Source organism: Balaenoptera musculus, chromosome 18, assembly GCF_009873245.2.
Source record: "Balaenoptera musculus isolate JJ_BM4_2016_0621 chromosome 18, mBalMus1.pri.v3, whole genome shotgun sequence".
Classification (NCBI taxonomy): domain Eukaryota; kingdom Metazoa; phylum Chordata; class Mammalia; order Artiodactyla; family Balaenopteridae; genus Balaenoptera; species Balaenoptera musculus.
In genome coordinates, this window is record NC_045802.1 from 50,249,007 (window position 1) to 50,370,902 (window position 121,896).

Here is a 121,896-nt window from a genome sequence, read left to right on the forward strand (position 1 = left end):
CTCTTTAAGACCCCATCCAAATACAGTTGCATGCTGAGGTACTGGGGGTTGGGACTTTAGCATATGAATTTGGGGCAGGGGACACAATTTAGCCCATAACAATGTATCAAATAATAATACAGTATATAAAAGAGTATATTACATAAAGGTAAGATATAATAAATGTATATTATACATAATATGAGAAAAATAGCCTGAATGTTCAGTTGGCTCTTGGCATCAGGGTGAATTTACCAATTTGCACAATTCGCACATTGGATGTTCTTTCTTTTTTTGAATTTTTGAATTTTATTTTATTTTTTTATACAGCAGGTTCTCATTAGTCATCAATTTTGTACACATCAGTGTATACATGTCAATCCCAATCGCCCAATTCATCACACCACCACCCCACCCCCCAGCCGCTTTCCCCCCTTGGTGTCCATTCGTTTGTTCTCTACATCTGTGTCTCTATTTCTGCACTGCAAACCAGTTCATATGCACCATTTTTCTAGGTTCCAAATATATGTGCTCTATCCTGGAGAATGTTCTGTGTGCCCTTGAGAAGAAACTGTAATCTGTTGTTTTCGGATGGAATGTCCTGTAAATATCAATTAAATCTATCTGGTTTATTGGGTCATTTAAAGTTTGAGTTTTATAAATTTTCTGTCTGGATGATCTGTCCGTTGGTGTAAGTGTGCTGTTAGAGTCCCCACTATTACTGTGTTACTGTCTATTTCCTCTTTTACAGCTGTTAGCATTTGCCTTATGTACTGAGGTGCTCCTATGTTGGGTGCATATATATTTATAATTGTTATATCTTCTTCTTGGATTGATCCCGTGATCATTATGTAGTGTCCTTCCTTGTCTCTTGTAACATTCTTTATTTTAAAGTCTATTTTATCTGATATGAGTATTGTTACTCCAGCTTTCTTTTGATTTCCATTTGCATGGAATATCTTTTTCCATCCCCTCACTTTCAGTCTGTATGTGTCTCTAGGTCTGAAGTGGGTCTCTTGTAGACAGCATATATATGGGTCTTGTTTTTGCATCCATTCAGCAAGCCTGTGTCTTTTGGTTGGAGCATTTAATCCATTCACGTTTAAGGTAATTATCAATATGTATGTTCCTATGACCATTTTCTTAATTGTTTTGGGTTTGTTTTTGTAGGTCCTTTTCTTCTCTTGTGTTTCCCACTTAGAGAAGTTCCTTTAGCATCTGTTGTAGAGCTGGTTTGGTGGTGCTGAATTCTCTTAGCTTTTGCTTGTCTGTAAAGCTTTTGATTTCTCCATCAAATCTGAATGAGATCCTTGCCGGGTAGAGTAATCTTGGTTGTAGGTTCTTCCCTTTCATCACTTTAAGTATATCATGCCACTCCCTTCTGGCTTGCAGAGTTTCTGCTGAGAAATCAGCTGTTAACCTTATGGGAGTTCCCTTGTATGTTATTTGTCGTTTTTCCCTTGCTGCTTTCAATATTTTTTCTTTGTCTTTAATTTTTGCCAATTTGATTACTCTGTGTCTCGGCATGTTTCTCCTTGGGTTTATCCTGTATGGGACTCGCTGTGCTTCCTGGACTGAGGTGGCTATTTCCTTTCCCATGTTAGGGCAGTTTTCAACTATAATCTCTTCAAATATTTTCTCGAGTCCTTTCTCTCTCTCTTCTCCTTCTGGGACCCCTATAATGCGAATGTTGTTGCATTTAATGTTGTCCCAGAGGTCTCTTAGGCAGTCTTCATTTCTTTTCATTCTTTTTTCTTTATCCTGTTCTGCGGCAGTGAATTCCACCATTCTATCTTCCAGGTCACTTATCCATTCTTCTGCCTCAGTTATTGTGCTATTGATTCCTTCTAGTGTAGTTTTCATTTCAGTTATTGTATTGTTCATCTCTATTTGTTTGTTCTTTAATTCTTCTTGGTCTTTGTTAAACATTTCTTGCATCTTCTCGATCTTTGCCTCCATTCTTTTTCCGAGGTCCTGGATCATCTTCACTATCATTATTCTGAATCTTTTTCTGGAAGGTTGCCTATCTCCACTTCATTTAGTTGTTTTTCTGGGGTTTTATCTTGTTCCTTCATCTGGTACATAGCCCTCTGCCTTTTCATCTTGTCTATCTTTCTGTGAATGTGGTTTTTGTTCCACAGGCTGCAGGATTGTAGTTCTTCTTGCTTCTCTGGATGTTCTTAGTATCATGGCAGGCGTGGATCATAACTGACAAAGGTATGCAAAGGAAGAAGCTCTTGCCCCCTCTGAGCTCCTCTGGTTGAGGAACAGGAAATCCATGGGCTCATCCTCCCCTTTTCCTGAAAAGACACCAGGACATGGCTTCTCGCCTCCTGACCTGGGAAGGGGAGGCTGCTAGAGACAGTCAATGTCTCTTAACTGCTTGTTGGGGTAATTTGCAAGCTCAGCCCAGGTCCTAGTGCCCATTTCCACTGTTCCTCCAAAAGCTCGGTCACCTGAACTACAGCAACACCCAATGACATGGAAGAATCTTAGCAATTTAATATTAAATTTTAAAAGTTTTAAAACACTGCTTACAACATGTTACCCTTTTTATAAAGTGAGAACAATTAAAACAAAACTGTATATACTTTGTAGGAACACTACAATGACACATATAATTAACAGTGATACATACAACAAATTATATAAAAAGAAAAGCAAGAAAATGATGAATATAGGATCCAGGATGGTGGGTTACCTCCGGCAGTAAACATCCATACAATGAGGTGGGGATGGAGGCATGGAACAGGTTAGATTTAGTAACAGCCAGGGTCCCAGCTTTTGTTTTGGATGGTAGATCAAAGGAGATCATTACATTATTTAAATAACAGAATAAATAGTCAATTAAATAAACAAAAGTGGGGGGAAACTAGGTCATTAAGAGTTGACCTCAGTCTTAAATTAGCTAAGATTCAGGGTTACTTATTACTTTCCTCTCCTCTCCCATTCCTCCAGTAAATGAAGAATGAACTGTATGTTTCAAAGGATGATATAGTTTTCCTACCTAAAAATTTTAGTTTGTCACCACCCAAGCTGAAAAATAGCAGATCAAGAATCATTTAGGTGTATCCTCAGCATTTGCTACCTAGGGAATTTTCCAAACATAGTTCCCAGCCCTAACCCCAGAGATTCTGATTCTACAGCGGCAATAAGATCTGAGAATCTATATTTTATGTTGAACTCCAAAGCAGTTCCTAGGAAGCTTGACTTCAGTGTCTTGGTGATTGACTGTGTCCTATACGTTGCTACCACATTCACCCTCTGAAACTTCTCTGTTTCCATATTACTCTTTCTTCAGGAATCTTTACTGGTTCATTTTTGCTGGCCAAATCTAAATCCCCTGCCCACCTTTCAAGGCCCTCTACAATCCGGTGCCACCCTAATTATGCAGATTTATCTTGCACATTCTCCACAGGAATATGTCAATACAATCAGGCTGGCTCTCGCTGCCACCAAATGTGGAGCTCATTAGAGCCCCCAGCCTAGTTTCTGTGCAGTCCTTGTCTGGAAAAGCTTCTTCCCTCTCCTCTTTCTCTCCAGATCCAGCCCCAGATCCAGGCCAGCCCCAGGCCAGAATCAAAGCTGTCCTCATATAAGCCATTTCTGACTTTACCAGCACATAGTAGCCCACAATGGATTCCTGTGAAGTGAGAGATACATTTCCTCATTTCTCTTTACTCATAGTAGACCTCTGTGTGGCTACTTTTTTTTCTTCCTCTTCATCCACTTATGATTTGGATTACACAGAAACCAGTGGACACTATCAGTACCATCACTTTGGCGATTCCTTCTAGGAAATGTCCATCTCCTTTTGTTCCCCGGCTAATGCCTGAGCCACCCTGTTGATAGAATGACAGCCCACCACTGATCCTAGTCAATGGAATAGGAACGACTCTCTAACCCAAACCAGGCCAAGGAGGTCCTTCCCCAGGATTTTTAGACTCAGTGCCCAAAGATTTGAGGCAGAAAAAAATAAGTTTGGATGCTGATGTCTTGATATCTGCCATGTGTTTTGCTATGGGTAAAAGAGAGGCAGAGAGGGCTAATGTTCCAATAGAGAAAAGAAGGAGCAGTTGAACAGAAACAAGCAGAATCAAGGACTGGAGAGAAAGTTCTGGTAGTGGTTGAGTGCATGTTTCTGGCTAGTTCCTGAGTCTTGACTGAATTCCTTTTCTTGGGTTAGTGAGACCCCTCAGTACTTAACAAATTCTTCCCTTTCAGTTTTGCTACTTTAAATGGAGTTTCTTTTACTTTCATGCAAAGAATCAATCTTCTTTATGATCCATTCTCCATGAAGCTGACCCTGCTCATCACTCTCCACCTTCCTGAGTCCTCTCTCGGCCTGCCAGTCAAGAAAGCATGCTATGGGGCTTCCCTGGTGGCGCAGTGGTTGAGAATCCGCCTGCCAATGCAGGGGACACAGGTTTGAGCCCTGGTCTGGGAAGATCCCACATGCCACGGAGCAACTAGGCCCGTGAGCCACAGCTACTGAGCCTGTGTGTCTGGAGCCTGTGCTCCACAACAAGAGAGGCCGCGACAGTGAGAGGCCCGCGCACCGCGATGAAGAGTGGCCCCCACTCGCCGCAACTAGAGAAAGCCCTCACACAGAAACGAAGACCCAACACAGCCATAAATAAATTAATTAATTAATTAAATTAAAAAAAAAAAAAAGAAAGCATGCTATGACAGGGATGACTACTATTGACTAGTTCAGTTCTCATTTACTGAGTGCCCTGTGACCATGTGATGCTGGGTGCTAGAGATACCAGACCCTAACGCCCAGGAGAGGAAAGCAACATTAGACCACACTCTAAAGAAGAAGTTGACATTCAGCCATTGGCTCAGCTCACCTCAACTTTGACCTTCCCCAGAATCTCCTTTCGTTTCTAGAATGTAAGCTCCCAACATTCCTGGAACCACCCTTCTGGGTCTCAGGATTAACATTTACTGATTAAAAGAGAGAAGTGCAATTATATATAATTAAATACATTCTCTCAGGTTTGGCAAAAAAAGGAAAGAAGACTAAACCCTCTTCTTACTTCAGTGCAGGGAATGCATATTATCAAACTTCACTAAGTAGATTATCTCCTTGATACCTGACTTTCAGAGAACAAATCATTGACACACATATCAGCTCACTCAATATGTTGACTATTTTTACCCCAAATCTTCACATTTATATAGCATATATCCATATTCTTAAACTATGGATTTCATGAAGCAATGAGAATTCTGAGCACATTTAATATATCTAATATAAATTAGTTAATTATTTGCTCTGTGACCAAAGCAAGGATTTTGCCTTGCTCCCAACCTGGGTTTCACAGATAACACTGTTAGCTGGTGTCCCAAACCACACTGTTGCCATGAAGAAATGTTCCCACTCACTTTGCACCAAATCTACAGAGCACACATATTTATGCCTGCCAAGTATTCAGGCTTTTGAAAGGCTCACCCTGTGTCAGAGCTCTGAATTCTGTAGTACCAATGGAATTTCGACACACAAAATAAAGTTAGTTGTGGTAAATGATTAGCAAGGGAAAACTGTGGGTCCCATGGAAAAATTAGAACAATAAAAAGTGTAAAAAAAAACAGTCTTTTGGACATTCCCAGAGTCTCTCCCTGTGGATCAATTAACTGACACACTCAGATGCTGGCTGTCCTTCTTGTTTTCAGAAACACAGTCCCAATTACTGGGCTCCAAACCGCTACATTTTATAGCTGAGATGATTTACAGCCGATGTTTTCATTGCACAGTATGTGTTCCTCTTTGCTAAACAAAACGTTCACAGAGAAGAATTGCAATTGAGGAGGGAGAAAGGGAAACAGGCACGTGAAAGATCAGACTCAAAAAGCCAAATGCAAATTAAGGAAAAAAACAGCAGTCTTTGGACTTCGACCCATATTCTTTTGCATTTGTTGCCAAATGTGTATTTAAAGAAATACCCCCAGTTTAGAATTTACTTTTTGCCTTTGTTGGAAGTGCTGTTCTGCCATAGGGTTTGCTGAACAGTAAACCTAATTCAGTCACCAAAGGACAAAAAACTCTCAGTCAATCTATTTTGCTATCTTGCTTTATTTATGACCAAGTCAGAGAGACTATCGGAGATCCTTTTCCTTGCTTAATGCTCAGCCATTAAAAATATTTCTAGTGAAGGATGGGAAGTAGGCTTCAAATTTAATACAGATGTGGACGAAGCCTCAAACCTACCCCAAGCCATCCGCTGAGGAGGAGAGTTTACTTGCTGTAACAGATTTGGACTATTCGGTTTAAATAAATGAGGCATCCACCTCTTCGATGTGATTGTACAAAACCACTCTTCCGGGTTTCCCTGGTGGTGCAGTGGTTGAGAATCCGCCTGCCAATGCAGGGGGCACGGGTTCGAGCCCTGGTCTGGGAGGATCCCACATGACGCGGAGCAACTGGGCCCGTGAGCTGCAACTACGGAGCCTGCGCGTCTGGAGCCTGGGCTCCGCAACAAGAGAGGCCGCGATAGTGAGAGGCCCACGCACCGCAATGAAGAGTGGTCCCCGCTCGCCGCAACTAGAGAAAGCCCTCGCACAGAAACGAAGACCCAACACAGCCAAAAATAAATAAATAAATAAATAAATGTATAAAACAACAACAACAACAAAAAACCCACTCTTCCCTGACCTGTGGCTTATAAATGAATTTTCTTTTCCAAGTTCTGTCTTGGGAAATTAAGAAATTACACACGATAAAAAGGGAATCTAACTCAGAAAATGGTACAGATTTATCTGCTGTAAAACCTTTGTACTCAGTGGTTTTCAGTGAGGGGAGAGAGGGATATTACCTTCCAGGAATCGTCTGGCAACGTCTGGAGACACTGTTGGTGTCACAACTAAGGTGAAGGGGGCTATTGGCATATGGTGGGTAGAGGCCAGAGGTTTGGTTAAAGGTCCTCTATTGTGGAGGACAGCCCCCCACAGTAGAGAATTACCCAGTCCAAATGTCAAGAGTGAGGGGACTGAGAAACTCCGCTTTGTACCTTCACATGGATTAATGATCAGATCCTTTCATAAATTTAGCTAACAGCAGGTTTCTGTACAGTTTTATCTCATCGAACAAAGTGCCTTGGGTGAGGAGGAATTAAGACAAAGGCAGGAGAGACCTCAGAGGGAAAGAAGAAAACTAAAAAGGGCAGTTACTAAAGTTGAACACAAACCTTTCCCTACATTTCACTTGGGCTTAAAAACCAATTACCTACTAGAACCTAATTAATAATCAGCCTTGTTACACCCTCTTCTCTGTTCTAAAAGATGACTTGGTTCCACTCCTGCTCCCACAGGTGTTCAAATTTTCCATTAACTTCTTTGCACAAGGAAAGAAATTTCCCTTCTTTTTTTCCTCACCTCTTGGGGCTTCTTTCTGGACTTTTAGGTCCTAGAATTTAGCTTTTGATATTCAAGACAGAAAAGAGGCCTCGTTTGCAACAACCTTTGTGTATTATATTTCAAAGTCAATTTCGCATTGTTTGCCCCAAAGTCTATATGTTTTGTCTATGACACAACACTGGGAGAGAGGTATCTGCCAACTTAACAGAGAATTCTCATGATATAAAGGGTACTAACCCTCTCAGTTCTTTAAAAGTATTGATACACATCACAATCTGTCAGATCAGCATTTCCCATCACTTTTCCTTAGAAGAGTAGTTCCTTGTATGTTGCCTGGAAAAGAGTCATACAGCCACATAAGACAATAACATTATACTACAAACGAGTAACTGAGTGTGGACTATCATCCTGCACTCTGCGGAATGTTTTATATACATTACATTTTTCCTTTCCACAACAGCCTGAGTTGGGACTCGTTTCTCCCACTGTAAAGGGAAGTAACTTGCCCAAGTTTCATGGCTAATAGTGAGCCTGGGATTTCAGTACAAGTCTATCTGTGTTCAAGTCTGTGCTCTTAAATATTGTGATCTACTACTGAGTTAAACAGTTAAGTAGAAATTCTTTACTGCAGAATTTCTTAGACCCTTTAATATACTACTTCTATTTATAAGCTCTAAATTCATTTCCCAAACTGATTTGTCCCATGCATCCTTTTCACCATGAAGCATCCTGCATGATCAGATCTCCACAGGACCTCAATAGAACCAAACCATGTTCTGCAACTGGCAGGACCTGGTCAGAGAAAGATCTGAAGAGAAGCTCACACCAGTTAGCTGTTCACTGAGTAACCTGAACTGGTGACCACAGAATCACCACTGAAAAGCCTTGAGAAGCACAAGTGTCATGGGGCTGATGAGAGAAGATGCATTTTCTGAGAGCAGAGGCTAAAGGGAGTCAGGCTCTTTGTAGAGTCGCTTTTAGAATTTAAATCAAGCACAATTTTCTCCCTACAAGCTTCATGTTGGGGTCTTTACCAACGAACAGCTGGAGAGTATTAAAAGCTGTGTGAATATTTTCTTACATTTGAGAACAAGAGATGTTAAAATAAACCGGCAAGGCAGGTTTGGTGACTTATGAAGTGTCCCGCATTATGAGCAGTCTAGCTGACTGCGAGATTGGTTCATAAAGGCCAAAAATGAAGTGTTACCATTGAATGCATTTCCACATTTCCATGATAACATTGTTAGCTTTCTACGCTTTTCAAAACTTTCCTCTCTGTTCCTCACTTTTATAGTCAATACTTAAGCGGGATCATGATTCTGGGAGGATTCAGACTGGAAAACAAAGGAAAGTCAGGTAAAGAGATATAATGTATCCCATAAGTCATATACACTTAGGGAAACCAAGAGGAGAGACAGCAAAATAAAACCAGATGCGAATTTGATATGATTATATCATCCCTTCCAATAAGAAGAACACTTCCAAATTCACATCTTTTTTTTCTCTTGGAATCAGTTGCATCACTGAATTCTTTCAAATAAGTACAGCATTGAGCAGCTCTTGCCCAAAAAGAATTACATGAAGCCCACACAGGGCTTTGAACATTCATTTGCATTTGAATGATGCAAATTGTAATTTGGTATAATAAAGTCTATGTGACTGAGCAGGAGAAATTATATGAACAACCAGAATTCCATTCAAGTCCTCTCCTAGTTCTAATCCCAACATGCTAACTTCAATCTACATGTTCCATCAGAAATGTGTTTCTGTAAAATAAATAATAGCCTTCCTAACCCTGCCACATCTGCCTGGCTTAACAGGATCAAATTATTGGTTATTATGGGCTATTTTCATTTAATGTATTCTCAAGGATTCCCCATGAACAATATATGTTTCTGAGTCTTCTTTGGTACAGCAGTTACAGCATTATGGTGCCACAATAAGAGTGAACCTAAGACATGTTCAGGTCCTGATGTGGAATTAGCACAGTGACAAATCTGTATTATGAAAGATCATATTTTTGCAGGAAAAACAATATTAATCATTTGACTATCAGACTACAAACCTCTATAAAGGTACCTCCTTATTTTCAAATACAAATAGATAACAAGGCAAGAAAAGCTGTCTGATCTTTCCTCAAAATGGTTAATTTATATAATTTCTAAGCCTGAATATTACACCATAGGATAAGGGGGACTAAGGTATCACAATTTGGGGGAATGCCAACATGAAGGGGAAATGCCATTTCTCTTCACTGTGTGAGTGTGTGTTTGTCACTATAGCACTGTACTGTCCCCTTGAAGCTGAGCTTAAATTTTGCAAAGCACTTTCATAAAAAAGTATGACTTTTTTAGTCTTTGTATCGACTCCTAGACTTCAGAGAATCTTGGAAGTCATCTAGTGTCCCCACCAGCCCCCTCCAATCAGGACTTACTTCTTCATTGATGGGCAGTAAGGCTCTCTTTAATGGGGAGGCAGCTAAGGATGCTTTGGGGGTAGTTACATCCCCTGTTGTGTGTTTCCATGCTTTGAAAGTGCTTCCATAAACAAAAGCAGAATTTACTTCCATAAAGTTCTTCAGTACCCTCAGGAGGAGCAACACAGACTAAATCTAGTCCCTTTTTAAAAGACTAAAAGGCACACCAGTCCACCCTTGGAAGGATCTGCTCTCCCCAGATCCAAACATGGCTGTTCATTCAAGCACTCCTCATGTGATGGTGAGGAGACTCAAGCATCCTTGCCTCCTTTCTCTGACACTCCTTCACAACCTCGTCTTCTCTACCCACCCTTTCTTGTTTCGGTTTTCTCATTTTCCTTCCCCTTGTCTTCTCAAACCACACACTCCCAACTGTCATATGGATGAAGACAACCAATTCTGAATCTCCAATACAGATTTCTCTTTTGAGCTCTACTCCTACCTGAACCACATGCAGGTACCAAAGGCATCTCAATCGCAAAATGTCACAGCAGCATCTTTCCTCTGCATTCCCGATCTCGATCAATGTTATCTACCATCACCCAAGGAAGACATTTTGAGTCATAATAAATCCTCTTTCCCCCCTCAATAAATTTCCCTTCCAGTAACTCTACTTCCTAGAAAATCCTTGAATTCTGTTCCCCCTTCTCCATACCTCTCCTACTACCCTTCAATCTGGTCTCCTTGGTTCCAGTCTCACCTTATTTCCCTCACTATGGCCAGAGTGATCTTCCCAAAACACAGCATGTTTGTGTCACATCCATTCTAATCACAATAAAAGAAACTGTATCTAACAAAACCCCCTTTCACATCATGCAAAAACTACCCTTATTGGTCATGTTCTATCGACAAAAATATGCAAATAAATCGTATTCTTTTTTTTAGAAGAAGTTTGAGTTAAACAAAAGAAACAGTTGTCAGAAAGGAAGAACTGCTGCTATACAAAACATTTCCACCCAGCTCATCAGTTCTCAGCTGTTAGTTGACAATAAACATATGGGAGGAAACTACGGTATCAGACAAAGATTTAAGAGCCCCATAAAAATACCTCTATATTTAAAGAAGACATTTTCCAGACCCTCGTACCTGTGTAGAATAAAAGGACATGTTCTGAGATTCTTTCAGTTTTTAAGAAAGAAGTTAATCTTCCATCTCCCCCATGATTAGTAACTCCACTGGACTTTTATGCCTTTCTACACACACACACATTATAAGGGGTTCCGATAGAGTTCTCTAAGAAGGATAAATGCACTGAGGAGAAGAGTTTGAAAGGATTGTGATTCAGTGGCAGAAACAGAAACCTTTATTACATTTTTTTCATGAGGCAGGTTAGCTTCTATTTCATGCAAATTGTCTCTGTCACAAACACCATCACAATAGAGATGAAAATGGATTCCATTAAGTCTTCAGTCACTTCTATGGAACAAAGCAGGGTGATTTAATTATATATTCTTAGGATCCTAAAACTGACTCTCCCTTTCTTGGCTCTTACAATTTTCAGTAAATACACACTAAGACTCACAACTTTGGAGTTTCTTGATGAGTTCCCAAACAAAATATTTCAGATGTGTTCATTTGTCTAAATTTATTTAGAACAAAATACTTAAAGGATCATGATGGAATGGACCCTTCCAGATGAGGAGGATGTCTTGAATTTTCAAATTTACTTACTTCTTTTTTGAAAAAATCCACAGTACAGTCTCATTGGCAGTGGAGTATAATTAAAGAAAAAGTTCTTTTTTATTATTGTTATCTTTTAAATTGAAATATAGTTGATTTACAATATTGTGTGAGTTTCATTTATCATTGTTATTGGACCTTGAAGAGTAATGAACTCTGAAAAAATAAAACACTAAATCATTAACAATAAATAATTCCAGTTAGGTCCCAGGCCTGAAGTCTGAATTTTTTCATCTCAAAAGAACTGACATACACTCTAGAAACAAAACTGGTTTTCTTGCATGTTTATAAGTGTTTATGTAAGTGTGAAGCAATGAGTTTTCTTCTTCACTTCCTTCAAAAACAGGAATATTTTGGGTTAGATTTGCTGGTGCAGATCTTCAAAGCCACAGTCAGGTGTTGCCAGCAGCTTCTGAATAAGTTCATTTTCACTTGGTGTAGGTTTAAAAAAAATTGGTCCATTAATGAATATTATTTGAATTGAACTTTCATAGTTCTGTGGAAAATCAAGCAGCACACATGCTTTGGTGGCCATATCACAAGCTCTTCACCCTCCCCAAGGACTTGTGAGGGTGGACATGTTCATGGTCAAGTCACTGCCCTGTTTGTCTACCCAAACCAGATAATCTGGGTCACCATTATGCAGAAAAATGAGATTTGATACTGTTTCAAAGAAGGAAAAATAACTGCAATAGTTTTTGCTCTAAATTTTGCTATAAAATGATTTTTTAATCCTCTCCAGAAACTTAGAGACTATTTCAGATGCAACAGAAAACTTGAAAAAAAGAATGGAATGGGAAAGAACGGGAAAGACATCCTTAAACATGACGCTTGAACAACATCAATCCCCTACCTAAATGCAACAAAAAATGAGGACAATAGCTCTCTACGGTGGAAAAAAAATAAATAAAACCTGTGAGTGTAAAACAAGAGCACTCTAAGAAGATGTGTTAACAGAGGATTAACCTCTGAAATGCTAATAAGATAAGGAGGAAATGATAAGAAAATTAGACTGCATTTCTCCATGCTGAGCCAAAGAGATAACAGTGTATCATTAGCCAAAACTTTTATATGTGTTGCCATATATGAAAATCTATATACATTTTGCCCTGTTTTTAAAAATGGATGTAAAATAGGAACATTTTAAAACACCTCAAAACAGCACTAGCTTCAGATATTTTATTTAACTTTAACCTCTTATCAGGACCCATAACTCATTAATTAAGGATTCATCTCTATATTTTAGATCTTGGTTTAAGGCCCCTCGTACCACATATGTCAATCCAGGGCTATCTAAAGCATTAATTTAAAATGTCAAAAGTGTAATTTTTCTTTACAGCAGAAGTAGAATTATAAAAATTAGATCTTTCAATTACAGATGACATTTACCACTCTAATCAAGGTTAGCCTTACATGTGGTTGGGGTCAGAGGTTGAATGAGAATGATTCTCTACTCCAAAATAACTCTAGCACAGGTCTGCCATTGAGATTTTGCTTCCACCTTGGTAAATACTCCCATTATCCTGGTTCTGAGTCATAACAACCATAATCATAGTTATTGCATTTTATTGTGGATTCTCTATGAACCAAATACTGTGTTCAGCTCTTAATAATTGACATAAATGAGTCCTTAAGTATGGACACTAAAGTCAAGCCCCATGTATTTGAACCCTAGTTCTTGAGAAAATTACCTTACCTTGACGAACTTCTGGTTTTTCAAGTGTCAACTGGGCTTAATAGTATCTAAAATCATAAGGTGGCTGTGAAAATGATGAGAAAGATGATGACCAAGAAAAATTAAACAATTTTCCTAAGGTCACACACAGCTAAGAAGGGGAAGAAACAGATTCCAACCTAGTTCTTATAATTCCAAATTCCCATAACTTTCCACTATATCACACAGCCTCTAAGGGTGCCCAGGATGACATGCAGATAGAAAGTACCGGAGAAGAACAAGACACAAACACACACAGTGTTTCTATTCTTGGGAGGAGACACGGACCTTTTGGGGTCCTGGGATAACCTAAAGAAGACAGATTCTGTTTGACTCTCAAAATCTTAGGAAAGCATATCAGCGACGTGTTGAGCTCGACATCATGGGAGCTGACAAGGAGTTTCCAACCGACTGTGCCCAGCATACCATAGAATATAAGAAAGAGAAAAACTCTTTCTCCCAGTAAAACATTTTACAGTCCACTCCCAGCTTCAGCATCCTTTGAACACCTCAAATACTTACATTTTATGATAGAAGATGAGGGTACATTTCAAGAAAGTTGGGATGAGTGATGCTACCCCTTGGTTGTAAGCTCCACCAGGGCAGGAAGACCATCAGTTTCACTGACCACACTACTCATACTACCTGACACAGGCTGAGTTAACTCTCAATAAGTGTTTCTTGAATTGAATTCAATCCAATTGCTACTATGATCTTCATCCATAATGCACAGATATTTGACCCTCCCGTTTTCTCTTGAACTCTTAATTAACTTCTAGTAAATATTCCATTTGTCATGCATTTGGATCCCACCCGCATTAAGCACCTGCAAGGCAAAGACCCAAAGCCACACAGATCAGACATATCAGCCCAAGGAAAATGGAAACATTCCACATCAAAAGGAATGTGCATTATTTTAAATGTTTCTGTTTAACATGTAAGATAATTCATGTTGGTAGAGAGATGTAATATTACATGATACTGACCTGGATTTGATGTAGACTTTCCTCCTTCTTCATGGAATCCAGAAAGTCTCTTTTCTTGGTAAGATGTTACAGTCATCTGAAGAATATGTGGTCCAAAATAGCAAGGGGGGAGGTACAATCCTGTAAGACCAAGTCTCAAAGCCACATGCCACCACTCTGAATCTTTGGTGCCATCCTGCAGGCTATCTACCACAGCTTTCCTCCATTAAGTCAAGTTTAGGAAGCTGAAATAGCATTGTTCATAAGACTATATAAATGCAACTACCTTTCTGTGAAGCTATTTGGAAATACATGTCAAAAACCTTTAAAATATGTCTATCCTTTGACTGCATAATTCCTCTTCTCAGAATCTATTCCAATGAAATAATCACAGATGCAAAGAAACATCTGTGTTATAAGAGAAAAAAAGTTTATCTTTTATAAATAAATAAATTTTTATAAATAAAAGATCCAGAATAACAAAATGGTCGATTAAATTCAGGTGCATTCATTGATACTAAGACTCACTTTTTTCCAGATTTTAACATCTCTGAAATTGGAATGTGTCTTATGGTAGCTGGCCCCTTATTATCACCATCAGCTACAAAGTAGCTACAAAGTAGCTGTCATCAGCAGGCATGCATTAACTTGGTCACAGATGTTCATCTTGTCATTACCTCAAATGATTGATGTACATTGTTGGTACTGCACATGTTGATTTCACTGCCATTTAAAATGTCTTCAAAAGTAACACTGTGATTCAGTATTGAGATGAAAAGTTATTGTGTACACAAATAGGCATGTAAACAGAGCTGCAGTGGGTAAATTTTATATTGGTGAAGCACATATTCATCTAGGAGAAATGATCACTATTCCATATTTTGTTCCAAAGTAAAAAATCGTGTGTTTTATAGAACCTAAGTAGATGAAACTGTGCTACATTTTGTTTTCTGCGGAATATGCAAAAGAAGCATCTCCTACACGCTAAGTAGTGCAACTCAAGGCAAAAGCATTGCCAAATGCTTAGGATAGATGAAAGAAATGTCAAAGCATCAAAAGGCTGGTGTAAGCAACAAATGTGTTTCAGGAGATCATTAAGGCTTTGTGTCATAGCTTAATTGGAAACATTTTTTTTCCTTTCCTAGTAGTATGTAAAATAATGTGTCCTACAGTTAATGGCATCTTAAAATCATTTAAAATAAAGACTTCCTGGAGACATAGAAAAAACTTTGAGCTTAAATAAAAATATAAAAGAAGAATATAAAATTGCAAACTCACAACTATGTGAAATAATTTTTAAATAGTGTGGAAAAGTGAAAGAAAATATATTAAAATGTTAAAAATTCTGTAAAGTGAGACTATAATTAATCCTTATTTTCTTCTTCCTTTTTATGTTGCCCAGATTGTTTTTTTTAACTTTCCATGTTTTTTTTTCTAATAATAGAATGTAAAATTGGAAATGTTTTTCTTTTTTTTTAAATTGAAGTATAGTTGATTTACAATGTTGTATTAATTACTCATGTACAGCAAAGTGATTCAGTTATACATATATATACATTCTTTTTTAAAAAAAAGAATGTTTTTTTAATTAGTTCAAAATAATGTTTAGAATATTAAAAACAAAGGTGGAAATGTACCCTCCAGGGACTCACCACTTCCTTTATAACCATGATTGTTATCTATCTAAGCCTTTTTTGAATCTGTTTATATTTTATATCCTTATTGTTCTGTGAGATTCATAAGCTTCCAGTTCCACCTCCTGCCAGGTGTTCCTAGATTGGGCCCATGCATGTCAACCCAATCTATATTCTTCACACTTTCATAATGTTCAATCAAACTTTCTTGGCCTTTGCTATTCCAACCACAAACGCTAATTTATTAAATTTTTTCTAAATATTGAAGCTCTTTCAGAAAAAGTAAGGATCTTTCCAACTCATCTTTCTTAATACTTATAATTATTTTGAGTTCACTACCCTAGGCTATTCTGAGATCAGGTCTATAGCAGAGCACGTTTATTCCTAAGTTATTTATCCAATTGTGGCAACTTTCAACTTCTTTTCTGTATGACAGAAACTAAGAGGAACAAAAGAGGAAACACATCTTTTTTCTGGGTATATTATCGATCAAAGGGCTGTCTAGCTGGTATAGTTTGCAGCCATGGACTTTTTGATAGTAACCTTACTATCATAAACTAGAATCTCTGAGTTCACTGAGAAGATGAACAAGGAGACCATAAGGTGAAGATGGAACAGAAATAAGGAAACACAGAGGCTGAATTAAACCTCAGAACCAGGGGACTCTGGACAAGCTGAATTCACGCTGGGGAATGTATCCCCAGGCCCATCTTTTTCTCTGCCCTGGATCTTTCTAAGTTTTACCGCATTAACAAAATCCATCTCTGTCTTCTCTGGTCTCTCTCATTCTTCTACAGTTGAAAAACAAATTGTGCCCAAATGCCACAGGCAGCCTTGGGTTGCAAACAGGAAACAGGATGAACCCCAACTTCACATGCTTGGGCTCCTCCTCAGTCAATGCTGATAGAAGACATCCCCCAGAGGAGCATCTCTATTTGTCTCTGCAGTTAGCAAGGTCGCATCCTTTGTGCCTCAGGCACATGCACACTTCTGTCACTCGTGAAATCTGTGAGTGGCCCTCCTGAAGATGTGGCGAGACTATCAGAGCAATCAGTTCCACAAAGAAAGATCACCGTGCCCCAAACTAAGCTCTCCACTGGCACCATCAATCAGCCAAGTCCTTCAGTCTCCCACAAGTAAACTTATTTGATGGTATAATTATAAAATCATCTAAGCATTTAACCTGCAGCCCATAAGCTTGTTCAGCTCCCTATTTGTGCCCCATCCCACCCCCAACTAGTTAAAATAATAAATAAATAAAATCTGGTTTGATGCTGCTCGCTAACAACTGATAATCAATACCTGACTTGGTCTGAGAATGAAGTTCAAGACTTAATTAACTTTGCCAGAGCTAGACTTTTCCCAGCGACTTGGACACAGAGGCATGGTGGGAAAGGATGAGATGCAGAGATGACACGGTGATACAGAGCTTACTGCAAATCAGAGACACAACACATCAGCTCAGCATGGGGAGAGGAACATCCGGAGTGCCAAGTTGAAGGAGATGGGAGAAGGGCGTGCTGGAAGTGTCTTGTCACCGTCACATTAAGACTTAGACTTTGTGGGACTTCCCTGGTGGCACAGTGGTTAAGAATCCGCCTGCCAATGCAGGGGACACGGGTTCGATCCCTGGTCCAGGAAAATCCCACATGCCGCAGAGCAACTAAGCCACAACATCCAGCATCTAAGCAACTAAGCCGCATGCCACAACTACTGAGCCCACGTGCCACAACTACTGAAGCCCGCACGCCTACAGCCCATGCTCCACAACAAAAGAAGCCACCGCAATGAGAAGCCCACGCGCTGCAATGAACAGTAGCCCCTGCTCCACGCAACTGGGGAAAATCCATGCACAGCAACAAAGACCCAATGCAACCAAAAATTTTAAAAAATTTTTTTAAAAGACTTAGACTTTGTAAAGTCAAATCTGCCAAAACTTGTAAAATAAGGATACATCTCATTGCTCTGACATGTGTGAGATGTTCATTAGCATTTCATGCAGGCAGGCAGAAAATTGCTGGGGAAAGGAAGAAATCACATTCTGAGCTCATCCCCCACCAAGAGCTACAGATGTGGAATTTCTGCACAGGAGGAAACCATAGCATGCTGGCAACTCTTCATCAACCCAACCCACAATGGTCAACTCTTCATCAACCCAACCCACAATGAAAACACAAAGCAAGCAAAAGACGCTGCATTTTTACTGCTCTCCGTACGTTGAGAGTATGTATCAGTCTTAGGAACATTTCCCGGAATCATTACATAAACTCTCTTTTCACCTGAAGTACTGTGCTCCCTACCTGAATTCTGTTTAATTCATTAGAACAGAGGTATGATTAACTTCTTTCATGATCAAATATACTAGAAATCTGGGGAAATGGGGAAAGAGGGAAGGAAAGGCATTACCGCATCCAGAGCACCAGAGGGAGGCTGGGTTTCATCTCTGTCCCAGCCCCATTCTTCCAGGACTTTTCAGAAGAGGAGCCCTCTCCAGTCACGTAGGGCTCCACAGCCCCAAGTGATAAGCCAACCTCGATGCTGGATTAGACTTTCATCTTTCAGGTTATGTTGGTACTTGCCACTCTGCAAGTTCCCAGTTATCCATGGCAACAGGGAAAACATGAAGCAAATGAAGGCAAGGCCTTCAAATACTTTACCTCATCCTTCAACACCCTTTTAGCAAAACTGATTAACATGGAACAAAGTGGACTGTTTGACATTTTATCCCTTCCGCCTTTAATTGCCCTGTTTCTGGTGGAAGAGTAATGAACAGCGACATGGTCTAAAGGCTGAATGTCTAAGGAGGACAAAGTGGGCCGGACTATCGGCACCTGATTCTGAAGAGTCGGTTTTGCACCTGAGTCACTTCCAAGATGAGGGCTTTATCTTGTGGGAGCCTAGACTGACCAGTCTTTGGCCTAAGTAGTGCTTTGCGTTACAAATGTATGCTGAGGGGGAGGACAAAATAAGAAGCTATTACATTGTCTTAAATGTGTGTCTTTGAATTGACTTTGTGTCACCTGCCGCTAAACACCCTCATGTTGCTGCCTGCAAAGGACTGACAGCTTTCAGCTGCTGCTGTCACCGTTCCTTCCATGCTGACAGATCGTAGCACCAAACCTTAGCACCCCTTTCTTTTAATATACCAGGATTTATTCCACATCATCTATTTCTGATGGTTCATCACTTAAAACAACAAAAACCAAAAAGAACAACCTGAGAATATTATTTAGCTGTTTAAAAACCATACTGTTGCAGAAAATTCAATGACATGGGAAAGTGCTCATCATATAATATTAAAAGAAAACACCCAGATACAAAATTATATATGCAACATGATCTGATTTGATTATGCATATACATGTGTGTGTGATTCCAAAATATTAATCTTGATCGTTTCTTGGCAAAGTGGTTAAGAGTAATTTTGATTTTCTTCTTTATGCTTTCAAAAATTTACTAAATTGAGCATGTATTATTTTTATAAGCAGAAAAAAAATAATCTTTTCAAACTGCTACATGGAGGTAAGATAGTCCTCAGTTTAAACCTGCATGTTATTGTTTATTTATACCACATTCTACTCCACTAACTGCACTTCCTATCGTCTGGATATCCCAAGGCCCACATGGTTCAACTTTGTTTCCGGCATCCGGGATGCAAATGAAGCAAGCAGGCTGACTTCTGGGTGACTCCTCAGTGCATCATGTGTCAGGAAGCAGAAGGAGCCAGAAGAACTGGCTCCTGGTCCCCATCCTGTCCCCAAGAGTAATCAGGGCCTTGGAAATCCCTGAGCATCCTGGGCCAAACTCTCCCCATATATGAACTGAAAGATTGGGCCCATCTCACTCGAAATTTCTACTTTCCATGAGCTGCTAGATCCAATTGCAGCAGAATGCTCTAATCGCCATGAGTGTGAGGTTACTCCAAAGTTCTGTTCACAAAGCAAATGATTCTCACGCAACCAGAAGTGGTGAAAGCCAAGAGTCATAAATAAGCAGGAGATCCAACGTGCTGTTTTATCTCAGAACAAATCTCTCAGGCAAAATATTCATTGCAGATGTAAACACAGCCCAAATTTGGGGCAGGGGCTCAAAAAAGAGATAGGCAAGGTAGTCTTTGAGAAACATTAAATTATATAATATTCCAAACATAAATAAAGAGTTAATATTTAAGTTTAACATTTAAGTTTAATAGTCTGAATTCATCTGAATCATCAGGCGACTCAAGTATAAACACCTGGAATAATTACAATAACCTGATCTGAACAATTAGTCATAGAAAATATAACCCTTAACTTGGATGGGATTATTGACATTTTAAAGCTAAACTCTGAAAATTATACAAGCAATACATAAATTCACTGTAAAATAAAATTCAATCCATACAGATATACATAGAGTAAAAACTGGAAGTTCTCCTTCAAGTCTCACCCTCTGCCCACCCACTCCTCTACCTACAGGTAACCTGTTTTAGACCTTTTAAAAGTACATATCTTTACATGGTTCCTATCTGTCTCTCCCAAAACACCACAAGAATATCTATAAATATCATAAGTCTTTGTTCTGTCAAATTTAACCAAAAACTTGACAAATTTCTTACTAAAATGGAATAGTTGCTTTTCAAGGAAAAGTCCATTATTTATAGCTTCTAGAATTGATGCTGACCATTATTCTCTATCTCTGCTAAATTTTGTTATCTTTAAAATAATAAGCAAATAAACATGGATATTAGAGGAAGAAATGTTACTAGGACAGCAAGAACAGCACAGAAGCCTCTGCGTGTGCCGTTCTTGGCCTCCCAGACACAGGCATATGCCGCCCTTATTAGCTCAGACCCTTAACTGAGCTCAACAGATGCCCCAGGTTAGTTCCCATTTGACAACACATCCTGCCTGTGGGCACTGCTAGGAAACAGCATCACAACTCTTGCTTCTCTGCAAAACCCCGACAGAGCTTCGGGTTCGAGAGGAAGGATCAGGTATTTTGCAGGTACTAGAAGTCCAGAGATGGCACTTAGGGACCAGCCCTTAAGGTTTCATTATTTAAATGCTGACACAGACAATTTATTACTGGAAAAACCAACTCTGTGCAGAGATCACTTAAGTATAGAGCTCACCTAAGAGGGGAAAAAAATAATTTAAGGAATTAAATACAATTAGCCAGACAGCTCAGGCCCCAAAACTTATTACATTAGGCTCAGGGAGGGGAAATGATGCTTTTGTTAAAGTAGAGGAAATACACTCTATCTACTAATAAAATCTATCATTTATTGGTGCTTTCTATTCTAAGCATCTTATGTAAGTTGAACAATTTAATTTCACCATAAACCCAGACAAAGGTGCTATTATCATATCCATTTTAAAGATGAGGAAACTAAAGAACAAAGAGCTGGTCAGCTTCATCTTGACAGGATCTTGGCTTTCCCTCCTAGTAGCAAAATGGCTGCAGTAGTGTCAGCCTTTACATCTCCTCACCACACCATTCAGAGGAAAAGAAGCTCTCTTCTGGAATCTGCATTCTCACTGGCCTGATTGTGTTACACGCTCTTCCCTTATGGACAGGGAGACTGAAATATTCAGATTAAACTAAGCCAATCAGCACCATCCGATTACATACCTGGAGGTATAAGTAGGATCAATGTCATCTAAACTTCCTGGGGGATAAAGGATGCTGGAGAGGTGAACACCAAATGTCTACTACAGTACTCGTCAGCCAGAAAAGCACAGAGAGTTTCTCCAACAGTATAATTATAATCATAGCCCAGCTTGAAACTCTTAATTCCTATTGGCACTATTTGTTCTGGAACAATATGTCCTCCATGTAGTTACCTTTTTTTTTTAAGTCAAATTTTTATTCTATCTCCTCTTCCCCAGAATCAATATTTCCTAGGGACAATAGGTTTGCAATACATTTTGGGCACTCTGAGGCATATATGTGATAATTACTTTTAATTAGAAAATTTGATAGTGCAGAACTAGGACTATCATATACTTTGTGATTAGAGAAGAATCAAGATTTCAGATGAGAAGATTCTTTCTACCTAGTCATCTTATGTATGCGTTATTTTACCCCTGAGTTATAGAGTTAGTGCTGTAGATTTAGCCCTTTGCTTACACACAAGCAAAGCACACAAGTGAAATCAAGAACTGTATGAGCCCTTCTGAAGTACTCAGAATTGTTCCTCTGCTTTTATTCTAAACAGATAATTAGCTAACCAATTTAAAAGATGTTCTCAAATGAAGATGCCACAGTGTTCCTTGGGAACACATCTTAAAGTTTAATGACCTTCACTATCAGTGTGACGCTTATATTGAAACTAACATTGAATTCAAGTTAATCCAATAAATATTTGTTAAATTTAGGGTACCTACTATGTAACCATCTTGATCATGCCCGTGTCTCGATAGAAAACATCCTCTACAGTAGCCTTCATAAACTAGAAGACCACAATTGTACATAAGTTGATCAACACATAGGTATCTGAGCATCTGTGCTAGGAAAATAGGCATGCAAACAAGTGTAAATGTTATCCTCAACCTTACCTCTCCAGGATACATGGTTGAATTCCATCTTCCTAGTTATTCATCGTTTCCATGGCTTTTCTCTGGACCTTCTGCTAGTTTTCCACAGCTACGATAAATTGATGTCTCACGATTGAACTCCACAAATAGAAACAACAAAATGGATTCTGGAAAAAAATAAGTGGTTTATTTTGGGAAGCAGATTCCCAACCACAATGCTTTTACATTAAGTTGTGCTTGAATGGAAAAGAAAAATAAATATAAAACTGAAAGAGTAAACATAAAAGATATCACCTAATAATCCAGGGAGGAACACCTCATATGATTGTTACTAGGGACGACTAATCCAGTACATCCCTTGGCTAACACCAGCTGTCCATAACTGAAGCAGACCAGCAACCATTCCCAGGCCTACAACATACATGCACGCTGCCAAGAAGGACTAATTCTATCAAAGCCTGAGCAGCTCCAAAGTTCATTCAGTTCTGCTCTTAAAGAAGTTTCAGAATCATTTTAGACCTCTCCAGTGTGATTTAAAGCTCCGGAACAGGCCTATTAAGGGGTGATTGAGGTCATCTTGTTTAATGCAAGAATCCCTCTACACCCATGGTTATCCATCGACCCAGAAATGGGAAGGTAAGCATGGCTGCTCCGATAATTGTCAAGTTCCAAATATCGGGAAGCCATTCCTTACACTAAGTCAAAGCCAAGTCCTTATACCCCTCCACTCTGCCATTCCCACCAAAATATGTCTAATCCTTCTTCCAATGACAAGCCTTTAAATAGAGGAAGTCAGCTATCATATTCCCTTCTTAGTCATATCTCCTCTGTCTTCTTCATAGAACATCCTACAGCTCCCATATATTTCGTGTCATCTTTCTCCTTGTCACTTCAGTTAAGCAAGTTAAGTGATACAAAATCTAGACGTTTTGAAAAATGTACCTGCTTCCTTTTCTACCACACTGCTTTTGTTAAAGGTGTTTATATTCATTTTGCAGTCACTCCGAATTAAACAAATAAGTGAACCAGTACACATCCCAATAAGGATTTACCCTGAGGATGTCCATTTTGTCATGAGTCAACATTCATACTACTTTGTGTCTCTTTAAATGATACTCTGCTGATTTCCTCCACCTTTGAGTCTCTCTGTATTTGGCCTTCCCCATTCAGTCATTCTTGCCCAGGAGATTAAGGTCAGGTAGCAAATGCCTCTTTTCTCCATCATCTAATTGATCATGCTGGTGTGACACTTCAACCTCTCCTTCATCTGGAGAAGTGGCCTCATGTTAGATGGTAATGTTGTGGAGGAAAAAACAGAAAGAGAAAAAGCCTATTAACCTTCAGAAAATGATGGTACAATTTGTGCTTCTCAACACCTGATTATTTTCTAAGCAGTAAAACTTTCAATTCATTAAGCCCTAGGTGGGTAAGTGATGCTTTTACAAACAGAGAACATGAGGTACCATTTTTCAGTGATTCTGTGGCAATCACACAAACTGGGAGAGATTGAAGTAATGACCAACTATGAAAACCACAGATCTGAGTTCCAAACACTAGGTGCTCTGTCTGCACATTTCTACATTGTTATTTAGATAGGTAATTCTAACATGTAACTCCAAAAGGCGGAATTCAGACCTGGTCTGAAAGACCTGGGTTATAATTGTAGGTCAGACCGAAGTATTCAGTATAGACCCAGCTTCTACTGTGTATAGTACCTTTACCTATCTTAACTCAGTTATCCTTCAAAACACCCTGTCAAGACCCAGGAAGAAGGGCTCCATTTTACAGATGAGATCACTGAGGCTTGGAGACTTATGACTTGATGAAGCTCACATAAGTGCCAGATGGAGTTAAAATAGGAAATAAATCAATCATTGAATCAGGATACCATGCTAAGTATTCATCGTAGTAGTCTTCAGTGTTTATTATAGCCTCTCTTCTCTGAGATCTAATATAAGAAAATTAACTTCTGCTTTTACTTGCCCTAGATTTTGACAAGTGACACAAGCAAAAGTCAAAAGAGAAGAAGGATCCTAAGAAGGTTGCAAACATGTGTCCTGAAGGATACATCCCCAGGCACTGCCCGGCAGCCAACCCTAATCTTGGCTTCAGTGATGAGAAGCCATCACATGCTCTGATAATGCACGAACACTGCAAGGTTATCTTAGCACCTGCTAGTGGCCACGCCTCCTTCTGTTCTTTGCTACAGAAACCTGACTCTAGATACATATTTCCAGCAAGTATATAGGACCTTACAAAATACTGGGTCTCAAGACAGGAGTACCCAATGTTCCACCCTCTCTGGATTAAGGTATGAAAACATTTTTTTTAATGTACCAGTGTGGGGAGGACATATTTTTTTCTTTCTCATTTTCTGAGATCACTGGGAATTTTCTCACTGAAACTTTTTTAGAAAAAAAAATCCTTGGGGGGGCTGTGCCATTTTCCAGATATTTCTGAACCTTCACACTACTTACTCTGGGATTAATCACATGAATATCGTGAATCATTTTTAGGTAATTAAGCACAGAACAATTTTCTAATCTCTACTTTGCCATTTTCTTTATAACTGTGGGCTAGTGACATATGTTCCTTCATCTGTAAAATGGTGATAATATTAGCCTACTCCAGGGAGACTTTGTAAGAATAATAGAAGAAAAGCCTTTAAGTTCATCTACAGCAACCACCCCCATGGATGAAGATTTCTAAGGGATTTGGGAGGAGTGGGAGGGAGCACAGAGGGAGTGGGATGATACAAGGAACTGAAAGAAAGAAGTCCAGCCCACCCCTCCCCCAAGTATAGCACCCCACCTTATCTTTCTCTAGTACAAGCTCTCTCTTATGATCTACTTCTTCTTCTGGTCCAACAGTTTCTCCATCAGACCTCCTGCAGGTCCCAGGTAACTACTAATCCCATGTTAAGAACACTTGCTTAAGATTTTGCTGGAGCTTCTCACATTTCTATATATGCATTGCTGATTTTAAGACTACCCAAAATATGTGAAAGCCATGGCTAAAGATTCTTTCCTTAAGGAAATTATAGTGATGTGGGATCTGTTTACTTTTCACCTTGGAAACGCAATACATTACCTTCCATTTCCTGTTTTAGGCTTAATATGGTTGACAAGCTCATATAGCCCCATATCAGTAAAGCAAAAGCTGGTCTCCAGTGTAGACCACCCTGTCATTCTTAAATACACAGTCAGCCTTGGAGGGAATAAAGTAATACCCACCATTGGAGAACTAAGGAAAACAAAAGAGACTAACCTCAACTGAACACCAGCAGGGCAGAATTGTGAAAAAATAAAGCCACAACTTTACTGGATTTAAAAGGAAATTACATAGGGAAAAGCACGTTTCTTTTGGTACACCCAAATAAACAACATTTAACTCTATTAGTAACTTCTACTAGTAGTTAATGGCTACTCTCTTCTACTGAAAACACTTAGTTTGCAGACAGTGTTCATCAGTGCTTATGGGTCAAGACACCGACAAAAACTCGATTGAAAATATAACAACTTAGGCTCAATTTTTTGATCACAGATGTCAGTGTTTTCAAAATGCTAGAATATCATTTAATAGCAACCACTTTTTTAAAAAAGAGAACTCAACTGTATTTGTCTATAAATTTAATGTGATAACCCTACTTTTTTAATTACATAAAATTTTAGTATCTATATTGAATTTGATGAAGATGTTTACCCATATAGCTAAACAACAACTAACTCTTTCTTATAGGAACAAAATCAAGACAAAAGATATACTCGTCAAGTATAAAATCTGATAATTTTTAGTTTAGCTTCACAAGTCTTAAAAATGACCTAGACTAGATGATTACATATTCGTTCTCCTCTTCCTTTCCAACCACCTGCTTTGTATCATAAGCCATACTCCTCCACGCTTTTGATCCCTTTCCTGCATATGTTAAAAGGCCAGTGGTCCAGTAATTTCAACCTCTCTCTATGTGTTTCCATCTACCTTTTCAACAGTTATCAAATTAACTATCTGTTCATCTCCAAGTCACTACTGAAGCACCCCATAAATCAACAGATGTGCTTTTGATTCAATACATTACCCTCATTCCTTCTCTGCTAGACCCTAAAGAAGTAATTCAGATTAGGGAAAATCATTTCCAGAAGAGAATCCTCAAAGGAGTGTTTCATAGCCTTCAAAAATCTACATCAAATCTGTAAAACTTTGATTGTGAAGTATTAATTAAGCACTACCATTGCAAGGTACCATTAAAAAGTGGCAAATATCTGTGTACATACACAAATGCATGTATATAAAATAAATCAAATGTAAATACATAGGTATAAACTATTTCAGTAGATAGTTGTGTGCATGTGTGTTTAATATTTTTGGCAGCTCAGGATCCACTTATCCTTTCTATAAAATACAAATTTTCTTTTAGAGAACTACATCTTTCCAGTAGTATTATTTTAGTGGAACAGTAAATCCAGTGCCTGCCTCCCACTAGGAATGTCAAATAAAACAGCACTGCTTACACTTTCTCAGAAGAGTCAGAAGCCCAGGGAATCAGCTGCTGTCTTCCAGGATTTACATCTTATGTGAGAGATGCTGGGATGGAGGAAACTCTTGAAATCATTCTTTCCAGCTATGGTCCCCTGACACGGCTGTTCCTTGTCTGGAAACATTCTCAGCCCTTCAGAGCAATCTTAAGTAATGACTATTGCCAAACCCTGTTCTCAGCTTTCCAGTTGATTTGCTGAGCTCCTGGTCAATTTCCAGGAGATTCCCTTCTTAAATTGCCCAAAGTCAGTTTCTGTTGCCTACAGCCCAAGGACTCTGACCATTACAGTTACTGATGAAATAAACACTGAGTAGGAACACACATCAAATATATTATTTACATTTGGGGCAATTAGTATATATGGATAGATGCATCCAGTTGATCGACGAGTAAAGAGGATCCAAATGACAAGAGCTGAGAAAACGTCTTTTTCAGGCATCACACACACACACATATACCTAGCGATATGTTCTGAAATTTCATTAGTACCTCCAATGGAATATCAATTAAAATTGTCAACAGGGGTTTTCAGTGAGAATTCCAATAGTGAAGAGATGAGTCACCTCCCTGTGTTGAAAAATTTTGTACTTTATGCAGCAAGTTTAAAGAACATTTCATCCAACTATTCAATATATGTGTAGATTATTATACTCAAATGGCTGAGGGCATTTCATTGTTCACCCTTGCTATCTCTTTTAATAGCTACTTACTATCCTAATTCCCCTACATCACCCAGCAAAGAGGGGATTTCTTCACTTTGTTGATGCAGAGCATTAACTTAATGTTGCAGAAGGTCTTCTCTTTTATAAACTTATAATACCTTTTCTCTCCCTGTGCTGTAAGTCTGATTTAATTATCTCCCAGAAATCAGTAAAGGTACTATTATTGTCTTTGCTTGCCCTTAATCCTTATTTGATTAAAGTACCACATGCTTAATTGGACTGGGTTTACCTCAACCTCCTCAATTCTAAATATCAAAGGCAACAGTGGGACTGCTGGGGTGACTTTAACAGGCACCCTGGATTCAACAGACGGCTCTGGGATAATCAGTAAATCGATATAATCCACAAAATGCCAGTTCCTCTCCTTCCTGCTGCCCTGTACTGCCAAGCCCCCCGCATCTCCTCTGAGCACAGGTCCCCTTCTCTTTCAGAGTTCTAGCCAGCAAGGGAAGAGAGATATTTATAGGAATCAGGAGGGTGTGTGAAACCTATTATTCCCCATTCTAACAGGCTGGGATCTTTTTCAATCTTGTAGGCCTTTGAAAGACTTCAAGTGCTATTTGATTGAAGCCCTGCAGTATTGACAAGAAAGGGCTCACTAAAAATTTCAGCATTTGAAGAAGAAAGAGAAAAACATAGGCCCCTGTCAACACACATTTTTAAAGAAACTACATGTATCATTGTGATGCTTTTACCAGTGAGTGACCTTTAAGATGTCAGGAGAAATAGAGAAGGAAGGAGGGAAGGGAGAGAGAGAAAGAGAGGGTTGGTTGTCTTAGCTCTAAGAGGGAGCAGTATTACACCAAAACCATTTTCCCACCAGCAGACATTTCCAGGGTTTCCATGAATACCAGGCACACCTGTAGCATAGGAGAAGACATTTCAATATCACCCTAAGTGTTAGTTTCCTATAGGGCTGTCATAACAAAGCATAACAAACTAAGTAGCTTAAAGCAACAGAGTATTTTTCTTTCACAGCTCTGGAGTCTAGAAGTCTGAAATCAAGGTGTTGGCAGGGCTGGTTCCTTCTGGAGGCTCCAAGGGAGAATCCGTTCCATGCCCCTCTCCTGTCTTCTGGTGCTTGCTGCCACTCCTTGGCATTCCTTGGCTTGTAGCCACATGGCACTCTCCCTGTGTGTCTCTGTGTCCCTGTGTACAAACCTGCTTCCTCTTATAAGGACACCAGTCATTGAATTAAGGCCCCACCATAATCCAGGATGACCTCATCTTTACTTGATTACACTGGCAAAGGCTCTATTCCCAAATAAGGTCACATTCACAGGTACTGCGGGTTAAGACTTCAACATATCTTTTTGGGAGACACAATCAACCCACAACACCCTCTATAGTACAAAGTAGCCTTGTGCTACTGCTTAGCTATTCCGTGTTCCTCTTTGTATATTCAACCCTTTCTTGAACTGGTTCTCAGTCACTGTGGGCCTTACATGGATGTACTGTCATATTTTAATTTAAATTTTATAGAGTAGAAGACAATTTGCTGTGAATAAGAGGTGAGAAACATAATCTATCTGGATCCAAATAAAGACTGCTCACTAGAACACACAAGAATTTTGCCTTGTAAGTATATGAGAGAAGGGCAAGCAGTAAGTCCACCAAAATGAACACCACTGGAGCAAACTAGTGAGCAGTGTGAGAAAGGGGAAGGCTTTCCTGGACACCATGAAGCATCACTACACTGCAATAGCAATTGCACTGTAATCGTTGCTTGCCTGTTGTGCTGTTGGGAGACCCTCAGTCTCTTGCAGTGTGCTGTCAATCTGTTAATGCCTAGAACACAAAAATGTTAAGAACCTCTGGATTCATTGTTGAGTGTAGATCAAATGCTCCAACTCTAGCACCACTTCCACTGAATAATCATAATTTACCAGGTGCTTAACTCAGTACATTGTCTAAAGATGAGAATTTCAGACCTATAAAGGAAATGATTTGGAGTAGCAGAGAACTTTTTCACATTTATTCAGTGATTTGTTCCATGTATATAGGAAAATAAACCCGACTCAGGGCTCGGATAAAATCACTGAATGTCACTAGAAAAAAAAAAAAAAACTGATCTCAAGAATATGAATCTCAAGACACTTATAGCTTTTGGAGAGCACCTAGAAGGCTCTGTCCAGGCTCTAACCCCCAGCAGGTCACTGAGGAGCAAGAAATCTTGTCACTGGGGATTTGTTCTGAAGATGTGTGAAGAGCTGCTCGGCACAATGCAATACCCACCCCCACGTAACAGCTAAGAATTTATAGAGATTCTTTCATCAGATACTTTTCCAGTCAAGAGAGAGAGGAAGGCACCTTTCTGGGACACATAATGAAAGGAGAAGCAAAAGGGACCCAAATAATGTCACCCCTTCCTGGCTGTGCCCAGGGGCTGGCGCTGTAACTCTTCTCCCCATGGAGCTTCTGTACAGCATGTCCCTAGATGACATTTTCCATAACTTGGATGATGGAGGGGGAATCCATGAGGTATGAGACCTGCACAATTATTTTCTCAGAGAAGATTCATGTTCAGTGAAGAGAAATGAGGGAAAGAGATCTGGGGAAAAGGAAAAATAATGTGTTCTGTTTTTGCTCCAATGATCAACTTCTTCATCCCTCTGTCACCCTAACCTGCTGACTGCCGAGTCCTGTGTGTCTGATCCTGAAAGGCCAAGTGAACGTTAGATCGTAAAATGAGAGCCTAGGTCCCAGTGGCCTTCCATCACTCTGTACAGTCCACAGCAATCTACTCAAGAAGACACTCCCCATGCCCCACTGATATGCTGGGTCAGATGCAGAAACATCACCAATTAAATGCCAATAAGAGTGCGTAAATTTGTAGATGAGAGGAGGACTCTAGAAATGTGAGTGGTGCTGAATCTCTCCCGTCCTCACCTTTCCTTCTCTCTCCTTCAGAAACCTCTTCCCTACTTTTCTCCACAAAATCCTCCAGCCAGAACTTCTGGGCCACTATGCTGAGGCTACAACCAAAATAGCATGTTCTCTTTCATAGGACACACTGGTGCTGCCGAGTTAGTTATGCTTTTTGGTACTGAGGTGCAGCAAGACCATCCTGTGGCAGAGACTGGTAGGCATTTCCCTCTTCTGGGCACACAGCTGGACCTCCCTTCCCAGCTCCCTCGTAGTTAGTTATAGCCACAAAATTGAATTCTAATTAGTGGATTGTGAGGGCTGAGTGGCACTCACAGGTCTGGCCCATGAAACTCCCATGCACAGTAATCCGTGTTCTTTCTCCATCCACTAGTCTGATGCAACAAATACAACCACTTTGGAAGCCACATGGGGAGGACAGCAGAGCCACAAGATAGAAGGAGCTTGGGTCTCTGAATCACCACTAGGAGCCTCCAATCAATCCCTTTAGGGTGTTACATAAGTGAGAAGTAAACTTCTATTGTATTTGAGCCATTCTACATTCTTTACTCAGATTTGTTTGTAACAGCAATGAATCTACCTTAATTAATATGCACCTTCTTTCTGAGTTGCCCACCATGGGGCCTGTGTGCTTTCCTATACTGTCTATCACTAGAGCTTCTGAAACAATACAGCTGGTATAAGAGAACTTGTTCCTTACTGATGATAAAACTTTACTAAACAACAGGCTTCTATATTATTGTACAGAAGAAACAGGGTAAGCTTTAGAGTCAGACTGAGCTTGATCCCTTTTCCATAACATTCTGCCCAGGTGATCAATATCAGCTCACTTTATCTCTCTGACCCCAAACCCTTCTCTGTAATTGGGATCGCTAGCCCCAATTAAATATTAGAATAGAGTTGCAAAGCATAATGTTTAAGGGGTAGAATCAAAGCATTTAGCACAGTGCCTGGTACACAGTAGATCCTCAATGACTAGAAGGTATTATTATTTATATCTATTAGCATTTACTTGATTGTACCCTTTCAGTATAGGAACAATATCTTATTCATCCTTCTATCTTCAACATCAAGCATGAGTTCCTAGAAGATGTGGATTATGTCTAATTTATCTTTGTAACTCCACACCTAGAACAGTGCTGATTACTTCAGTGAAAGGAAGCTCTCCTTAGTATTAATATTATCACCAACTGTGACCTCCAAAGCAAGCATCATGTCTATAAATCTTTCTCTAGAATCCAGGAGGGGGACCTGCGCATAATAGGCACTCAACAATAGTAATTAATAAACTAATGTCTCGCTGGTAGGTAGATGATGTGATTCTGGTTATAGGCATTGGTAGGAGGCAGTGACCGTTATATAGCAGATGGGTCTGTGAGAGAATCTAGGTTCCAAATCAGTAGTAGCCTGAATTTTCAAAACCTCCTGTACTACATATGTGGCATCACTGCCCACCACAAACAGGACACTCATTCAAAACTAAGCATTCTCCAGTTCCCACTTGCATAAATAAGGCAGACAATGTAGCCTTCCCAGTGGCCTCACAAATTTGTCATGAAGGTCAAACACCATAATAGATGTGAAATGATATACATATATAGAAGGATACTATTATTGTTGTTACTATCAAAAAAGCCATCTTCCGTTATCTTTGTTATCAGCACTCTCATGGTTTGGATTCTTTCCCCTCATCTGGTAGGATATCCTGTGTCATATTCTCTCCCTGCATGAGGCACGACCATAAAGTAAAATATTAGGACAAATATTCTTATATTACATATTACATAAAGACAAATACTTTCGTTATTAAATTGACTGTTTCTTGGAAACACACCCAGAAATGACTCATCCCTTAGAAAATAGGGTAATAAAGCATTTCATTTCATCCAGGACAAGACTGTACCACACACAAGTAACACAAGCAGGTGATAAGCCCCACTGCACTTTCTCAGATTGTTTCAACAATGAGTAGACCCATAAGCAGCCTCTGAAATGAAAAACAGGAATTGGGAGGAGAAGGTAGAGCAAGAGCTGAAATGAGGAAAATAGGATGAAGTTAAGCTTTGACGTAGCTGGACGAAATGTAGTTCAATTACACTGTATGCATATAAATAATTGCCCTGATTACATCAAACGAAGCTTGAAAGAAGGTTAGATGTGTCACCAGGAGAGCTGCCAGGCTTAGGGCCAAATGACCCCACAAAGTTACATTCCCTTGGTGCTTTCTCCAAGTCCTCCCCTTTGGAGGCTCTGATATTTCACGCTGTTAGCACACACAAGTGAATTCATCTCTTGAGGATTTAAGCTCATGGGAGATTGAGGGATAAACAAAAAGGCCAGCACGTGCATTTACACTGAGCCATGTAGCATTCAGGATCTTCATGCATGTCTCCTCAAGCCAGCCCAGCCTCTGCAATTATGAATACAACACGGAACACAGACTGAAAGCAGAAGTTCACTTTGTGAGCCTAGCCTTGGAGCTAGCCTGAGGATTCAGATTATATGACTTCAGGTCCATTCATCAGCACAACAGGAACACACCTGTCTCCAGGAGTCCATGCATCAAGTCGGGGAAGATGGGTACCTTTTGCCTTCCCAGGAGACAGCCTGAAATGTCAATGCCAAAGTTGACCTCTCTTGATTCCCTGCATCCCACACTCACCTGTCCTTTACTCCCCCACCTAAACCTGGATGTCATACTCTTTCTCATTCTTCATAATATTGATAAGGTCAAACAAGGTTCTTGAGCCTCATGTTGATTGTATGTGAAATGTCTTATTTCTAAGGTTAATATTGCCAATAGATGATCTCAAGGACAATGGTGATATTTTTATTCAAGTTGTCACCTCTGCTTAGAAGAACTAGTGTTAGTTTTCCTTAGAGAAGAATATACTTGGCATGTTTTTGATGCAACTGCTACTCATTTGATGGTCGCATCTGCAAATCCTCAGGTATTCAACTTTCTTCTAAGAGACAAATATTCTTTTTATTAAAATTACTTCATAAGCACAAATTCCTTGCCAAAGGAAGTCTGAAATGGCAGATTTTGTAACTAAAATAACAACCAGTACCTGAGGCACAAGGAAGTTGTTGAAATAACAATAGACTGGGATTCAGAATACCTGGATTCTTGACCTTGTGCAGCCACTAAAGCTCTGGGAAGCCTGTTTTTCACACTTTCATTCTCAGTTCCTTATCTAAAAAGTGAGAGAGCTAGATGAGATCATTTCCAGGGTTCCTTTCTGCTCTAAATTTTTATGATTCTAAGGTACTTGAGCTGACATGCCAGACTACTGGAAAACATTGCTAAGATGGAAGAAAGAAAAGAGCTACCAGTGACTACATCTTTACCAAGTTTCAGGTGTTTTGCACACACCATCTCATCCAGTCCCTAAAACCACCCTATGAGTAGGTCCTATCATTATCTGTGTTTCGCAGATAAAGAAACTGAGGTCCAGAGCTGTTATGTGATTTGCCCAGTGTTATGGATTGAATGTGTCCCCCAAAACTCATTTGTTAAAGCTCTAACCCTCAATGTGATGGTCTTTGGAGGTGGAGCTTTTGGGAGATGATTAGGTTTAGATGAGGTCATGAGGGTGGGATCACTGCCCATCCTCATGATAGGATTAGTGCCCTTATAAGAAGAGACCAAAGAGAGACTCCCCCTCCCCCTGACCTGCTCCCTCTCCCTCTCTTTCTCTCTCTGCCATGTGAGGACATAACACTACAAGAAGGCAGCTGTCTGCAAGACAGGCATTGAGCCCTTACCAGGAACCAAATCAGCCAGCACCTTGATCTTGGACTTCCAGCCTCCAGAACGATAAGAAATAAATGTCTATTGTTAAGCCACACAGTCTGTGGTATTTTGTTATAGCAAGCTGAGCTAAGACACCCAATGCCCTATAGTTAGTACAACGTCTGAACCCTGTGCTAAAAACAGAGGTTGAACTAAACTATAGAAATGTCTGAAGAAATTGTCCCCAGGGCAGTCAGCTGAATGCCAAGAGTTCCCGTTTTTGGGTGCTGCTACTCTGAAGACAGGATTAAAATTAATTAGTGTCAGTGCCAACCCTACCCCCGACTGCATAGCAAATGACCTAGATGGTCTGATCTGAAGGACAGGCATCTAGAGGCAGCCTTGTATAGAAGTATCTCATTGGCCCAGGAGCTAGTAAGCGGGGCACCTGCTAAGCCACTGTTCGAAAGTCCATTCTTCAGGAATAAGCACTGCTCTCTCCCCAGGGCTCTCTTTCAAAGTGCAAACTCCACTGGATTGGGACGCAGAAGCTCATTGCTCCAAGCTGGCCTCTTAGGTGCAGTCGGCAAGGCAAGCAAGCCGCAGATGATGAGAGAGAGGGTGGGGATTGGGAGGACAGAACTGACTAGAGGGAGGAAAGAGAACGAGGGGGAGGGCAGATGAAGACAACCACCTACTTCTCCCTTCGCTGGGACCAATCCTAGAGTAGAGAATTCTGCTCCAGACTTGAGCGCGGATGCTAACACCATTATTTATAGCTCACAGCCTCCGAAACCAGGCGGCACTACTCATATGGGAAGGGTACCAGAAGAAGAAGGGAGATATGATGGTGGGGACATTACTACCGCAGATGGTGGCCATGCAAGCTGTGGTGGCAGTTTGCTCAGAGTGGATTCTGTTCTGCTTTAATGGCATCTGTTTCCAAGTTAGGGTTGAGCTTCCAGGTCTGCTGACTCTGTTCCGCTTGAATCCAAGTCGGTGGCGGGCACCACATCCGGACCTCTCAGCCCTCGGGCAGGCTGCCTTGAGCCCAGGCAGAAGATGGAATTTTCCCTTCCTGCCTCATTAAAGGAACCATCTAAGTTCACTTCTCTAACAGAAGCAATTTGGGCTGAATTGAGTCTTGAGCAGTAATGAGCAAAGGCATCAAGTTCCGTGATCCTTCCTCTGTCTCAGTAACAAATGCACTGGAGTAAAAAGGAAATCTCTACACACGTCCTCACTCCCGTGGGGAATATGCGACTCCATCTGCAGTTTCACATGGTAAGGGCTGTGGATGGCAGCCGTTTCTAAGAAACCATTTAGAGAAGTTTTTTACAGGCCATACTTTGCATGTTTATCTCCATTAAGTATTTCTCTGGGCACCAGGCATGTGTCACAAAATCTCCTCACTGTCTTTAGTTGTATCTATATTCAAGGGAGCAAGCCATTCTGGAGGTTTCATCTGGAATATCCAGATAATGAAGTTGCCACATTAATGAGATGTTTCTTATAACATGTCTCTTAATCCATTCTTGCATCACCCACGTGTTGACCCAGCTTTCATTTCAGCCTCTTCAGCCCCACCTCAGGCACCAGATTTGTGGTTCAAGTGCGGACTGTGAGGAGGAAAGTGTGAGAATGAGATCACAGGTTTAACCAAACCTCACTGCCTCAAAACACAATGAGCCGCTTTTGGCAGCCTGGCCAGTCCAACAGGAAGGCCAGTGGCTGAGGAACAGCGCCAAGCTTTAGCTAAGCACTCAAGCGTTGAAAGGTTTCATGCAAAAATCCTGAAGCAGAGCAGTGGAATTTTCAGGGAGTAGAGCTCCCTGACTCCTGCCCCGGAAATCGTGCTTATGGGATGGTTTCTGACTCCCAGCAACCCGGTTTAATTTCCATCAGGCAAATAGAAATGAGCGCAAAGTTTCCGCTGCCCCATCCTCCCCACCAGGGGTTTGCAACGGGCTCCGACTCCTCTCAGCACCATCTCTGCTCCACACAGAAGGTGAGTGGCAAACAGCCAGGCTCTGGGCTGGGTCAGGGGAGCAGAGACTCAAGCAGAGCCCTAGTTCTGTGCAACAGGAATGTGGGCCACCGTGGCGGCGGAGGGGGGATTTGCGGGAGGTTCTAAATGCCCTTAGGGTTCAATTTCAACAGAAAGGAATCTCTGTCCACCTTCATCACTTACTGATGCAAAAACTAGCTTGGTGGGGCAGTGGGAACCCACAGTTACACAAAGGCAGAGCCAGGACTAGAATTCAAGGCTCCCGATGACTCTCCATCTACTCCTCGTGACAGTCTCCTGGTGCAAGGGATGAGAAGAGAAAGAAGGTAAAGAGGGTCCTGGAGCAGAAAAACTTGAGAACGTCCATCCAAGGGTTTTCTGAATCAGAAATCGTGCAGTTTTCATCTGTTCTGCCCACAGTCTTCACGAGGTATCTGATTGGCTCCTCCAAGGACCTATCCTTATCGAGCGGTGCCAGCTCTGGATGCAGGGGAACAGCAACAGAACTCAGCTCAGTCCCCAGGCACAGAGAAAGAGCCCTCTGCCTCCCAGGGCCTCCTTCTTGCAGGCTGGGCAGCCTGCAGCTACAGCGGAAGCCTAGAAAAGGGAAGCAGTGGTTCAGCCTTAGCAGACGAAATGCAGAGATGGAGCATAGAGGGCTTTCAGCTAACCCACAACTGCAGAGGCCCCTGCCCTACTGCCTCCACGGGCGCTGTTCAAAAGCCAGTGTGAAAGCAGGTGAATCCCCCCCGCCTGTGGCAGAAACCGTCCCGTTAACTCATTGTAATACGGGGCTTTGAGAGTCTAAAAATAAAAGCACAGTTTCTTCTTCTTTAGATCGTGGATCGACATGCAGCACAAAAGCTAGATTTTAAGCTGGGGGTTATGCCATCTTTAGGAAACGTGTATTCATACTGAAATCCAAGCCTCCAGGATTTTTCATGCGGGTCCTCCAGATGATATTACTTGTTTTGTCCCTTCTTATGTACCGAGAAAACAGTAATCACTCTTTGTGGTCCATGCCAGGGACCTCAAATACATCAGACAGGGTACATGTTCTTATTCCCGTTTTACAGATGAATAAAATGAGGCTGAGAATCTCTGGTTGCATGATTTGCCCTGGATCATACAGCTAACAGGTAACAGGGCTGTGACTCAAAACCAGGCCTGGACCTGGAAGCTGGGCTCTTTCCACCCATCTCAGGTGCAGCTGGCCAAATCTCACAATCACTTCAATCCTACTCTCCGTAAAGCTGAGCACATAGAACCCCCAGTACACCGACCCACCCCACAGTCTCCTGGACCACTGAGACTAAGCAAAGGTGAGCTCTACTCTCACAATTCCACTGAATGCTAACCGGAGAAAAGCGAACTACCTCTTTTTCTTTGAGATACCTAAAAGCTCTTCTGATACGCCAATCAGGGGTCCACTTTGTAAGTGTGCTCCCCATGCTGGCTGCCAGCAGGCTGGTTTCATCTTTCTCTAATACCTATACATTTGTGGCCATACTGATGGGTTTACCTGAGGTTACAATCCTAGACAGAAGGAATCTAGACTGTTTAATTTTTGATTCAGTATCAAATAGAAAATCACTTAGAATTAGGTCTTTAATAAATGTTTGCTCTCTAACTGGAGATAGTGGTGATGATAACGATGATGACGACGGGATAAAGGCCTGTGAGGCTCTGGTCTGTAAAAAGCATCCAGAGCGCTTTACCAGAATTATCTCTTGAGATTTCCCAACAAGTTGCAGTAGGGGACTCAGTGGACACGGGAAGCACAGTCTCTGTGAACTGGTTTTCTCTGGTGGTACCAGATGCTGGTTAGGGTCTCCTCTCTCCCAGGGCACTGAATGAGGGGACAGAAGAGGCTCGGAGGCTGTGGAAGGCAACTGCTTCAGGAAGAGTGCCTGTCAGCACGCGGAAGCGTCACCTGCTTCCGTAACAGGGAGCCAACCGTGTCTGAGTCATCAAGCTCACAGCCAAACGGACAGGCTGGAGAAAGAAATCAACAGAACCTTCACGTTGGTGCATGGATTACTGGTTTGCCTGATAACATGCTGAGCATGACTCAACGGGGGGGGATGCTGGAGGAGAGAGCCAGTCCCCCTGGTGAGCCAGCTGCGTGTTGGGGTCTTCTCCCAGAAGGCTCTGCATCCCATGATCGAGCCCACGAAGCAGAGTCAGTGTGATAGCACGGAGCCTCACTCACAAACGGTTAACGCCATAGCTGTGGTCTGAGTATAAAATGAGGGCAGAAATAATAGGGATAAGAACAGTGGGGACACTCTTGAGCCAGGATGGGACATCCTCCCAAAGAAGACACTCAGACCCTGGCTGTGAATAGCTTTTAAAATGCTCCAAAACTGTTCCCCCAGGTATTCTACATCAGTCAAAAATTACCTTTAGCTTCTAAAGCAATTAAGTGACTGTAAATAAAGAATACAAATAGCTTATGTTATGCCTTGAGTCAATATATCATACACCCCAGACTAAGAGCCATTGCCCTGATTCCATCTTGCATTTAGGACATTTGTTTTTTATGGCATCCGTGGTTTGCTGAGTGCTTTCAGGGAGAATAAATAAGGCTTTGAAGGAATAGCACATGAAATTTATAAACTGGAAGTCTTTTTTACTTTTAAAATAATTTTAGACATATAAACAATTATATGCCAATGGTTTGTAACCTTTTAAGAAGATGTACATTTTTTTGGAAATGAAATCTTTAATATGAATACTTTCTGGCTTACTTTAGAAATAGGACACAGAAATTAACCCACAGATTCATATTTCAACCATCTCTAGTCATTTTTGTTATTTTATTCTACAGTTCATGGAGATGAGAACTGGAAGAGAATTAAAATGTGTTGTTTAACCCATAGATCCTTATTCCGTTTTAACTGCAGATAAAGATGACATACTATGGCAAAGGCATTTTATTACAGTTCAGAAGGGCAAAGATTGTGTGAGTTATGAGCTGTATGGGATGGGGGGCACTGAAAGATGCATGACAATTAAATTCAGAAATACCCATCATTTCTTGCATACGGTATTGGAACAGATAAATAACACTCATGTCATTCTTTGCATTTGCTTAAATAAATGGCCTTGGCTTACTAGAAATGTTGAATGTTGTCTTTTATATTAGAGTAAGCATTAGTAATGATACCACTGTCTCTGCACTTGAGGTCAGTTGGAAAGGTGAGCGTGCCAGTTTCTAAGATGATGAACTCTGATCCTTCCTTCTCTCGGACACCCACACACCCACATGCAAACAGTGAGCAGACCTGCCACGTGGTCTCAGAGCCGCAGGGGAGAGCACACAGTCTGCAGCCAGCCCAAGCCCAGATCCTGACTCTACCGCTTACTAGCACTATGGCCTTGACCAGTTGCTCAATCACTCACTCCCTGCCTCATTCTCCTCCTGTGGAAAGAGGGGCTAGTAACACCTCCTGTCATGTGGGTTCCTTGAGTTATATGGAAAGCGCTTGGCACAGTGCCTGGCACATAATAAATGCTACAGAGCAGCAGCTTTTCCAATGATAAGAATCTTCTTTTTCAGATCGGTGCCTTCCTCACAACCTCCACTTCTACTCCTCTCCAGCTCCTACACCCACCCCTCCCCAGGTCACCTGCAATGATTAGGATCCTAGCTGAGCTTCCTGCTTCTAGTATATTCCACGCCACCCACCTCCAGTTCAAATGGAACATCCCCTCCTTTGTGGCTCACTCTACCCAGTAGACACTTCTATTACAGAACCTACTGCACTTTTGACTTTATTTATCTATCTATACTCATGTGTAGTGGAGCTGAAAAACACATTTAAAAATTCCTTTCAGTCTTATTGAGATATAATTTTTATACGTGACGGTATGAGTTTCAAATGTACAGAATAAAGGTTTGACTTATACTGTGAAATGATTACCACAATAGGTTTAGTGAACATCTGTCATCTCATATAGAAACGAAACTAAAAAGACCTTTTCCTTGTGATGAGAAATCTTAAGATTTACTCTCCTAAGAACTTTCATATATAACATACAGCAGCGTTAATTATATTAATCATGTTGTATGTTACATCCCTAGTACTTATTTATCTTATAACTGGAAGTACTTTGACTATCTTCCTCCAAGTTCCCCTCCCCTTATCCCCCATCTCTGGTAAACACACATCTGATCATTTTTTCTATGAATTTGGGTTTTTTTGTTTCTTATTTTAGATTCAACATATAAATGAACTCACATGGTATTTGCCTTTATCTGACTTATTTCAGTTAGCATAATGCCTTCAAGGTCCATCCTTGTATGTTGTCACAAATGGTAGGATTTCCTCATTTTTTATGGCTGAATAATATTCCATTTTATATATATATATGTTTATATTTTTGTGTATATATACACTTATTCCATTAATATTCCTATATATATAGATATACATTCCGTTAATATTCCATTATATATATGTGTATGTATGTGTGTGTGTGTATATATATATATATATAAATATATAAAACAACTTCTGTATCTATTCATCAATCAACAGACATTTAGGTTGTTTCCATGTCTTAGCTATTGTAAATAAAGCTGCTATGAACACAGGGGTGCAGATATCTTTTCGAGTTAGTGTTTTCATCTCTTTTGGATATGTTCCCAGAAGTGGGATTGCTGGATTGTATGGTAGTTCTATTTTTAATTTTTTGAGGATCTTCCACACTGTTTTCCATAATGGCTGTACCAATTTACAATTCCACCAACCGTGCACAAGGTTCCTTTTTCTCCACACCCTTGTCAGCATTTGTTATCTCTTGTCTTTTGGGGGATCATTCTAACAGTTGTGAGGTGATATCTCACTGGGATCTGATTTGCATTTCCCTGATGACTAGTGATGTTGAGCATGTTTTCAGGTACCTGTTAGTTAGTCATATATCTTCTTTGGAAAAATATCTGTACAGAAGCTTTTTAGTTTGATGTAGTGCTTTAGGTGTCATATCCAAAAAAAAAAAATCATTGCCAAGAGCCATGTCGAGGAGCTTTTTTCCTACATTATCTTCTAGAATTTTCATGAAAAACACATATTTTGAGAGCTGATATCAGAAGCACACTTAGATAGGAAATTGTCTTCATTTAAGAAAAATACCTTGACAGGTAAATTCTGGCAGGAAAGATGAGTCCCAAAGACTCTGACTGTAACGAGAAAAAGAAAGAGAGATCTAGTTTCTCTGCATGAGAAGTTGCAGAAAAAGGTGGCCAGTGAGAGATTCCTGGTGACAGGAACTGAAGGACATTTAAAACAGGAATGGGTCATCTTTAAGTTCAAATTGTTTGTATTTATGAGATGTGAGAAAGACCTAACACTTGGGTAAAGCCTGATACACACACAAAGGGTTTGTGTTAAGTGGTTTGGGACCAAATCAAGGAAACGAAGCCGAGTTCCAGGCAGGAGTTAAGACAAAGTAGAGGGAAGAGGGGAACCATGGAAATGAGATAGAAGTGAATGTAGGAGTTCAGAGGCTTACAGCTTGGAGCCAAAATGAAAATATATACCTTCAGGAATTTGCAGAAATCTTGGTCATGAGGTTGGGCTTCCCAGCATATGTGCAGTGAAAGGCTCAAGGCCAAATTATTTAAATTCCAAAACCCAAGTGTCTTGGCTTAGGTCTGCCAAGAAGCAGACATGATTGGACATTTAAGAGATTTACTGGGGAAACACCTGTGAAAGAGTAAGGGGAGGGAGCTGGAGAAGGTAAGAAGAGACTTCAGAGAGAGATGCAGTTCTGATGCTCATGAAAGAAGAGGGGCAAGGAAGGAAAATTGGGTGGAAAGAGCCTCAGATCACAGAGCAGTTCTACAAAAGATCCAGCCAGGCTGGTGGAAAGTCCTCAAGTCAAATACACTGTTGGAAGAGTCCTGAAATAATGCCCACACCATGCTGGTAGCAGCCCACCAAAAGTGTGTACTCGGTGCAAACGTGATAGTAGATCCAGGCGGGGCAGCAACTGGGGCTGGCAATTAGCCATGCTCCCAGAGCAGGGCATTGGAGCTGCACATTTTCATCACCAGCACCCAGAGGTACCACAGCTGATAGGAATCATGCCTGATTCATCATTGGATACTCAACTGCTCAACAAATGTTTGCTGAATCACTAAAATGATCCAACCTGCCCATCAAACAATCATCCTAAATAATCTTCAAAACCAAATGTTGTGCACATGAGGATTCATTATGCTATTCTTTCTATTTTGTGTATTTAAAATTTCCCTTAATAAAAAAAAGTTTATTACAGGGAATTCCCTGGTGGTCCAGTGGTTAGGACTTGGTACTTTCACTGCTGGGGCCCGGGTTCAATCCCTGGTAGGGAAACTGAGATCCCACAAGCTGTGCAGCACAGCCAAAGAAAAAAAAAAGAAAGTTCATTACAAATATTATTTAGAAACATTATTGTGTTTCCTCAAAAAATTAAATATAGAATTAATTAAATCTAGCAATTCCATTTCTGGGTATATACCCAAAAGAATTGAAAGCAGGGACTCAACCAGCCCTCTTCATTCCCAAGTTCATAGCAACACTATTCACACTAGCCAAAAAGTGGAAACAACCAAAATGCCCAACAGCAGAAGAAGGGATAAACAAAATGTGGTATATGCATACACTGGAATATTATTTGGTGTTAAAAAGTAAAGAAATTCTGGGGCTTCCCTGGTGGCGCAGTGGTTAAGAATCCGCCTGCCAATGCAGGGGACACGGGTTCGAGCCCTGATCTGGGAAGATCCCACATGCCGCGGAGCGGCTGGGCCCGTGAGCCACAATTACTGAGCCTGCGCGTCTGGAGCCTGTGCTCCACAACAAGAGAGGCTGCGATAGTGATAGGCCCGCGCACCGCGATGAAGAGTGGCCCCCGCTTGCCAGAACTGGAGAAAGCCCTCACACAGAAACGAAGACCCAACACAGCCATAAATAAATAAATAAATAAAATTTTAAAAAGAGATAAGCAAAACATTCTCTCTATAAATTTAAAAAAAAAAAAAAAAGTAAAGAAATTCTGACACATGCTACAACATGGATGAACCTTGAGAGCATTATGCTAAGTGAAACAAGCCAGTCACCAAAATACAAACACTCTACAGTTCCACTTATATGAGGTAACCAGAGTAGTCAAACTCACAGAGACAGAAAGTAGAACGATTGGTATTCACCAGGGACTGGGAGGAGGCGGAAATGGAGAGAGAAGGTTTAATGGGTACAGAGTTTCACTTTGGGGAGAAGAAAAAGTTCTAGCAATGGATGGTGGTGATGACTGCACAATAATGTGAATATACTTCATGCCACTAAAGCACACAGCTAAAAATGGTTAAAATGGTAAAGTGTATCTTATGCATATTTTACCACCATGTGCCGCATGGCATGTGGGATCTTAGTTCCCCAACCAGGGATCGAACCTGTGTCCCCAGCAGTGAAGCTCAAAGTCCTAACTACTGGACCGCCAGGGAATTCCCAAAAATATATTATTCAGAGGATATAGCTGACAGGGAGAAAAAGGTAACCAGGGCTACTCCACGTGACCATGTGGTCTCATGCCCCGAGTCCCCCTCTCTGCCTCCAGACCCCTAAGGAAGTCAGTACAGCTCCCGACTTCTCCTAGCCCAGCCATTTGGCTGGTGGTGGGCTGGGTCCAGGGCTCTGCCTAATTGTTTTCCTCCCGAAGTCTGCTCAGGGCAACTTCTCAGACTCCACGCAGGAGTTTCCTCTCCAAGCAGCCATTCCCAGCCAGCTGATCCCACCAAAGGCCACGAAGCCCAGGAGTCTGTAGCTTCTTAAACCCCAGACGCTGGCCCTGTGCTTTGGCCCCTTTCACTGAGCTTTTGCTCTTTAAAAATAAAAGTTAACTTGTTATGGTAAAAGTAGCTTGATGGCATCTCTTTCTCTCAAAGACTTTTGCCAGGACGATGGAGTGAGAAAGAAAAACCCAGGTGAGAGGCAAACTGAGCCTTTGTCAGGAGGGTGCTACAATGGGCTGGCCCCAGGGCGTACATGTTCTCTGTGTGAACAACAAACAGGATAAACGGAGGAGGGGGCAGGAGGCAAGGCTGGGTGTGCCTTTGGTACCTGCCTCCCCCCTCTTCTTTTGCTCATGCTTCTGACCCCTGATCATGACACCTTTCTCGCTTTCTACTCTGCTTCAGGCACTAAATGACTGCAGATACCCTGTCCTTCTCTCCATTTCCATCTTCCTTCCTGCACATCTGTCCACTCACTCTATTAATTTTATCACTCTAGAAGTCCCAAGTCATCAGGAAGCCTGAGTTCAGAGTTTGGGCTCCACATCCTATGTGTTCAAGGCAGTGCATCAAATGTGTCAAATAAGATAATATGAAATCATAGGACACGTGTGATCAATTATGCTTATAAAGGTGGCAAAGACAGCTAACCCAAGGCACCAAGAAGCCTATAAATCACCTAGATTGATTTATAGATCAAGGCACCTGGGTCTATAAACTGTTCAGAAGGTCATGGGAAGAGGACAGAGAGGGCATAGGATGTTCAGATAAAGGATGCAGAAGTGTGGCTCTTCCCTACGGTGATGATACTCAGAGGGTCTGGCCCCCCTCTGCCCCGCCCCCCGAGCCGCTTGCCGTGTTAAGTTTCCTTTTAGGGACTCCAAAACCAGTTCTAAATAGTTTAAGCAGAAAAAAAATATGATTAAAAAGAGATTAATTCACTTACAGAAAATTTAGAAAAGCCCCTCAGTAGGCTTGGGAGCTAAGCAGCTAAGAAAATGCCCCAAATCACATTGAATCAGCCCGGTGGTTACAGAGAGCTAGGCGACCACGACCAACACTGCCAGCGTGGGCACACCAGGCTCCCCTCGCCCCTCTGCGGCAACCGTCTCCAGAAACTGGATGCTCTTCCCACAACACTAGCCAAAAGGCACCTCACACCATCCCTGGCTTCACCGGCTTCCAGTTCAAAGTCTGACTGGTGGGACCCACGTCACAGGCCGGTGCCCTAACTGGAGGAATGCTGGGTAAGGGCCAGGGGGACTGGTAGGTCTCTTCACTGGGGAGTTCTCCACTCATGGGCACAATATTCATAGGTCCTATTTATGACTGTTGAGCACTCAAAACCAATGGAACACGCGCCTGGGGGCACTGTGGCCACCAAAATGCCCTCCTACTTCTATTACTCCACAGCAGTGTCTCACATAAAGCTTTGCTACCTAGAAAATGAGATTCTATCCTTGCTAAGAGATTAAGAAAGGCCAATTATGTAGACTCAAAAACCCTCACTAGGGCTTCCCTGGTGGCGCAGTGGTTGAGAATCTGCCTGCCGATGCAGGGGACACGGGTTCGAGCCCTGGTCTGGGAGGATCCCACATGCCGCGGAGCAGCTGGGCCCGTGAGCCACAATTACTGAGCCTGCGCGTCTGGAGCCTGTGCTCCGCAACATGAGAGGCCGCGATGGTGAGAGGCCCGCGCACCGCGATGAAGAGTGACCCCCGCTTGCCACAACTAGAGAAAGCCCTCTCACAGAAACGAAGACACAACACAGCCAAAAATAAATAAATAAATAAATAAAAATTAAAAAAAAAAAAAACCCTCACTAGTACCCAAAGTACCCACAACCTTCAGGAAAAAGAGCAAAGTCCCTACAGCGCCATTCAAAGCCGTCCACAACAGGCTCTCGGTCTGCCTTTCCAGCATCTCCACTTACCTTCCAAAATTCTCTACCCTCCCACAGCCATACTGGTGAGCTCCTGCCGCCCATCCTGGGACCCAGCACGTGCTTTCACCTTGTTTCGTATCCCTACAGGGCCAGCCACCATCCGCTCAGCCTACCCAAACCGCATATCCCTCAACACACAGCTCTGGTTCCACATCCATCACCCTGCATAATTCTCTAATAGGAAGGACTTCTCCTCAAACTCCAGTGGTATGTAGAAAACAAATCTGTGGTTACCAAGGAGGAAGGGGAGGGATAAATTGGGAGATTGGGACTGACATATACACACTGCTATATATAAACTAGATAAATAATAAGAACCTACTGTATAGCACAGGGAACTCTACTCAGTACTCTGTAATGACCTATATGGGAAAAGAATCTAAAAAAGAGTGGATATATGTATAATTGATTCACTTTGATGTACAGCAGAAACTAACACAACATTGTAAATCAACTGTACTCCAATAAAAATTAATTTAAAAAAACTCCAGGGGTAACTATTACCTCATACTCCGTTGTCAGTAGATCATGTACCATGTGACATTACGTCTATCATTGTCTCAAACTCTTCTTTGTGTCTTTTCTTATTTATTTATTTATACATAAATACATCTTATTTCCCCAATCAGCCACTAAAGCCCTTAATGGCAGAAGCTCTTGTTAGATTTCTTGGAAGGCCCATAGCATTTCACATGAGGCTTTGTTCATTGCAGGCAGTCCATAAAGATATGTGACTTTAAATTTACTTTACTCCACAGAGTTTTTACTTATCAAAGTGACAATGTATACCCTTGCTTCTTAGCATGGCCCTGCTCTGCATGCTGACACTTGTGCATTTTCTTAAGTAGAACACAGGGAGGAAGAAGTCAGCAGTGGATTCTTCCCCAGCAAGCATGCTGGCAGAAACAGAGATAACACCTCAGCAGCTCTCATTAATCTGGACGCATTGGCCCAATATTTATCGGAATAGTGCTGATTAGGTGTTAGGTACATTCTGAGAGCTCACAAATCCTTATGGCAACTCCATCAAGTAAATGACATTATTTCCATTTTACAGATGGGGAGCCTGTGTAAAACTCAACCGGGGTCACACAGCAGGTAAGGAACAGACCCAGGACTGAACCCAGACAAGCCAGCTACAGAGGCAGTGCTTTTAACCACTGGCTAGTGACCAAGATACTCTCTTTCATATTGCAAACTTAATCATGGTGTCTACAGAAAGAGTATATTCTAAGTATTTTGAAGAAAAATTTCGTAAAACATTTTGTTTTAACATGGAGAATGGTTCAACAGAAGAAACCTTACCAATATTTCTCCGTTTCTAATTTTATTTGAGGGGCCTTCAGAGAGCACATGCTGAACTTCCTCTCACCCTCCCTAAAGAGTCAAGTCAGATAAAACAGGTGAGAGGAACATCTGCCTCTTTGTGGCACAGAGATTCATGTAGAAACATCTCATACGTTCAAAAGCGTCTATGAAGAAACCAAACTTGCCCTCACCTCTTCAAATTAATGGTATGCTAATCATTCTATCTGAGGTATGCCTGAGAATAAACTCCAAAAGCCTCAGTTTTCAAGAAAATACTAAGAGTGTGGTATAGATGGGTATCTACATCCTAGAAATCAAATACTAATTCAAATATTTATAACAAGAGTTAATGGGAAGGTTAACATTTTCTAGTGGCCCAAGTCAAAAACCCTTTTTTGCCTTCTTCTTTTTCATTCTATTATGCTCTGTTCATCCAAGGAGAGTATTATTGGTAATCTCTTGCTAGGTGCTTGACTCTCCTCTCTCATCAGAAATATAGTTGACTTTATTTTTCCTACCTCAGTGTTTCCTACACAGGATGGTAAGCTTCTAAACATCAGTGTCAGATTAAAAAGTAAGATCTCAATAGATATGTTATGCTTTCAGCTTTCACTGGGGGAAACTATAAAATTACAGAAAATCCATTTACTATGGGAATGTTGTGCCTTCCCTCTTCTGGTATTTTCTAGAAGCAGGTACCACATGAGAAAATGTCTCTAAACTTTTGTTCTACAAAATGTTTTGCCTCAAAATCATTTGTCTTACAAACAATGAAAAGTGATCATGTTTTTCCTTTTACCTTGGCCACCAGGAAACTCAGGACCAATTTCAGGCCAATCATATTTATCTATTTTAGATACAACTAGAATTGAAGCCATTTATGACTCAGTAGGCCAGTTAACAACTTATTGCTTCTCAGCTCTAAATGCCTCCTTTTTGTCTGCTCTGTGAAAATGGGCATGGGCCCTTTAAATGTTTTTCCTTTGTCAGCTGGCCCTGTTAACCTTTATCAGCAGTGGGCTCTGGAGAGATAATTCAGGATGAAAGGATTTTGCTTCCTGGTCTGGTGCTTGCTCTCCAGGATCCTGCAGGGTGCACAGCTTCTCTAGGGTCCTCTGACAGCACACGTGGCTTCCCCAGCGCCCAGCACCTGCAGCAGAAGCAGCTTCCCCAGGCCCCAGGGACTCCTGCAAGGCACAGTGGTCAATATCGCCCAGAAGCCAGCAGCTTCCCCAGCATGCCTTTGGGATGACTTATAGCAGAGTCAGAGTTTCTCCGGTCAGGCGCCTCCCTGTGTGTTCGCCTCCCAGTGAACAGCTTACTTCAACACCCTGGAGGGCAGATTGCCAGCAAGTTCCTGGGGGCAAATTTCTAGATAATTCTACAGCACAGCATCACAGTGACTGCTCTGCTATCCAGTCAGCCACAGCCGTGCCAACTGGGACTGGGTCTCAGCCCTGGGGGAAGTCCTCCTCCCACTCTATCTCAGCCCTTGGAATAGTGTCTGCTCCACATCTCTGCTATTCCGATATTCTACAGAGTTCTCTTGACTTCTTCCCAGGCAACCCTTTGTTGCTTCAATTCCCTGTTACAGTCAATAATTCTTTACATTAAACTTGCCATGTTCAAATGACTGTGTTTCTCTCTCCTGATCAGTTCCAAACTGAGAGGCTTAGCACATGTGCATTTTACGTTTTCTTCCTACCCTGACATCTACCTAAAAACGTTTTACACCGTGGTTCTACTATTTTTAAATTTAGATTTTACTACTTTATTGTGTGTATGCTTTCTTTAGTCTACTTTAAAGTGTTTGTGGAATTTAAAGGTTATTAATTCATTGAAATGTGTATGCAAATGAGGGTCATGCCTATTTAATTTGCTGTGTACCTTTTCCAGAAAAGAACCAGACTCAATACAGTAGACCGATTATTTTTGATGAAGATAATGAGGTTGATGATCTTAGGTCTTTCTATCCCAGGTCAGGCTTTCCTACAACTGAAATAAGAACTCTAGAAGTTTTGATGTTAGTACAAAGAATAACAAAGCTAGTAGAGAGACCCATGATAATAATAGTTCATCACTGTGTTCCTCAAATCAAAATTTTCCAACTAGTGTAACAGAGCAGAGGATGACAATTTCAGATGAATATAGGAGAGACTAGTGAGCTTTGTGATGACTGAGAAGTAAAGTCTCAGACCAAATTCCCAGTGTGGCCGCAAATTGAAAACTTCCCAGGTTAACCATCAATTCCATTACCACTGCCCACGGAACTGAGAGCTGCAGTGTGGTGAGAGGACCTGGCTTCTGTTTGAAACCCTGGGGTCTACTGAGTACTAATTATATACCCTTGAGCAATTATCTAACCTCAGTATCATAACAATGCCTGCCCCCCAAGGTTGCCATGAAGATAAAGATGAGCACTGACTATGATATCTTTTTCACAGTGCCTGGCACATAGGAAGTCTTAGCAAATGTAATTACCTTCTCCCCTGATGTTAGTTTCCTAGGGCAGCCACAAAAAAATACCACAAATGTAGTAATTTAGAACAACAGAAGCTTATTGTCTCACAGTTCTGTAGGCAAGAAGTCCAAAATCAAGGTGAAGCTTGACCATGCTTCCTCTGAAACCCGTAGAGGAAGGATCCTTCCCTGCCCTTTCCAGTTGCAGGTAGTCCCGGACTGGGCTTGTGGCAGCATAATTTCAACCTCTGCCGCCATCTTCATGTGACATTTTCCCTGTGTCACTTCACGTGGTCCTTCCTCTGTGCATGTCTGTCTCTGTTTCCAAATTTCCCCTTTTTATAAGGATATTTGTCATGTTGGATTAGGGCCCATACTAATGACCTCATTTTAACCTGATTAACTCTCTGAAGACTCTGTTTCTAAATAAGGTCACATTCTGAGGTACTGGGGGCTGGGACTTCTACATACCTTTTGGGGGGGGGCAGAATGCCCCCCTCTTCAGTTTTTCGCCTAGAGGTTGCAGCCTAGTTCCCTTCCTCCATAGTGAATTATCAATTAGCTCTTTAGAGCACAACTTGTGCTTTATCACAGATTCTGGAATATGGGCTTACAAAATACACCCATCGAGGTAAAGCACAGGTAAGTCCGTAACTTAGAAAGCTCCTATCTCTTCTCCGCCTCCCTCATTCAGGGCACTGGCCATTGATGGCTGCCCTCAGCCTTGCTCCCTCCAGCCTCTCCTGGCCTCTACCCACTCCAGGCCCTGCCTCTCATTACCAGCCCTGAACTCACCAGATACTATTCCCTTTTCCTCTTTCTTAATCTGATTCCTTAACCAAAGACCCATAACTATCTATCAGCTGTATTAAAATCTCTATACTCTGCCAAGCAGGTGCAATCTATAAAAAGTGGCCCAGAAGGTAAGAAGGACATTTTAGTTCACCTAAAGGGAAGACCTTCACAGTCCTATGTCGAAGCCCAAGTCCTTAACTGAAATGTAAGAACTTTAGGGATTAATCCTTTGTCAGCTGCTTCATTTGCAAATATTTTTTCCCATTCTGAGGGTTGTCTTTTCGTCTTGTTTATGGTTTCCTTTGCTGTGCAAAAGCTTTTAAGTTTCATTAGGTCCCATTTGTTTATTTTTGTTTTTATTTCCATTTCTCTAGGAGGTGGGTCAAAAAGGATCTTGCTGTGATTTATGTCATAGAGTGTTCTGCCTATGTTTTCCTCTAAGAGTTTGATAGTGTCTGGCCTTACATTTAGGTCTTTAATCCATTTTGAGTTTATTTTTGTGTATGGTGTTAGGGAGTGTTCTAATTTCATTCTTTTATATGTAGCTGTCCAGTTTTCCCAGCACCACTTATTGAAAAGTCTTTTCTCCACTGTATATTCTTGCCTCGTTTATCAAAGATAAGGTGACCATATGTGCGTGGGTTTATCTCTGGGCTTTCTATCCTGTTCCATTGATCTATATTTCTGTTTTTGTGCCAGTACCATACTGTCTTTATTACTGTAGCTTTGTACTATAGTCTGAAGTCCGGGAGCCTGATTCCTCCAGCTCCGTTTTTCTTTCTCAAGATTGCTTTGGCTATTCAGGGTCTTTTGTGTTTCCATACAAATTGTGAAATTTTTTGTTCTAGTTCTGTGAAAAATGCCAGTGGTAGTTTGATGGGGATTGCATTGAATCTGTAGATTGCTTTGGGTAGTATACTCATTTTCACAATGTTGATTCTTCCAATCCAACAACATGGTATATCTCTCCATCTATTTGTATCATCTTTAATTTCTTTCATTAGTGTCTTATAATTTTCTGCATACAGGTCTTTTGTCTCCTTAGGTAGGTTTATTCCTAGGTATTTTATTCTTTTTGTTGCAATGGTAAATGGGAGTGTTTTCTTAATTTCACTTTCAGATTTTTCATCATTAGTGTATAGGAATGCAAGAGATTTCTGTGCATTAATTTTGTTCTGCTACTTTACCAAATTCATTGATTAGCTCTAGTAGTTTTCTGGTAGCATTTTTAGGATTCTCTATGTATAGTATCATGTCATCTGCAAACAGTGACAGCTTTACTTCTTCTTTTCCGATTTGGATTCCTTTTATTTCTTTTTCTTCTCTGATTGCTGTGGCTAAAACTTCCAAAACTATGTTGAATAATGGGAATGTAAATTGATACAGCCACTATGGAGAACAGTATGGAGGTTCCTTAAAAAACTAAAAATAGAACTACCATACGACCCAGCAATCCCACTACTGGGCATATTCCCTGAGAAAACCATAATTCAAAGAGTCATGTACCAAACTGTTCATTGCAGCTCTATTTACAATAGCCAGGACATGGAAGCAACCTAAGTGTCCATCGACAGATGAATGGATAAAGAAGATGTGGCACATATATACCATGGAATATTACTCAGCCATAAAAAGAAACAAAATTGAGTTATTTGTATTGAGGTGGATGGACCTAGAATCTGTCATACTGAGTGAAGTAAGTCAGAAAGAGAAAAACAAATACTGGGGCTTCCCTGGTGGCGCAGTGGTTGGGAGTCCGCCTGCCAATGCAGGGGACACGGGTTCGAGCCCTGGTCCGGGAGGATCCCACGTGCCGCGGAGCAGCTGGGCCCATGAGCCACAATTGCTGAGCCTGCGCGTCTGGAGCCTGTGCTCCACGGCAAGAGAGGCTGCGATGGTGAGAGGCCCGTGCACTGCGATGAAGAGTGGCCCCCACTTGCCGCAACTGGAGAGAGCCCTAGCATGGAAGCGAAGACCCAACACAGCCATAAATAAATAAATAAATAAAATTTTTAAAAAAGAATAAGGCTTTAAAAAAAAAAATACTGTATGCTAACACATATATATGGAATCTAAAAAAAAAAAAAATGGTCATGAAGAACCTAGGGGCAAGACAGGAATAAAGACACAGACCTACTACAGAATGGACTTGAGGATATGGGGAGGGGGAAGGGTAAGCTGGGACAAAGTGAGAGAGTGGCATGGACATATATACACTACCAGACGTAAAATAGATAGCTAGTGGGAAGCAGCCGCATAGCACAGGGAGATCAGCTCGGTGCTTTGTGACCACCTAGAGGGGTGGGATTGGGAGGGTGGGAGGGAGGGAGACACAAGAGGGAAGAGATATGGGGGCATATGTATATGTATAACTGATTCACTTTGTTATAAAGCAGAAACTAACACACCATTTCAAGCAATTATACTCTAATAAAGATGTTTAAAAAAAAAAAACTTCAGGGAAGGGTAATGCATTTTGCCACTAACTCCTTTGCATGAATTGCAGGGGTAGGGTTCATATTAGGACACTGTGCTCCCCTGTGGAACAAGAAGACCATAAGGGAAAAAGCATAGACTGTGCACATGTGTGTGAACAGAGACACATAAATGTACACTTGAACTGGCCCAAGCCAAGGAAAACCAGCTAACGGAGCGGGGTCCCTAAGTTTTGTCATAGGCCTAAAGTCTTAGCAAATATGGACGTGTAAGCACTGCCACTCTCTGTGTCCCACTATAGGCACCCCTGCTTCTCCCGCTCTGTAAGTCCCAGTAGAAAGGGAAAAGCTGGATGGTCTAGAGGAGGCAGCTCCACTTAGGCAGCCACGTGCAGGTGTGCTTCAAGGGGGAAATAACGACTTCCCCATGAAAAATCGTCTCCCCAACACTCCCCTCAGGTCTAAAACTCCCGTCATTAGGGTCGTTCTTAAGTTAAAGACATCTTATCTTCCCAAGACATTTGATAAAAGCAGAACACTTCCCGGGAGGGATACACTGTGCCCTTGGTGCCCATTAAGATTTTCACGAGCACTGGGTGTTGTATTCCCTGGTGGTCACCTTAGTCAGCTGTCCCAAGGGAATAAGTCCAACCATAGACATACGTTCGTTTTGTTCTCTGCTATGTCTACAAAGCCGTGCAAATCCCTGGATGTAAAATGCAATCTGAATCTGCCTCTATAAAGTGGAGACAGAATAGCACCTAGCACATCATGTCGTTGTGAAGAGTTAATGATTAATACCTCTAAAATGCTTAGAACAGTTCCTGACATATAGTAAGCTCCTGGTTATTATTATTGTTGTTGTTGTTGTTGTTATTACGACTGATTAAACACACAAGTAATGGGAGAGGAAAAAGATCTAGAAACTCTGAACAGGAAGGCCCCATGGGGTGATATGAATGGGGGGAGGGGTAAAAGAAGTAGGTGGTGGAGGAAGTGCAGGGTGGGCTGAAAGGGAGAGAGAGCAGACCAGCTTGTCTTACCATCCGAGAGTGTACAGAACAGCTTAAGGACACTGCCCACGCCCCAGGCCCACGGCACTGACCAGGGCCCGCTGAGGGCCTGGCACTGAACTGTGGTCCTCCTTTTCCTGCAGGGTTGAGCCAGAGGCCTTTGCCTCTCGGCCCTGCTGTGGCCGGAGAGGGGTGATAGAATGCAGGAGAGCGCTGTGGGGAGGAGCCTCCATACCTTAGAAAGTGACTGTGTCCTGAAATCTCTGAAACTGAACCAGATTAACAGGGAGCACACGGCACTGGAAAGTAGGTGTCCCAGATTCCCAACCAGGACCCACAGCATAGCATCCAGCCTAAAGGTGAGGCAAGGTGCTGCAACACAGTTTCCCGAAGTGTGTTACTGGTGGCTCGTGAAAAGAAAAAGTATCCAAATAGGTTTCTGGGTTAAATACAGTTAAATGTACTTCTTTAGAATAAGATTTCTCAGAGCCTGTAATATGCCTCAAGGTATTGTGAATCTCCAGAGGTAGATACTGCGCATAGTGTTTCCCAAATGTATTTGACCAGAGAAGCCTGTTTTTAACACAGTATCCAGAGGCCCGTGTCCTGCTAGAAAACCCAGGGGGGTGTGGATAAAGCTGGATACAGTGTCTCCAAGGCCACGACATGTAGAGTTTCTGAGCCCTCGCTTCCTCATCTGAAAAAAATGAAGGGTTCTTAATTCAGTGGTTCTTATCTGAGAAGCTGGTACAAGCCATGGATCCTCTCTCTGAAACTAGGCACATTTATATATGTGTCAGACTCTTTTCTTCATACAAGTTCAGGGAATCATAGATTTCTCAACTATAAGATGTTCTAAGATCCCATCCATCTCTCAGGCGGTGAAGGTACCTGAATTAGAAGGACATCATGGTAGACAGCCATCACTTTTGTCTGCCCAGCATCCCTTCCCTTTCCTTTTGGTAACAGCACTAGTTCCCCTTTGTGAAACCACCTTTTTCCCATTCTCAGCCCATGCATTTCAAGAAAAGTGGAACAACTCCCTTCAACTCCAGAAGTGGGCACGCCACCCAAGCTTAACCAGTCACAATACCGCATTCCCCTTGCCCCAGCAAAGAAATCAGGGATAGCACAATGTTGACGAGAGAGTTCTCTAGGACTTGTGCTAGAGCTATCAGATCAGAAAAAAAAAAAAGAGGAAGGGATGGAGGGAGGGAGGGAAGGAAAGAAGGAGGGAAAGAAGGGAGGAAGGGAGGAAGGGAGGGAGGGAGGGATTAAAGACTTTACATTGTGGCTTCTAAACTAGCAGAATGAAAGTTGGCAGTGTAGGTAGCAACCTTTATCTTTGAGAGGGAAAGCAATTCCTAACGATATTAGCTGAATCATCCCTAAAATCTACTTCCTCCCCCCAAATACCCCATTTTTGTGAGCCAATAAATCGTCTCTTCTGTTTAAACTGACTTGGAACTGAAAGAGTGCTACATAATTCAGACCTGAACCTTGGGACTCCCAGGCCTGCTGTGAGGCTCAATTAAGAGGCTCACTATGTTAATGCTGAGTCTATACAGAGAATAAGCCTGTAAGGATGCTTAATGGAGGACTGTGTGTTGGTAGGTACCTGTAGGACCTGACCACTGACCCATGTGAGCTGTGCACCAAGAAGACCACAGAGACCTCAGCTAGTTTCTTCCACCTGCTACCTGCTGCCTGAAATGCCATCCTGGAGCATCTGGGATGCTGGCAGGGGGAGCAGTAGGTATGGGGGTATTGCTTAGCCTTTTGAGAATCTAAGGAATCTAATCAATCCTCTTCTTCGAAAAATAAGGGAACATATTTGCGGGCAGTTTCAGGGGTTTACAAACTCTCGGAAGCCCCACAGAGACTCCTTCCTCAAGGGGTCTCAGGGCTGCATGACCTCACTTAGGTAGAGAGGAGTTGCTAGAATTGATCCATGAGAGATCCCAATCTCCCAAAGGCCTGAAGATGGCAAGGAAGAAAAAAGGGAGATCACCACCAGCACAAGAAGGGAAAGGAAGGTGGCCAATAATCTGCAAAGACTCTGGCATTTAAACACACAGCATGAATTAGTCTCACTACCCCCAGCTGCCCTTTGAGAAGGTTTCCTGTTCGTGGGACAGGGAGGCATCATAGCTAGAGTCCCCCTTAGTCAGATTTGGAATTAACCTGTGGCCTAAGGTTTGGATTCCTGTTAAAAGTGATTCCCGGACAGAGAACATTTTAAACTCTTATCAGTCATTCATACCTTTTCCCAGGTAACATTTTAATAAGAAGAATCGGGAATGCCTGAATAAAAAGCAGGAGGGAGAGTAGAGGCGACAGATGTCCCCTGCGGGTGGCTTTGTCTGGGTTGGCTGGTGGAAGCACCAGTCTCTAAAAAAAGCGATCAATCCTAACTTCGAAACATTTTGCTGAATAACTGTTTTAAATGGCTACGTTCTCCCCAACTGTGGGAGATTTTCCTAAAAAAACCAAAATCTAGCCAAGATCTCACAACGAAGGAACTACTGAGTTTATAGCTGGCCTTAAATTTAATTGCAAAGTTAGAAGCTGATGGTTTGACAAAGCCTCACCTATTTTTCTTCCCATCCTTAAAATGTTTTTTTTTAATCAAAACTGGCCTCCCCTACTGAAGTCTGAGTGTTCCACTCCCAGCCCACTCCCCAGCCCCCTACTCCCACACCCCACTCCCAGCAAGCCCGTGCTTGGGATCCTGCCCAGCCCTCGTGAGGCCTCCTACACATCCAAGGTCCAAGGCAAGGAAAGGAGGGGACAGCTGCTGCTCAGCTCCTGGCCACCATCCTTCCACCAAACCATCATCTGGGATCTTTTCCTCCTGCCCTACAAGATGTCAGAGCTAGGGTCTCATATGAGGAGCGCTCAGATGAATCTCCTGCGAAAAACACACTTTACAATCCAGAGCCTTTTGCCAAGGATAAGAATGGTCTCCCCTGTGCCTATTTCAGTCTCAAACTGAGAACAGATAATAATTTACGTGTGCCTAACTCCTCCACAGCCTGAAAGCGCTTTTCTTTACCGTTCTGCCTGTTTGTTTGTTCTACTCGGGAACCCAGAGGGGAGCCAAGAGGTCAAATCTGCTCCATAGCAACTGTCTCCCTCTAATTTCAATAGGGCCCGAGTCAGCATCACTGTGGCACATGCAGACGCAGCCTGAAACTCGGGCTGGGTCCTCGAGTTCACTTCACGGTATGGCTGCTGGTAGATGTGAATACTGTTAAAAGTTTGCCACCATAAATCCTTGAAAAATAAGAACAACTTATTTCTTATATGAAATAAGATTTTTACGTCCAAAAAGCAAAGAATTAAGCCAACCCATCGAGTTTCACCTTGTTTTGAAAGACTTGTTTCAGTACCAAAATCACTGAGCTTGGCATATTCCAACAGGAAGCTCATTAAAACCTAAGGAACAGCTTGGGCAAAAGCCTTACACCTTCAGCTCAAATCTGATACAAACACATGTCAAGAATCTGGTCACCAGGATCTGTGCTTTATGAATGACCATGTACTGGCACAGCCTCGGGCATTGAGCGGGAGATTTCACCGCAGCACTGCTAAGGAGGCTTAGAAAGTATGTGAGGTTTGTACCGGTGGTCCCCTTCTCTCTGTTTTGCACTCTCTTACACTCCGTAGACTTCCTTGGAAGCGTCTCTTTGTTCTGCATCTTCACGTTGCCCGTCCACATCAAAGGGCTTTGTGCTTTGAACCACCTACCCAGGATGGCAGTTTGAAGACTTTGTGTGGCAGCTCGCCCGGTGAAAGCATTTCCATGCCCAGGAGATAGCAGGCACCAACCGGCAGGATGCTTTTGCTTTCGTCCCTAGCAACTGCTCCCACACCCATGCCTCTGCTTACCTTGCTCGCTTCCCTAGCTACCAGGGCTCCCCATCCCTAGCACACCTCTGACACCACCCTGTCTGTTCACAGCATTCCCCGTGAACTCCTAGAACCCTACAGAGGGGGATCTCAGGGATTCCGCCTCTTGGAGCACACACTGGCTCTCAGCACTGACTCTCATTTTAACCCTGCCAGGCCCGCAGTCTGTTAGTCAAACCCCCCAGTGCCAGCGTCTTAATTCAGTGTTAGACAATCTGGTCAGATAACCCAGTAGATCTCAATCCTGGATGTACATTTGAATCCCTTGGAAGCCTTTAAAAATGACTAACCCCCAGGCACCAGCCCCAGAGATTCTGATTTCATTGGTCTGGCGTAGAGCAGTATTTTTTGTAGCTCTGCAGGTGTTTCAAAGGTGAGTCAGGGTTCTGAATCAAGGATCTAACCCAAAACAAGCAGAGTACTGAGCCCATTTGCAAATGCAAAACACAATTTCTTGCTCAACTATGACTGTTGAGACAAACACTGAAAAAGTTATTCCAATTTAATTTAAACAAGTAATTCCTCTAGATTTTTACATTTGTCTAACACTCAGTAAAATGCATATTTTATAATGATATTTTATAAAAACCAACCCAATTTTTTTCTCTTTCAGGACAGCTCCATGAAACTGTGTTACCTGCTGGGTGTAAACTTTGTCTATGTGACTCCCTGGTTGAATATTATGCACCTTTGGACATAACGCTTTCACGGCTCCAAAGTGCTATGTAAAAGCCTGAAATAGTCGGGTTATATAATATACAATGAGAATATCATTTACCATTTTTCCAATTAAATCTTCACAACTTTTCACTTAGTCCTCCAATCTGTTGCTGTGAGGTCCATGGAGTAGCAGAATGGTAGAAATGCAGAATCTACAGCCCCCACCCCAGACCAGCTGAATCAAAATCTACATTTTAACTAGAGCCTCAGGAGAACCCACAGCTACATTCACGTTTGAGACACACCCTCCAGTAAGCCACTTTTATCAGCCTTGTTGTTAGAGCAGCTTCTTTCAGGGCTCTCCCTTTGTGGTCTTAGTCCCCCATGAATGCTCTGCTTCCACCAAACCACACTGCCCCAGTTTCCATGCCTCTCAGGCCTCCTCCCCACCATCTGCAAAGCCCTCTCCCCTTCTTTTTGCCTAAAGGCAGCACTCGTATTTCTCAAAGTCCCAGTTGAGTCTCTCAACTCCAAAACCTTCGCAGATCTCCATAGCCCAAGGGTTCTTACCTGCCTCTAATTTTACAGAACCTGTCTAGCTACACTTTCATCCAGCATCGTGGCTGTGCTTGTTTTGTCATTTAACCCTTATTCTGCCCTTAATTTTCCAAGTACTTCTGCTTTGTGTCTCCTGCTAGTCTATCACTTACATGTTTTTGCACCTGTCATGGGACTTTGCACATAATAGATTCAACAAATATTTGGCGTTTGGCTTTGACTTGGATCTCTGATGGCAAACTATATAATACGAAAAACCTATAAATCTGAGTCTAGAAACTAGTAAAAAATGTACAACCTCTAAGTTTTGCTGGTATTAAACCTTCCAATATGCTGAACCCAGAAGTTGCACAATAATGTACTGTACAGATCTGAACTATTTTTAAATAACTGGAGAAAATAAATATCAAAAATGAAAATAAGACAACATAATATTAGGTATCAACTGACACTGTAAGTAGAAACATCTTACATTTTTGTCGCTAAGGACAACTAAACAAATAAAATCCCTTAGCTACCAGCAGCTGCCATTGACCAAAATACATTGACAGCCAACCCCAGCCTATGATGTGCAAAGAAAAGCATACAGGGCTTCTGACCAAAATTGTGTCTACCAGGATACAGGCAGTCTCAAAACTCATTCCATTCCACTCCTGGATAGAATGACCCCACACACTGTGGCAGGAATATTCAGGGGTGTTTTTCTCTATCCTTTCATAAAGTCCATAAGTATTATTGAGAATTTAACAATGTGTCTTATAGCAGGTCATAGAAATACAAAGATGGCTAAGACATGTCCTTACTGCCAATGTGCTCACAGCCCTAGTGGGAAGAGGCATAAACAGATCATTCTAACACAGTGTGGAACATACAGTACTAGAGTACACGTACACAGGGCATTATGGGAACACAAGGAAGGGCTGCCTAACTCAACCTGAAGCAATCAAGATTGGGGACTTTCTGGAGGTGGTGATACTTGAGTGGAGACTTAGAGATGACAAAGGAATTAGCCAACTGAAAGATGAAGATTGATATTCCAGGTAAGGAGAAGTATGTAAGGAGAGGGAAGAGGACACGGATAACATGGTATGTGGAAGGAGCCTAGAAAGTTCTGCATAGTAAGAGGCTGGAAGTGATGAGGTTTCCTCTACAGAGGCAGTGACCACTTGCTAGTTGATCAGCTTGGAGGCAAAAGACTTGGGACTTTATCCAAAAGGCAAATGGAAGATGTCTAGGCTTGAAAAGACTTCATGCAGCTTCCAAGATCTAATAAGCAAAATAAGAACAGCTTTGATTCTAGATGAGCCAACTGCATTAAAGCCATAGAATCCTCATCAACATGGCTACTTAGATACTAATTCAAACATTTCATGGGTCATCTCTGCAGATGGATATTGGAGGACAAGACCTCTGAGATAAACTCCTTCCAGCCAAGATTCTATTTTCTGATTTTAAATGGCCAACAAAACTATGGACCTATAACATGGATCTGTCCTTCTGAAGGCACTAAACCGTACCGCAGGACAAATACCACAGTCTTATTAAGATAGTGAAGTGAAAAGAGCATTGGAAGTGCCATAGAATGGGAGCCTGCTTCTTCTCACTTCTAGCTAACTTCTCTTTCCAGCAAACTATATTTTTCTCCAATTACAGCTCACCATGTCAGGCAAATGTATGTGATTATTATGTCTTTATTCTTAGTATTTTAATTTAAATGATTTACTGAGTTCTTTCATTTGCAACCAAACAGTTCAATTATTTGCTTTACAGTTATATATGCACCCATACACACACAGATCTTTACTCAATTTTGAGAGGTAAGACGCTGGTTGATTTGAATGTTGGCATTTTGTGAAATTTTGCCTCAGTATAAAAAATAAGTTGTTTACTCTGGATGTTCAAAACCATTAACACAGAAGAAAAATACCAGCAGGAAATAATTCTGTTTGGTTCAGGCAGGTGACAAGATACATTATACCCAATGGTATATATGAGCTGGAATCATTCAACTGCCTGCCTTTTAAATATGTCATGTCTCCAAACTGCACCTTGCACACTGCTTCCTCTAAGGGCTCCTAATCTGGGCCAGACTTCTCAAAATGGATGAAACTAAACTAACTCAGCCATCTTTTGCCAATTTCACTGTATCTGGATTCAGCATCTCATCTTTCCATCTAACCCGTGTAGGTATTATTTTCCTAGCAGTGATTTTACTTTTTGGTGATGGGCAAATGCCCATATTTACAGTTTTAGCCTTTTCAGGACTACAGAATTAAGCAATCATGAGGAAAAAATAACAATGATGATAAAATTTAGAATAATATTAAAGAGGTAAGTGTGATAGTTAAAAAAAAATAAAAATTAAAAACCCAAGTAGACCAGGGATGAAGGGCATGGGCCCTGGGGCCAGACTGCAGAGTGTAGTTCTTGGTTTCCCCACTTATACTATACTAGTATAGTACAGTATACTATACTAGCTTTGGATAGGTCATTTAATCAGTCAGAGGTCTCAGTTATCCAGTATGTAAAATGGGAATAATAATGCTAGTTCCTATCTCTAATGTAGTTGATACGATTTTTAACAGTAATTTATACACAGCATTTAAATCAGAGCTTGGCACATAAGAAGTTATATGTGCTAGTTATTATTAATATTATCATCATCATCATCATCATCATCATCATTATAAGGTACCACAATCCATTAATCTCAATTCTCAGAAATAGTTTCATGGAATGTCACAGGGTATTTTCACATTCACACGTCCTCTTCTTTTCCAGCACTTCTTGGGATGTTTGAAATACAACAGAAAACAAAAAAAAACTCTTCTCAAGAGATGATATTACAAAGATTAGTTAGCAGAAAATATGTTGTGGCAGACATTGTTGGTTGAATGACCCAACCCCATTTCCAGTCTCTTCCCTAGGTCCTATTTCAGCTTGCAATGTGCACATGACACAGTGCAGCAGGAAAAGCATTTTCCCTTCTTCCTACTGAAATGATCGCCAGCCTATGAAGGAAGCCCCCAAAGAATCAGAGACCTCAATGCTAACCTTGCTGACCCCCCTTCAACCAGTGCCAACAACAACCCGCCCTCAGATTTTTCATCATGTATGAAAAATAAACCCCTTTACAATTAAGACTTCGTATTCAGGTTTTCTAATGCATGCAGCCAAAAGCATTCCTGACCGATCCATTTATAGACTCCACGTTGCTCATGAGACGACCCGAGAGATCTCAATCTACAGCAGTCATTCTCACTGATGCCTGATATCTTTTCCTAGGGTAAAACTAGGTCCCTGGTGCTTGTGCTTCTGTGTTCAGTGTTCCAACTTGCCCTGCATAAGGTGCATCCTGGGAAGATCCAGGGAGCCCTTCCTTCTAGGTCTTCCCCATTCCATCTTCCTGCTCCCAGGTGCTGATCCCACTTCCAGCCGCTCATGCTGCAGGCTTTTCATTTCTTGCCCTCCAGGAAGCCACACGCTGGGTGACCAGCGTCCCTATACTGGTGCTACTTATTCCCCTTGACACCAAGTTCATAAGTTTTCTCTTCAGTGTCACCTGGTAAAGGGGGCAGACATCTTCCCATCACTTGTCTCTCTCCACCTTATCAGTGTCATTATTGTGGCCAATTTTTCTTGTCCCCAGTGGTTCTCAAAAAGCCCACCTGCCCAATCACTCCTCAGCCCCTTCCGGCTCACTAACGAAGTCTAGTTGCAGCTGTATACACAATAAAACTGGTAAAAGCTACACAGTTTGCAAAGTGTTTCCAATTGTCATATTGTATTATTGCTGTTTAGACAATCAAACTGTTCACTGAAATAATTACATTATTAAAATATTTTTAAATTGCCTATGGACTTATTTCAGATAGTACTTCTTCAGCTCTAAAATTATTCAACCATTTCAATAACAAAGAAAAAACTGGAACTTGGACTTGGTGATTGATATTTTCTTCTTCATCAACTTAGTTCACATTTTGGAAACAAAGGTTTGTCTGTTTAATATTATATGAAAAATTACAGCCATCGTGGATAAACAATAGTGTCAATAAATAACATCCACATAAGAATGAAAAAAAAAAGCCTATATTCTTGCTGCCAGCAGACATAACTTTTGTTGGCCTTTGAAAGCCAGGGGATTAACTAGCATTTGGGGGGGGGGATGTTCTGAAAGATAGAGAACCTGTCATATTTTCTGCTTCATGAACTAAACATAAACACTGGGAAGACTGTTACAGCTGTCTGCTAACAGATGAGGCTTTGGAGGTTGTGAGCCAAAGGAACAGCAAAGACCATTCTGTGTTTAATAAAACATATACCCTCCAGTACTGAGATTACCCCTGACAGGGAGTTAACATTTGGAAAAAAAAAAACCAGTTCTTCCAAGTCATGGAGGTATAATATAAGATCCTGTGATTGTAAAGAAATCACATGGGTTGTGAAGAGAAGCAATTGTGAGAGATGTCCTTTTTAAAATTTACTATAATTTACAAATAAGAGAGACCTGAGCTGATAAAGTATCATCCAAATTACTATTTGAAAACGATTTATACCACAGGGAACACAAAACAGTATTTCTATTTGTTTTTCTAGCAAAACATACATATGTGCAGCAAAGTGAATCAGAAACTCTTCCCAAATCAGAAAAACTTTAAATCATAATAATAATGAAGATAAAAGTCATTTTCCGGCAGTAGCTCAATCATACACTGAAAATGGAGTCACCACATACATAATTCAGGCATAATGTAATCCTCAAGACACATATTCCTAAGATAAAGAGGCAGATAGCCTGGGTGTGGATCTGGCTCTTGCTGTGTTACTTTGTGCAAGTAACTTAATATCTCTGAGCCTCAGGTTCCACACCTATAAAATGCAGGTAATAGCTATATTGCAGGGTTGTTAAAATAAGTGAAATGAATTGATATTTTTACAGTTTTAGAACAGTTCCCAAACATATAATAAGTGATACTTAAGTATAAATAACAAATAATAACAGCTGTGTAGCTTACCTGATGCCTGATGGGATAAATTTAAACTAATCAGTCAGTGGAAGTGCTATGGAAGCCTCCAGTCTAACCTCTTCTCTCACACAAGAATCCTCTAAGAACCAAAACGAAAACCAAAAACATGACCCAGCAATTCCGCTCCTGGGTATATATCTGAAAAAAACAAAAACACTAATTCGAAAAGGCACATGCGTCCCAGTGTTCATAGCAGCATTATTTACAATTGCCAAGATATGGAAACAACCTAAGTATCCATTAACAGATGAATGGACAAAGAAGATGTGGTATATATATACAATGGACTACTACCCAGCCATAAAAAAGAAGGAAATTTTGCCATTTTGCAGCAGTATGGATGGACTTGGAGGGTATTATGCACAGTGAAATAAGTCCGACAGAGAAAGACAAATACTGTATGATATCACTTATATGTGGAATCTAAAAAATACAACAAACTAGTGAATATAACAAAAATGAAGCAGACTTGCAGATACAGAGAACAAACTAGTGGTCACCAGCAGGGAGCTGGGGAGGGGCAGTATAGGAGTCGGGGAGTGGGAGATAAAAGCTGTTGGGTGCAAGATAGGCTACAAGGACATATTGTACAACATGGGAAATATAGCCAATATTTTTAAATGGAGTATAACCTTATAAAATTGTATAAAAATTTAAAACAAAAACAAAGCTTGACACACTCTGACCTGAGGAAGGGGAAACTGGAAAATACCTCCCTGTAATTCCCACCTTGAATTCTAAATCTGAACCTATAACAAATAAATCCAAGCCTGCTTCCTCATGGCAAACCATCACAATTTTTAAGGAACCACCATCACCTTCTCTTCCTCAAGCCAAGCATCCTCTATGTGTTCATCCTCTGAGACTTTGATGGGGCCCCAGCTCCCTCACTGTCTAGGACACTGGCCTCTACAGACACCAAGTTTGTTCGGTTCCCCAGGAAAGTTGGGCGGGAAGTACCGGGATGTGATTCACGCGGCGGCCTATCTGCCACTCTCATTCTGGACCTTGATTTCTATTAGCTGAGGCTCAGATGGCGCTCCCGTTTTTTGGCATCTGTGTCACACTATTGCCTTATACTTAAAACTAGCCTCTTGATCTGCTGAAAAGCCAGAGCACTCAAATCCATCCTTACAATGACATTTTTAAGCCTAAACTCAAAAATGTGTATTTATCCCTATTAAGTCTCACTTGATTATTAATCAGGATAAATGTGCATGCAAATGGAATCACAGTAGTACACCAAATCAGATTTTAAATTCTCTAGAGGAAATTCGGTTTTTTTACAGGAATCTTATGATCAAATTTTGTAAAGCAAACAACTATCCTTCAATTGATATTTTTGGTAACTATTAACATATTATAGTTGTCTACAGCAGGAAACAACTATTAAGCTTTGGATTATACCCTATTATGTTATTAAAGCATATCTGCCTTCCTGTACTTTGATTAGGCTAATACTAAAATTAGTTTATTTTCCTTGAATGTACTGCAACCAGAAGATTAGCATGCAGAAGAGAGAGCCAGGAGGCCACAGACCCCAAAACTATGACCAGGTCTAAAATCTCCTAAAAGTGTACAACCCTCAAAGGGCAAACCAAGAGTTAATTCTTGGCTTAAAATTTCCCTCCCATCCCTTTTATATGAATGAAATAATACTGTGAAAAAAACATTACAACTGACCCTCTCCTATTTGTTCAGTTTCCATTTTATTTGGTTCCACAATTGGGTCACTCTCCTCCAGGGTTCTCCACCAGGTAAGGCCCTTAGGCTAAGCCTTCTACAGGCTGAGTCCAGTTCACCTCTCTTGCCTCATCTCTAATGACACTCCATCACTGTCACCCCTAGGGTTTCACCAGCCCACTCACCTGTACTCTCAGCTCCATCCATATCTGAAAACCAGTCCTGACAAAGGAGGCAGTTGGTAAGGTCTTAAACCAACCCTGTGGTAAGATAACTAGTATCTCGTGTGCCTGGGTGAGCCCTGGGAACCAGAACTGAGCTAATCCTACCCAACTGCTGAGCACACTGTACATGGCCTTCCTGCTCAGTTTCTGACTGAGCCTTCCTGCCCCCTTACTGGGGTTGAAGCTCTTCCCTAAGCCTGGACACTTAACTGAGGCCCTGAGAACTTTCCCAGCCCATTTGCAGATCCCTGTTATTCAGTTATTACCTGGGATCCAGCCATAAATCAGAAAAACCTCCACATACCACCATGTACCTCCCATTAGACTTTCAATATCAGTATTACTGCCCATGGATCTCCCACCACATTGGAGACTGAGCCAAAATTTACCCTGGATCTTTCAACACCACAATTTGAACTACTGATACTAAAGAAAAACTTGAAGAAGAAATACGCAAACCCATGCATAAAGAAAGTCACAACTTCTTTTTCTGAGGAATAAAAGACATCTCAAATAGCTGAAGATACATGGCATGTTCCTGGGAATGGCAAGGAGTCAAGGCCAAGATATACCAAGAATCCAGTTGAAGGCATCAAACCTTTGGGGTTTGATCAAACCAATCTACCCATGGGGAGATTTTTTAATCAGCATGACTCAGGTGTGGAAGACTGATGGTTTGAATTCAGCCAGGCTTGGGATTTTGCTAAGCAGATGTGAAAGAAGAACATGGGGCAAAAGAGTTGATACTGTCAAAGAGAGAGAGAAATGATGGAACATAAAATCTAAATGGCTTGGAAAACAAATATAGAAAGTGGGTAACAGAAAAAACAAGAATCTAGAGTCTGGAGAGCCTAATGGGACAAAGATGAATGAAACTTGCCAGAGGCTATGCCAAGAGAGCAAGGTCTGGATATAAAATTTCAGTGCTGAAGACACTGGTGATGAAAACGTGCTGAGTATGCAAACAGAAGGACATGATGAAGAGGGGCTATGGTAGAAGCTATTGGAGATAAGTAACTCAAAGCCCTGAGAAGCCTGTGTCATTTGGGCGGGTGTTGAAGTCATCAGGATACAAGACAGCCTGAGGATCCATGGAAAGACTGAAGTCAAGTGCCAAAGTGGAGCCTCTGTAGAATGGTGGGAGCATTGGCTCATTTAGGACAATAAATTAGACACAGGACAAAAAATAGAGACCTGGATTGTCTTTAACTTTTCCATTTCTAAGATTGAGAAAGGGGAGATAAGAGTTCTTGGTTTAAATGTTCTGGTTAATTTCACAAATCAAATTTAACTTCACTAAGAAAAGTTATGAAACATGGTTCCTTGGCAGTAAAAGTACCAGTCAAGTGATATGGTACCACAGCATGAGATTTCAAAGACCTATATTTCAACACTAATGAAATAGAATCCATTCTAGAATTGCATTTAGCATGGCAAGAAAATAAACTCAGGGGGATTAATTATTAAAACACAAAATGTAAAAACATGCATTTGACACATATTTATTTCATTAGTTTAGAAAACTATTTACAAATCATTAAAATTCTTGATACCTATAACCAAAAAGAAAATGGTGGAAGAAAGGAAATGAGACTGATTCTAGCTAGGACAGTGGATAGGAACTAGAACAAAACTGTAGAATGTTATATAAAAGTGACTGCCAAGGGAAAATTCCAATCACCTGTAGCCCCCCTAGTACCAGTCATCAATTTCCTTGGAATGCCGTTCCGTTTCAGTACATCAGTTCAAAGAAGATGTACTTGAAGCACTGAAGTTCTAATATCAAACCAAAAGTAAAAACTCAGGCATGTAAAAGCAAAAGGTAAAGTTCTCTTGGTCCTGATTCCTTTGATAAATAATTAAATAATAATGAAATTGGAGGGCTAATTTCATCTTAAAAATTCCAACGTGTTCAGATGAAAGTCTACTAAAAATGGCATATTAAACGACATTGCTTTGAGGCCCCAGTGCTTGATCCAAGGAAAAAGTCCTTTGCAGTTTTGGTTAAAGTAAAGGCTTCTCAACAAATAATCCCCAAGTATTTTTCTGATTATTACTCTTACACTAAGTTCATAAAAACTCAGAAAACTATTAAGTTGGGGAAAGAAAAGATTGAGCACACTATGACTGACTTTTGGGTTTTCTTATTTCTTCTACGAAGTGAAATTCTGCTCATCTTGCTCATTGATATCTCAGACCACCAGACATCCTCAAGTTCTATACCTTATGCAACATCCAACTGAGAATATGGGAGAAGAGTAACCGACATTATCCACTTCCTCTGCTAAGGTCAGACCACTGTCACCACTGACTAATTTACCATGGAGAGTGGCACTCTTCCTAACACCATACACAAAAGTAAACTCAAAATGGATTAAAGACCTAAATGTAAGGCCGGACACTATAAAACTCTTAGAGGAAAACATAGGCAGAACACTCTATGACATAAATCACAGCAAGATCTTTTCTGACCCACCTCCTAGAGTAATGAAAACAAAAACAAAAATAAACAAATGGGACCTAATTAAACTTAAAAGCTTTTGCACAGCAAAGTAAACCATAAACAAAACGAAAAAACAACCCTCAGAATGGGAGAAAATATTTGCAAATGAAGCAACTGACAAGGGATTAATCTCCAAAATGTACAAACAGCTCATGCAGCTCAATATCAAAAAAAACAAACAACCCAATGGAAAATGGATGGAAGACCTACATAGACATTTCTCCAAAGACATACAGATGGCCAAGAAACACATGAAAAGCTGCTCAGCATCACTAATTATTAGAGAAATGCAAATCAAAAGTACAATGAGGTATCACCTCACACTGGTCAGAATGGCCATCATCAAAAAATCTACAAACAATGAATTCTGGAGAGGATGTGGAGAAGAGGGAACCCTCCTACACTGTTGGTGGGAATGTAAATTGGTACAGCCACTATGGAGAACAGTATGGAGGTTCCTTAAAAAACTAAAAATAGAACTACTATATGACTCAGCAATCCCACTCCTGGGCATATACCTGGAGAAAACCATAATTCAAAAAGATACATGCACCCCAGTGTTCATTGCAGCACTATTTACGATAGCCAGGACATGGAAACCACCTAAATGTCCATCAACAGAGGAATGGATAAAGAAGATGTGGTATATATATACAATGGAATATTACACAGCCATAAAAATGAATGAAATAGTGCCATTTGCCGAGATGTGGATAGACCTAGAGACTGTCATACGGAGTGAAGTAAGTCAGAAAGAGAAAAACAAATATTGTACAGTATCGCTTGTATGTGGAATCTAGAAAAATGGTACAGATGAACTTATTTGCAAAGCAGAAATAGAGACACAGATGTAGAGAGCAAACTTACAGATACCAAGGCAGGGAAGAGGAGGTAGGATGAATTGGGAGATCGGGATTTACATATATACACTACTATGTATAAAATAGATAGCTAATGAGAACCTACTGTTTAGCACAGGGAACTCTACTCAGTGCTCTGTGGTGACCTAAGTGGGAAGGAAATCTAAAAAAGAAGGGATATATGTATATGTATAACTGATTCACTTTGCTGTACAGCAGAAACTAACACAACACTGTAAAGCAACTATACTCCAATAAAAATTAATTTTAAAAAAAAAACAGTTCTGGTAGAACCAGGATTCTTGACAGGAAATTAATTTTTAACTAAACATATTTATTTTAATATTTGTCTTTCTATGCAGTTCCCTCCCTTAAACTTGGGTTGGGTTTATTACTCTTTTTCATTTGAGAATGAATTTTTATTCATCCCGCTTACATATGTTGTACATGGAGACTGAGACCTTTAATTGAAACTACAAAAGCTCTAAAGATTAATAATTTCATTGTTGAGGGCTCATAAACCTTAACAGGTAAGTCAACTTTTGATATTAACGTTTGAAACTGGTTTCTGTTTTAAAATTACAAGTAGTAAATTAGGCAAAATAATGAGGGAAAAAGGGAAGAAACACACATACACACAAAAAAACTTTTTGTTTTATTCTTCTAAATCCCAAAGTGACAAAGATACTATCAATCAGTTTCTGGGTAGCATATGAGTATGCCAGTATATTTCTCACATTGAAAATCTGAGGGGAGAATGGGTATTTTTTCTATTAGATTCAAAAACTGAGGAAAAACCTGTGGCCAAAAACCCAGACCAAGTGGGTGTATATATTATATTTTTAGCAGAACAAAATAGACTAAAGAAAGAGTTAATGTGTGTGTGCCCCAGGAAAAAAATAATAAATCATACCTCTTTACCTCATGCCTCGGGAATTAATTGAATGCTTTTTTATTTTTTCCATAAAAGATTATCTTCTCACTTTAAAATGAGAAAGCTGAGCATAACAAAACTATTTATTTCATGTTTCATTCTCTGAAATAAATAAATTAACATAAATCTACTTTTCAACTTGACACAGTAACAGTTAAACCAGACAAGGATTCTGTAACCTCTCTGTTTTAATTTGACAACTTAATCTCCAAGACTCAGTCTGGAACACTTGCTAACCAAAGTATTTTATGACCTATTCCTGGAATTATTCAAAAGAAAATAATAAAACATATCATACTGAGTACTTTTTCTTTTTGGAACACCAGGGTAAAATCTTGCAAAGATTCGACTGAGCAGCAGTGTCCCTCTGGGGATAAATTTAGCAAAGATGCTTTGACCAGGAAAATCTTTTTCTCGCAAGATAACATATAAAAGAGATACAAAGCAGCACGTATTCATTTGTGCTTTTCCTTCCTACGGTGACAATGTACGAAGGTTTTATCTACCTTTATTTTTGATTGCAGCTCAAATTTAAGATAAGCTCTTCCCCTTGTAGACAATCCACCTGTAGATGCTTTGGCCCTGGTGCCTGTGTTCTTCCAAGTTCTTTCTCTAAGAAGAAATTCTTTATGCTCAGAAGAAATCTGTCACAAAATAATGCATGCATGGAAAGGGTGAGTATGACTCGGCATTTTTTCCTTTAAAATTAGTCACTTCACAAGAAGCCAGATCATTAAAATTTGCCCTAAATGTCAAAGGGTCTAATTCAGCAAAATATTTTGAGATTCATGAGTGACTCAAAGTAGATAACGATTAGAGTTTAAATCAAGAGAAGGACTATAAAGCCAAAATACTGCAGACCAAAGAAGAGAGATAATGATAACTATCAGCAAGACCACTCACAAACAAGTTTTTTACTTTATAAAAGCTTCAAATACAGTGCCATACTAATTCATTGTATCGATTAAAATGACAGTTTCCCAACATGTCAGAATAAAAATAATCAAATAGTTTTGCCTTTAAACATCTTGTATGTTGTCGAGAGGGTATTAATTTATCCTTTTAGTCTTTGAAAAAGATTAGATTTTCAACCAAAATGTGACTAGCAGACTCATAAAAATTGCTATCATATTCACTTTAAAAATATACGGCTCAACCTTTGCCAGATGCCCTGGCTTACCTTTGTTCTTACATCAATGAAGCATTTAATCTTGCCTGTCTTCTTCAACAAAACCAATGAAATAGTCATACCGTCCAGCAAGAACTGTTCTTTAGAAATATGAAGCTTTGGTGTCAGATCTTAGCCAGAATGTGTGCTTCCACACACAGCTAGAAATTTATGGTCAGCTGGATAGAATCTTTCTTCTGCAACATCATTTGCCCTTTCTCCAAGTCCAAAGCAAAGATCTTTTTGAGCAAAGTAGCTGAAAAGACAGGCTCAGGATAAAGGGCAAATACAGACTGATTTTGTATAATTGACCTTTCTTTAAGCTAGAAAGAAACTAATTTAGAATTTCTGTACAAGAATCAGAGAGATGTTTTTCTTTTTGTAACTTTTTTCAAAAGTAAAAATGTACTTTTTACCTAAATTTTGAAGGAAATATTGCTAGAATAAGACATATGAATTTAACATATTAAACTAGGTAAAATCTGAAAAATCTTTTTAGTACAGCTGGCTTATTAATACTTCCCATGTATTACTTCCTCTCACTTTTCTACCTCCCTCTTTGTCAATTTTCTACTCTACTCTCTTTTGTGTTTTCTCTTATCCCTGTCCTCAGGTTAGGGAAGTTTCCATGGTTCAACCTTCTTCCAATTTCTTGCCTCTCTCCACTTGATATTTCATAGTTGGGTCACATTGTATAGCACTTAATACATTTTACAACAATTACCACATTTGATTCTCATAGCCATCCTATGATATAGTCCTGTATAATCGTCCATTATACACCTGAAATCACACACCTATTAAGTGGAAATCACACACGCATTAAGTGGTAACATAGAAACTCATAAGAATCTTCCAATTGTCTTCACCCACTTCCAAGAGACCACACAGACCACACAGAAAAAAAAAAATCTGTCTTTTTCATCAATGTGGCCACAACAATTAGCACAGAATGAGCATATAATATAGTTATACATATACAATATATGACTATACATATTTCAGCAGTGTAATGTGCTCAATATATTAAATAAATGAATGAATGAAAGTTAGCTCTACTTCTAATCTTTGTAGGAAATCTTACACTTTTCAAAGTGCTTTTTAAAATATGAACCTCTCTGATGAACACAACATTTTATGAATTGGAAAGATCAACTACTCTGGTCCCCTATTTTACTGATGAAGATATTGTGGCTTGGAAAAGCTAAAGAACTTATTCATAAGTAGCCAATAGTAGTGCCAAGCTAGAGCCTAAAGAATATCAATATGAAAAGAATTTTCAATCCCATACGAACCTGTGGGCTATTCTTTACTATAATGTTACAGTTAGGAGTTATGACTGGTTATTTTCATCATTCTGCACAGACCCGATAGTGCATACATATCTGTTTAATGTCACATGTGCTAGGCTATCGGGATAGGGGAAAAAAACATATATTTTTACAAGCAGATTGCCTTTAAGCTGTTCATTGAATTAAATACAATTACTCAGTTCCTTCTACATTTTAAAATATATAATTAAAAGATCAAAACATTTTAATAACCATTTAAGCCAAGATAATAGTTCCCCATGTCTCTGTTCTGTATTAACACTCCTTTAAATCGAAAGCATTCATGAACTGAGACATTCCTAACACATTACATGCATGCTCACACACGTATGATGCACACACACTGTTTCTTGCAATATTCATCACAATTCACTGCCTTGCCTTTTGGCCCTCCAGATGGCCCATTGGTTCTATTCAAACTGAACTCCGAGATTCCTGTTTCCTAATTGCTGGCTTCCAGAAGGAGCCGTTTGTGGCAGCTACTCCCCCCAGTCAACTGCAACATTCCATTGTTTGAGACTAAGTTTCAACACAGTCTTCAGGCTCTTCCTCTGCCTACCTAGTTCATAGCCACAACCTATCCTTGAGTATCTATGCAGAAAGGGGGGAGGGGCAACAATAATTTAAAATAGCATCATCAAAGGAATATTATTTGAAAGAACAAAAACTATCATATCAGCTCAGACCTGTGATCTCAGTTTTTTTGGTCTCTGAAGGCAGCAACTAGACTTGTGGAAGAATCTGATTATCAAGATGAAGTATATATTTCTTATTAGTCACATATTCACTCATTTATTCATTCAGTAATTTTAATAAAGAGTGTAGGATATATAAGACCTCAATTAAGTGCCTGGGGGATGAAATTAGGGGAGAGAGAAAGAAAGGAAAAAATAAAAGGAAGGAAAAAGAGAGAGAAAGAGAAAGGAAGGAAAAAAGGAAGGAGGGAAGGCATGCAAATCATTATTTCAAAGCACTTAAATCCTAAATGGAGACCTCCAGCTAACATTTCAGTGATGTGATTTTTTTCTCTCAGCCTCTGTGCTTCTCCACTCTCTCCTCCTACCTAGTTAATGCTGATTCGTCTTTCACATCCAACATCCAATTTTGCCCAGTAGAAACTTTCCCTAAAGCCACCTCCCAACCACAGTAGTTGCCCCTCTGATTTTGCCTTCCTCTCCCATCTATTATCACATTAGATCTAATTTTATATTTTAAATATATTATGTTTTATTTTAATTATATTTAAAATATATTTAATATAGGCATTAACTAAGACATTGTATTTAATCATATTCATTATTATATTTAATAAATATAGTATTATAGATTTCAATTATTTACTGTCTCCCCAGAAGCCTATACCATGCCAACCACTTAAGAGGTCTCCAATAAATATTCCTGAATAAAGAAATGAGTTAGTAAATGATAGATATAAGACAAAATGATGTAAGCTCTTAGTGGTTAAAAATGCAAGTTTTGAGTCAGATTTCTGGGTTCAAATCCTTCTTCAAATCCTTACTAGCTAAAAAACTTGAGAACAGTGCAGAGATTAAAGTTGCCTCAAGCAAGAGAAGATTTTTAGTAAGGATTTTGTGAGGGTTGATTTTATGTGTCAGCTTAGCTAGTCTATGGCACCCAATTGTTTGGTCAAACACCAGGCTACATGTTGCAGTGAAGGTATTTTTTACATGTTATTAACAATTAAATCAGTAGACTTTGAGTAAAGCAGTTTACTCTCCACAGTGTGGGTGTGACTCATCCAATCAGCTGAAGACCTTAGAAGACTGAGGTTCCTCAAAGAGGAAGAAATTCTCCCCCAAATTGCAACATGGAAACCCTGCCTGAGTTTCCAACTTGATGCCCTGAGGCATTCAGACTCAAGACCGCAGCACCAACTCTTACCTGAATTTCGAATCTCAGATTTTCCAGTTCCCGCAATCATGCGACCCAATTCCTAAAATTAAATCTATTTCTCTCTCTCTCTCTTTCTTTCTCTCCCTCCTTCCCTCCCTCACTCTCTCTCTATATATATACACACATATATGATATAGAATAGTATGCAATATAATAATACATAAATATATATATATATTTTACATATATAAATATATATAAATTACATATTATATGTATATTATATATACTATGTAGATATAATATACATACAATATATAAATTATACATGTTTACTATATATTATACATACATAATAATTAAATATTTATATAGTATGTTTTCTAGAGAAACAGTATACGTATACTGTTTCTCTAGAAAACCCTGCCTAATACAGATCTATACTAGGTAACCCAAGAGAAGCCAACAGCCCTGTCTCACACAGAAAAGGAAAGACAGAATCAGGCTCCTGGGACCAGGGCCATTTAGATGCCCAATTACCGAGGGCCTCAGCAGCCGGAATTTGTACTTCTCATTCTATGGCTTTGCCATCACTGTGGCTCTGCTACTCCTTCCCGTGTCTATTATTCTCCAGTAGCTAGAGATTGACTCTTCATACGCTGATCTGTTTATCTGTTCCCTGCCTTGTATCTTCTTACCTGCTTACCCACAGTTTCTGTCTTTTCATCTTCCTCATCACTTCTGCTTCCTCATGACTTTGGTTTGCCGTGATCCTCATGGTGCCAACGTTACTCCATCGCTTTTCTCTAAGCAGTCTTTTACTTTCAGCTCCCATGGCTGGCCTCTTCTCTGTCATTACGATTCACAGATCACATTCCTAACAGAGAGAATTGAGTCGGCACAGTTCATCTTTTGGAGCCAGCTGATGGTATAGGGCTCTGGATAGCCTGGGAATCAGCTGCCTTTGGGGCAGGTACCCATCTCTGGAACAATGAACTACAACCGGGGACCGGAGTCATGTGATACCTAGCATGGCCACCTAAGACCGTTTCTTCCCATAAAAAAAATTCCCCTTGGAAGACCCTTAAAGAATTAAAAATAGAACTACCACATGATCCAGCAATTTCACTTCTGGGAACATACCCAGAGAAAATGAAAACGCTAACTTGAAAAGATATCTGCACCCCCATGTTCACAGCAACATAATTCACAATAGCCAAAGCCTGGAAACAAAGTGTCCATCAATGGATGGATGGATAAAGAAGTAATAAATGGAATATTATTCTGCTACAAAAACAAGGAAATCCTGCCATTTGCCACACATGGACGGACCTGGAGGGCATTATGCTGAGTGAGGGAAGTCAGACAGAGAAAGACACGTGCCATATGATCTCACTTATGTGGGAGATCGAAAAGGAAAAAGGTCAAATTCACAGAAAAAGAGATCAGACGCTTGTGTTTACCAGAGGCAGAGGGCGAGTGAGGGGAAATTGGAGGACGGTGGTCGAAACGTACAAGTTTCCACTTATAAAACAAGAAAGTACTAGAGATGTAATGTACAATACGAAGACTGTAGTTAACACTGCTGTATGATATACAGGAAAACTGTTAAGGGAGTAAATCCTGAGACTCCTCATCACTAGGAAAATATTTTTTCCTTTCTTTTCTTTTTATTGTATCTATATGAGAAGACGGATATCAACTCAACCTATTGTGATAATCATTTTACAATATATGTAAATCAAACCATGATGCTGTATGCCTTAAACTTATACAGTGATGTATTTCAATTAGTTCTCAGTAAAACTGGGTGGCGGGGAAGAACGTGTAATTTCAGGAACGGCAAACACGTAACACACTGAATCATTATGATGCATTTGGATGGGCTGAAGTATTAGGTGTAGGATGGCTGTCCTGAGAGATATGTCACATAGACTTTCTCTTCTGTAGACAGTTTGGCTTTTAAATCATTAGGACTCGATGCTCCCTGGTGGTCTAGTGGTTAGGATTTGGCGTTCTCATTAGGACTCTACTGCTTTGGAAAACAGTTTGTCTATTCCTTAAAATGTTAAACATAGTGTCACCATATGAGCCCATAATCCACTCCTAGATATATACCCAAGGGAATTAAAACAACTTTCCATATCAAACCTGTACATGAATGTTCAAAGCAACATTATTCATAATAGCCAAAAAATCGAAAGAATCCAAATGTCCATCACCTGATGAATGAAAAACTACAATGTGGCATATCTACACAATGGAATATTATCCAGCAATAATAAGGAATGAAGTACTGACACAGGCTATAATGCTGATGAACACTTAAAACTTATGCTAAGTGAAAGAAGTCACTCACAAAAGACCATATACTGTATGATTCCATGTATGTGAAACCTCCAAAAGAGTTAGAACTGTCATGACAGAAAATAGATTACTGTTTCCTAGTACTGGGAGTGATATGATGAGGAGAAACGGGAATTAACTACTTATGGGTACAAGGTTTCTTTTGTGGATGATGAAAGTATTCTAAAATTGATTGTGGTAATGGTTGCCCAACTCTGTGAATAAACAAAATCCATTAGGGGCTTCCCTGGTGGCGCAGTGGTTGAGAATCTGCCTGCCAATGCAGGGGACACGGGTTCGAGCCCTGGTCTGGGAAGATCCCACATGCCACGGAGCAGCTGGGCCCGTGAGCCACAATTACTGAGCCTGCGCGTCTGGAGCCTGTGCTCCGCAACAAGAGAGGCCGCGATGGCGAGAGGCCCGCGCACCGCGATGAAGAGTGGTCCCCACTTGCCGCAACTAGAGAAAGCCCTCGCACAGAAACGAAGACTCAACACAGTCATAAATAAATAAATAAATAAATAAATAAATAAATAAAATAACGTGAATTTCTAAAAAAAAAAAAAATCCATTGAATTTTACAATATAAATTGGCAAATAGCATAGCATGCAAATTATATCTTAAAGTTGTTTAAAAAAATGTTAAGGAAGGAGCTGTGAGTACATGATGACACGTCTACAAAAGAGGAAAATGGCATCTGCAGAAAAGGGACCAGCCATGGGATCACGGCTAGGGTGGGTGCTCTCTCTGTCCAGCCCTGTGGAGGGAGCATTTGCACCGTCAACGGCTGCAGTGCAGACCACTTCTGACCTGTAATCAGTCACTACCAAGGACAAAGAAGACTTGGAAGTTGCATTGGTTACAAAAATGAGTCAGAGGTGATGACATTATTCATAGTGTTGTTACGAATAGTATGAACAGTACTCACAGTATTCATCGTACTATCGTGAACCTATTCTTTTATTCTTACATTAGATTGGGGAGCCTTCAGAAATACTTATAATCTTTGAGGGAGAAGGGGTTTGACCAGGAACAGTCCAAATTCCAGTGCAATATTCAGCTACACCATAGACTAGCTGCCCCCTCTTGATTTCAACTCCTTGATATTGTGGGAAATTGCAGTGAGGCTTTGAAATGATCTCAGATCACTCCATGCTTGGGAAGTATTGCTGAACGGAACTGCAACAAGGGCATCACTGAATAGACAGAGCTTACAGCCACTGGGTTGGTATGGAGCTGTACTGCTCAATACAGTAGCAGCTCGCTCTAAGTGGCTATTTACATTTAAATGAACTTAAATTTTAAATTTAGTTTTCAGTCATATTAGCAACATTTCAAATACTCAGTAGCCACATGTAGAAAATGGCTATTATATCGGACAGCCCAGATCTAGAACATTTCCATCATCACAGAAAGGTCTGTTACACAGTGCCATTTGACAGGCTCACTTGATGTTCAGGATGAAGGGAATGGGAACACAGGCTTACTAGAGATTTCCTTACAGAAAAATGACCTTAAGATTTCTAGGAAGATACTTGTGAAGAGAGTTCCAAGAAAAAGAATGTCTGAGACCCTTGCCTCTGATACTGAATTTTTAAAGTTCGACCCATTTCCTGGAAAGTAAAGTGAATACACTGTAAAATACGGCCAAAGCCCCAGAGCATGAAATCACCTTTGCAGTGCCAAATGCAGCCCCATTATATCATGAGAAATGTATGCCCAGATACTGGAGCACAAGTTGGGTGTGTAATTCAGTAAAGCCTTTATGGAAGCCACAAAAATCAGAAAATTGGGGATTTTCAAGAGAAATCCTATACGAGTCTCTGAGAAAGATTCCTGAAAGCTGACCAAAACAAACAGCTATGATGAACATTGGCAAGTTTGAGGAAGGAAAACCATGGAATTCAATAGAGTTTCATGAACCCTTCTCTCCAGGGCAGCCATTCTTGCACATGGTTGGTTCCTACCCAGCTGTCGGGAGCGCTGAGAAGCTTAATCATTCAAGCAGAACAAAGAAAAAAGCCTAGAAATATTACAGGAAACAGCATAAAGAAGAGGACTTAATGAGTAACTGGAAGTTGGAGAGTGTCTGGGCCTACAGTGTTCAACACTGACAAGTACAACAAGAACGGTTACCCTAGGACTGCCTCCACCAGGTCAGGAGAAACCAGAAGGAGATGGGGCTCCACAGTTCCTCACATATTTTTTGTTGTTTATTCAACATTACTATGAATCACCTCCTTTTACTTTTTAACCCTCTCATAATGGGAAAACAATTAATATCACTATAGCCTCTTGGAATATTTATGTTAACCTTTTCATTGTAATATTTATCGGTCAAGTTCTTTTAACCAGTTGGGTTGGAAACTGGGTTACCAGTGGTAGAACCTATAATTAGTGTGTACATACATCCTGGTTTGCCTCGATGGCTCTGGTTTATGTTGTTGTTCACAAGTAATTATTAACAGAGCCCCCTTTCACTCACGGAAGTCCTAGTTTGGACAATAAGTATATGGTTCCTTACCCATAATGCTATTCTCTAAATGTGTTCCAACATGCCAAAGGCAAAACATGTTGTTTTTCAGTGGCTGGTGGTTTTAGTGCCACTTTCCATTTCAGCAAATGTCACCTTGGGTGGAAGACATTACTTCACCAAGTTGGTATTGCTGACCAGTTTCAAAACTATTTCATTCTGATGCCTTTTTTAACCTCCCTGTACTTCTCAAATTCAATTTTAGTGTCAATTTTGCTTAGTACAGTCTTTCTCCTGTCCTTCACTCTTCAAGAATTTTTTCCTTTGGCTTTCTAGTTTCTTAACTCTGTTGTCTATTTTTCTACATTTACTGTAATGTGTGCCTTCTATTTGTGGTTTCCTTTCTTCCTACATTCAATCTGTCATATTTTAAATGACTATCTTTTTAATAAATGATAGCATTTCACAAACATCCAATGGTAGAAGGTGCAATACCTGATAACTAAGCTTTTTATTCTACCTCAACTATATGATATGGAACTTTAGTCTGAGAGGTTAAAATTTCTAGTTCCTTTAAAACTGTCTGAAAAGCGGTAGTCTGCTGGTAAACGTTTACCAACCAGTTTGGCGGGGGCGGGGAGGGGAGCATGTGAACAGGGGAATGTCCTGATTTGTAGCACTGCTGATTTCTATGGTGTAAACACCCACACCATAGACAACTTCAAGCTACCAACATGACCTCAACCAACTTGTGAAAATTTAATAATTGTTCCAGATGAGCCAATACGAGCCAGCTCCAGCAGACCACTGCAAAACCCTTTGTAGAGAAACAGAAATTAAAGTTCCAGGGGGGCGGGTGGTGGGGAATCACATAATAAAAAAAAAATCATTCTAATTATTTGAATTTTGTGTTATCATTAAAGGAGAAAAACATACACTGAAAAAATAGACTGAAATAAGCTTATATATGAAAAAAATAACACAAGTTTCCATTTGGTAACTAAAAATTCAGTAGGAGCTATTTCTGGGACATAAAAGTGCCAGGTAAACTAACTTGATTCTATCCTCCCAAAGATTATTCTCAAATCCCGAGAACGTTATTATATAGTTAGAACTCCAGGTTACGTGACTGCCACACTATAGCAAATCCATGGGCCAGAAAACTTCCACAAGCTGGAACTGAGCCTCAGGGCAGAAAGTGAAAACGTCAGATACTATCAGAGCTAAGGTCACTTGACTAGCTATTGAAAATCCTTTGGCATTCAGCAAGGTTCTAAGATTGTCTTTTCTCTGTTCGGAGAGATTCCAGAAGGCCTAAAGGTTACATTTGGTATCAGCGCTTTTTTACAGATCTAAGCATTATTTTTATTCAAAGCCAATTTATAGCTTTGTTTAGTCTTGATGGCATAATACATAATAGAAACTAAAATAGGTTAGAGGTGGGGAGAACCCTTTGAGGAATAAGTAGTCTAAGCACCACTCACATCAATTCAAATGCTTTCATCAGATGTAAGAGAATATGTACAGAATGCACTAGCTAGAGACACCCAGTGAAGGTGTCTAGGGAACATTCTGGAGCCAACACAATGTTACCTCTGAACTTGAAATATTTGGCCTGAAGGAAAAACATAAAGGCTGAAGATTTACTGACCCCAAATTTATTAAGATAAATGTCTTTGAACACATCAGCCATAAATCATTTTAGATTTTTTAAAAACTCATATGCTAAACTTTATAGATAGCAGATTAAAAATAAAATTGGTTCTGTTTAGACTTGTAAATTGATGCATCATTTCTAGAAAGGCTCATATTTATTGTTAGACACTGTGCTAAAACCTCTCCGCAAATTATTTTATTTAACCTATTATAAACCCCAGGAGGTAGATACTATGATCCACATTTTACGATTAGGAAACTAAGACTTGGGTCAGTTACATACCCAAAGTCACATACCTAGAAAATGGCAGAATCTGAGTTAAAACTCAAGCATGACCCAGAGCACGTACATTTAACCAAATTGCTGCCCTGACAAAAACCTTAAAATTAACTTACACTTTTTGAACTGCTCATCCCACTGTTACAAACCTATCCCAAGATAATAAGTCATAGGCAGGCACAATGTAGCAAACAAAAGTTGGAAACAATGTAAATGTTCCTTAACTGCAGAATGTTAAATGACCTATTCATACAATAGAATATTTTTCAGTCAAAAAATTGTATTCATCAAGAGCATTTCATGAGATGAGAAACTCCTCATATAATATTAAGGAAAAAAACAAGCTATAAAGCAAGATAGTATTTCACTATACAAAATAAATACAAATGTGGATGGGGAGAGCTAAAAGAAAAACAGCAATACATTATCTCTGATGATCTCTGTGGATTAGGGTTATATATTTTTTTACTTTTCCTTCAGCATCTTTTTATTTTTCTTTTTTTTATGATGAATACATACCATTTTTAACATGAGAAAAGAGTCATTTCTAAATTCAACAAAAGCATATACATAGTTCTTATTGCCACATCCGACGAAGGAAATGTTGGCGCTAAGGAGGGTCAAAGAAAAGTAACTAGAATGGTCAGAGGAATGGATAATAAACTAACATTATCAGATCTGGGCATTACTCAAAAACTCCTGAAATACGTAGGCAGGGAATGGCACAGCCAACACAGTCCTGGCTGGGAAGCATAATGAATAGGATTCCAGGAACAGGACAGAGACCCAGGCCAGCTCCATTGTCTCTCATCTACCTCATAACCAAGACCCTTGGACAATTTGCCTTCCCTCCCTACCTCTACCCTCTCATCCCCCATTTACTTTTTAACTCACCATAACCGGGTCTCTTCCGCCTAATTTCCTCTGCCAACTCCACAGCGATTGCTCTCACCACCACCATCAATGTTCTCTTTGTTGTGAAATCCAATAGTCCCATTCAATCCTTGTCTTATATGAATGACCTCTCAGTCACAAATGACCCAACTGACTCCTTCCTTGAACATCTCTTTCCTTGAATCCTGTGACAGAATACCCTGCTGGTTGTCTCCTCAGTAGATATTACCCCAGTTTCCATGAACACACCCCTACTTCTTTGCTAGCACATTGCCAGCTGTGTTCAGGTGTGGGCAGCAGTATGCTCAGAGGAAGTAATCCCCTATCCTAGCCCCAAGAGATGAACCGTGTTGGCCTAGACCAATCAAGGGAATCTCATTCCCCTTTGCTGTCATTGGTTTAGGAGTTGGTCCTGGCCAATGGAACCTGAGGATATGTTCCTCCTGATGTATAATTCTTGTCTTTAAACTCAGTTTTTGCCAATTGGCCCTGTCACAGCCTTTTTTGTGACCATGAGAGGAAAACCAGGAGAATCACCAGAAGCCAATGTAAAGCTTGGACATTGAAGAAATACTGAATTAATCAACCCTGGAACTACCTACCTCCAGACTATTATGTGAGATAATAAGCCCCTATTGTTTAAGCCACTCTTAGCTAGATGTTCAGTCCCTTGCAGGCAAAAGATCCTAGTTGTTATTGATATACTTCTTTCCTGGCCTCCCTTCTACATTCTGCCTACTCTACAGGCCTTCTCCTCAACTCTACCACCTCCTGCAGGTTAATGTTCTGGAAAGTCTCACCTTTGGCCTACTTCTCTTCTTATTCCACTTACTTTCTCTTCGAGATTTCTCTCCTCTGCTTGGATGATTTCACCTACATGTATTTATTTGCAGTTTACATAAATATTATTGAAGGACTATTATGGGCCAGATCCTGTTCCATTTTCTATGATCTGGGAATTTGCTGATGAATAAGACCACTGGGGTCCCTGGACAAGAGAGGGGGGCAAAGGAGGAGGGGAGGGGAGAGGAGAAGTTGAGGTTGAGGATCTGTTCATGAGACCTACTGTACAACATAGTATCTATCATTAACAATTCAATATTGTACACTAAAAATTTGTGAAGGGGATAGATCTCATGCTAAGTGTTCTTACCACAAAAAAGGAGGGGGGGGAGCAGAAGGAAACTTTTAGAGGTAATGGATATTTTATTGCCTTAATTGTGGTGATGGTTTCACAGGTGTATGCATATCTCCAAAATCAGCAAATTGTTCACATTAAATATGTCCAGGTTTTTTTTGTATATCAATTATATCCCAATAAAGCTGTTTAAATTTTTAAATGTTCTTTTTGTGAAGATGTTCAAGTCTTTTGCCTCTTTTTCTATGGGACTGCCTTTTTTTATATTGATTCTAAGCAGTTTTTATTCTAAACATTACTCCTCTTTTTCTATTATCTAAGTTTGTATAGTATTGTATAGTTGTTTCTTGAAGATTTTGTAAAACTTCTGGTAAAGTTATCTGGACCTTAAATGCTCTTTGTAGGATGGCTTTTTATTTCTTCTTGAGTCAGTTTTTGGAAGTTATATTTTTCTAGAAATTCATTTATATTTTCAAATGCATTAGCTTAAAGTTTTCTGAAATATAAATTTAGGGCTAAAAATTCTCCTCAGTGTACAGTTTTGGTTGCACCCCATCAGTTTTTATACATAGTATCTTTTTTTAGGTGTGATCCTAAATATTTTCTAATTTTTATTATGATTTATTCTTTGACCCATGGGTTATTTAGAACCTTGTTTCTTAATTTTAACATATATTTATTTTTTTCTATTTATCTTTTTTTTTTAAGTGATTTTTAACCTAATTGCATTTGTGGTCAGAAAACATGTTGTGTATGATTTTACTATTTTAAATTTGTTTAGACTTCCATTATGGCAAAGGATACATCAATTTTTATAAATGATCCATCTGTTCTTAAAAAGAAATGTATTCTTCACTTCTTGGATGTAATATATGTGACCATTAGATCAAATTTGTTAATATGTTGCTCACAATTTTCTCTCTCCTTATTGATTCTGTTGTTAACTAGTCCTGTTACTTAGTTACCTAGTTCTGTTGTTAACTACTTCCGTTACATCTCCCACTATGATTGTAAAGTTATTTCTCTTCACAGTTCTGTTGATTTTGCTTTATACATTTGAAACTGTATTATTTGGAGCATACAACTTTAATACTGCTACATCATTCAAAGGCACTGAGCATGTTATCTTTATCTCTAGTGATGCTTTTTTGCCTTAAAAGTCTATTTTTTAATAAATTAATACAGCTATTTCTTTGGTGAGAATTTGCCTGATTTATCTTTTTACATCCTTTTAATTCCAATCTCTTTATCATCTTCACTGCTTTTTAAATGATTCCATAATACTACTACCACTGTAATGTTCTAATTATAGTTTTAACTTCCAAAATAAGATTATTCACTTCTCATAAGAAACAAGAAACAGAACTAGCATTTCTGGAATTATGGTTTGTGGTTTTGAATATCATTGGTTTGCCATGGTAAACACTATTCTTTCTCTGACAACCAGTTCTTGTTTTTTACTGAGCTCAGGGGCTCTGTTAGAAAAACATATATGGGTGGGTGGATGCCAGGGCAGGAAGAGGGAAGATGTGGCCAAGACAGGTAGAGGTGGGTAAGCAATGCTAAGTGTAGACTGGGTGTCACGAATCCAAATGTCTACAAAGGCCAAACAGCTAATTTAGGCAATTACACAAGAGAACTGTCTGATCTGGGGATCACTTGCCCTTCCAAAGGCAGCTATTTGTCATCCATCGATCCTTACCCTGTTCAGATGTTGCCAGATCTTTCTAGGAGAAACCTGAATCTAAATCTATTGAATTTGAAATTTTTGCAGCTAATTCATTTTTTAAATTTTATGCAAGTCAAATAAATCATGTCTGTTATCTACATCTGCAAATCCTTGCTTCCCCTGGCAAATCCTGGAAGAGACTGCACTTAGGAGGAAGAGAACAAGTAGAGAAGGCCTTTCCCAGCCCTGCTTATCCTCCCAAATGGGCTAACCCACTCCTCTTTACAAAGAGAAATTCCTCCGGGGAAATGCAAACTTAATTCATGTTCTAGGTCTTCAGAAATGGGATTTTGAGATCTTTGGCTTCGTTGACTGCCACAAGCAGCATGATATGCTGGTCATCCCTAGAGACAGAATTGGAAAATAGTGAGAAGCAAAAGTGGGGCTCACACATGAAGGGATACCAAAAAGTTGCTACCAAAACAAAATTCAAAACTTTGTCCAGGGCCCCTGTTAGCAGCCCTATGCCAATGTCCACATTTGAACTAGTCCAGTCTGAGAAATATGGAAAAAAGAAGGAAGGAAAAGACAAGACGTCCCCTCAAAAATATATAATATATATATATATATATACACACACACATATATACACATATACATATATAGGTATATGCAGGCGTATGCACATACAAAGTCCTTAATTCTTCTGCTCATTTGTTATTTCAAAATAATAAAATATTTGTTAAATATCTCCAGGGAACCATTGGAATCTACACCACCACCCAGAGGAGGTGCTTCGATGACTGGCTGAACAAGGTGCTCTTTACAAAAAATAAAGAGAAAGAAAAAGACTGAGTCCCTACTACTTACAAATCACTTTTAGATGTTTTTATATACATTATTTTATGTAATACTTGAAACAAAACTGTGCAGTACTTCCATTTTATAGTGAGAAAACTGAAGCACAAAAGAGAAAACTTACCAAGGTCACAGAGTTAATAAGTGTTAGGATTAAAAACCAGGATTTAAAACCAGGTCTCCTGTGTGGAAATCCTGTTTTCTACTCTATCACACCTTCTTTAGCTGACAATCAGGCGAGAATCTCAGCTCCAGCAGCCTGATTCCTAGATCAGCAAGACTTCTGATAAAGTGTGGGAGCTGGGAGGTGCCAGTGTTGAGGACTCAAAACTGTGAAATCAGACTTGAGTAGAGGGACTCAGTGTGTAGCAAAGGCAGGACCACTGGATGGTTGCAAGGAAATACTTAAGTCTGAGTTTTAAAACCCTTTGATTTCTCACCCTCCCTAAACCGAATCCCCCTTCCCTTCCCTCCACACAAACTTCTCCAAACATAAAAGACATTTTACTCCAGATTCAAAAAACTATTTTTCTATTTTTTTGATCTCCTTACAAACTCAATCAACTCATCACTTAGCAAATTTCAACTTTAGATGATACCATTTCACTACCCACCTTCATATATTTTTAGTATATTAAGATAGGTAAGTCAATGTGTATTGCCTCAGATAAAGAAAACATACTCCTTATATAGATTAGAACATTTTGAATAACAAAAACATTCTATCTATTTTCACCATAGTTTCACTTAACAAAATTGTTAGTTGTGCAAAAAAAACTCTGTTTTCTTTCAGATAAAAAACAGATAAATAATAAGCAACAGAAAGTGGACAATTAAATTAATTCTCATTCTTTTCGATATGCACAATGTAAAATCTCCTAAGGAACTGTGATAAAAGAGATTTCACTGGAAAGGAAAATTCTTAATTCATTTGCCATCTCTCTGGTCAATTCTCAGATTGACACTTCAGAGCAAAGCCTGTCATAATTCTTCAGCATTTAACTTACCAAAGGTTTATTTTACAAATAAAAATTACACATGTGTAACCCACCTCCCAACTGAGTGAAATTTAACTTATTCTTGGTCTTTGTTAGATCCATTCCAAAGTGAACAGCTTCTCCCCTCTCAATCTGATCTCAGGCCCACCTGGCTCACAAATGCTTTGAACGTGAAAATTCATGAGAGCTTTGATAAAACATTTAAAAGAAAAACAATGTCTTATTTACATCAATCAGTATCTACTGAGATGCCCTGGACTGAATTATGGAAGGGAGGGAGAGCACATGAAAAGTGTAAACTCCTAGGTTTTGTCCATAAACAAAATTAATCTTTAAGTAAAGATTTCCTCTACCATTGACTCAAATCTATCTTTGAAGAGTTCGGTGGCGGGGGGGACCTTCAATATGGCGGAGGAGTAAGACGTGGAGATCACCTTCCTCCCCACAAATACATCAAAAATACATCTACATGTGGAGCAACGCTTACAGAACACCTACTGAACGCTGGCAGAAGACCTCAGACCTCCCAAAAGGCAAGAAACTCCCCACGTACCTGGGTAGGGCAAAAGAAAAAAGAAAAAACAGAGACAAAAGAATAAGGATGGGACTTGCCCCTCTGGGAGGGAGCTGTGAAGGAGGAAAACATTCCATACACTAGGAAGCCCCTTCACTGGCGGAGACGGGGGGAGGGGTGGGTAGGCTTCAGAGCCACGGAGGAGAGTGCAGCAAAGGGGTGCAGAGGGCAAAGTAGAGAGATTCTTGCATGGAGGATGGGTGGCGACCAGCATTCACCAGCCTGAGAAGCTCGTCTGCTCACCCGCCTGGCGGGTGGGGGCTGACAGCTGAGGCTCGGGCTTCGGAACTCGGATCCCAGGGAGATTACTGGGGTTGGCTGCATGAACACAGCCTGAAGGGGGCTAGTGCACCACAGCTAGCCGGGAGGGAGCCTGGGAAAAAGTCTGGAACTGCCTAAGAGGCAAGAGACCATTGTTTCCGGCTGCGCGAGGAGAGGGGATTCAGAGCACCGCCTAAACGAGCTCCAGAGACGGGTGCGAGCCACGGCTATCAGTGCAGATACCACAGATGGGCATGAAACACTAAGGCTGCTGCTGCTGCCACCAAGAAGCCTGTGTGCGAGCACAGATCACTATCCACACCTCCCCTCCCGGGAGCCTGTGCAGCCCGCCACGGCCAGGGTCCCGTGATCCAGGGACAACTTCCCTGGGAGAATGCACGGCGCACCTCAGGCTGTTGCAATGTCACGCCGGCCTCTGCCACCACAGGCTTGCCCCGCATTCCATACCCCTCCCTCCCAAGGCCTGAGTGAGCCAGAGTCCCCTAATCAGCTGCTACTTTAATCCCGTCCTGTCTGGGTGGGAAACAGACGCCCTCACGTGACCTAAACTCAGAGGCAGAGCCAAACACAAAGGTGAACCCCAGTAGATGTGCGAACAAAGAAGAGAAAGGGAAATCTCTCCCAGCAGCCTCAGGAGCAGCGGATTAAATCTCCACAATCAACTTCATGTACCCTGCATCTATGAAATACCTGAACACACAGCAAATCATCCCAAAATTGAGGGGGTGGACTTTGGGAGCAACTGTAGACTTGGGGTTTGCTTTCTGCATCTAATTTGTTTCTGGTTTTATGTTTATATTAGTTTAGTATTTAGAGCTTATTATCCTTGGTAGATTTGTTTATTGATTTGGCTTCTCTCTTCTTTTTATATATATATATATTTTTCCCTTTTTCTCTTTTTGTGAGTGTGTGTGTGTATGCTTCTTTATGTGAGTGTGTGTGTGTATGCTTCTTTTTGTCTGTAGAGCTTTGCTTTTACCACTTGTCCTATGGTTCTGCCTGTCCATTTTTGTTGTTGTATTTTTCAGCATAGTTTTTAGTGCTTGTTACCATTGGTGGATTTTTTTTTTTAGTTTGGTTGCTCTCTTCTTTCTTTTTTAAATTAATTTTAATATTTTATTTTTTATAATTTTTTTAATATTTTATTTTAATAACTTTATTTTATTTTTATTTCTTTCTCTTTTTTTCCCCTTTTCTTCTGAGCTGTGTGGCTGACAGGGTCTTGGTGCTCCGGCCAGGTGTCAGGCCTGAGCCTCTGATGGGGGAGAGCTGAGTTCAGGACATTGGTCCACCACAGACCTCCCAGCCCCACGTAATATCAAACGGCGAAAGCTCTCCAAGAGATCTCCATCTCAACGCTAAGACTCAGTTCCACTCAATGACCAGCAAGCTACAGTGCTGGATACCCTATGCCAAACAATTAGCAAGACAGGAACACAGCCCCACCCATTAGCAGAGAGGCTGACTAAAATCATAATAAGTTCACAGACACCCCAAAACACACCACCAGATGTGGTCCTGATCACCAGAAAGACAAGAATCAGCTTCATCCAACAGAACACAGGCACCAGTCCCCTCCACCAGGAAGCCTACACAACTCACTGAACCAACCTTAGCCACTGGGGCAGACACCAAAAACAATGGGAACTATGAATCTGCAGTCTGCGAAAAGGAGACCCCCAAAAAAGTAAGTTAAGCAAAATGAGAAGACAGAGAAATACAGAGCAGACGAAGGAGCAAGGTAAAAACCCACCAGACCAAACAAATGAAGAGGAAACAGGCAGTCTACCTAAAAAAGAACTCAGAGTAATGATAGTAAAGATGATCCAAAATCTTGGAAATAGAATGGAGAAAATACAAGAAATGTTTAACAAGGACCTAGAAGAAATAAAGAGCAAACAAACAATGATGAACAACACACCAAATGAAATTAAAAATTCTCTAGAAGGAATCAATACCAGAATAACTGAGGCAGAAGAACGGATAAGTGACCTGGAAGATAAAATAGTGGAAATAACTACTGCAGAGCCGAATAAAGAAAAAAGAATGAAAAGAATTGAGGACAAAGACCTCTGGGACAACATTCAATGCACCAACATTTGAATTATAGGGGTCCCAGAAGACGAAGAGAAAAAACAAGGGACTGAGAAAATATTTGAAGAAATTATAGTTGAAAACGTCCCTAACATGGGAAAGGAAATACCCACCCAAGTCCAGGAAGAACAGAGAGTCCCATACAGGATAAATCCAAGGATAAACATGCCAAGACACATATTAATCAAACTATCAAGAATTAAATACAAAGAAAAAATATTAAAAGCAGCAAGGGAAAACCAACAAATAACATACAAGGGAATCACCATAAGGTTAAAAGCTGATCTTTCAGCAGAAATTCTGCAAGCCAGAAGAGACTGGCAGGACATATTTAAAGTGATGAAAGGGAAAAACCTACAACCAAGATTACTCTACCCAGCAAGGATTTCACTCAGATTCGATGGAGAAGTCAAAAGCTTTACAGACAAGCAAAAGCTAAGAGAATTCAGCACCACCAAACCAGCTTTACAACAAATGCTAAAGGAACTTCTCTAGGCAGGAAACACAAGAGAAGAAAAAGACCTACAAAAACAAACCCAAAACAATTCAGAAAATGGTAATAGGAACATACATATCAATAATTACCTTAAATGTAAATGGATTAAATGCTCCAACCAAAAGACACACATTGGCTGAATGGATACAAAAACAAGACCCATATATATGCTGTCTACAAGAGACCCACTTCAGACCTAGGGACACATACAGACTGAAAGTGAGGGGATGGAAAAAGATATTCCATGTAAACGGAAATCAAAAGAAAGCAGGGGTAGGAATTCTCATATCAGACAAAATAGACTTTAAAATAAAGACTATACAAGAGACAAAGAAGGACACTACATAATGATCAAGGGATCAATCCAAGAAGAAGATATAACAGTTGTAAATATTTATGTACCCAACACAGGAGAACCTCAATGCATAAGGCAAATGCTAACAGTCATAAAAGGGGAAATCGACAGTAACACAATCATAGTAGGGGGCTTTAACAACCCCCTTTCAGCAAGGCACAGATCAGCGAAAATGAAAATAAATAAGGAAACACAAGCTTTAAATGATACATTAAAAAAGATGGACTTAATTGATATTAATAGGGCATTCCATACAAAAACAACAGAATACACTTTCTTCTCAAGTGCACATGGAACATTCTCCAGGATAGATCATATTTTGGGTCACAAATGAAGCCTCAGTAAATTTAAGAAAATTGAAATCATATCAAGTATCTTTTCTGACCACAACACTATGAGACTAGATATCTATTACAGTAAAAATCAAGAGATCACTGCAGAAATCAAAGAGGAAATCAAAAAATACCTAGACACAAATGACAATGAAAACACGACGACCCAAAACCTATGGGATGCAGCAAAAGCAGTTATAAGAGGGAAGTTTAGAGCAATACAATCCTTCCTCAAGAAACAAGAAACATCTCAAATAAACAACCTAAGCTTACACCTAAAGCAATTAGAGAAAGAAAAACAAAAAAACCCCAAAGTTAGCAGAAGCAAAGAAATCATAAACATCAGATCAGAAATAAATGAAAAAGACATGAAGGAAAAAAATTTAAAAGAGCAGGGCTTCCCTGGTGACGCAGTGGTTGAGAATCTGCCTGCCAATGCAGGGGACATGGGTTCGAGCCCTGCTCTGGGAAGATCCCACATGCTGTGGAGCAACTGGGCCTGTGAGCCACAACTACTGAGGCTGCGTGTCTGGAGCCTGTGCTCCGCAACAAGAGAGGCCGCGGTAGTGAGAGGCCTGCGCACCGCGATGAAGAATGGCCCCCCGCTTGCCACAACTAGAGAAAGCCCTCGCACAGAAACGAAGACCCAACACAGCCAAAAATAAATAAATAAATAAATAAATAAATAAATTTTTTAAAAAAAGAAAAGATGACTACTATCTTTAAAAAAAAAAAAAAAAAGATCCATAAAACTAAAAGCTGGTTCTTTGAGAAGACAGACAAAAATTGATAAACGATTAGCCAGACTCATTATGAAAAAAAGGGAGAAGACTCAAATCAACAGAACTAGAAATGAAAATAGAGAGGTAACAACTGACACTGCAGAAATACAAAGGATCATGAGAGATTACTACAAGCAACTATATGCCAATAAGATGGACAACCTGGAAGAAATGGACAAATTCTTAGAAAAGCACAACCTTCCAAGACTGAACCAGGAAGGAATGGAAAATATAAACAGACCACTCACAAGCACTGAAATTGAAACTATGATTAAAAATCTTCCAACAAACAAAAGCCCAGGACCAGATGGCTTCACAGGCGAATTCTATCAAACATTTAGTGAAAAGCTAACACCTACCCTTCTCAAACTCTTCCAAAATATAGCAGAGGGAGGAACACTCCCAAACTCATTCTACAAGGCCTCCATCACCCTGATACCAAAACCAGACAAAGATGTCAAAAAAGAAGAAAAACTACAGGCCAATATCACTGATGAACATAGATACAAAAATACTCAACAAAATACTAGCAAACAGAATCCAACAGCACACTAAAAGGATCACACACTATGATCAAGTGGTGTTTATGCCAGGAAGGCAAGGATTCTTCAATATATGCAAATCAATCAATGTGATAAACCATATTAACAAGCTGAAGAATAAAAACCGTATGATCACCTCAATAGATGCAGAAAAAGCTTTCACCAAAATTCCACACCCATTTATGATAAAAACCCTCCAGAAAGTAGGCATAGAGGGAACTCACCTCCACATAATAAACGCCATATATGACAAACCCAAAGCCAACATCATTCTCAATGGTGAAAAACTGAAACCATTTCCACTAAGATCAGGAACAAGAAAAGGTTGCACCACAATTATTCAACATAGTTTTGAAAGTTTTAGTCACAGCAATCAGCGATGAAAAAGAAATAAAAGAAATCCAAATCGGAAAAAAAGAAGCAAAACTGTCACTGTTTGCAGATCACATGGTACTATACTATACATAGAGAATCTTAAAGATGCTACCAGAAAACTATTACAGCTAATCAATGAATTTGGTAAAGTAGCAGGATACAAAATTAATGCACAGAAATCTCCTGCATTCCTATACACTGATGATGAAAAATCTGAAAGAGAAATTAAGGAAACACTCCCATCTACTATTGCAACAAAAAGAAAAAAATACCAAGGAATAAACCTACCTAAGGAGACAAAAGACCTGTAGGCAGAAAACTATAAGACACTGATGAAAGAAATTAAAGATGATACAAACAGATGGAGAGATATACCATGTTCTTGGATTGGAAGAATCAACATTGTGAAAATGACTATACTACCCAAAGCAACTTACTGATTCAGTGCAATCCCTATCAAACTACCAATGGCATTTTTCACAGAACTAGAACAAAAAATTTTACAGTTTGTACTGAAACACAAAAGACCCTGAATAGCCAAAGCAATCTTGAGAAAGAAAAACGGAGCTGGAGGAATCAGGCTCTCAGACTTCAGACTCTACTACAAAGCTACAGTAATGAAGACAATATGGTACTGGCACAAAAACAGAAATATAGATCAATGGAACAGGATAGAAAGCCCAGAGATAAGCCCACACATATAGTCACCATGTCTTTGGTAAAGGAGGCAAGAATATACAATGGAAAAAAAGACAGCCTCTTCAATAATTGGCGCTGGGAAAACTGGACAGCACCATGTAAAAGAATGAAATTAGAACACTCCCTAATGACCATACACAAAAATAAACTCAAAATGCATTAAAGACCTAAATGTAAGGCCAGACACTATCAAACTCTTAGAGGAAAACATAGGCAGAACACTCTATGACATAAATCACAACAAGATCCTTTTTGACCCACCTCCTAGAGAAATGGAAATAAAAACAAAAATAAACAAATGGGACCAATGAAACTTAAAAGCTTTTGCACAGCAAAGGAAACCATAAGCAAGACAAAAAGACAACCCTCAGAATGGGAGAAAATATTTGCAAATGAAGCAGCTGACAAAGGATTAATCTCCAAATATACAAGCAGCTCATGCAGCTCAATATCAAAAAACAAATAACTCAATCCAAAAATGGGTAGAAGACCTGAATCGACATTCTCCTAAGAAGATATACAGATTGCCAACAAACACATGAAAGGATGCTCAACATCACTAATCACTAGAGAAATGCAAATCAAAACTACGATGAGATTATCACCTCACACCGGTCAGAATGACCATCATCAAAAATTCTACAAACAATAAATGCTGGAGAGGGTGTGGAGAAAAGGGAAGACTCTTGCACTGTTGGTGGGAATGTAAATTGATACAGGCACTATGGAGAACAGTATGGAGGTTCCTTAAAAACTAAAAATGAACCACCATATGACCCAGCAATCCCACTACTGGGCATATACCCTGAGAAAGCCATAATTCAAAAAGAGTCATGTACCACAATGTTCATTGCAGCACTATTTACAATAGCCAGGACATGGAAGCAACCTAAGTGTCCATCGACAGATGAATGGACAAAAAAGATGTGGCACATATATACAATGGAATATTACTCAGCCATAAAAAGAAACGAAATTGAGTTTTTTGTAGTGAGGTGGTTGGACCTGGAGACTGTTTTACAGGGTGAAGTAAGTCAGAAAGAGAAAAACAAATACTGTATGCTTACACATACATATGTAATCTAAAAAAAAAAAAAGTGGCTCTGAAGCACCTAGGGCAGGAGAGGATAAAGACACAGAGGTAGAGAATGGACTTGAGGACACAGGAAGGGGGAATGGTAAGCTGGGATAAAGTGAGAGAGTGGCATGGACATATATACACTACCAAACGTAAAATAGATAGCTCGTGGGAAGCAGCTGCATAGCACAGGGAGATCAGCTCGGTACTCTGTGTACACCTAGAGGGGTGGGATAGGGAGGGTGGGAGAGAGACGCAAGAGGGAGGAGATATAGGGATATATGTATATGTATAGCTGATTCACTTTTCTATACAGCAGAAACTAACACACCATTGTAAAGCAGTTATACTCCAATAAAGATGTTAATTTAAAAAAAAAAAGTGTTCACCCATTTCCAACAGGAAGGTACTTGGGAAAATAGAATCATTTACATTTAACTGAGAATTTATTTAACAATTTTGTCATAATATTAAGTCTTCAAAGAAATGCTCCCTTATTGATATCTTTTGGTAAACACATAGGCACACATAGCATGATTAAAATTCTTTGCAAAAGAAAGCCATTTCAGTTTTTCCAACCCTATTATAAAGTTTTGACTGTTCCCTTTAAGAAGTGGTTATTGTCACACAAGGGGGTCAATGATTATAAAAAGAATTATGTCTCCTGGTTTTTTAATAGGAGAATTCATGAAGTGCTTTTACAAAGAACATTTTTTAAATCTCCAGCATTTTGTTTCATTCATAGCTCCAGGACCTTTGGCTAAAACCAAAAACCCATTAGCTTTTCTGAAACATTTCACTGGGCATCACATCTTATGTATAAATAGGCTCCCCTAAGGGCCCACATTATCCTCAGTGACACCTGTATTAGAGTGTCCCATAATTCATAAGCCGGCCCCAGTGCATCATGGTCATATCACAGCAGAGGAAGCAAAGTCTGACAGTACTCTGCTATTGACTAAACAGGACAAGGACATCCTTGTTCTACTTTCTCCACTTCAGTCCAGAATCATAACAATCTGAAACTCATACCAGTATCCATTCCATAGAGTATAATTCCAGTTCTAAGGTAGAACACTACTTTATACTGTTAAAATACAGTGGGTCTATCCATCTCATGGAAACTGGAAAGGAAAGTAAAATGCTGAAATGATAAACATTCAATATATAGCAGAGAATATTCTCTCTCTTTCCTGCAATAACAATCTTCTGGGTTACTTGTTCACAAATGTCTTGCCCCATGTTTGGGGATTTCTTTAGCAGATCAACTAATCCTGCAGCTCATCTACCCTACTGGTCTCTGCTTGCCCAAACAGAAAGGACTCAGTAGAATGAATGGATCCTAATTAAGATACCAAATGAAAAATATCCAGAAAATTAACACTTTCTAGAAAAAAGACACTGACATTGACATACTAGAAAAAATAAGCTACCTGTCCAAAACCATGGGAGAGACTCTTATAGACTATATTAGTTTCCTATGACTGCTGTAACAAATTACCACAAATGTGGTGGTTTAAAACAACAGAAATTTATTCTCTCACAGTCCAGAGGCCAGGTGTCCAAAATCAGGTTCACTGAGCTGAAATTACGGTGTTGGCAGCTCCATACTCCCTCCAGAGGCTCTGGAGGAGCATCCTTTCCTTGCCTCTTCCAGCTTCTGGTGGCGGCAGCATTCCTTGGCTTATGGCCCCATCTCTCCAACCTCTGCCTCCACAGTCTCATGACCTTCCGTCTGTGTTCCAATCTCCCTGTGCCTCTCTAATAAACACACTTGTGATGGCATTTAAGAACCACCCATAGAACCAAAAATCCTGATCTCAAAATCCTTAACTCTATCAACATCTGCAAAGACACTTTTTTCACAATTACAGGTTCCAGGAATTAGGAAGGAGCTATCTCTTTTTTTCGGGGTGGTGATGGTATTTTTCAGTGTATCACACAGACCAAGACCACAGTTCAAAAATTTAAACAAAATTTAGACGAAGAAAATGGTAAAAAAAAAAACACAAAACCCTGAGTTGTCCATAAGCCTCACACCATGTCCTTATGTCATGACTGTGTGATGTGTTCGGAGTGGTGTTCAGAGTCATGTTCAGGCCTCAGTCACAATGATGTTTGTGGATTAATGGATTATCTGTCTTTAGGCAGCCACTGACCAACTAAGAAACCAATTCCTCTTAACATTTGTCTAATAACAGAGATCATTGTAATGGGAGAAGGCAATATCCTTACCTGATACTAAAGTAGGACCAAACCTGTTCTCTGATTATCCTTTAAGGTTTCTGATCAAAGTGTTTTAGCTTAAAAGTTATCTGGAGACCAACAGTTTTTTTAAACTGTTCACAGGATTTTGACACTGACACCGATAGTTTACAAATAGGGAGGAAGAGTTTATTTCAAAAAATGTCAGGTGAGGCTCTGGGAAAATATCAGGCCAGCTTCTTGGGTCACTGGTGCTTAGCTTTCAGCTGCTAATGTATGTAAATGATCCCATCCAGGGGCCCAGCTGTTGTATGTTGAAATGTACTGATGAAACTAAATTGGGATTTTAGAGAACACAAATCAGATTGTAAGCAAAATGACTGAAATACACCAGCCCTCCTTTGAAGCATCATAGGCCAATCCAAGAAAAATGACTAATGGGTAATAATACACAGTCCTGACAGGAATCATAAGCTAGGAAGGAAGTCGCATGTAAAATAATAATAAAGAATATTAAATTGCCACCAGGCCCTGCTAGAGACAAATGAAAACGGAACAGATTTCTCACCACCAGTCACTTATTCAATCCCTTTGAAACTGTCCCCAGAATCTGCAGACAGAGAATGCTTTCACTCATATTCCATTTCTACTAGAAATGAATGTTTTCTCAGATCTGGAAAAGGCAGATAAGGGATAACCTTCTGAAAAGGAGGCCCTTAGAGGTAACCTCTGGCCAGTTCATCATCCTTCCTTGGGCAACGAGGTAAGAAAACAGGCTGCCTTTATCAGCTACTGGTAGAGAAAATTATGAACTTCCTCCAAGATATCCATAGTTTGACGGCTTTTCAGTTCTTCTCTTATAACATCATTCTTTTTTTTTTTAAAGTCTGCATCTTTATTTTTTATAGCATCATTCTTATATGTAGAATATGAAGTAATTTTTAATTGTCCATGTAACTTACATAATATTATTTTTACTTTAAGTGATTTCTTTCCTTCACAAGGTAATTAGAGTACTCTGCAAGTTTAAACCCAAAGCTCAGTCATCAGTCACTAGTAAGAAGTGAGCCCCCGCTGCCTGCTCGCTCCTTATATCAAATTATAAGCAAAACCCAGCCTGAAGCTCCTGGCCCACGTACCTCAGCGACAGCCCACACAGACCCCTGCAAAGGACAGGTGGCAAAACACCGCAACACAGGACAAGCAGCCCCTAATCTTAGATGGCAGCTTATTTCAGAGTATTGTTCTCGTCAGTCGCCCTGTTTGCTCCTCCTTGACTTTACTGGCCTGTTAGGACAGCAGTTCTCAGCCCTAGCTGCTCGTTAGAAATATTTGGGAAATGTCTGTCAACATACCTGAAGTCCAGAACCCACCCTGGTCTGAGATGGGGCCCAGGCATCAGCATTTTTCTTAATTCTCTAGGTGACTCTAATGTGTAAACAGGTTTGAGAACCATTGGTCCACCTTGCTAGCTTCTGTTCCTTTTTACCTTCCACTTCTTCCTGGACTTTCTTCCACACTCACCTACCCGGACCCACCATATTTACCCACTCCTTTTCATCTTTCTAGGGCCTCTTGACCTTCCTTTTTGCTGTCTGTTGCTCTCCTCCAGACTCGATACACAGCCTGGCATGACTTTCCGATCAATTCTTTTCCAGGTCCTGGCTTCTCCTGGCTTTTCCCAATGGAACACCCACCAAGGTTACAAAAATACCTTAGCAAGAGTCTAACTACACACCCACCATTTCCCTCCTTCACTTAAGCCCAGCTCAAATCTGACAATCCACATAACCTTTTCTTCTTGGAACTCAGCAACATTCAACACCTTGCTCTACATTTGGACCAAACGTCTTACCCTGGCCAGTCCCTTGTCCACCTAGCCATTCTCCTTTCTATCACAGGGCTTCTCAACTTCAGAACTATCACATGTAAGGCCAGATCATTCTTTGTTGTGGGAGGCTGCCCTGTATACTAACAGAATGTTTACCAGCATACCTGCTCTCTGCTCACTAGATGCCAGTAGCACTCTTCCCCCAACCTGTAAAACAAAAATGTCTCAAGCCATTACCAAATGATCCCTGGGGAGGGGGAAGAACTGCCCCCCCCCCCAATCCCAAATCCTATTGAGAACCACTGCTCTGTCTGTATGTCTAATCCCCCAAACTACTTCAATAGAGTTGGTTCCTCTGCCATCTGGTATGTATTTCCTTCCCAGTTTCAATTTCACCCAAGTTTACAATCCATTACTCCGAAGCATCTACTTCCACCTGAGTTGACAACCTTCAGCTTTGATTCAGCTTCCCAAATGATGTCAGCTCCAAAGCAGCTAAAACAGATTCTCACATCTGTTACTCATCCTTAACCCTCCTGTTGCAGAGGAACAACTGTGACTTCTCCATTACATACCTTTGTTCCATAAAGACTGGCCTTACGCTATAAGCCCCTGTAAACACTAAATTAATTTATATAACAATGAGAATATTAATAGACAGAACATAGACCAAACCCTTTCTTAACATTAGAAATGCTAAGTTGGTTCCTGACTCTGAACACACTTACCTTCATTCCTCCCTTTGACTTGTGGAACAGGAATTATACTGTTCTTGCAAAGCCCTTTGAAATTCCAGATTGGGTGGAATTTCATTTCAATTCACTTTGAGTAAGAAATCTTAATTATTTGAGCTAATGGAGAGGAATGAAGCACCAAAAATAGAAAATCCATGAAATACAAATTTAAGCACATACTGACACAAACACATATTCTCAAATTTTCAGAAATTAAAAGGTTACTAAAAGTTATTAGACTGGTTTTATTGTGTGACTCATAAATCATCCAAATGGAGAATTGCTAATATGTTTGAGAATTACATTACTGGCATAACACAGCCAGAGAAGTGACTTTCCATAGTTCTGCATCACAGTTGGAGGTGATTTTAATGTCAACCTTTTTGGTAGGGTTAAATAAAAATTTTTATTTGCTTTATAGTTTTCTATATTTTATATTATCTTTATTAAACCCATATTATTTTTATTGTGATAAACTATACATAAAATTTACCATTTTGGGCTTCCCTGGTGGCGCAGTGGTTGAGAATCCGCCTGTCAATGCAGGGCACACGGGTTCGAGCCCTGGTCTGGGAAGATCCTACATGCCGCGGAGCAGCTGGGCCCGTGAGCCACAACTACTGAGCCTGTGCGTCTGGAGCCTGTGCTCCGCAACAAGAGAGGCCGCAATGGTGAGAGGCCCGCGCACCGCGATGAAGAGTGGCCCCCGCGTGCCACAACTAGAGAAAGCCCTCGCACAGAGGCGAAGACCCAACACAGCCATAAATAAATAAATTAATTAATTAAAAAAAAAATTTACCATTTTAAGTGTACAATTCTGTGGCATTACATGCATTCATTGTTGTGCAGCCATAACCACCATCCATCTCCAGAACTTTTTCATCTTCTCCGACAACAGTTGTTTTTTTTTTTAACATCTTTATTCAAGTATAATTGCTTTACAATGGTGTGTTAGTTTCTGCTTTATAATAAAGTGAATCAGTTATACATATACATATGTCCCCATATCTCTTCCCTCTTGCATCTCACTCCCTCCTACCCTCCCTATCTCACCCCTCTAGGTGGTCACAAAGCACCGAGCTGATCTCCCTGTGCTATGCGGCTGCTTCCCACTAGCTAGCTATTTTATGTTTGGTAGTGTATATACCGACAACAGTTTTTAATAGATACTCCCTCCCTTCTGTCTACTAATAATCTGCTAAATGTCATTTTAAGTTAATTTCCTGTAGCTCTTATTGAAATAAATGTAAAGTCTACCAAAACAGTAGTTCAAAAAGTTGTTTTCAAGGACAGCATTTATATAGGTTTGTTAATTCAACTTTCTTATACAAAAAGAGAATTCTTGTCTTTCATAATCATGCTTCAGACATTCCCACTACTCAATGCCTGGCTAATCCTGTCCATCCTCCATCTTCCTGTCAACAGCCTGTACAAGCCCCAAAGGTTCTTTTCACCTGTTAGATCCAGAAACTAAAATAAAAGTAGTGATTTTCCTCACTTATCCCCAAATTGACTCAAACCTAGAATGAAACTATATGATGATAATAACATGAAGCTTTTTTGAGAATTCTTTTAAGACTCTGGGAGAAGAAGACTATGCATTACAGGGGGGAAATATAACAACAATATAAGGAAGTTTCACTGTTGTGAAACTTTGTCATAGTCAGTTTGGGCTGCTGTAACAAAAATACCATAGACTGGCTAGCTTAAACAACAAACATTTGCTTCTCACAGTTCTGGAGGCTGAGAAGTCCAAGATCAAGGAGCTGGCAGATTCGTTGTCTGATGAGGGGCTGCTTTCTGGTTCTAGACACCTGCCTTCTCATGTGTCTTCACATGGTGGGAGAAATGAGGGGTCTCTCTGGGGTCTCTTTTTTTTAACTTTTTATTTTATATTGGAGTATAGTTGATTAACAATATTGTGTTAGTTTCAGGTGTACAGCAAAGCAATTCAGTTATACATATACATGTATCTATTCTTTTCCAAATTCTTTTCTCTGGGGTCTCTTTTATAAGGACACTAACCTCATTCATAACGGCTCCACCCTCATGACCTAATCACCTCCCAAAATCCCCACCATCAAACACCATCACATTAGGGGTTGGGATTTCAACATATGAATTTTGGGAGGACATAAACATTCTTAGCACTGTTGTTGCTTCTTGCTCACATTTAAAAGAAACCCTCTCAGATCCCGTGGATAAAACTTTGACCTGGGCTTCCCTGGTGGCGCAGTGGTTGAGAGTCTGCCTGCCAATGCAGGGGACACGGGTTCGAGCCCTGGTCTGGGAGGATCCCACATGCCGCGGAGCAACTAGGCCCGTGAGCCACAACTACTGAGCCTGCGAATCTGGAGCCTATGCCCCGCAACAAGAGAGGCTGCGACAGTGAAAGGCCTGTGCATTGCGATGAAGAGTGGCCCCCACTCGCCGCAACTGGAGAAAGCCCTCGCACAGAAACGAAGACCCAACACAGACAAAAATTAATTAATTAATTAATTAAAAAAACAAACTTTGACCTTACAGCTGTGTTTCTGACATAAACTCATGGAGAGAATTTATACTTTGAATACACATGGTTCTGAGCAGAGAAAAAAAAACATATCTGCTATTGTAAGGTCAGAGCATCATTGTACAGGTCATTTATTTTTTAAAAGTCCTTGAAACTGTCATTTAAAAAACCCACAACTCTCACCAGCTGAACATTTGTAACAGTATACTCTAGCATTTCAGGGAAGTCAAATTTCTTTCCTACAACTCTTAAGAGGCACCTCTTGAAACTTTCCAGTTAAGATTTTCAAAACTGTCTGACAAATAACAGCCCTAGAGGAAAGCCCATAATATGGCTGTCAGTGAACTTAACTTCCATCATAAAATGGAAATGTCGTCAAGTATTTTGGGCTTTGGAGCAGCTGCCACCTAATAACTATTCAGAAACAAATGCTCAAATCAGTTTAGGTCTCATCATAATCTCTGTGACTTTCAAGTCAAAGAGAAGGATAGTCATTTTTATGTATTTATTTATGAAAACTACAGTTAGAAATTTCTCAAAAAAACACATATATAGGTACACAGAGGGATAATTGATTCTTGGTAGTGTTACCAAAAAAGTAAAGGGCAATTTTAAGTTAGTTCTTTTTCTCCCTAATACATAAATTAACATAAGCATTCATTCATTTATTCAACAACTTTTTACAAATGATCTATTATGTGCTAGGCAGTATGGAGCCCTGAAACAAAAATAAAGAAATAAATGGTTTTTTTCCCCTCCTATGAATGGGCAGATAGAGGTCAAAGGTGAGTGAATATTAAGACCATGCCATAAAGTAGAAGCAAGCAACCCAAGTCACCAGGAAATCTAAAATCCTAGTTTCATTTCCCTTACATTCCTCTCACTCTAACCTGTGACTTTTATTCAATGCTTTCCAAAGAAGAAAGATAAAGGTTAAACAAGAAGATATTTCTACTGCCCTTTCCTTTTATGTACAGAAATGAGGGCTTGTTCTTACCTTGGATTCTTTCTCACCCACTCAGAAAGTAACAGAATGAATTAATGAGGAATAATTTGTAAATAATTTGGGAAATTGTTGTCAGCTACTATAACAAAAGAGAAGCCCAAAATTTTAGAATCTGCCATTACTGTGCTTCATCTCTTCCACTTTGAAAAACCAGGTGGGTGGGAAGGGGGGGGCAACATGCACAGGGTATCATTCTTAGTAGCTATTAAATGTATCAATATTTTTTAAATTGTAGGGGGGAAGTGCAAACATGCAAAGTGTGTAAGGCCTAACATGGCTAAGTTTTCTGTGATTTTTGGTAGTTCCAGAGGTAAAGGCCCTTTAACTGGACTGTTCACCATTTTGCTCTCTGTTATTGAAGGTAAGGAAAACACACCTGAAAGGATATGCCTGTGTCTCAAATATATTAGGCGCTCAATTAATGATTGTTGAAAGTTGAACAGATGAGTTGGTATTTCAGCATTCTTGATGCATTACAGCAGGTGCTTGATAAACTACCTACTAAATAAATAATTTATTATGTCTCTCTCAACACTCCTTAATATGTCTCTTGATGATGAGATCTAGGGATGAGCAGAAGAAAAGAGTTTCTCATTCAAACACGGTGTTCCCACTATTATTGCAACCGAATCTCATGTAAAATTGCATGACCTGAGAGGTTTGAAGGCAGAAGAAAGGTGAACAAAACTTTATCCCACCCCTGCAGCCAGGTGCTCTGCATGTGACTTAATGTACATAAACCTTACCCCGTAAACAGCTGCCTAACTAGTTTCTAACTTGCTATGCCCACCAAACACATCCCCCACAGAGCCTCAAGGGGTCTTTGTAAAAAGGAATCCTCTGATTATTTCACACTTTGCTTAAAATTCTTCATCCCTAAGAACTAATGTCCAAATCCTTCAACATGGTAGATGAGGCTCTCATTGCCCCTTCAGCTGTTTTTTGTTTGGTTGGTTGGCTTTTTCAGGTTTTTTTGGCTGTGGGATTTTTTTTGGGCGGGGGGCTTTTTTTCCCATGAATTTCTGGTTCTTACTATCTCCAGGTCTTTCCTCATTAAGTTGGCCTGTGCTTAGAAGGCACCTCCACTTCCTCTTCTTTACCTTTAAGCCTCAGTTCTGGCATCTCTTCCTCTAGCAAGCCCATGGCAGGAGTTAGATATCCCCCTTTCTCACTCCTATAATTACTCAGACTATCCCGGCACTGCACTTCCTACTTATTTTGTCATTATTCATTCAGCCCCCTTACTAATTCTCAGTGCTTACTCATTCGTGTGTCTATATCAGACTGGCACAGTCCAGCACATAGTAGGTACTCAAGAGATTTTGAATGAATGAGTGACTGAGTGGTTGTACATGGAGAAATGTTGCAGGAGCCAAGTTAAGAGCTAATGGCTTAAAGTGGCCCTTGATACCTCTTTTTTACTTAGCCCTATAGGCCACTCTTATCTGCGAGTAGAAGGAGAGGTGTTTTCTGGCTCCAAAGGAGCATTGGCCTTGAAACTTATTTTGTGAGCAGAGTAAAGCGGAGAACTTGAGAGACTAATATTTCCCCTAAAATATCCATCAAATACAAGCCCAGCAGATACCAGCAGTTTTCAACCCCATCACCACCACCCCCATCACCAAGTTCTTAACAGCAAATGAAGGTGAACTCCTCCCTGGAATTCTACAAGTTCAGCATATCTTTAATGTTTAGGACTTCTGTCTTTTAAATTCATGTAAATTTATCATTCTTTCTGTAAGATGGAACTGATCTTTGTAAATCAGTTACCAGTGAAATGACTTAATTCCCCAACTCATACATCCACACCTCAATTAGCCAAACTGATGTTCCTGGAAGGTGTCCCATATTTATTTTATAGCTTCCCATCCTTTTCCAACTCCTCCAAGAGGTGCCTCGTTAAGAAATATGGGATACGTTGTAGTTCCTCTTCCGTACTACATTCTTACAAACCAAGCATCAGCCATAATTAACGAAAAAAAAAAAAAACTAGAATAAAAACAAAGGGGGGAGGACCTTCAGAAATAGAAAAAAGGGGGATACTGGTTCAAGATGGCAGAGTAGAAGGATGAGCGCTCACTCCCTCCTGTGAGAGCACCAGAATCACAACTAACTGCTGAACGATCATCGACAGGAAGACACTGGAACTCACCAAAAAACATACCCTACATCCAAAGACAAAGGAGAAGCCACAATGAGACGGTAGGAGGGGCGCAATCACAATAAAATCAAATCCCATAACTGCTGGGTGGGTGACTCACAAACTGGAGAACACTTATACCACAGAAGTCCACCCACTGGAGTGAAGGTTCTGAGCCCCATGTCAGGCTTCCCAACCTGGGGGTCTGGCAAGGCGAGGAGGAATTCCTAGAGAATCAGACTTCGAAGGCTGGCGGGATTTGATTACAGGACTTCGACAGGACTGGGGGAAACAGAGACTCCACTCCTGGAAGGCACACACAAAATAGCGTGTGCATCGGGACCCAGGGGAAGGAGCAGTGACCACATAGGAGACTGAACCAGACCTACCTGCTAGTGTTGGAGGGTCTCTTGCAGAGGCAGGGGGTAGCTGGGGCTCACCGTGAGGACAAGGACACTGGCAGCAGAAGTTCTGGGAAGTACACCTTGGCGTGAGCGCTCCCAGAGTCTGCCATTAGAGCAGACTACCAAAGAGCCCAGGTAGGCTCAAGTGTTGGCTCGCCTCAGGCCAAACAACCAACAGGGAGGGAGCCCAGCCCCACCCATCAGCAGACAAGCGGATTAAAGTTTTACTGAGCTCAGCACACCAGAGCAACAGCCAGCTATACCCACTACAAGTCCCTCCCATCAGGAAACTTGCACAAGCCTCTTATATAGCCTCATCTACCAGAGGGCAGACAGCAGAAGCAAGAAGATTTACAATCCTGCAGCCTGTGGAACAAAAACCACATTCACAGAAAGACAGACAAGATGAAAAGGCAGAGGCCTATGTACCCGATGAAGGAACAAGATAAAACCTCAGAAAAACAACTAGATGAAGTGGAGATAGGCAACCTTCCAGAGAAAGAATTCAGAATAATGATAGTAAAGATTATCCAGAACCTCGGAAAAAGAATGGAGGCAAAGATCGAGAAGATGCAAGAAATGTTTAACAAAGACTTAGAAGAATTAAAGAACAAACAGAGATGAACAATACAATAACTGAAATGAAAAATACACTGGAAGGAATCAATAGCAGAAGAACTGAGGCAGAAGAACGGATAAGTGACCTGGAAGACAGAATGGTGGAATTCACTGCTGTGGAACAGAATAAAGAAAAAAGAATGAAAAGAAATGAAGACAGCCTAAGAGACCTCTGGGACAACATTAAACGCAAAAACATTTGCATTATAGAGGTCCCAGAAGAAGAAGAGAGAGAGAAGGGACCCGAGAAAATATTTGAAGAGATTATAGTCAAAAACTTCCCTAACATGGGAAAGGAAATAGCCACCCAAGTCCAGGAAGCACAGAGAGTCCTACACAGGACAAACACAAGTAGAAACAGGCTGAGACACATAGTCATCAAACTAGCAAAAATTAAAGACAAAGAAAAAATACTGAAAGCAGCAAGGGAAAAACGAAAAATAACATACAAGGGAACTCCCATAAGGTTAACAGCTGATTTCACAGCAGAAACTCTACAAGCCAGAAGGGAGTGGCATGACATATTGAAAGTGATGAAAGGGAAGAACCTAAAACCAAGATTACTCTACCCAGCAAGATTCTCATTCACATTTGATGCAGAAATCAAAAGCTTTACAGACAAGCAAAAGCTAAGAGAATTCAGAACCACCAAACCAGCTCTACAACAAATGCTAAAGGAACTTCTCTAAGTGGGAAACACAAGAGAAGAAAAGGACCTACAAAAACAAACCCAAAACAATTAAGAAAACGGTAATAGGAACACACATATTGATAATTACCTTAAACATGAATGGATTAAATGTTCCAACCAAAAGACACAGGCTCACTGAATGGATACAAAAACAAGATCCATATATATGCTGTCTACAAGAGACCCACTTCAGACCTAGGGACACATACAGACTGAAGGTGAGGGGATGGAAAAAGATATTCCATGCAAATGGAAATCAAAAGAAAGCTGGAATAGCAATACTCATATCAGATAAAATAAACTTTCAAATAAAGAATGTTACAAGAGACATGGAAGGACACTACATAATGATCAAGGGACCAATCCAAGAAGAAAATATAGCAATTATAAATATATATGCACCCAACATAGGAGCACCTCAATACATAAGGCAACTGCTAACAGCTATAAAAGAGGAAATCAACAGTAACATAATAATAGTGGGGGACTTTAACACCTCACTTACACCAATGGACAGATCATCCAAACAGAAAGTTAATAAGGAAACACAAGCTTTAAATGACACAATAGATCAGATAGATTTAATTGATATTTATAGGACATTCCATCCCAAAACAGCAGATTACACTTTCTTCTCAAGTGTGCACAGAACATTCTTCAGGATAGATCACATCTTGGGTCACAAATCAAGCCTCAGTAAATTTAAGAAAATTGAAATCATATCAAGCATCTTTTCTGACCACAACGCTATGAGATTAGAAATCAATTACAGGGAAAAAAACATAAAAAACACAAACACATGGAGGCTAAACAATACATTACTAAATAACCAAGAGATCACTGAAGAAATCAAGGAGGAAATAAAAAAATACTTAGAGACAAATGACAATGAAAACACGATGATCCAAAACCTATGGGATGCAGCAAAAGCAGTTCTAAGAGGGAAGTTTAGAGTAATACAATCCTACCTCAAGAAACAACAAACATCTCAAATAAACAACCTAACCTTACACCTAAAGGAACTAGAGAAGGAAGAACAAACAAAACCCAAAGTTAGTAGAAGGAAAGAAATCATAAAGATCAGAGCAGAAATAAAAGAAATAGAAACAAAGTAGACAATACCAAAGATCAATAAAACTAATAGCTGGCTCTTTGAGAAGATAAACAAAATTGATAAACCATTAGCCAGACTCATCAAGAAAAAGAGGGAGAGTACTCAAATCAATAAAATTAGAAATGAAAAAGAAGAAATACAACAGACACTGCAGACATACAAAGCATCCGAAGAGACTACTACAAGCAACTCTATGACAGTGAAATGGACAACCTGGAAGAAATGGACAAATTCTTAGAAAGGTATAACCTTCCAAGACTGAACCAGGAAGAAATAGAAAACATGAACAGACCAATCACAAGTAATGAAATTGAAACTGTGATTAAAAATCTTCCAACAAACAAAAGTCCTGGACCAGATGGATTCACAGGTGAATTCTATCAAACATTTAGAAAAGAGCTAACACCCATCCTTCTCAAACTCTTCCAAAAAATTTCAGAGGAAAGAAACTCCCAAACTCATTTTATGAGGCCACCATCACCCTGATACCAAAACCAGACAAAGATACTACAAAAAAAGAAAATTACAGACCAACATCACTGATGAATATAGATGCAAAAATTCTCAACAAAATACTAGCAAACAGAATTCAACAACACATTAAAAGGATCATACACCACAATCAAGTGGGATTTATCCCAGGGATGCAAGGATTCTTCAATATATGAAAATTAATCAATGTGATACACCATAGTAACAAATTGAAGAATAAAAACCATATGATCATCTCAATAGATGCAGAAAAAGCTTCTGACAAAATTCAACACCCATTTATGTTAAAAACTCTCCAGAGAATGCGCATAGAGGGAACCTACCTCAACACAGTAAAGGCCACATACGACAAACTCACAGCAAACATCATTTTCAATGGTGAGAAGCTGAAAGCATTTCCTCTAAGATCAGGAAGAAGACAAGGATGTCCACTCTTGCCATTATTATTCAACATGGTTTTGGAAGTCCTAGCCACGGCAATCAGAGAAGAAAAAGAAAAAAAAGGAATACAAACTGGAAAAGAAGAAGTAAAACTGTCACTGTTTGCAGATGACATGATACTATACATACATAATCCTAAAGATGCCACCAGAAAACCACTAGAGCTAATCAATGAATTTGGTAAAGTTGAAGGGTACAAAATTAATGCACAGAAATCTTATGCATTCCTATACCCTAACAACGAAAGATCTGAAAGAGAAATTAAGGAAACACTCCCATTCACCACTGCAACAAAAAGAATAAAATACCTAGGAATAAACCTACCTAAGGGGGTAAAAGACCTGTATTCAGAAAATTATAAGACACTGATTAAAGAAATCAAAGATGACACAAACAGATGGAGAGATATACCATGTTCTTTGATTGGAAGAATCAATATTGTGAAAATGACTATATTACCCAAAGAAATCTACCAATTCAATGCTATCCCTATCAAATTACCAATGGCATTCTTTTACAGAACTAGAACAAAGTATCTTAAAATTTGTATGGAGACACAAAAGACCCAGAATAGCCAAAGCAATCTTGAGGGAAAAAAACGGAGCTGGAAGAATCAGACCCCCTGACTTCAGACTATACTACAAAGCTACAGTAATCAAGACAATATGGTACTGGCACAAAAACAGAAACATAGATCAATGGAACATGATAGAAAGCCCAGAGATAAACCCACACACCTATGGTCAACTAATCTATGACAAAGGAGGCAAGGCTATACAATGGAGAAAAGACAGTTTCTTCAATAAGTGGTGTTAGGAAAACTGGACAGCTACATGTAAAAGAATGAAATTAGAACACTCCCTAACACCATACACAAAAATAAACTCAAAATGGATTAAAGACCTAAATGTAAGACCAGACACTATAAAACTCTCTTAGAGGAAATCATAGGAAGAACACTCTTTGACATAAATCACAGCAAGATCTTTTTTGATCCACCTCCTAGAGTAATGGAAATAAAAACAAAAATAAACAAATGGGACCTAATGAAACTTAAAAGCTTTTGCACAGCAACGGAAACTATAAACAAGACAAAAAGACAACCCTCAGAATGGCAGAAAATATTTGCAAACGAATCAATGGACAAGGATTAATCTCCAAAATATATAAACAGTTCATGCAGCTCAATATTAAAAAAACAAACAACCCAATTAAAAAATGGGCAGAAGACCTAAATAGACATTTCTCCAAAGAAGACATACAGATGGCCGAGAGGCACATGAAAAGCTGCTCAACATCACTAATTAATTATTAGAGAAATGCAAATCAAAACTACAATGAGGTACCACCTTACACCGGTTAGAATGGGCATCATTAGAAAATCTACAAACAACAAATGCTGGAGAGGGTGTGGAGGAAAGGGAACCCTCTTGCTCTGTTGGTGGAAATGTAAATCAATACAGCCACTATGGAAAACAGTATGGAGGTTCCTTAAAAAACTAAAAATAGAATTACCATATGAGCCAGCAATCCCACTACTGGGCATATACCCAGAGAAAACCATACTTCAAAAAGAGTCATGTACCGGGCTTCCCTGGTGGCGCAGTGGTTGAGAATCTGCCTGCCAATGCAGGGGACACGGGTTCGAGCCCTGGTCCGGGAAGATCCCACATGCCACGGAGCAACTAGGCCCATAAGCCACAATTACTGAGCCTGCGCTCCGCAATGAGGCCGCGATAGTGAGAGGCCCACGCACTGCGATGAAGAGTGGTCCCCACTTGCCGCAACTAGAGAAAGCCCTCGCACAGAAACGAAGACCCAACACAGCCATAAATAAATAAATAAATAAATAAAATTAAAAAAAAAAAAAAAAAAAGAGTCATGTACCAAAATGTTCATTGCAGCTCTATTTACAATAGCCAGGACATGGAAGCAACCTAAGTGTCCATCATCGGATGAATGGATAAAGAAGATGTGGCACATGTATACAATGGAATATTGCTCAGCCATAAAAAGAAATGAAATGGAGTTATTTGTAGTGAGGTGGATGGAGTTAGAGTCAGTCATACAGAGGGAAGTAAGTCAGAAAGAAAAAAACAAATACCGTATGCTAACACATATATATAGAATCTAAGGAAAAATAAATAAATAAATAAAAGGTCATGAAGAACCTAGTGGCAAGACGGGAATAAAGACATAGACCTACTAGAGAATGGACTTGAGGATATGGGGAGGGGGAAGGGTAAGATGTGACAAAGTGAGAGAGTGGCATGGACATATATACACTACCAAACGTAAAATAGATAGCTAGTGGGAAGCAACCGCATAGCACAGGGAGATCAGCTCTGTGCTTTGTGACCACCTAGAGGGGTGGGATAGGGAGGGTGGGAGGAAGGGAGATGCAAGAGGGAAGAGATATGGGAACATATGTATACATATAACTGATTCACTTTGTTATAAAGCAGAAACTAACACCATTGTAAAGCAAATATACTCCAATAAAGATGTTAAAAAAAAAATCAAAAAAAAAAAGTGTGTGTGTTTTGAGTGTGTGTGTGTGTGAGGGGGGCTTTTCCTTAATATGAAAGCTATGCAAAACTTCACACTTGTATACTTAATGATTCTAGAGTTATTTCACACCACCATCATCCACAATCCCTTGAAAGCTTCCAATGAATCCTATTATTTCCATAGTCCTTAAAGAAGAAAAAAGTACCTCCAGGGGCTTTCTCTCTTGGCATCACTTCATACAAAAAACTCAGATATATTTGCATTTATGTAAAAAGATATTCAATACAGCACTCTTTGAAGCAGAAATTTAAAAAAAAAAAACCTGGAAATTTAAATGCCCATCAAAAAAAGACTGGTAAAATAAATGACAGCACATCTAGACAGTGGCATTTCATGCACAGTATCATGTAGCCATCAAATAAGATGAGGTAGATAGATCATTGTTACGTGTACAAGCATGCATTGCAAGAGCTCCAGGATAAGTGGTTAAGAGAAGAAAGCAAGGCAAGGAATAGGCATAAATTCTACTGAATACAAAAAAAGAGGGGAATTATTTATGTATTCATTCATTCATATATTCATTCATTTATATGTAATGTCTCTGTAAAGATGCACTAGTGATTATCCCTGGGAAAAACCAGGGGTTACTGGAGGGTGGAGATATACTTTTTACGATACGCACTCTTATATTGCTTAAATTTTTCACCATAAACTTTTCAAAAACTAAAACAAAAGCTATCTGGGGGAAGTAAAGGTAAAAGCAGAGAGGAAGGGCAAAGCCTGCCTCACTGCCTACCTGACTCACTGCTTCCTGGGCCACAGTCCAGCAGCCCGGGGCTGGTGTGACGGACTCCAACTTCTGTGATTTTTCAACCTGGGAGGCACTATGCTTTCTTTCGAGAGGGGGGACATCAGTGACTGAGGATGGTTCAGGAAAGAGCCCCTATATCCGAAATGCAGAGCCTCTCCCCACATTCTTTAGAATTTTATCTTCATGCATTATACTTTTGATTAAGGCCCATCTCACAGCGTCTATTTCCTTTTGCCCACAAACTTTAAGAGGTCATGTCTACCTACATTCCCCCATGTTCAAAGTAATTCACATCTGTTGCCAAGACTGTGGTCAAAGAAAATGTTTGTGAAGGACTTTTCCTCCACATTGAGGACCAAACCACCTTGACAACAGGGGTTTTCGACAGTAAACTCTGGGGAAAAGGCCCATTCATTCCTGGCCAAGCTGGCCAATTACCCAGTGAGGAGTCCTTCTGACGCCATTAGCCCTACAACAATTTAGGAAGCATTCCCAGTGTTCAGAGAACCCCTTAAATGAAATTAGACCAGTATTTGAGCCAATCCATACCGAAGAGCCAAAAGGAATAATTAAAGTGTGAATGTTTTATTCTTTAGTGTTTAATAGAAGAATACATCACAAGTCACATAATCAATGATTCATTACTTCACACACAGGGAGGAAAACAATATTGAGTATTTCTGTTATACAACTGGTTGTGAACACAGAGAACCAAAATCTCTAGAGCATTTAGATGGCTGAAGAAATTCTCACTTAAAGTTTGGGCACGTCTGAAAAAACTTCCTCGGTTTTTAAAATATAAAAGGATTTTTTTTTTTTCTTGGCTTTCTGTTTCATTAGGAAGCCTGATAATTGTATAATGATTTTTTCCCTTTCTCCTTCAATTTTGAGAATATGGCTCAGTGATATGTATCACTTAGCATATAACATTTTCAACAATTTCATAATCCCAGATAACTCTGTGGGAATCTTACATTGTTTCTCAGGTAAGAGTTTTTCAGATGCCCAGAAAAATTTAAATAATGTATAATTTGCATCTTCAAAATTAATATCCACAATGGATGTTTTAACCTTTGTCATTAAATGTCACAAATGCTGTTTGAGTGGTCATAAATGAATTGTCATTTGTATTCAATATTAATAGCAAAATTCACCTGCCTATAAAGTCACAAAGACAGTTGTATAATAGTTTACATTACAATTAATGTTCACATACCTCAAAACACATTTAGAATTAAAAAAAAAAAACCTGGGAAAAAAATCACAAAATGTATAAGGTGACAAGAATTCTTGGTCAACTAGTTCAGCTTCCTACCACACGAGTTTATACTCTAATGTAAATATTCTGGTTGAATTTCTTCCATCTTAGTTTCAAGGGCCCCAGTAGAGAATAGAAGTCTTCAAACATTAATACTTTTAGATGTTTATCATCCAAAATTGTGACAAAGAAAAGTTAACTTCAACATAGCATGTTTCTGGCTCTAGGAAAGCCTATTTTAGGTACTATAGCCACTGGAAACACAAGACTTATTTATTTCTCAAGAGATAGATTTAGGTCATCTAAGAAAACTAATTCAGTTTTTAAATGAGTTATAATAAGGAAAAACAGAAAAAAATTCCAAAGGATTTACTCTAGTAGGTTTACAATAAAAATATTCAGTTTACAATTTTAGAAATTTAAGTCAACTGAGTATTTATGATTTAGATTATAAAAAAAAATTCTTAAGGAATTCAATGCCTCCAGTCAATACTGTTCTAAATGCCTGCACTATCATTTATCACTTTTCATGTGGAGTACAAAAATGTTTTTGAATATTAGATTAGAATTTACCATAATTTAAAAAGTAAAAAATTATCAAAGCCTCAACTTACATGGCTTTAATGTAGTAATAACATTCCATGGAAAATTCCAATAAAAATTGTAATACGTTATGAGCATGCCAGTTGCCTATTTTGTCTGAGAATTCACAGATTATGCATTTCCCCAGAAAAGCAACAGGCTCCATATATATATGGATCTGGTTTGAAAGAGAAGACAATTTTGTCTAGTATTATAAATTATCACTTTGCTATCAATACAAAAACCAAATAAAACACAAGAATAAAAATCGTGCTGAAAGGGAAAAAATGTAAGTCCCACACATTCAAGGAATATTTTCCACAACACACAATTTGAAAAATTAAAACGAACATGGTTCATAGTCTACATGTTTTAAAAAACAGACAATATGTCAAACACTTGGTGCAAAAGCATTGAACATGGTACCTGTTTTTTTAACCACCACTGTCAACCATTCTTTTTTAAAAAGTTAAATTTGGTATTAAAATCTAATGTCACTCAGTTGTATTTATGAACCAAATGGTAATTAGAGCCATTACATATGTAAATGCATGCTACACTGAGTCAGATTAATGCAGTTATAATTTCTGAATAATTTATGACACCCTCCCAGGTTACTGAATGTCTTTGGAGAGCTTACTCAAATGGACGCTCAATATCTCTTCCAAGCTCACAGATGACAACCAACACTCCAGCCCACTTTGTAGACCACTAAGGGTCCTTCTGTGGCTCAGAGCACATGGTGAATATGGGACCCAAAAGTGCAGAGGCCAAGTCATCTTATCTCAGTTATAGTATCCACCCAATGTAAAAATGAGTTTCCTACCCAGCCTTTACTTTGGGCTAAGGTAGAATTTTTCATGTATCAACTTCCAACTTTAGAGGGGATAGTCATCATAGAAAAAAAGGTTGGTTTACCATCTCTAACCATTCAATTCCCAGTCTTTCAGATAATGAAAGGGGTTAGGGAGTACTGCAGGGCAGCAAGGATGTGTGGAGGAGTGAGATGTGGACGAACAAAGCTGTGAAACAGTTCAACTCAAAGTTTTACAAGATAAAACTTTTAAGACTTGGGTGGCAGAGACAAAACTTGAGCAATTTCCCGTGACTCCTGGAGTTGAGCAGATTTAACAAGGCAAATCAGAATCTCGGAGTCTTGCCATACGTCAGTGGCTTTGATCTGTCCCAAGATGTTCTCAATTATGTGCTTTTTGTTGCACAATCTAACAGAATACCACATAGGGTGCAGAAATCTCTGTGACACTTACTTTTGGCCAGTGAGTGACATTCCTAAATCATTTCAGGCTTGAAACAGGGCTAGGTTCTGATGTGTTACCTAGTCCGAGAACACACCCAACACATAAGCAAATGTGACTTCCTGAATGTTTCTGCTTCCCTTACAATTATGGTCTTTGTAATTGTAAAGCTAACTTTACTTTTCTAAAAAGGCACCTCCAACAAAAGACCTCAAATCTTTCTCTTCCCCAATAAAAAAAAAAAAAAGAATTGGTGGATTAAAAATACAGGTACTGTGGTTTATGCAGACAGTTAATTGACATATTAGTATACAACTAATATCCAAGCAAAAAGTATGGAGCAAACTCAGCTTTATAACTATGTATTTTTTTTCTAACCCAATTTCCCCATAGACAAGGATATAAGAAACTCATTGAAACATGTTGCTTTAGTATATACACCATCTGATGCAAGTTACTGGGGGTAAACACAGGAACGTTTATAGCATTAGTAAATTAATTAAAAAACTAAATGATTCATGTAAAATGTTTATATATGGTATATACAGATTGGATCACATGAGTCTAAGAATAAAACTGTTCCAATTCTTAACATCTGTTATGGACATATAGTAAGATACAGTACAAGATTCATTTTTAAAAAGAAGAAAAAAAATAGCGCTAATTTAAACACTGAAAACGACTCTTACAAAATCTTTTAAAAACCTACTTCAAGAGAATGATGCTGAAACAAATGAAAAAGGACAGGCTTCTCCGTCATCACAGAATATCCAAAGGAGCCTCACAGCATGAAAGACGATTCATCTCCCTTCACTTACAGTGTAGATACGATATACAGTGGGGATTTATTCCATGTTAGAGTAAAGGTATAAGGCAACCAGGTCTCCTTCTGTTTCAGTTGCATTTACATGGAACACCATTTTATTGCTCAGCTCACTTTTAAGCACTTATTTGCCTTCATTTTAAAATATTCCACTTTACAGCTATCTACAGATGGCAGCCCTTGGCGTTTCTATTCTCTGCAGCTCTGTCATTCGAAAAGATTCCACCTTAACTTCAAACAACCTGCATCGAAGTGGCATTTTTCAGGTTTGCCCAGAAGTCAAAATTGGCTGGGCTTGCAGACAGTAAGGATTTTTAATAAGAGAACTTAAGTCTAAGTAACCCAAATCAACATATTTTGTTCAAGGAAATAGATTTTAAAATCAGGACTTATAATCAACAAGAAAATAAAGTTCAAAAACTAAAACCCTACTGGGTAACTCTTTGGTTAGGTTATATAAGTATCAGCAAAACAGTTAGTTCAATAAACTGCCAGGTAAGAGTAGATCTGTGATTCACCTTTACAAAATGCTTTGCATGTTTTTGTGTGCTATTTTGTTAATGTGCATGTACTCAGACGGACGGTACAAACTTCCAACTTTCAAATAATAAATGAGTATGTCCTCTCCTCCCTTCCCACCCCTCCTACCCTCCTTCCTCCCTCCCCACCCCACCCCCCAAGGCTTAAGAGCTAAGGTCCTACTGACAGTCACTGCAATAATACAGGTTTTCTTAATACCCACGACGTGCATTACTACCCAGCTCCGTTTACAGTCACAGCCAGGTGACCTCCTGCAATGCTCGGCGACCTGAGCCGTCATTCTCTCTTTCCCCCTCTTGTCAATAACGGCTGCCATGTCAAGCAGTCGAACCAAGGGCTTCTGGCGGTGAGCCCAGGAGAAAGGGTGCCTCTTCAGGCAGGAGGGGAACTTTCTACAAGTTTAAACCACAGGCGAAGACCTTTAAATTTGCACAGAAACCAAACGCTCCTTCATTATGCCATCACCAGATTCTTCTCCTACTTCTACCTGTAACTTTTCAAAACTTTATTCATTTATAGTCCCTGAACAGCCTCCGCGGGATCCTAATTCCAGCTCTGGAGTCTTCCATTCAGCCTTCTAAAACTTCACCTTTAAAGAGGGTCAAAAGACTGCGTAATAAATGACCTTTCAAAACTATTCGCAGACACTGCTACCAATTCTATCTCTTAAACCGCGAATGAGTCATCAGGGCTTGAGAAGATTTCAAGGAATCTTCTATACACTGGACAGGGTCCAGTTGGGTTCGGAACAATTCAGTCATTCCCAGGTACTCGGTGACTTTGTAGCCACACTGCCCCACTACATCCAGACTGAAGGACAATCCGGGGGAGGGGTGATTTGAGGCCGGGGGCAGAGGAAGCATGGGGTGGAGAGGTACGTCTGGGCTCTCTCTTCTAGTGGGGTCCAGAGAAGACGAAGAAGCCGAGAGGACCTGTGGCTGCAGGTTCTAAAGTGAGGGGTCAGTGGGTCTACTGCAGGTGGGGAACAGGGGAATGGGAGAACGTGGGGTGGGAGGGGAAATCTATAGCCCTCTCCCGGGCAAGAAAGAGAGGGAATGCGCGCGCTGGAGTCGCAAGAGGGTGTGGGGAGTTCACTCCCTGCAGAAGACGTACTCGGTGTAGCTGGTCCAGATCTTGTCCTCGTTCTGGTCGGTGCTGCTGGCGAAGGCGCAGGTGCCCGTGGAACTGCACGCCACCATGTGGAAGCCCGACTCGGACAGCTTGTCGAAGGCCTGCTCCAGGAAGTTGAACTTGAGGTAATAGCGCGAGGTGTAGCGCTCCGGGGGCCGGTCGGGGTCCCGGCTCTCGTTCAGGGTGTCCCCGAACACCTCCTTGGCCAGCGACGTCTTGCCGCACACGGTGATGCGCGCCACTCGCCGGAACTTGGCGTCCGCCTGCGCGTCCCGCCCGATGGTGTAGGAGCCGCGGTAGCCGATGGTGATGTAGCCCGAGCGTCGGCTGCCGTCCAACGACTGGGACGGCGTGAGCAGCGGGCCCGCCGCGCCCCCCGACGGGCTGCGGCTAGCCACCTCCAGGGTGGGCGACGGCGCCCCAGCCGAGGCGCCCTCCTGCTGCTCAGGCTCCGCGTAGCCGAGCGGCAGCAGCTCGTCGCCCAGCGAGCCCTCCTTCTGCACCCCGCGCCGCGAGTGCGGCGGCGGCGGCCCGGGGCCGGGCTGCTGGGGCTCCCCGAGGCGGCGCACGAGCTCCGGCAGCTCGAAGTACTCGGCTTCGCGCTGCAGCCGGCTGCGCTCGGGGAAGTAGTCAGGCAGCACGAGCTGCAAGTCCCGCAGGTAATCCAAGATGTAGCGGAAGAGGAAGCCGTCTCGGTCTAGAAAGAAGCGGCCTTTGCTGTCCCGGGCCAGCTCCTGCGGCTGCTGCTGCGTGAACATGCGCCAGAGCAACGAGTCGGGAACCGACACCACCGTGCAGCGCCTGGTCACATACACCTGGCCCCCCACGTTCAGCTCCACGATGTCGGGAAAGAGCGGCGGCTCAGCCGAGGACGACGAGGAGCCGCTGCCGCCGCCGCCACCACCCCCGTTGGGTAGTCCACGAGTGCTGTCCGCCAGAGCCATGGCCAAGAGGTGGCCGGGCTAGGGCAGTGAGCGAGAGCCGGGCCGCGCGCCGGAGCCGCCGCCGCCGCCTTTCTCGGACGCTCGCTCAGCCCTGCGCCCCGGCCCGCCGCTGCCGCCGAGAGCCGCGCGGAGCCGAGTGCACAATGCGAGCGCGCCTCCGTGCGCCCCCGCGAGCCCCGCTGCACTCCTCCCGCCTCGCCCGCGCGCTCCAGGGGAGTGCCGGGTGGCGACCCGCGCGCTGCTTAAGTAGAGCCGCCCGCCCGGGCGCCGCGGCGAGCAGAAGGCGGGGGCGGCAGCGGAGCGGCGGAGCCTCGCTCCCAGGGCGGGAGGGGGTGGTGGGGCGGGGAATCGATTTGCATCTGAAACGCTGATGCCGCGGCGGGCTGCTGGCTCCACCCAGGCTCGCGCGCCGCCCGGACGCCCCGACTTCCCTACGGCCTCCTCGCCCCTTCCCGCTCCTGCCCAACTTTCTTCCTCTTCCAAAGCGGACAGAACCTGGGCTTGGCCGCTTCGGAAGACGAGCCTTCTTTGGAGGGGCAGTCACTGCGCCCCCTCCTCCTAACTGCAGCCGGAGACTGTGGAAGGAGCACTTGAACTTTCCGGCTCCCCCTACCCGGGGAGTGGAAGGGCCTGGCTGCCCCCGGAGACTAGCCGCTTTAAACACTGTAACTGTGGCGCTTTAAACACGCGGCTCGTCTCGTTGCTGAAAGTTCTAGAGAGAGTCCAAAAAATCTGGAGAGGCGGTGGGGCCGCCCCGGTCCGGAGGCAGCTAGATTTTGTTTGCGCGTACAAGTAGCCTCGAAAAAACCCTAGAAACAAAAAGCTAACCTCGGTATCCTGCTGTAGGACGCTCTCCCATAGTTTATTTTCTGGGAAAAAAGGCAAACTCATTAGTTGGGAGACCTCAGAATTGGAGGAAATGGCAAAAGGGGAACTTGGGTGAGTTCAATGAGTGACTTCGGGGCGTGTTCCCCTCCCAGTGGCGGACGCGACCTTCCCCCCCACCCCCGCCGCTTTTTGGCCAAGCTGAAGGGGCATGTACTGTGAGGCCTAAGGGAAAGCTACGTTTCCGCGGCCCTACCAGCCCCAGGTGAATCGCGCAATGAAACTCGGAGGGTTTGAAGGTCAAATATAATTTAGAAAACCTACCTTTCAAACCCTGCGTCTTTATCCTCCCAAAGGTCCAGGCGCACCCGCTCTCCCGCGGGCCTGGGTCATTCTGTTCAGCCCTTTCCCAAGTGCCCTCTAGTCTCAGGGTCCTTGTACATTTGAAGGCCCGCTCTAGATCCCTTCCGGTCCTCTAACTCCTGCTCCCTTCGCACTCGTATTCGCCCTTCACAATGCAGCACCCAGGTCTCCTCCCCCGGGAAAGCTACCCTGACTCCTCAGGTGGGTGGGGCTTCGGATGGCCCCTTCCAAGTGCCCTAACCCTAACGCCCAACACATTCTGACATGACGCGTCTGTGAGTGATTATCTAATCTCTGACTTTGGTAAATAGTCTCCTGAGCACTGCAGAAAGAGGACGGAAGAGAGGGTAGTGAAGAATGTTTAGCAATCATCAAGTCAATGGTTCATTGGTTGTGCACCAGGTATTCATTCGGCCGCGCCGGGTAGAAGAATAACGTAAGACGGAATAGACTCCACAGAGCTTTCAGTGTAGCCTGGTAGGCAAGGGTCAGAAGTCTGAGCAGCTATCAGATCGGTCTGAAGTACAGACTGTCAATCAGTATAAATCAGGCGAGATCTTTGTTCTTGATAATAATGTTTCCCCTTTTGTGTAACTACCCGATGGGCTTTACAGTCTCCTCATGGATGTGTGTCATTTTTACTTTGAAATGTTTATGTCTGCTGAACAGTTATCTCATGCATGTCAGTGTACTGAAATAAGATCAAGCCCCAGACCAGCTCACTTAACTGCAAGTACAGATTGTGATACTGAATATATTTGACCACTCTTTTTTTGTTTGTTCTTTGGTATAAATAATAGCTGACACAAAAGTTCCAAGTTCCAAAGCTGAATTTCTAGGCGGCTGGGCTACTATTTGTAATATCAGTGTCAAAGCCCTAAAGAAACCAGTCTCTTTTTTGTAAATCCAAGAAAAGCCTTTTTCATATCAATTCTGTACATATTTTTGTATCATTACTTTGTTCATCATATCAGCAAATCCTGTCAGTTTTGCCTTCAGAATTCTTCCAGGCTATTAACATGTTTCACCACCTCCCTGCCATCACCCGGGACCAAGCCACCCATCGCCTCTTGCATTGGCCTCCTAACTGCTTCCACCTTTGCCTCCTACAGTCTTTTATCACCAGAACAAAAAGAGGGATCCCATTATAACCTAAGTCAGATCATGTCACTGTGTCCAAAGCCCCTCATTGGCTTCCCATCTCACCAAAAGTAAAAACCAAAGTACTTTCATTGCTTACAATACTCTACAAGATTGGAGCTGTCCCACCAGAACCTCTCAGATGCATCCCCTGCCACTCTCCCAGGAGCTCCATGCTTTAACCACAGTACCCCCACCCCCTACTGTTTGCTCAGGGCCTTTGCACTTCCTGCTCCCTGTGCTGAAAGACTCACTTCCCCTCCCCCTCTTATCTTCCTCATCTTGTTCAGGTGTCTCCCTTCTCACCTTCTTCAGACCTCTGCAGCAAGACCTTCCCTTGATCACCCTATTTAATATAGCACAACCCCGCCCAAGCAGCATCCATTTCCCTGCTTTATTTGTTTACTGTTTGTTTCCCCGCATTAGAATATAAAGTCCAAGAGATCATAGATTTGGGTTTGCTTGATTCATCACCACAGCCCCAGTGCCTAGAACAGAACTGACATATAATAGACATTGGATAAATATCTGTTTCCCACTTGTTTATTCCACCAATATTTATTAAAGGTCTACTACTATGTTCTAGGCAACATGTTAAAAAATAATAATCTCTGCTTTCTTGGAGCTTCCAGTCTTGTGAGGGAGACAGATAATAAATATATAGATGAGTAAATCTACTTCAGGTAGAGATAAATGCCATGAAGAAAATAAAATTATGAAATGAGATAGAGGGACTGAGTACAAGGATAGTAGTTTATATAGACTGGCTGGGAGCCTCTCCACGAAAGTGGCATTTGAGCTGAATAATAAGCAAGAAAGCCATGAGAAGTTCTGGAGGAAGAACATTCCAGGCAGAGGGCAAAGCAAGTGAAAGGAGTCTGGGTTAAGAATGATTTTGGTACATCTCACAGTAGAAGTTGGTCTATTGTATCATCTGCTTGTAT

General features: G+C 40.6%; 1 protein-coding gene and 1 long non-coding RNA gene across 4 annotated transcripts; both read right to left on the reverse strand.

Annotated features, from left to right (window-relative positions):
- Window positions 1-8,373: 8,373 nt before the first annotated feature.
- On the reverse strand, window positions 8,374-121,577 carry LOC118884079. 3 transcript variants are annotated; one of them, XR_005017175.1, is made up of 7 exons: window positions 119,774-121,577; window positions 70,812-70,949; window positions 70,285-70,407; window positions 64,090-64,239; window positions 22,347-22,492; window positions 14,195-14,270; window positions 8,374-13,254 (listed from the first exon to the last, which is right to left on the reverse strand). It is a non-coding gene; the product is annotated as an uncharacterized LOC118884079 (long non-coding RNA). The 3 variants fall into 3 exon arrangements; XR_005017174.1 differs by having other exon boundaries at window positions 8,374-14,270; XR_005017176.1 differs by lacking the exon at window positions 70,285-70,407 and having other exon boundaries at window positions 8,374-14,270.
- Window positions 112,655-118,913, reverse strand: KCTD12 (potassium channel tetramerization domain containing 12). The gene has a single exon (XM_036831393.1). It carries the CDS (start codon window positions 118,622-118,624, stop codon window positions 117,641-117,643), a length of 984 nt encoding a protein of 327 aa, XP_036687288.1. The 5' UTR covers window positions 118,625-118,913; the 3' UTR covers window positions 112,655-117,640.
- Window positions 121,578-121,896: the final 319 nt, after the last annotated feature.

What these genes read in the sequence shown, in the direction of transcription:
- KCTD12 (XM_036831393.1), bottom strand. Translation starts at nt 118,624, where the DNA reads ATGGCTCTGGCGGACAGCACTCGTGGACTACCCAACGGGGGTGGTGGC.